The sequence below is a fragment of the Rhinopithecus roxellana genome, chromosome 8 (assembly GCF_007565055.1).
Source record: "Rhinopithecus roxellana isolate Shanxi Qingling chromosome 8, ASM756505v1, whole genome shotgun sequence".
Taxonomy (NCBI): Eukaryota; Metazoa; Chordata; class Mammalia; order Primates; family Cercopithecidae; genus Rhinopithecus; species Rhinopithecus roxellana.
Window position 1 is genome coordinate 94,610,971 of NC_044556.1, and position 144,179 is coordinate 94,755,149.

Genomic DNA, 144,179 nt, shown 5'->3' on the forward strand with positions numbered 1-144,179 from the left:
CCTGGCTATACCAGCCTGCTGTCCCCACTCCCTGGCACTCCCCAGATCCTGCTCTGTGTTTTCCTTTTCCGTAACGCTCAATGTCCTTCAAAAGGTTCTGTTGAAGCCAGGCATGGTGGCTCACACCTGTAATCCTAGCACTTTGAGAGGCCAAGGTGGGTGGATCACCTGAGGTCAGGAATTCGAGACCAGCCTGGCGCACATGGTGAAATCACATCTCCACTAAAAATACAAAAATCAGCCAGGTGTGGTGGTGCGTGCCTGTAATCCCAGCTACTTGGGAGGCTGAGGCAGGAGAATCACTTGAACCTGGGAAGTGGAGGTTGCAGTGAGCCGATATCGTGCCATTGTACTCCACCCTGGGAGACAAGAGCGAAACTGTCTCCAAAAAAAAAAAAGAAAAAGAAAAGGATTTGTGACCCTTTTTGTAATTATGGTGCTCTCTCCCACTGGAACGTAAGCTCCATGAAGGCAGGGGCCTCTGTGTTGGTGACTGTCCCCAGAAGTGCCTGCCCCTAACAAGTCCTGGTAATAAACACTGGCTGGAAGCCGAAATGTGTTCAGCAAGCCCCTTTTCCATTCCTGTCCCCATCGCTTTAGGTTCTATAGTCTTGATGACTTTGCTTTTTGTTTCCATCTCTTGCTCTGGACCAGCAGAGACCTCGTCTGTCTTACTTAGGGCAGTGTCCACTGTGCCTGGAACACCGTCCACTCCAAACTCAAAAGGCATTTGTTGAAAGAATGCGCTATGGTGTGCAGGGGGTGGAGGTTCATAAGGTGTCCTCTGCTGCCCTCTGCTGGGAAACCATGGGAAAGACTTCATCTCAAAGAAGGTGGACAGACTCTGAAAAGGGGAAGGGTGAAAATCTGGTTTGGGAGCCTGAAGAGCAGGTTGTTAATTACATATTTTTTGTTTTAACACTGTTAAAATCAGACAAAGCTACCTACACCTTCCCACTCTCCTGGGTCCTTCTTCATTCCATCCATGCCAGGACAACAATCCTGGATTTTTGTTTTTATTTTTTTCATTAAGACAATTTTTAATTGATGCCTAATAGATGTACATATAGTTTCAGGGCATCATGGATTTTGAAGTATTCCATCCTGTTAACTCCATGAATACACTTATTCTCGCAGGTACTGGCTCCCTGTTTTGGGGTTGGACTCCCCACTCCTGGTCTCTCGACGTTTTGCTTTGCTAGAGGTTGAGTGTGAACAGAGCCACTGCCAGCATTGGGCCTCACTCAGGCCACATAAGGCCAGACTGCTGCTAAGGGCTGGGGCAACTCGGCGAAGGACAACTCTCCATCTTTTTCTAGTTCCTGGGACTGGGGAGAGTGTGAGAGGGGGACAGAGAGGTGAATCAGCCACAGCCTAACTGGGAAATGCTTGACACAGAAAAATCCCATGTCCAGTTACCTTTGGCTTCTTCAGGATCCAGAGCCTCCTCCCTCCAGATTGGTTCCTGTTCCTTTAGGCAGGTATCTTTTTCAATTTTTAATTTTTAGAGGCAGGGTCTCACTGTGTCTTACCTAGGCTGGACTGCAGTGGCGTGACCATAGCTCACTGCAGCCTCAACTACCTCGGCTAAAGTGATCCTCTTGCTCCAGTCTCCCCAGTAATTGGAACCAGAAATTTTTAATGTGTATAGACTTCACATTCTCTTGCCTTGTACTATCAGGTTGGTTTAACTAGGGCAGAATTTTCAGGCTCATATCTATTGGCCCAAGATCTTCCCAGTGACAAATCCTTGAGCTTTTTGGCCCTAAATCAGCTAGTGACACATGGATTTGTTCCAAAAAATGAGTCTACTCATTTTGTAGAATAACATCCACATCTGACCTCTCTCTGGCCAGGTCAGTCTCCCATAACAATTACTTTTAAAATATTCTGCCCCAGAGACAGAACACAATTCATGTATCCCCATTTGTGGTTGAGAAAATATGGGCATCATTCCTTGATTAATTTTTACGTACTATTATTATTCTGGCCACATGAGATAATGTGTTTGTGTCTCTCCCACTATTTGACAGCTCTTGATGGCAAAGACTGTCCTTGCTTATCCCCTTCGTGTTTAGCATAGTGCTTACTGATTTAGAAGAGCTCAAGGAAAGTTTCTTAAATGAGTGACTTAGTCCACTTGCCCTGTACTATTCTTCTGTTCAAACTAGAAAACAGCTGCTTTTTTTGTTTGTTTATTCCTGTGCATGCCCCCAAAGGCCCACACCCCTGGGAGATGGTTCTGTTTTCTTGTGTGTGTGTGTGTGTGTGTGTGTTTAAACAAACAGGGTCTTGTTCTGTCACCCAAGCTGAAGTGCAGTGGTGCAATCAACGCTCACTGCAGACTTCAATTTCTGGGGCTGAGCGATCCTCTGCCTCAGCCTCCCAAGTAGCTGGGACTACAGGTGCATGCCACCATGCCCAGCTTTTTTTGTTGTTGTTTTTTTCAGACAAAGTTTTGCTCTGTCACCCAGGCTGGAGTGCAATGGTGCCATCTCGGATCACTGCAACCTTTGCCTCCCAGGTACAAGTGATTCTCCTGCCTCAGCCTCTCACTAGTAGCTGGGATTACAGGTGTGCACCACCATGCCCAGCTAATTTTTGTATTCTTAGTAGAGATAGGGTTTTGTCATGTTTTCCAGGCTGGTCTTGAACTCCTGACCTCAAGCGTTCCACCCGCCTCAGACTCCCAAAGTGCTGGGATTACAGGTGTGAGCCACAGCACCCAGCCCAGCTAATTTTTTTATTCTTTTTTTAAGAGACAGGGTCTCACTGTGTTTCCCAGGCTGGTCTGGAACTTCTGGCCCCAAGTGATCCTCTTTCCTTGGCTTCCCAAAGCGCTGGGATTACAGGCATGAGCTACTGCACCCCAGCACCACTGGAAGATATGATCAGCATTCAGGCTGGGCCCTGGGATCAGTAAACTAAATCCCATCATCACATTCATCTATAAATGGACTTCTGAATCCTCCTTGTTGAAGTTTTTCCTCATTCTGGATGTCTCTACCCTCAAAATGTCTTGGATACAAAAGGTTACATCCTCACCCTACTACTGTTGAGAGGGGAAGGTCCCTGTGCACTGTGGGAACACTGAGGCTCGAGAACCTGTATGCCAGGTGATGGGCTGGGGGACGGGCATCCAGAGGGGGACATGGAATATCCTGTGCTCAGCAAAGGAATGTGGGGGAGGGGAAGGAAAGAAGAGAGGGAGGAAGAGGAGGGAGGAAGAGAAAGAATAGTTATTTGCAAAGGACAGAGTCAGAGGCCATGAAACGTGGAAAAGAAAATGAGGGGCAGACATATAAAAGATAGCGGAGAAGGGAAGGCATTGATTTTATAAAATAAATGATTACATCAGGGATAAACACAACAAAAGTGAAGGTAAATTTAATGCTTACTAAAGAGTCTGCAAAGATTTGAACTCATTAACATTTTAAGAGTGTTTGAGAATTATTTTTGGCTTATAGAGAAACAAGGAATAATGTTTATTATAGTGTGCTATAAAAACACTTGAATTCCTATGTTAGATGGAGAAGCACAAGCTTCTCAAAATTTTTTCTGTTTTGTAGATATGGGGTCTCACTGTGTTGCCCAGACTGGTCTCAAGCTCCTGGCCTCAAGTGGTCCTCCTGCCTTGGCCTCCTAGACTGCTGGGATTACAGCTGTGAGCCACTGTGCTCAGCCCTCAAAATCATTTGTTATTTAAAAAAACAAAACAGAAAAAACCCTGGCAAATGGGATCCGTCATCTCACTTTATATAGAGATTTTCTCTGATAAGAAAAACAATGCCCACTTTGTGACTGTCAGGATAACGCTGCTAAAGCCAACATCGTTCTGAACTGCAATAATGAAAGCATCTGACTGGGTGGCATTTGCTGGTGGAACCGGGGACATGGTGAACGTCCGTCCAGTCACGAGCGGGCAGCTGCAGCTCTCCTGGAGTCCTTGGCATTCTGCATACACCAGTGCTCTTGAACACTGCTTCCTCCTGTTCCTGCTTCTGACAACAGCGCTCACCCCAGATTCTGGAACCTTTTGAGGAGGGGGAGGAGAATAGCAGAGACCCATAGGGCCGTGGTAATGACAGCAGCCAAAGGAGGTACAGGCTGCAGAATCCAGTCTGAAGGTGGAGGGAAGATGGGAGGGGATAGGGCCGTGGTAATGACAGCAGCCAAAGGAGGTACAGGCTGCAGAATCCAGTCTGAAGGTGGAGGGAAGATGGGAGGGGAGAGGAGGAAGACCCCTGTGGGGATCCCCTTGACTTTTCCCAGGACCGGGGGCAGGGTTGAGGAAGCTAAGGTGTTAGCACATGCCTGAACCCCCTGCAGACCCCCCTGCCCTGTCATTCCCTCTTCATCATCCAGAGAGCCTCGGGGCGGGTTTCCCAGGCCTGGCCGACCTCCCTCGGTATTCATTTCCAGCAACAGACCTCATCATGCTTTCATGAGCGTCCTGTCCTGTATCCTCCCCCCCAGTCTTCCCACCCACAAAGAAAGACTACTAGAGAGAAGAAAACAGAATGTATTTGACCGCATTTCAAAGGCAGTGACTGTAAACAAACTGGGTTGAAGAAGTAAGTACCACATGACAAGATGCCTGAATTTTTTTTTTTTTTTTTGCCATCTTTCACATTTGAGAACCCAGAATTCAGCTCCTGTTATACAAAATTTGTAAAAATGTATTGCCTTGGCGTAAAGTCAAAATCTTCACAGAAGGGTATGCTTCGTGTCACCAAATGGGGGTGCAGCTGTGTGCTATCTATGCAGTTTTTGATAAAAATTTTTCTGTGAAAGATTCTTAACTGGAAATTGGAAGGGAAAACAAGAAGAAACAATGTAATGTAGTGGTGGAAACAAAATTCTCACGATGAATAGCAGTCTTTCCAGATTCTTTGACACGGATTTCCTCATTGTGAATGGCGGCTCTCCTGAACTAGCAGGGAGTGTGAATCTCCATTTGAGGAAGGGGAAGAAGAGCGTGGAGGGTGAGGGCCTCCCCCTGAGAGAGCCAGCTGTGTTCATGATTTTGGTTCCTTCTTCCTCCTCATTAAGTATCTGCCCAGGAGCCCAGGAGCCAGGGCTTAGCTTCCTGGCTATTTTCATCTCCTCTTAGTGAGGATCAGCATTGCCAGCCCACTGAGCCCAGTAGGGTCACCCCTACCCACTGGGAATTGCACCCCCCCACCCCTGCCAGAGCTGCCTGCAGGAGACCAGCTGCCTCTAGTGGGAGACACTGAGTAAAGGCAGAGGGGCCCCTCCTTTCTGGGGTGCCCTGTGCTAGTGTTGGGCAGCTCTAAGGTTGGAAACTGCTTTCCCCACTGAGCTGAAGGCTGCCTCCTGGGATATGCACCCAGTGGTCCCCATTCGGCCCTGGGAGCCACTCAGATCAAGTCTGGCTGTATCCCAAGGGTGACCAGGACAGCTCTGTGAGTGGCAGTTCCCCTCCTGGAACACTGCTTCACCAGCTCATCACCCCAGTCCTGTGGACTGCTCCTCCCTCACCTGGTTTCTATGCGGACCCACCATCCTTGCCCTCCTGGACCCCTAAACTGGCCCACGTGCTTTGTTGTAGAATGGCGGCCAGGACTGGACATGTGGTTTGATTGCTAAGCACCCAGCAGAGGCTCATTGTGCGGTAGACTCTGTATTTTATCATGTGTGTGTGTGTGTGTGTGTGTATTATACACACACACATATAAGATATATACATAGTAAGTGGACACTGTGTATATATATATGCATATATATGTACATGTATGTACACACAATGTATGTATATACATACATATATGTATTATATATGTATACATATATATGTATATATGTATTAAGTGGACACTGTACTTCTGATGTGGATAAGGTGATGAACCTAAAAAGTCACACTATCCTATGGCATTATGTTTAGATGGAGCAAAGTGACTAAAAATTGCCTCAACAATCCTGAAACTCCAGATCTTCAATTTACCCTGAACACTGTACGCAATTGTTCTGGGCCCATCTTTATAATCTATTGAAATAACAGGGACTGCGTCCCCTGCTTCCATCCACTGTTCATCCCTTTTGTGTTCTACCCACTGGGAGGGAGTTCTCAAGGGCGAAGCTAGAAGTAGTTTTAAAAAGACAGGATAAGTCTAGAGAAAGAACCAACCAAAAAGCAAAAAATGCTCATCTGCCCAGTTAGGGTTTTTTTTCCTACCACGACTCTTGCCAAAATTTGGCTGTTTCTTAGTGGAGGAAGGTGGACATGAGAACTGAGCTGGAAACAAGGAGCCCTCACGTGGATCGTCAGGCTGGAGGAGGAGGTGGGCACCATACTTCCTTTGAGAAAATAGAAGCAAAGTAAAGGACACTGTGGAAGTGAAAGGAATACACTTACTCGTGTTTAGGAGCTAGAGCCTTCCTTTTGGCTTGGGCATGACCTCTTGGATAGCTGGGAACTGTCCCTGCTCATGTTTGGGGGGTGCTCCCCGGATAAACACATGCATACCTGGCTCTCAGGGCGAGCTGCAGGTCGGCAAGTCCTGGTCAAACACAGTGTGACTGCAGCCTCTCGAGGAGGCTCAGACTCTTCTGTTTGCAGGGATGTGCTAAGCCAGATGCATGTGATGGCTGCCAAGCAAGGTGGAGCATCTGGGGGCTGCTAGGTCCAGCAGCAGTACTGACTGCCACCTCCCCCACACGGGGTCTCGGCCCCTGGCTGGAGCCTTCCTTTGGTGGAGAATCAGCCTGCTCTGTGTCTCCCATGGGCTTCAGTCATGGCACCCTCAAGGGCACAGATCACATTGGGGTAACGTATGCCTAGTTCTTAGCACAACGCCTGGCCTGTGGCAGTTCAGAAGCAGTAGTGACTGAGAGCCAGGAAGCCCTGGAGCAGACGGAGTGAGGGTCAACCTGGCTGCACACTCTGTAGAGTCACCACACCTCTCGGAGCTTCACTTTCCCATCACAAAAGGGGGACCGATGGTTCTCAACTCCCAGGACAATGCTGAGCACTCAGCAAAGTAACCATACAGGGAGACATGACCTGCTGGAACAGAAACCCTCCTTGCGCACTAACCATCACCCTTTAGTCCAGTGAGGCTTGGGTGAAGATGACAGAAGAATGAATGAAAGACTAGTGAGATGCACCAAGAACAGAGGTGCACTGCCCGGGGCGGGGGGGGGGCCCTTGGGGAGGGGAGGGCCGAGGCCCATTTCTCTGTTGGGCTCAGCCTCACCCTTCACTCCTTCACTCCTCACTGAACTTCCTTGGCCACAAAATGCCCCTCCCACCTGAGGGAGCCAGGAGGCTTGACATGCGAGCGAAGCCGCACACACTCCTCCATCGCCTTCCTAGGTCTCTCACACAAGCCGAGGTTCTCCCCACCCTTTCTGTTTTCATCTCCAAATACATGCGCAAAAGATCAAGCTTCCAAGCAACTAAGAAAAAAACCTGAAAAATGGTATCTGCTCATAGAGTAGCTCGTGAGATGGAGTGCACAATCAAACCTGCAGTGGGAGTCTCCTTGTTAAGACCTGAACGTGGGTATACACGAAGGGTGCAGGTGCCCCACCCCCATGGAACATAGTTCACACACAGCCGCCACCAGCGCCAGCACCACGGTCCTACACTCAGAGAGGCTGCCCGGCCACCACCAGACAGAGGTCAGAGCCAGGAGAATGTGCCTGGGCTGCTGGAGAACTGGGCTGTGGACTGGGCACCCCAGGGAGGGAGGGACACACAGATGGCTAAATGGCAGCGAGCTGCATGGCCAGAGGGCTTGCTCACTCTCCGGTGCTATTTTATGGCAACAGCTCTAAGTGCTCTAAGTGTCTGTCACTTTGGTACCTGATACTCTTTAGTTCTTATTGGGAGAGAATGACATACCTGCAAAAAAGGCTGAGAAATACTCTCGAAGATGAGATACACAGAAGCCACAAAGAAAAAGGGATTAAGTGATGGAGTCAAAAGTGAGAAGCCTCAGTTATGTTCCTGATAAGGACGGAAGGTGTTTGGGTAGACAGCCAAGCCCGCATTGATTGACACAGGGCCGTAACAGGAGAGATTTCTTCACAAAACTGTTTTCCAAAGGGCTGCAGAGGCCACCGGTGAGGAGAGGGCACTGGGGGCACTTTCCCTGGCCACTACCTTGTGAACTTCTGGGGACTTCTTTCATTTGGTACTCCCACTACACAAGGCTAAGGCTTTCCACAGCCAAGGCTTGGCAAGCCCTTGCTTAAGGAAGAGGGATCAGAACCACAAAGCTGGCATGTGGGTGAAGACAGTGCCTCTGGCCTAGATCCCAGGGCACTCTGATGAGACCCATAGCTGACTCCACTCCCCACCCCATCCCACTCTCCCCATGCTGCGAGCTGGGGCCGTCTGGGTGAGGAAAGCGCTGTGGTTCTGGCTCAGGGTCTGGCGCAGCCAAGGACTCTCCCTGTCCAAATGCCCCCCAGGATGGTGGCTCCCTACCAGGCGAACTTTAGCTTCAGTCGTTGTTAAGCTCCAAAACACCTACCTCCATCTAGGATGAGAAAAGGACCCAGGCGGAGGGTGATGCCCCAGAGCTCATAGTGTTTACAGTATTTGGATCAGCAGAGAGGATGGGATATGGAAAGGAGAAAAATCCCCTAGAAAGGTGTCAGGTAAGTCAGGGATAAAATCCCCCGTCCTCGTGATGAATCAGGACAGCCAGTGCCCACAGCAGTTAGGACGAAGCCTCCTGCATCAGGCAAACTCGGGACTGCTTACCTAGGTGAGCCACTGCACCTCTCCGCCTGGGCGTGGTGAGAGTCCATGCCTAACCCACAGGGATCCCTACGAGGAGTAAGGCTCTGGGGCAGAAGGGCCACCCCAGGGGCCACGCCTGGAAGTGTGCCTGCTTGTTAGCCACCACTGTCACACCCTTCATTCCAACACAGCACCCTCGAGGGTGCAGGAGACAGATCTGGGAGGTACCACACCCAAGGTCACCTTTCTCCCTGATCAGTGTGTCGTTGACTTGTTCTCGCCCCAATCCCAGGCCAGTGGGGAAAAGTTTTTTTGCCATGAATGCAGACTGGAGGAGAATGTGGAGTGCGCTTGTGGAGTGCCAAGTCCCCATGGCCCTCCCAGGCCTGCCCAGCTTCCTCTCAGCCTGATGTTTGGCGACCCCCCTCACTGTTGGGGGCTGAGCCTGGGTCCCTGGGGAGGATGATGACACATGGGCCACACAGGAAGGATTCAGAACCTTCCAGGCTCTGTCCTGGGGGCCTGCGATCTTCTTGCCTCTTGCACGCTGCAGAGTTAACTCAATTTTGGCGACCAGGCCTGGACTGATTTAGTCAGTAAACTGGATGCATTTGCTCAGAATGACCCAGCCACCAAGACTTTCCATATGACGTGCCTGACTTTTGAAAGATGACCTTAGTATAATGTCCCATGGACCACAGGAAGATATTGTTCAAACCCGAGGCTTTTTTTTTTTTTTTGAGAGGGAGTCTCGCTCTGTCACCCAGGCTGGAGTGCAGTGGCATGATCTTCGCTCACTGCAATCTTCACTTCCCGGGTTCAAGCTATTCTCCTGCTCAGCCTCCCAAGTAGCTGGGACTACAGGTGCTCACCACCATGCCCAGCTAATTTTTGTATTTTTAGTAGAGATGAGGTTTCACCATATTGGCCAGGCTGGTCTCCATCTCCTGAGCTTGTGATCCGTCCGCCTTGGCCTCCCAAAGTGCTGGGATTACAGGCGTGAGCCACCGCACCCCGCCTGTTTCCCGACCTTTTAAACAAATTCACGTATTAACAGAGAATCAACATCTAAATAGACTTTTATTTTTATTTTACTTGTTTGGACAGAAAAGAAAATTCATCGGCTTTCATTAGAGTCTCCTTAAGTGTTGGAAACACATTAAACTCAGAAATAGTGGACCTTGTAGAAAAGCATCACAAATTAAAAATATATTTCTCCATGTGGTAAAAGTGCTTTCAATCCAATTAAAGGGCACGGCAAGGGTGTCTGGAAACACAATCTAAAATTTGGCCTGCAATCCGTGGCATCGAATTCCAACCACAGGGTGGGGGAGTCACCGTGATCTAGAGCACAGGAACCACGTGGGGCCCGGAGCATGCGGACAGCAACACTCGCAGTAACTGAGTGAGGACGAGGAACAGAGTCCCAAAGCCTGAGTAGAATAGATTCTGCATTTGTAAAAAATGAGGTGGTTACATAAACTGGGTTGAAAGGGGACCAGGTAATCCCAGAAATTCCTTGTTTCTGGTCTGTGGGGACGGTCAGATCCGCCCACCACTCTGGCACCGAGGCTTCCCCGGAGACGCATAAACCTGGGTTGGGAAAGAGCCCAGATCTGCCTGGGGACACACGAGCCTCGCTGCCAGCGTTGGGCATGCAGCCTCTCCAGTCCTGCGGTCAGCAACCGCCTCCGGCCCTCGTGTCAAATCACACCTGACCAGGGTTGTCACCACAGTCCCGTTTTGGGGATTTTCAAAGGCCAGCCCTGTTGTTCTGAGGGGCCACTCTGAGAAGGCAAACACTGCCAGGGTCACTCACTACACACGGAGAAAAGACAATGAGCAAATGGCCATCGCAGAGAATTCAGTTGTGTGTTTCAGCAATGCTACATATTTTTCAAGACAAGTAATTCTGCCAATGATGACATCTGCGACAAAGCTTAGGGCCCGCGGGCTCCCCGTGGGCCTCGTGGACAGCAACCACGTCTGTTCGGAAGCCAGCGGCCCTTCCCGGCCCTGCCACAGGCCAGAACACAGAACTGTGATCATGCAAGGAGCCGTGACTGAGGCCGGGGTTGGCGAGGGGAGTGGAGAGGAGGGGACATCTGCCTTTTACATTAGATCTGAAGCAACAGTAAGAAAATAACCTGAAGATATATTTAAAAATAAAAAATAGCATCACCCTTCACTCCAATTTTTTGGCGTTTCCCTTTCTCCCCTGCCCACCAGCTAAGGCAGAGGGAATGAGCAGGAATGCCTCATTTTTCAGAATGGGCACCCACTCCCCATTTCACTACTGCACACCCAGGGTGTGTGTCTTCTTCTAAGAGACCGGCTCAAAGGTGCTCACATGAGGCCAAGGCTGGAAAACTCCCTGGCCTCCCCCGACACCGAAGCCACTGTAACCATGCAGGGTGTCTTTGCTTCCTTCAAGTCATGAACTTGAACCACGTCCCAGACAACTGCAGATCTTTAGGAAGCAGACACCTCTCTTAGAGCATGCTCCAGCTCATTCTACCACAAGGCCTTCCTTCGCAGTCACAGTCCACGTTGCCTCCCAAGCTCCACGGATATCATGAGAGAATCTGCCCTTGAGAACTTGGGTGTAGGTGCTCACCAGGCTGGCGGCACTGTTTCCCAAGGGAGGACGTGCTCTTCTTGGAATGCAAATAAGGACAGCCACCGTCCTCTGACCAAGTCCGTCCTGTCCCTCCAGAGGCCCTGTGCATCCCTCCCAGGCAGCAAACCACACACCAGGCCATCTCTGGGTCTCTGATGGGCAAGTTGGAATGGCAGGCTCTCCTCCCCCTCTCACCCCTCCCCTGACCGAGTCCTGCACCCCCAGCATCAGTGGGTCGGAGAGGCGTCCTCCAAGCCCAGCAGCTCTCTGACGAGTCTCTCCCCAAACTGCGCCCGGCTGTACCTCTTTACGTGGTAGGCGTCTGACATTTTGTACAGGATGTAGGCATTGTTGATGGCGATGCTGATGGCGAACCAGAACACCTGCTGCCAGGTCTTGTTTGGTTTATGAGAAATGAAATACCTGAAGACAGAGGGAATAAGAACAGCTGACCTGATGGTTCATGGCACCCGGAGATGCATCCCAAACGCCCCCCTCACCACGGCCCATGCGACGCTGCAGGCTCGCCCCCGACAGAAGCAGGAGGGCTGTGGGGGCAGGAGTCAGGCTCGGGATGTTAGGTGAGCTCTAGCTGGGGGCTTTGTCACAATAAACTTCATTTAAGACCAAGGAAGTGAAAACAACAAGGTTGCTGGAGGAGAACCTGAAAGCCAGGTGCCAGGTGTGCTGGGGTGGTGCACGGCCCTGGAGTGGACAGGCACCTGCCAGCCCCTCCAGCTTCCCTGCTTGCTGAATGCTCCTTGCAAGGCTGTGTTCTGTGTGTCCCGTGCAGCTGCCACTCCCTCGAGGCCAAGCTCTTCCTCAGCTCCAGGCCCCTGCAGGGTGTACCCTGTTCCCGAGTGTACCTTTGCCATCTCTGCAGATGAAGGTACAGAGGTCGCCCCTCCGGGAAGCCCACCTGGACCCTGAGGATACTGGCCTTCTTGGGAGCACCCGCCTCAGGCCTCACTCACTGCTCTGTCTTCTCTATTTGTGAGTTTGCCTCAGCAAAGTATGGGAGGATAAAGTATGGGAGGATCAGTATCCTCAATATCTCACTATGACTGAAATGCCCAGCACACAGCAGGCACCACAGACATCTACTCCACAAATGCCAGCTGTTTTAGAACAACCTCATAGAACACAGGAAGGTGTCGGTACATAGTAGGTGCTCAGTGAACTAAATGCCAATGTCTTTGTAACAACCTCACGGAATTTAGCAAGGTGCCGAGCACATAGTAGGCGTTCAACAAAGGTTTGTTTGATGACTCACTAAGGAGTGGGGCTACCTTTCACACACAGGCTGAGTTTTCCAGAGAGAACCAGGTCCTTGTTTTTCCCTCTTTATCATGAAAAAGGCCAGGAAGTATAGGTTACCCTCAAAGAGGGTTCAGTCAATATCCGATTTTGAGTTAGTCCAACCCTGTTCTAAGTGGTCAGGCTCAATCCCAGTGATTTAATACTTTTAATGTTCAACAGCTATCATTTTTTGAGTTCCCATCATGGTGGCTATAATGGCACCAAGTCAGGGGTGGCATCATGGGTGTCTGGACGTCTGCACATTGTGGATCTTCTCTATGCTGTGTGTAAACTATGCATACTATGTGTATACTGAACATGAGACCACATCTGGTGATCTAAACAGGCATCCATATTTGAGAAAATTAAGGCACCCATGCTAGAAGATATGTGACTTGGGGTAGAAGTGCCCGAGCTGATGCCCAGTGTGTTAGGGGTGTGGGGGAGGACAGCAATTCAGGACAGAGGACTGGGGCAAGCAATGCCAATGGCTAGGGTCTGAGCTCACTGCTGAGGGACAGCTCAGTTCAGGTAAGCAAACGGAAGGGTGACTCTGGGCACAGGGAATGTGAACCTGGCATTGGGAGAGCGGAGGACGCAGAGTACCTGGGCAGAGGACTTCCACATAAGGCCAGGTGTGCACAGGTAAGGCCAGAAGCCCAGACTGAGGGCAGGATCTTACCTCCCAGGGTCTTCGTCCTGCAGTTCTTACACTGCAGAAACTAGTGATCATCTGCCAAGACATCTATGCCGAGATGGCACAACTATGAGAGTCCTTCTGTGATGGAGGCACCCGGCCACTTACTTGCTGTATTTGTCATCGTATCTGCAGATGTAGCTCAGGTGAGCGGCAAACGCCTCCACGGCCAAGGGGCAAGGGATCTCCCCACTCTTCCTTTTGATGATGACTCCTGAAGGCGAGAGACAAGATAAGCCCCTTCTTCAGCACCTCCTCCTTATGCCAATTTATACATGTGCCTATCTTCATTCAGCTTAGCTGCCCCCGACTTAATAATGAGCAGAGGAGGAGGATGACAAGGAGGAGAAGGGGAGGGAGAGTTGAAGAACAATCAGCACCAACCATCAGGTGCTTCACAGGGGTTGAGGAAAGCATCAGAGTCAGGTGAGTGCCACGGTATGTGCCAGCCCAGACACAGCAGCCCAAGTCATGGGGGTCCACAGGCCTGCAGGACCCTGGCAGGCCTGAAGGGGCTCTAAGCAGCACGGGGAAGGGTGCTACACCAGACTGGGCCTTGAAAGAGTGAAAGCGGCGACAGGACTCACTCTTCCCTCCCTCCCCCTTCTGCCAGGCTGGGTGAGGGGTGCTGGGAAGAAGAGGTGGTAGATGAGGTCAGAGAGCATCACGGAGCCCTTTCCACCTGCCTTCATCAAAGCCAAAGGGTGTCGGCAACTCATCGCCCCACACAGGGTGACTGCAGAGTCACCCCACACAGAGCACTAGACCTCACTCCTCCTAAGTTGTGGTTTTGCATCCTTTGACAAATCTCCCAATAAGTGAGTGAGATGATGGATATGCTAATTACCCTGATCTGATCACCATACATTATATGTATCAAAACATCACTATGTGCCCCATGAAAATGTACAATTATTGTTTGTCAATTTAAAAAAGAAAAGGAGGCCGGGTGCAGTGGCTCACGCCTGTAATCCCAGCACTTTGGGAGGCTGAAGCGGGCGGATCACCTGAGGCCAGAAGATTAGCCTGGTCAACATGGCAAAACCCCATCTCTACTAAAAATACAAAAATTAGCTGGGCATGGTGGCAGGTGCCTGTAATTCCAGCTACTCAGGAGGCTGAGGCAGGAGAATCGCTTGAACCTGGGAGGCGGAAGTTGCCGTTTGCTGAGATTGCTGCCACTGTACTCCAGCCTGGGTGACAAGAGCGAAACTCTGTCTCAAAATGAAATAAAAAATAAAAAAGCAAAAGGGTGGAATTATTATCATTATTTTTTGAGATACGAGGTCTTGCTCTGCCACTTAGGCTGAAGTGCAGTGTCATGATCATAGCTCACTGCAGCCTCAAATTCCTGGGCTCAAGGGATACTCCCACCTCAGCCACCCGAAGAGCTGGGACCACAGGTACCTGCCACCAAGCCCAGCTAATTAAAACAATTTTTTATATAGAGACTCCCCATGTTGCCTAGGCTGGTCTCAAACTCCTGGCCTTATGTGATCCTCTGCCTGGGCCTCCCAAAATTCTGGGATTACATGTGCAAGCCTCCATGCTCAGCCAAAAGGAATCAGAGGCTCAGAAGCAGGGGGCGGCCGCCCTTTTCAACCCTCCTATCCCCCAGCTCCATCCTTTCATGCGTTCTCGAACTTTGGGGACCCTATACCCTCAAACACCTTTTCCTCTACTAAGTACAACTGGGAATGTATCCCAGGGGCACCAGGAAGGTCATGGCAAGATGAACAAATCCCATTGGCAGGGCCTGAGAAGCACACGGAGACCCATGAGCCCTCCCTGCCCCGCTGCCAAGCCACTACAGGCCATTCTGGCTTCCAACGCCTGCGTATGCACCACCCACCGCAGACAACATGGAAGATGGGAAGGATGCATTCTTCCACACAGCCGCGGCCATTCAAGCATGGCTGGAGTTGACCTGCTGTTTCCTCGAACTGGCCTTCCCTCACAGCAGCAAGGGACTATGGGCACAGTGCCATTTTCCTGTATGTCTTTTTTAAGGGATTAGCTCACAGGATTGTGAAATTTCAGCAATACTTAAATGGACAAGGTCAAAGTAAAATGGGCACGTCCTCTGCAGGTCCACCGGAGCTTCGTCTGGGTCCAGTCTCCTCCCGCCCCCACAACTCTCACTGAGGGACTGTGGCTGAGGAGACCAGGGTCGCGCAGATCTGCTGATACACACTGAGCCGGGCTCTTTCCTTCTTTCCTCAGAGACAGCAGCATTTCACACGGAAGAAACATTGGCCAGCTTGTGGGAAACTGAGCTATCCAGGCCTGCCCTAGAGATGCAGGACCAGGGAAGCGGCCCCGGCAAAGCATTTCCTAAAGCTCTCCAAGGGCCAGAAAACCACGGCGGCCCCCACGCTGGAGCTTTCTCCTGGCAGGAAGACGATGGCCTCCTTCACTTGCTTATGGAGCCCCTCCTCCGGAGAGATGTTCTGCTGTCGGGGGCCCGTAGTGGGGGCGTTCTCCAGGGCTCAGCGCACCAGGCTCGAGGGAGGGCGTGTGAGCCTGCAGTACCTGAGGACTGCCGTCTCTCTCTCCGATGCCCCTCCTGAGGGTTCCTGTCCCGGCCCCTTATTTCAGCTGCATCTGCCTCCAAGACCGAGTGGGAGGAACCCCTTTTCACACACGGGGCCCCAGCACGTGGCCCGTGCAGGTCTCCCATCTCCAGCTACGTTTTGATTTGCCTGACCTCCAGTGACAACCTTCTCTGGGTCTCAGGAGCTCTGGCCCCTTTAGGGTTCCACGTGGATGTGAGCAGGTGACCATCCCTATAAAGAAACGGAAATCCCCTCAGTTCCTTTCCCGGGACTTCCGGATGCCCCGCTCTGAGTCATTGGCGTCTCTGGTGAGTCAGTCAGGGCTGCGCTCTGAAGATTCTCGGGGCTTCCCACAGCCCCATCCGCATAGCCACCGACCTTGCAGCTTTTCACCTCCTGATTTCAGCCCAATAAGAGCTGAGGCTCCTGGACTGCCACTGTCCCAATCTGCCTAACCACGGGACACGGGAGACCATCTTTAACTCTTCATTTCTTTCCCATCCTTTTTCATCATTTTAAATTTAACATGGGGGTTTCAGCTTGAAACTGAGCTATTTCCACACCAGATCTGCATCCTCTCCTTGAGCATTTCCCCAGTTTATAAACCAGATCACCCTCCTCTCCCTATGATATTTTGGATTCTCAGATAGTACCCTGGCTGAAAAAGGCAAGGCAGCTGTCCTGTGACACCTTCTGATTGCTAACATTGGGAACATAGCAAGAGGGAATCTGATAGTGACTGTCTTGACTGAGTGAATCACTGAGAACGGCGTGTACATCATGCACAACTTCGTGGTGGACGCCGTTTTCAATGCTATATGGGTCTGCACACATGTCTGTCTTCTCCATGTCTGTCTCTGTGATGCTCAAGATCCACATGGCCCTGCCTTCCCATTCTAACAGCTGTTCTGTCTTAACACCTTCCTCGGCTGTTAGTGGTTTGACTGACATTCCTGCTACCCTTCTGCAAATTTAAGTGAATGAATCAAGACCTGACTCATTCATATATAGACATTCTGCATTCTCATTAGTCTTAGTGAATCTGAATCCTAAATGGGCAGACTCCAGGAGGAAGATGACAGACCCAAGGTGGATTTTGGAAGAAAAGCAAAAGGGTTTGGCTCACAATGGGAATATCCCTTGACATGTGACAGCATTTAACATTTTTTACTTTATTGAGACAGTCTCACTCCGTTGCTCAGACTGAAGTGCAGTGTCATGATCTCGGCTCACTGCAACCTCTACCTCCTGGGCTCAAGTGATCCTCTGGCCTCAGTGCTCCACCAACACTCTCCCCCGCTCACCAAGTAGCTGAGACTACTACAGCTATGCCATGCCCAGCTAATTTTTTTTGGGGGGGGGTGTATTTTTTGTAGAGATGGGGTTCTGCCATGTTGCCCAGACTGGTCTCAAACTCCTGGACTCAAGTGATCCTCCCAACTTGGCCTCCAAAAATGCTGGGATTACAGGTGTGAGCCATTGTGCCCAGCCCGCATTTAACTTTTTAAAAAGTCTGTGCAGGCTGGGCATGGTGGCTCACGTGTGTAATCCCAGCACTTTGGGAGGCTGAGGCCGGCGGATCATGAGGTCAGGAGATCGAGACCATCCTGGCTAACATGATGAAACCCCGTCTCTACTAAAAATAAAAAAATTAGCCGGGCATGGTGGCGGGCGCCTGTAGTCCCAGCTACTTGGGAGGCTGAGGCAGGAGAATGGCTCGAACCTGGAGGGTGGAGCTTGCAGTGAGCCAAGATCGCACCACTGCACTCCAGCCTGGGCGACAGAGGGAGACTCCATCTCAAAAAATAAAATAAAATAAAGGAATAAAAAGCCTGTGTATATGCTCACACTCTGTGACAAAAAGGTTCGTGTTTTGTTAGAATCTGGAGTAAAAAATAATAAACCAATTCCTAAAATGTTCATATCTAGTTACATATTTCCTAAAATTGGAAATTCTGCTCAACTTCAACCAGAGTATATATGGTCATAACAGAACAGAATATAACATAGAGCTGAGAAGCAGTCTTTAGAATATATGATGTTTCAGTTTATCATCTGAGATATATATATATACATATTTGAGACAGAGTCTTGCTCTGTCAGCCAGGCTGGCGCGCAGTGGCGCAATCTTGGATCACTGCAACCTCCGTCTCCCGGGTTCAAGCAATTCTCCCGCCTCAGCCTCCCGAGTAGCTGGGATTATAGGCATGAGTCACTGCACCTGGCCCTGAGTGAGATTTAAAATAAATAGGAAAAGGATGAATTATTCAGTAAATGGTTTAGGCACAGAGGTGCAGCTGCTGGGTCAATCCACCCTGGCCACTTAACAGAAACAACAAAATAGTAGAGGCCCACTTGAGGTCACGCGTCAAAATGAATTTGAAGTGGATTATGGTAAAGAGCACAAAATTATACCATAAAACAGCCAGGTGAACTTATACTTATCTGGCCTTGGGACAGAGGAGAGACCTAAAGTATGAGGGCAGAGAAGATATCAACAGATCCTCCTACGGAGAAATGAAAACTTTTTTTATGTTAAATAATACTAATCATACATAAAAACAAAAGGAAATGAAATACAGAAAACAATGTCCAATAGGCAGAAAACTTCCTTTCAAGTGAATGAGAACATGACAAATATCTCAAAAGAAAAACTGTAAGGAACATAAAGAAACCACTCGAAATTTGCCAATCAACACATGGAGAAATGCGTAACCTCTCCAGCAATAAGAGTGATTGATATTTAAAACCTGGGGGCATCTTCACCCATCAGAATGACAAATACAGAATAAAAAAGTAGGGCTGGTAAAGCTGGAGGCGCACCCCGTGCCCACTGCGATGGTACAGAAGTACAGCCTGTACTTCACCAGAAACCTTGAACACATCACCAGAAACCTTCACATTGGTCCCACCCTTTCACCCAGAACTTCCGCTTTTGGATTTACCCTGAGGAAGTGATCAAAGATGTGCCCAAATGTTTATGTATGAAGACATCACTGTATCATTATTAATACTGTGAAAAAGTGGATCACTGATAGGGACACTGGCTGAAGAAATTATGGCATACCCAAAGGGAAGGAATACTAGGTACAGAAGATATCTCTTCATGAGAAAAAGAACTCTAAGATGTGAACCCCAAAACAGATTTCCTGGGGAGGAGCAGCTATGAACTTTACCTTCCCCCGGGCAATTTCCCGTGCATTTCAGCTACATCCAGGTCTGTGCCCACCTGAAGCACCCACCTGAAGTGCTCACTGAGCAAGTGTGAACTTCCCCGGAGTGCTTTCCAGAGGTACCAGGGGAGGGGACAAGGGCCCTCAGAGGTGGGGAGGGAGGCTACAGTGATGCTGTGGTCATACCCTTTGGGATTTTTAAGGGATGCTAGGATTCTGAACTTTATGATGTAAAATAGAATACTTTGGATCCAGAAATTGTAAGTATATTAAACACAACACTAAATTTCAACAGATTTAAAAATCAATTCCCCCATCAATATCCTCCTTACATGTTCCTTTGGTGTCTGTTTTAAGAGCTCCAACCCTTAAAATTAGGCTTTTAACATTTGTCATCTTAAATCCTGGATAGGATTTTGAACGTCTCCAGCTGCATTCTTTTCTCTTCATTATCTCCTTTCACTGAGCCCACATGAATGTGATGTCCTGCCTTGAGACACCTTTTCAGAGGCCATCACTTAAAATAATTTGGTGGGGTTGGACATGGTGGCTCATGCCTGTAAACCCAGCACTTTGGGAGGCTGAGACTAGAGGATTGCTTGAGGCCAGGAGTTTGAAACCAGCCTGGGCAACATAGTGAGAACCTATCTCTACAAAAAATATAAAAACAATTCGCCGGGCACAGTGGTATGCACCTGTAGTCCAAGATACTCGGGAGGCTGAGGTGGGAGGTTTGTTTGTGCTCAGGAATTCGAGGCAGAAATGCGCTATGATAGCACCACTGCACTCCAGCCTGGGCGACAGAGCAACACCCTGTCCCCAAAATAAATAAATAAACAAAATAATTTGGTGAGAAGCAGTTCCTGCCCCTGACTCTCAAACTTGTTCCCTGGAAATTCCCTTGCCCAGAACCAAGACCCTAATCACTGGAGTCTGGAAGTTCAACCCAAACTCTAGCCTTCAGCTTGCAAGGCCAATTCCAAGCCTTTTTTTTTCTTCATCTCTGTTCTTCTTCCTCTTTCTTCTTCTTTCTTCCTCCTCCTTTATTTTTTTTTTCTTGGTAGATGGGGGTCTTTCTATGTTGCCCAGGCAGGCTTTGAACTCCTTGGCTCAAGTAATGTCCTGCCACAGCCCCTTGAGTAGCTGGGACTCCAGGTGGGTGCCACCATGCCTGGCTCAAACCTTTCCTCAACTGATCCTATACACAGCACTCAAGAGCACAGCTCCCTGCAGCCCTCTACACCCAAATCGAGTACTGACGCCCATCTGCTGGGGTCCCTCGATTGCAATCTCCACTGAGGCATGATGCAACTTAAGCTGGCGGGAGGTAAAGGATGGGAATAAACTAGCAACATACATTAAACATAGATGCACAAACTGCACCGCAGAAACATACACAACACACACACCACACACACACCATACCCATAACATAGACATGCACGTGTACATACACACCAAACACACAGACTACACATACCACACCATGCAAACATATACACACCACACCACACATACAGACCACACACACACACACCATACCCATAACATAGACATGCACGTGTATACACACACCACACATACAGACTACACACACCACACCATGCAAACATATACACACCACACCATACAGACCACACACACACACCCATGCCCATAACATAGACAAACACGTGTATACACACACCAACATACAGACCACACACACCATGCAAACTTACACAGCACACACCACACAAACAATACACACACTACACCCATCATACCACACATACCATACCACATACACTCCATACCACCGTACACCACACCAATATATACACACACACCACACCCACCATACTACAAATACATATCACACACACTCCACACCACACACACAAATATAAACACACACGTCACAAAAACATACATATCACATACTCCACACTGCATACAACACATCAATATATACACACACCACACCCACCATAGCACACATACCATACCACATACACACTCCACACCATGGTACACACCAATATACACACACACACCACACCCACATCACAAATGTGTATCACACACTCCACACCACACACAACATGCCAGGCAAGCTGACACTCCACACACACGCACGTGTGAGAGCACAAATCCGCACACAAACCCCTGGGCTCCTTGGCAGTGTTCCTTTACTAGTGAGGGGAAAGAGGTCTTTCTTTTCTACCTCATTTGCTGCCATTTGTCTTGAGAAAAGCCTCCGTGAAAGGCAGGGGAGGCTGTCCCCAAGCACTGCGCGGCCGGGGATATTTCTGCCAGGGCTCTTTGTCCTTTCAGTGTTCTTTTCAGTGGTTTAGCGACGATTTCACTGGACCTGACTTTAAGCACAGGCTCCTTGCCAAGTAAGTCCCTTTGTTATGAATGGATTTTAAATCCCGAGTAAAATCAATGAAGAAATCAGGGAACAGCAGACGGACCAGACAGCGCACACGCTTAACTTCTAAGGAAGACCGTGAAAGGTAAGAATGGATTTTTTCCCTCCCATCAGAACAGATTTTTCACAGAATCCCAGACGATAAAGTGAAATGCCATTCAAATGCAGCCCATTATCACACCCTGTGTACAACCTGGGGGCTTCCAGGGGCTGCTTGAGCCACCTGCAAACCCCGTCAGCCTGGCACCGTTCAACAGCTTACAACGAACGGGGAGCTCTTCCCTCGCTGCTTACCCGCTGCTTCCACACAGCCGCCACACTTAGGAGCGTGGCCCCAGACGCTGGTGAATAACCAAGGGTAGTCTGGTCCCAGAGCAGCACAGCCCACAGCGGACGCCACATCCACCGCAGCGCTGGGCTCGGCCAAGCTCAACCAATCCCAGCGCGCCCTGCTGTGCCAATGGCGGGCCGGCACTCACCCTGCTGCACCGGGGAGTAGGCGTTGGTCAGGAAGCGGAAATGTCCTTTGTTGTACCAGCAGATCAAGGACATGTTCCCCTTCATCTTGATTTGGTACTGGCCCCGGGCTGGGGGCGTGGCTGGGTTGGTCAGCATGGACAGTGGGAGGCCGGTGCAGTCACTCTTCCGCACGCTGAGCAAGCCGCAGCAGTAAATCCCTGGGGGGAGAGGGATGAAGGATCACACACTCACCATGGTCGGAGGTGCCAGTGGCTCCTCTGTCCTGTGCACCCTCAAGGAAATGACGGGACTGCCCGGTCCTGAGGCTGATGCTTGGGAGTCAGACCCTCTAGAGACCCCTCTAGAAGAGACTGCTGGAGTTTTGAGGTCTCGTATCCCTCTGTTGTCTCTCCCTGTGGCAATCTCCCCAGGTCCCTCCCTAAGAACATACAGTATGCTCAGACTGCGTGTAGGATCACAGCACAAGCAATACTGGAAGCAGCAGCAGGAGCTGTCACCTGGACCCTCACTCGGTGTCCAGCACAGCACTATGCACATGCACTCACCATCCCCTCTACTTCCAGAAACTTCTGCACTCCATAGGTTATGGCACACACATTAGAGAAGAACTGAGGCTCGACAAGGGCTAGGCCCCCAGACTCACAGCTGGGAGGGTAAAGACAGGCATGAAGCCCAGGACTGTCCAGCATCCTGGCCATGGTTACATCATCCTAATGGCGTCACCAAGACATGGCTGGCTGCAAGCCCAGTGCTGAGCCAGTCCACACCGCACCCCAGGAAGCTGTCAGATGGAGCCCTCATCTCCTTGGGGAGGTATATTCAATGTGAAGGAAAGAACCATCAAAGAATGTGAACTAAACCAAGTGACCTTCCATGAGTGGGTGGAGAGCTTCCTGAGAGAGAAGGAGCTTGTGCTTGGTCTCTAAGGCCTGGAAGATTGCCATGCGGTGGCTGGTGGGCAGTAGACACTGGTATGAACAAACGTCCACCGTGGACTTGCTCACTTCCATCCTGGACTTGAGGCCTTTCAGGTCCTTCCACATCATGGGCCGGCCCCACCCTGCTGGGCCAGAAGGCCACAGGGGCCACAAGCACTCAGCTGCTCCCCAGCAGCCTGGAGGGGATGCAGAGACCCTGGGAGCCGTCTCAGCCTTTACTCTCTGCTCAGCTCCTGGAGGACCGACAGTGCCATCAGTCATCTGAACACATCCCATATCCCACGCATCTGCTTTCCTCATTCCCGCATCCCACACTGCACCAGAAGAAGGACAGTTGAATGAATCTTTCCCTCTTCCGAACTCCTTTCCTGGTAGCAGGTGGGAAGGAAGATGCAACCGGAGGTGCTTTCGAGTCTCACTGCTGAAAAGAGGAGGGGTCTGCTGCTCGCAGCTCCATTCCTAGCAACCACACATGACCACTCAAGCTACTCTCATCTTGAGATGTAAAAAGGAAAATCTGTTCTTAAAAACAGGGAGAAGGATGACGTGAACAAGGGTAAGGGTGTCCGAAATCACCCATCTGGGGCTCAATCTACACCACCAGCCAAAGAGAAGCTGCATGTTCGTAAGAGGGAAAGAAGAACATCCCAGCAGCACCCAAGTTTCCATGACTCCATCCCTTTATAAACACAGAAATTATTCTAGGAATGTCCTTTCTGGCTTTTATTTTACAACAGTCTATGTGACCCTAGGAGGGACAACCAGACTCTCAGCTCCGATTCTTCTCCTCAACCTTGGCTGCCTGTGAGAATCTCCCAGGGTTGGGGGACACTGGCCCAGACCAATGCGATTTGTGTCCTGAGGAGGCAGGGTGCAGCCACTAGTGACCCTCCCTGCGGATACGCTGGAGGACACTGCCCTCAGTCACGGCGGAGGAGGTACATGATGACGCCCTGGTGAAGAACTCAGTCAGTTTAGACGCTTCTAAAAATAGGCAAGGAGATCTTTTTTATCTCTTACCTAACCTTCTCTTGAAAAAAATCCAAATTCCATGTCTAAATATTTTCTTCCAGCTAGAAGATTCTTTTCCCATCCTCCTCCTAATTCTCTGAGCCAAGATGCATCCCCTTCTCAGAACCACAGGAGCAGCACAACCAGCTCTTTGGGAATCATATTGATGGCCCGGGATAGTCCTCCGGCATCACCATTCCACCTTGTCTGCACGGCATCCACCCCACTCGACACAGACACACACACACAGGTACACACACAGACACACATGCAGACACAGAGATGCACACACATACAGACACAGACACACAGACACAGACACACACAGACACATACACACAGGTACATATACACACACCCAGACACAAACACAGACACACACACACAGACTCACACACAGACACAGACACACACAGACACAGACACAGACAGGTACACAGACACACACAGACACAAACACAGATGCACACACACATACACACACAGAGACACACAGACACATACACACAGGTACATATACACACACCCAGACACAAACACAGACACACACAGACACACAGACACACACAGACACAGACACAGGTACACAGACACACAGACACAAACACAGATGCACATACAAAGACACAGACACACACACAGATACACACAGACACATACACACAAGTACACACACACCGAGACACAGACACACACACAGATACAGACACACAGACACAGACACAGGGACACAAACACAGGTACACACACACACACAGATACACACAAATACACAGATGCACACAGACACACATACACACACAGACACAAACATGGATGCACACACGGACACACACACACATAGGTACAGACATAGACACAGACACAAACACACACAGACGCACACACAGCCACAGCCACACATAGACACAAACACACAGATGCACACATGGACACAAACGCACACACAGACACGCAGATGCACAAAGACACATATAGACACACACACACACCAACAGACATACACATACAGACACACACAGACACACACACGGATACACAGATGCATACACACACACACACATACAGACACATATATATCCCTTCTACTTTCAGTCCAGGTTGATGGTGTGAGGCAGGGAATAGGCCATGGAACACACATAAACACCACACTCGCAGTACCTGCATTCAGCCTTGCACAAGTGGGCAGGAGAGATGGCAGTCCCGGTTCTCACTCTGAACTCGAACAGAGAACCCACCACTCTTCCAAAGCAGCTGGGCACTGTGCTTCAGGGCCAATTTTCTCTCACTTTACTTTCACAGCCCCACTTCACATCGTCTGATCTCTCTACCCTTGATTCTTCCAACAAATAACTATTGAGCCCTGGGCTTTGCAGATGAGTAAGATGCAGCTGAGGCCAGCAAAAAGTGAAGTCCAGGGCTGCGGCCTCACTGCAGCTGCCAGGGATCCGGGATGTCAGCTGTCTACATCTCGTTACTTAAGAGGGTCTAGTTTTAAGGCCAGATGTCTGACTGCTGTTGAGCAAAAGGTCTGTAATTCTAGTCTAGTGGCTGCTGCAGGGGAGCTGGCACTTTTTGTGTTTCTCCTGAGTGTACCAGATCCAAATCCCCAAAGGCAGGACAAAGTGAAGGCCAAGGCAGCTTGCCACGGGGCTCCCTGAACTGGTCCAGATCTTCTTTTTCTATAGCCCCTATTTCCTCCAGAGCCATGGAAGGGTTGCCTAGTCTTTGCCACACATGCACCAAGCACCTGAGCACCCAGAGTACCTAAGACTTTTCTGAGGCCCACTGTACTGTTCCCTGTCTTCACACAATTCTTGTCTGTCTCCTGGGAAGGGGCCACATTATAGAGGATGGGTGAGTTCCAGAGACTTCCTAGAGCCTTACTAGGAGCTGTGCCCAGGGGACACAGGCTTTTGATGGCTGCGGATTTCCAACAGGGGACACACAAAGAAATGCCCCAAAGACCGGGCAGAGCTTGGCGCAAGGTCTAGACAAGTCCTCTAGACCTTGAGCCCGTGGCTCACACACCTTGCAATCTCTAGTGCCCAGCGGAGTCCAGCACACAGGGTGGCTGAGATGCATCTGTTCCCTCAAGGAAGGGCCTCATCACCTGGCATCCTGTGGTCTGTGCAGGCCACCACGCATCTGTACCTGCACCTGAACCTCTTCCACCACTTTCCTGGGGGAGGCAGGGTCACGTCCCCACTAGCTCCCCACTTGACTTACCTTGCTTCTCAAACTCCTCAAACAGGGTCAGGCTGGTGATGCTGGGCCCGGTGAAGATGATGTAGTTCTTGCCTGCCGCGTTCCGGCACAGGCTCCTGGCCACCATGCTGTGGAGCTGGGGCTTATTCTTCAGCGCGTCCAGGCCATCTGGGCCCCCGCCTTCCTTCAGGTGGACATAAATCTTTAATAGAAACAGACAGAGGTTAGCGTGCTCACAGCAGTGTCAGGCTGGGAGCCTGAGTATTCAGCAAGCATGGGTCTCCCAGGTCTCAGTCATCAGGCTGGGAGCCCATGGAAAAGCCCCCATCATCTTTTCAGCTCAGAGGGGCTCTAGGTCACCCCCAAGCACACCCCATGGCCTTGGCGACTGGTGACTCAGCACCAGATGCTTCAGTTTGGAAAGGTCAAGGCGGAGGAGGAAAAGAACAAGCAGCCGCGGGTAATGGTACTGTGCACACACATTCCCCAGCTTTCAAACACAGGAATGACTTAAATTCACTATAAATAAAATTAAAGGTAATCTCACCTGTTAGGAATACACATATCTGTGTACTTTCCATTTGAATACAGCTTTTTAATTGACAAGGTATGTTCATAATGACTGTTTAATTTGTTCTTTACAGTGACCCCCATCAGGCAGGCAGAAGAGGTTGATTCCCCTCACAGGTGCAGAGGAGACAGGACTGAGGGCTAAACATTTGCCCAAGAGTCCAGGGCCAACAAAGAGGATGTGTGGGAGCAATTTTTAAACGTTGTTTCATGCTGCTTCCATGAACATCATCAAAGGGGTAGAGGCAGGAAAGTTAATGGACTGAAGAAGAGCATGTTCAAAAAATCCTCCAGTACAGGTGCAAGAAATGTGACTTAGCGAGAATATTTTAAACAAACAAACAAACACAACACAACATAAAATGTGGTGTTGGATGACAGTAAGTCACTGCAAACCAGACTGCTTGAGAAGTTCGATGGATCTGAGCCCGCCACAGATTATTTATACATTAACACACGCAGCTACATGTTGCCTGTGGTTTCTATACAGGTATCTACACTCAAATTTTTAAATGCTGTGTATTGTTTTTTTAATTGCTGCATCACAAATGACCACAAACTCAGTGGCTTCAACAGCGTCCATTTATGAGCTCATAGTTCTGTAGGCTGGAGGTCTGAGCAGGGCATGGCTGGCTTTTCTGCTCAGGGCAGCACAAGGCTGCAATCAAAATGTTGACTGGTGGGTTCTCATCTGGTGCTTGGGATCTGCATTCAGGTTGTTTCCTTATGGCTGCAGGACTGAGGTCCTGTGTCCCTGCTGGCCGTCAGCCAGGGACTGCTCTCAGCTCCTGGGGGCAAAAGGTAGTCCTTGCCACATGACCTTTTCCATTGTCAAAGCCAGCAATGATTGGCCAGGCATGGTGGCTCACACCTGTAATCCCAGCACTTTGGGAGGCTGAGGCGGGTGATCACCCCTGAGGTCAGGAGTTCGAAATCAGCCTGACCAACATGGTGAAACCCTGTCTCTATTAAAAATGCAAAAAATTAGCCAGGTGTGGTGGCAGGCGCCTGTAATCCCAGTTACGTGGAAGGCTGAGGCAGGAGAATCACTTGAACCCAGGAGGCGGAGGTTGCAGTGAGTCAAGATCGTGCCATTGCACTCCAGCCTAGGCTGACAAGAGTGAAACTCCGTCTCAAAAAAAAAAAAAAAAAAAAAAAAAAAAAAAAAAAGCAAGCCAGCAATGGGGACTCTTCCTGAAGCTGCATCTCTCTTGTGCCTTCTGTTAGGAAGAGCCTGGTTCCTTTTCAGGGCTTACTTGGTTAGGTTGGGCCCGTGCAGGATAATTTCTTGTTAACAGATTTAGGACCATAATACATTTGCAAAATCCAAATTCCTTCTCATCAACACCCACGTTAGTGTTTGAGCGAATAATGGGGAAGTGTGTGCACACCAGGGGCAGGAAGCCTGTGAGTATCTTAGAGTTCTAACACACACTGGGGCACACTGCTTCCACACCAGCCACTTCTATGCATCTGAAGAACTACAATGTGGTAGCTGAGAAATGGACTGCTTCCCCACCTTACTGAAACCAGCAGAGTGGACATGACGTCAGTTTCATTCCCTGGGAAACAGACTGATTCAATGTACTTTCATGAAGACCAACAGTGAACAACATCTTCCCCATCCAAACACTCAGCGTCAGTGAGGATGTGGGGGAAATGAGCACTGTGGTGATTGGTATAAATACGTACAAACTTTCTGGAGGGAAATTTTGCCCATGAATCAAAGACCTTGAAGTACGGCTGTTATGGAAAACAGTATGGAAGTTCCTCAAAAAATTAAAAATAGAAAAACCATAGAATCCAGTAATCTTACTTCTGGGTACACACCCAAAGGAATTGAAATCAGGATCCTCTAAGAGATACCTGCACTCCCACGTTCACTGCTGCGTTATTCACAATTGCCAAGATATGGAAACACAAGTGTCCATCAGTGGATAAGTGGATAAAGGAAACGTGGCATATACACAAGATGAAATACTATTCAGCCTTTAAAAAGGAGGAAATCTTGCCATTTGCAACTGACATGGACCTGGAGGACATTAAGCTAAGTGAAATAAGCCAAGCACAGGAAGAGAAATACTGTATGATCCCACTTACATGTGAACTTCAAGTTGAACTAATAGGAGAGAGTGGAATGGTGGTTACCAGGGGCTGGGGGATGGAAGTGGGAGTGGGGAGGTATTGGTCAAAGAATTCAAAATCTGTTAGATAGAAGGTATAAGTAAGTTCAAGAGATCTATGGTATCACATGGTGACTACAGTTAATAACAACATATTCTTGAAAATTGCCAAGACGGTTGATTTTAAGTGTTCTCACCACAAAAAATGATAACTATCTGATGTGATGTGTATGTTAAATGGCTCGATTTGGCCATTTCGGTGTCTACATATTTCAAAGCATATTGTACACAATAAAGATATACCATTTTTATTTGTTAATTTAAAAATAAATCTTGTAAAAACCTTAAAAATATTCGTGCTATTTTACTCATGAGTTTCACTTTCAGGAATTCAATCCAAGGTAACAATCAGAAATGTGTTAAAAGGATTTATATATAAAATACCGTGTCCATTTCAGGGTTTTTTATAATGGTAAAAAAATTAACAATGACCTAATTATCTTACATGAAGAGGAGACTGGTTAAAATTATATATGTAGGTATAAAGGAATGTGGTACACTTTAAAAAATTGTCCTGTAGAAAAAATATTTAATAACATAGAAAATATTCACAGTATCATTGCAAGTAAAGTAGCCAGATTATAAAACAGAGAAAGTGTGTATGTGTGTGTTTATACAGATATGTTGACTATACACTCAAACAGCTATTTCTGTATAAAAAGTATTAGAATGACAGCTATGCTGGACTTTTAACGTTTTTGATGTTCAATATGTAATACAAACCTAATCAGAAAAAGACCCACAAAAAATAATTATAAAATAACTTCCTTATCAGGATTACTCAAGCATAAGAGTATTTGGAATTTGCAGTGTCTATAGGGTCTGAGTGAATGGTTATTCATCATTTCCTCAGCTGGAGATGATGATGACTCTGAGAATCAGGGCAGCCTCTTGCTGTCTTGGAATTAACATATTTTCCCAAATGCCAGTGATGTGCAGCTGAGATTTTACAACTCCTGGGTAGGATATGGAAGGCAGCACTGTTGCAGGACTGTCTTGAAATTACTCAGCCTCGTGTCTACACATGCACCTCTGAAAACTGCCATTTTTCCAGACTGCAGCCAGTCTCTTCTGAAGAAGTAGACACTCAACTGGGATGTCACAGGAGAAGGGGACAGGCACTGAGCCAAAGGCACTGAGGCAAAAGAGACAGGCACTGAGCCAAAGGTCAAAGATTTCTTATTAGGAAATCTGGAAGAAGGATACAGCCAAAAAGTGGCACCAATGAGAGTCCAAAGAGAGTCCCAAATGTGCGGCACTCATTGCTATAAAATAATGAGTTTCTAAAAGTGAATATAAAGTAGGACCTTCACTTAAATAAATACAAAAGATGGTAACCTTGAAAGTCTCAGTTGAGGGCATGATTTAGAAAAAAACTGTTGGCAAGGTAGTCAAAATCTGGCCAGGAAAAGGCTCAGTCCAAGAGGTCCTGCTGGGTCTGACGGTCAGGCAGGTCTGGTACTCGACTGGTCCTGGTTTGCTTTGACACAATAACGTCAGTGGTCAAAGGCAGTAACTTGTTTCCCTTAGTTGGATGAGCAACCTCCAATGAAGTCTTATCCCATCCATGCCCTGTCGCTACAAATGCTTAAGCTATACAAGCTATGCTAATGATTGCGTCCAGGTTTAAGAGACTATCCTAAGGAATCCTGCCAGTAATCTGAGAAACAGCAGAATCACTGGGAACCCACACATGTATTCAGACGCTGGGTTGGGTACTTTCTACAAGAGCTCCCCAGACACAACACAGAAGGAAATACCATTCACTTAGATGTGTGACTACTTCCTGGTCGGCTTTTCAAAAAGTCAGATATCTCCCTAGATATTTCTAGAGAAAGCATTACCGTATTAATATGGTTCCACCAAATGTGTAGACATAGGTGACTTCCTATCACTGGGCAAAATGCAGCCAGCCACAGACACTTCTGAGCTACAAGACTGTTTGACAAGTATCTCTAGGGCAGGAAAATGTACCATTTGGTGGTTGCCAAGCTTTTCACTTTTTCTAAAAAGTTTTGTTTTGCTCCTATGATTTATTAATTTTTAAATGCATATATTTAGGAAAGTAGGCATGAAAGTTTATTACTATATGGCATTATACTTTGCCCCAGACTAGTATTCCCAATGTTGCATACTTTATACTGACATTACAACAAAAAGGATCTTAGGAAATACGGATTATAGCAGTTAATACCCTGGGGGACACATACAGCACATGGCATTTATCTTAGCTCTCCTGAAATGTCCCCACGACCTCCAGATGCAGGATCCAGTTCATCTTTTCCCTCGACTTCTCAAAAGAACAGTAAGGCTAGTGGCAGTAGCTGCTGACTCACCAGCTGATAGTTCCACTAAGCTGTTGCTGGGATCGGAGCACCCTCCTGCCTCTCCAACACAAAGAACTGGAGAAAGCCTCGTTCAGCTATACCAGTCTTGACCAATGAATGACCCTACTTCTCTTTCAGCACAGAAGCGAATCAGTTTCCTCAGTGAAGAGCACATCTAGGGGAAGGGTATCACATTGTAGGGACTGGTGATCCCTTGCTTGAGTCTTTATCGCTAGTGTGCAAGGAGCCATGAAGGTGTAAGTAATTCAGCTGTGGGGAAACAGCACAGCAGTGCATGATCTGCACTCACTGAAGACGCAGAATGAGATCGGGGGTGTGTGCGGCTGTCACCTGGGACATCTGCACGGGACAGCCACTTGAGAGAGCTGTGAATTGTAAATGACAGTCACTTGTCATGAGAGGAACTGAGGCAGGGAGGGTGAGTGCTGGGATACATGGGCACAGGCTGTCATTCACTGGCTTTTGGGTTTTGGGGCAAGTTACTTAATTGCTCTGAGCCTTGCTTTGCTTATCTGTAAGGACAACATTGCCATATGCACCTTGGAAGGCCATTGTCTTTAAGTGAAAACTGTGCACATAGAAGTGATTTTTTAATATAGCAAACCTCTGTAACTGTGCTCCCAATGTGGTTGCCTTCAGCCACATATGGCTGTTTTCATTTACATTTAAATTAAACTAAAATGAAAAATTCAGTCCTGTGGCCACACCAGTCACAATGCAAATAGTCAACAGTCACATGAGGCTAGGAACTGCCGTCATGGAGAGCACAGATATGAAACATTTCCATCATTGCAGAGAGTCCTGCTGGACAATGCTGCTTGTGCCATCTTCGTTTATTAGCTGGGGCTTCCACCAAAGTCTCTAAGTCATCACCGATGACTTTCATCTCTCATTGCCCAGTTTCTCTCTCATGCCTCTCACCGTGACCATGCCCAGGAAGAGCTCATGTGCTGAGTCTGTTCATGGTCCTTCTCCTCTCTGGCTGCACCTTCAGCACCGCTGACCCCTGTGGGAGCCTTGCCTTCATCTCATCCCAAAGCTCAAAGCCTGAGGTGGTTCTTTCAAAATGACAGGTCGGAGGAGGGACATGTATCAGCATGTGGGCTCTCTGTACACACTCATGTCCATGCAGTTGAAGAGTCTAAAGTCTAAGTTCTTCAAGGAGAGGGCTGAATCTGATCCACTCAGTACCTGGTGTACTTACCTGGGCACTTAATAAATACTTCATTGTCATCTTTGAAGTCCTATACAGTAAAGACGTATGGGTGGATTAACTTCATTCAAAAGATGGAGAAAGAAGGTAGTTCTCAGCTACTTGCTCAAGGACACAAAGAGGTCCACAGTGATGTCTTCTACCTCAGCCAATCCCATCCTCAACTTACTGCATCCAACCTGGATAGGACCTCATGCCAGCATCCTCCTCACTGCACAATTAAACAAATGGACACATGTCCTGCCCTGCCCAGCTTCTGAATCCACGCGCAAAATTCACTCTAACCAATTAATTCCACGGTGGCCCTCGCTTTTAGAGCCAATTCAATTAGCTATCGGTCAAGAGCAAAATATTTCACTTAGTATGTACAAAGATTGAGTCAAATAAGCAAAAAAACACTTTGGCGCACCTTCCTTAAATTCTTTCAACATAAATAGTATGTCTCAAAACAAGGGAAATCAGTGACACGGATGCTAGACCACTGTCCTACATTAAGCTGGATAAAAGATACTTTGCTTTTTGTCTAAATCAGGAAAAGTTCTCTCCTTGGGGGAGTCAACATAAGCCTGTTGGTTAAGAAGGTGGGATCTAAGGTCAGAATGGCTGGGTTTAATCCCAGGTCTGCTGCTTTACAGATGTAATTTTAGGCAAGGTAGCAAATTTCTCTGTGCCTCAGTTTCCTTACCAAGAAACAGTGGCAGTGACATTACTTGCCTCGTGAGGCCCTTGTGGAGAAAAATGAATACTGCATGTGAAGTGTTTAAGCACAGAGCCTGGCCCACAACACACACTCTGTAAATGTTTGTCATTCTTTCCTGAATGCCAGAAGCAGCTGCCAGAATCCACAGATGAGACTGAGGAAGGAAAGGGGCTTCCAGGTCAGCTAGCTTAGCAGCACGGGGCGCACGGACCTCATTCAGAGTGTCCCTCACAGACGTCATGAGGGCTCTGCCTGGACAGATTCCACGATGTGTGCAGGGGGTAGGAAGCAGGGGTCCTTTTGCTTGGGGGTTCCATCTTGAATTCTGGCTTCTAAAGCCCATGTACTTCCAGAGTATGTCAATGCCCAGCGTGAACCGGAAGCCCTGCCTCCACTGAGCAGGGCTGTCATCCAGAATTGCCTCCTTGACATGACAGCCACCCAGCCCTCTGAAGACGGTCTGTCCTGTCTTCTTCAGATGACACCTCCCTATGTCCCTCCAAGCCCCACTCAGGACACCACTCAGGACACCTCCCAGGCATCTGCTCTTCAGCCCCTCCTTGGTGTTTGTCCATCTGTCAACATCCCAACAGGAACACTGGTCTCATGCTGCAGAGGCAGGTGCCCGGCCCAACATGTTCAAATAGGAGAAATCTGCTCTTTTAGATTATACCATTAAAAAAAAAATAGTGGATCATTTTTTTTTTTCCTGCTTCAAAGAATCTTGGGCTGCATTCATCACTAAAGGTCGACAGAACATTAACCCGTTGGCCAATTTTTCCTGCTGGATCCTCGATCTTTTTGACATTGTGAAGCCTGAACAGCAGTCTCTGCAGAGAACTGACGGAGAGTTTTCTTTCCACCCACAGACAGGGCACAGCCTTCCAGGATGATCAGCCACAACATCTTGGATCGAGGAACTCCAATCGCCCAATTAGTAGGCTTCTCCCTACACTGGAAGATTCATCATCGTATAAACCTCTCCTTTTTCTCCTCCTTGGCTCACAGGGGAGACTGCAGATGAGGGGAGAGGAAGGGAACCTTGGCTAGCTCCCATGCTTGCACCCCCTCTGCAAACAGGGTAGGGCTGGAAGGTGTTTTGGCGTCTAGGTCAGTCCTTAGGAGGCCTGTGACACAGAACAAATACAGACAGTCTCTAATTTACACTGGTTTGACTTAATATTTTTTGACTTCATGATCATGTGAAAGCAATAGGCATTCAGTAGAAATTCCTTCAAACGTTGACCTTTTCCTCGGCTAGTGATATGCTGTGCAATGCTGGGTGGCAATGCTGGGTGGTGGCAGTAGCTGCAGCTCCCCGTCAGCCAGGTGATCATGAGGGTAAACAACCATGAAATATTCAACACTTTATTATAAAAGAGGCTTTTGTGTTAATTTTGCCCAGCTGCAGGATAATGTAAGTGTTCTGGGCATATTTAAGGTAGACGAGGCTAAACTATGCTGTTTGGTAGGTTAGTTACATTAAATGCATTTTTTTTTTTTTTTAAAGAAGTGGAGTCTCATTATGTTGTCCAGGCTGGTCTCAAACTCCTGGCCTCAAGCAGTCTTCTCCCTCAGCCTCCCACATTACTGGTACTATAGGAATTCGCCACTGCACCCAGCTTTAAATGCATTTTTGACTTAAGACATCTTCTTTTTTTTGAGATAGGGTTTCGCTCTGACACCCAGGCTGGAGTGCAGTGGTGCAATCATGGCTTCTTGCAGCCTTGATCTCCCAGGCTCAAGGGATCCTTCCTCCTCAGCCACCCAAGTAGCTGGGTCTACAGATGTGTGCCACCACACTCAGCTAATTTTTATATTTTTTGTGGAGACAAGGTTTTGCCATGTTGCCCAGGCTGGTCTTGAACTCCTGGACTCAAGTGATCTGCCTACCTTGGCCTCCCAAAGTGCTGGGATTACAGGTGTGAGCCGGTGTGCTTAACCTGACAAGATATTTTCAACTTACTAGGGGTTTATCACAGGGACGTAACCCCATTGTAAGTCGAGGAGCTTCCGTATGCTGTCTTAAGTGCACCATGGTATCTAGCAGTGGGTAACCAGCAGTGGGAAAGCCGGCCTGGGTAAACAGCAGTGGGAAAGGCAAAAAAGAAGGCATTGGCTGTGGCCTCATATATACCCAGCATTCTGCACCCAAGGAGCAAGCATATCTCAAGATTTCCTGAGCCCTACCTTATAAATAATTCCCTGCCTGCTTATTCTTGTCTTAAGTGCTGCTATTAAACTGTTGGGTGTCTTGGTGCTTGGCCTGTGGCAAGAGCTCATGGCTACTCTCTACTTTGCCATACCACACACCCTGCTGTATACGCCTCTGGGGGTGTTTCTTACCCCTGCACGTGCCTTCCTGTAGCCCTGCGATGTACAGACACACCTCCAGTACTGCACTTGTCACTCTATGTCGATGAGTATTTTTAACGTGTCCATCTCTCCGACTGGAGAGGCAGTGAGGGCTCCCTCTATCTCTAGTTCTGAGGGGCCAAGCATGAAGCTCAGTCTATGGTGGTGTGGTTAACCAAACAGTCCAGGCCTAGATTTGCATTGGTACAAGTCTTATCTTCTCATCTCCTTATTGTAAAACTTCTTGAAAACAGGGACCTGTCCAACTCTTACCAATAAATAAATAAATAAATAAATAAATAAATAAATAATAATAAAATAAAGAGAGATTATTAGCTAAAAAAAAGCAACACTGAAGAAAGCATTGCCCAGGCCCTCTAGTTCAGACTCCCAGGTGGTCAACAGCAGTGAGAATCAGAGAAGCAAACAGGCCTGAATAAACCAGGTGTGCCAGAGGAAGCCCCTGTAGTAGCCAGGATTCTCCCGAGACACAGAGGCAATAGTGTGTATATAAACACAATTACGTATGGAAGGTGGGAGGGTGGGAGAGTGGGAGAGTGGGAGGAAGAGGCAGAGGTATTTATTTTAAGAAACTGGCTCATGCAAATCAGAGGCTGGCAAGTCCAAAAATCAGGGAAGCCCAGCAGGCTGGGTACTCAGGGACAAGATGCTGCTGAAGCCCAAAGGCCCTCTGCTGGCAGAATTCCCTTTTTCTCAGGGTACGGAAATCATTTTCATTTTCTTTTCTTTTTCTTTCTTTATCTTTTTTTTTTTTTTTTTTTTTTGAGATGGATTTCACTCTTGTTGCCCAGGCTGGAGTGCAGTGGTGTGATCTCGGATCACTGCAACCGCCGCCTCCCAGATTCAAGCGATTCTGCTGTCTCAGCCTCCTGAGTAGCTGGGATTACAGGCATGCGCCACCACACACAGCTAATTTTTTTGTATTTTTAGTAGAGACTGAGTTTCACCATGTTGGTCAGGCTGGTCTTGAACTCTGACCTCAGGTGATCCACCCACCTTGGCCTCCCAAAGTACTGGGATTACAGGCGTAAGCCACCGCACCCAGCCAGCAATCATTTTCTTAAGGGCTTCAACTGATTGGCTGAGGCCACCCACATTATGGAGGCTAATGTGTTTTCCTCAAAAGCCACCCATTTAAATTTTAATCTCATCTAAACAGCATACCTTCTCAGCAACATCTAGACTACTATTTGACCAAATAGCTGGGTACCATGGTCCAGCCAAGTTGAGACATCAAAGTGACCATCATACCCCCAAGCCTGGCTGATATCAAGGGGTAAAGCTAGAAAGCCAGCTCAGGCAGGAAGTAAAGAACAGGCACTCCCAGGCATCCCTGCAACCCCACAGAGACGCTGGACGACCGACTGGCTCAACAACACTACAAGTCAGTGACTGCAAGTACTGCCCCTGCACGGAATGCAGACAGATGGTGACAGGGCTGAGGGCCAGGAAGCACATGCGCTGTCCCAGCCATTCATCTGTCCCTTCCTGGGAGCCCCACGCGCAGCCCTGGGAGAGCTGGAGATCGTGGCCAGTCTGACCCAGGGAAGTGAGACGAGCTTCACGGGAGACAGAGTAGAGCTTGCAACTAGACCACGGCCCCTCCTCCGAGCTCCCAAAGCACTGACAGGGAATCTGGAAGGCACCTAGGGCTCATGGGAGATCCACTACTTCTAGGTATCAGTGTGCTATGCAGCTAAGGGATGTGCCCTCATCTGCTGCAATGAAGGAAAAGTTCTAGAGAGGATGATGGTGACAGCTGCACAACACTGAATGTACTTAGTGCCACTGAGTCACACACTTAACAATGGTGAAAATGGAAAATTTTATGTTATCTGCATTTTACCACCACAAAAAGCTATGCTTGTTGATAACAGAACCATGCCTCTCTTTTTATCCCTCACAACATATATTTCATTTCTCACCATTCCTCATATTAAAGTTGACCAAATTACCAAAGACCCGAAGATCCACGTGCGGTAAGCTACTTCGCAGAGCAACGTGAATGGCCTCATTTGACAGTTTCCGTTGGCCTGGAGCACTGCAGGTTAGCATCTTCGCCTGCTGACTCCTTTCCAAGTGCTGGGTGCTCGGTGAAACACCAAAACGCACATTTTGGATCCAAAGACTTTTGAGATAAGCAGTTCTGCAGGACAGCCCTACACATGTCGAGTGGGAGATGAAGCCCGCCCATCTGAACCAGTGCCTCTTTTCAGAGATTGCTGGAAGAAGACTAGGAAGAGGAAAGTCAGGACAGACAAGCAAGACCAGGTTTCAGAGCGGGATGGCATTTGTGGGTGGTGTCACTCACACTCTGCAGTAAAGCTGTGTCTGTTTCTCATCTGATTACTTATTTCTCCTCAAAACTTCTTACTGTTTGCTTCCTGCATTCTCAGCAATGCAGGCTATTAGCACCTTAATTTTCAGAACTATAGTTAACTTAATCTCTTCCTCTCACTTCTATCCTACCACATGCCTCCCTATATTCTCTTAAATTATTTAAGATCTTTAACCACTTTCATAAAATACTTCCCTTCGAATGAATTCAAGAGCATTACACCTATAAAAATATACTAATATATTAGAGCTCTTCTAAACACCATCACCATTATTATTAATTTTGCCCAACTGTTACCAGTTTCTTCCTTCTCATCCAAATGCCCTTGTGGGGATCAACTGACTATGCCTGAGGCCCTGATGATCTGAGCTGGCTGTACTGCGTTCCCATTCAGCTTTCCCACGGACCTTTTCTGGGACCACTGGCCAATCTGGAACTCCTTTTTCTCCCTCACCTCTTCATCTAGAATCTTTGAAGTGGAGCTCATCCCACAGTGGCCCCGCCTGTCAGAAGAATGTAGTCGAGCCAGTCAAAGGCTCAGGGTCTTGGCAGGATGAAACTACAAAGCTGGGGCAACAATGTCTATGCATAATTTGGGCTCTCCTGGAACACACCTGGACAGCCACTGCCCCTTCAACACTTCATCTTGGTCCACATGAGATGGTGGCTGGAAGAAAGTTATCTGGTCAGCTGTGCAGACCTAACTGATAAGGCTCCTGGGTCAATTACAGTGGGTCTCAAACAACCACAAAATCGATATGCCATGTAATAAACACTTACTAAGCTCCCAGGTTTTCAGCACCCAGGTGATCCATCCTGGTCATTTTCTCATGGCCAGGGCAGAGAAGCCAAAAAAGGAGAGGTATGCACTTGCCCCTTCCAATCTTTTCACGTACCACAGCTGCCTGCATCCTACGGGACAAAGCCAACCTCAGAAACAGGAGGGCGTGGGGCAGGTGCTGCACTAGCAGCACAGCACAGCACAGCACAGCACAGCACAGCACAGTGGGAGATGACCCTTAATTCGGCCAGCTGCAACTGAGCTTCTCCGCTAAGTCATTCCGGAGAGCTCAATGCATCTGAGGAACTACAATGAAGAAAATGGCCTGTGTATAGAACCTCACATATGACATTTACAAAGAAGAGAATCATAGAATGGCAATAGAAGGGACCTCACTGGTTACCTAATTCCATCCCTTTAGTTTCTAGATGACAATTCCATATTCCAGAGCAATGACTGAGCAGCTAGTTCACGTGGGAGGTAAATGCAAGAGCAGGGTCTGTGGATGCCTTGGGGATGGATGAGGGAAGAGGCAGGTCGAGGCCCAGGGGAGAAGCCAGCTCTGCGCTGACCAGCTGCCTGGCAGGTAACCCCTGTGAGCCAAAGTCACCTCGTGTAAGAAATGGGATCAATACTGCCTGCTCTCTATGTCTTACAAGGCTGTGGGGAGGATCAGGGAACTGCGGGTGTGAAAGCTCTGATGGTGTAAGGTATTGTTCGGCCCCAGGGCTGTGCTTGCCCAGGCTGCTGACCTTCAAAAGCTGTCAAACCCAGATTAGCACCTGGAGAACCAAGAAAAGGGGCAGGACACTATAAAAACAACTGTCCCCAGGCCATGTGGCTCCTCCTCTGCATCTCCTGGCTCCTCACAGGCAGAGATGTCCTTTCCCTGCTCTGTGCCTGCCACAGGCACCTTCAGCTGGACCCAGGAACAAAGAGAGGGACTGCGGGGGCTGAGAAAGTTCTCATGCCAGTCCTGTCACAGCACAGCCTGAAACTGCCGGGTAATGAATTGCCTCCTTGGCTCTGCACTTCTGAGCACGTTTTGAGGGCTGCCCCCGGCAATGGTGGAAGCTACACTGCTTTTGACTGGGAGTTGTCAGCTTCAATTCTGGCTTCTAAAAACAAACCTTCACACTGCTGCAAAACCTCCTAGAATCAAGAGTTTTAGAAATGAAAGGAAACTTCAAGGTACCAACCCAAACTTCTTACATTTTAGATGTCGGTTTTATAGATTTTATAAAATTGGGAACGAATCTGAGCTGAGAGAGAGAGATCTGTGGCCTTTTCTGGTGACAGATGTGATTTCTAGCTCCTCACTAACTGTAGAAGGAGAAAGAAGTGGTGCCAGATGCACACAGGATCCACATGTAAACATTTGTTCCAAAGCCACACAGGGCCGACATGGTAGCTCTTGCCTGTAATCCCAGCACTGTGGGAGGCTGAGGCAGGATGATCACTTGAGCCCAGGAGTTTAAGATCAGCCTGGGCAACACGGTAAGACTCCATCTCTACCAAAATGAAAATAAAAATAAATCAGCCAGGAATGGTGTCACACGTCCATGGTCCCAGCTACCTGAGAGGCTGAGGTGACCGGATCACTTGAACCTGGGAGGTTGAGGGCGAAGTAAACCATGATCATGCTGCTTTACTTCAGTCTGGGTGACAGAGTGAGACCTGGTCTCAAACAAACAAACAAAAACACCAACCAAACCAAACCAAGCCAAACCAAACCAAACAAAAAAGCTACCTAGGCAGACCTCAAGGACGGCAGGACCATGTCTGCATATCCCAATGCCCGGCACAATGTGTGCAGGTAGCAGGTGCCCAATAAACATTTACTGAAAGAATGAATGAATGTCCCTTTGGAAAGTTTATATAAAATGAATCCAGTGCACCTGTACCCTATGGGAGTATCATCACAAAAGGTGCTATAGAGATGGCAGAGGACTCTGGAGAAGGTCAGGGGACAAGGAGCTGAGGCTGCACCTCCAGGAGTGAGGGAATTCTGCTCTGGGATTGGTCTAGTCTGGCGAGACCCCAAACAATGCCTATGCACAAGCAGAGCCCCAGAGTCTGGCTTGAGATCCTGGCCCCAACTCAAACTGAAGGTCCCTCAGACCTGCAGATGGAGCCAAGATGGTGCTTTGGAAGGAAGACATTTTCCTGGAGCAAGTACACTTTCCCCACTGTGGTTCTGGAGTGGATGTGGGGAGGAGATGTTTGCTGGAATCTTCCTACGAATCCTGCTCTAGTTCAGGGAAAGATGGAAGTGCAAAAACCCTGTGCCTTGGGGCCTGGAGATGCGGTCAAGCGAGGGCAGCGAGTGAGCATGCGGTCAGCTGTCACCACAGGGCTGGTCTGCCTGTCTGATGAGAGAAGGTGTCACTACGCAGCACGGATGAAAAACTAGGCAGGGAGACGTCACTTAGGCACCACATTCTGGTGTTTATCTGTCCCCACCATCTCCCTTTGTGTACCCTACTGCTCCTGGCAGCTCAACCTCGGATGCTTTTCCTGGGAGTATCATCACAAACAGCAGAGCTCAGGCACCTCTTGTAAAACATGCACCCGTGTTGGCCACGCTGGTTCCCAGGGCCGATGACTCGGGCACATGCTCCTGGGGAAGGTTATTCACAGTTTCACCAGCAGGCTGTTGGTGGTGGTCTGTGAAGAAGGCATCCTGGAAAGAGGAAGGTTGGGCAGATACCTGGTGGGAGTGGGGAGGCCTCCTGGGACAGCCTTAAGTTTCAAAGCCACGAGTCCATAAGTCTTGAGGGATAGCCTCCAGGGAGATGGTAGTCACCTCATATGACCCACTGTTTGGGTGACACTTCTAGCCAACATTGCTAGGGACTGAGCCTTGAGGAGTCATTTACCCAGATGGGCTTGAGTCTGGAGGAAGAATGTGCAGGGAACAGGGCCAGGTGTGGCAGCAGCCTCTCCAGGGCTGGCTACCCGCTGCCTCGGGGAGGAGGGAGCAGCCCAGCCCTGGCCTCTGCAGGAGCATCTGGGTGGACTTGGACACACAGTGAAAACGGTATGTGAGGAAGTTCTTGGGTACCAGATGAGCCCAAGTTCCCCTGATTTGCTTCCCTGACCCTCTTCGCCGACCCTCCTCAGACTCAGCCCAGGGCTCACCTGGATGATGAAGCCAGTGGAAGAACACTGTCTGACCCAGAGGCTGAATTTCCGCTTTTTCCTCTTTCGCAGCTCCCGCTCTGTGCACGTGGCAATGAATACAGGATCCTCATCGATCAGGGGTTCATGTAGCACCTGCCAGGAGGGAAAAGCGGAGGCTGTCATGGAAGGCAGCACGAGCTTGAGGGCTCATCAGATTGGAGCTCAAAATCAGCCTCTGCCTTTGAGCAGCTCTGTGACCTTAACTAAGTTACTTTACCTCTCTGATCCTGACCCTTCTTATCTATAGGAGGGTAGTATCATTATCTACACTACTGTTTCTAGAAAGGATGCAGTAAGAAAGGATTCAGTAAGATTCATGCAAAATTGCACCAGCCCTGATACACAGAAGATATTTCATCAATGGAATTTATTATTATTGTTATTATTGGTCTAAGGTCCCTTGTCCCAACTCTCATTTGGTTGAGGGATCTCTGGTACAGGTCCTGTGTCCTCTGGCTGGACATGCCTGGTGATGGGCACCCACTTCTTTTCATGGATGCCCCTTCCACTCACGGAAAGTTCCAGCTGCTAAAAAAGTCTTTCACTGATCCACAATTTATCTATATTTAACTTAAATCTAAGGATGTGACTTCTGTCCAGTGACAAACAAAGAAAAAAATGTTATTATTTCTTTTTTTTTTTTGGATTTTCAAGACAGCCCTCGTGTCAGCCCACAACCTCCTTCTTCCAGGCGGAACCTCCTCTTTTAATAAATCATTCATCAAATGACCCAGTTCCCTGTTGGCCTGTTGCAACGCACAGCCTCTGGCTCTCCTCTGGGTTGTCATGTCCTTTCTGACAAGATTCCCAAGGCAATTTTAAAACTTATTTCCTCTATTTCAACTTTTTGATAACATGATTATATGACTTTTCCCAATGATAAGACAATAAAGAAAAAAGAAATGGCATCATAAAAACAGGCTCCAAGGAGTGGCCATAGATCTGCTTCCTCAAGGTAAAGTTCTTTTGGGAGGCTTTAGGGTAAATTTTAGGGATGTGCTACACTTCCCTCCCTGATCCCAACTCAAGCTTAATTAAGAATTAGAGTGTGCATCTGTAGGGAACAGAAATGAAGAGTGCAGGCAATGATTCCCAGAACTCTACACGATGCCCTAGATCAGGGGTCAGAAAAATTACTGCCTAGTCTGGCCCACGTCTGTTTTTGTAAACAAAGTTTTATTGGAACACTGCCATGTTCATTTGTTTACATATTGTCTGTGGCTGCTTTTGGGCCACAATAGCACAACTGACAATATGTAACATCAGTCACACAACCCACACAAAGTCTAAAATACTTACCGTCTGGCTATTTACAGAAAAAGTTTCAACAAACTAGTCACCTGAGCATCCTGCTAAAATGTGGACTGTGATTCAGTGAGGCCAGGCCTGAGACTGTGTGTTCCCAACAAGCTACCCAGGTGATGGCAGAAAAGGATCTTCCAAGGACGGAATGGAGGATGATATTTACCACGTGTGATGGGGACAATATCCTTCCATTCTTCTAGGAATGGAAGATGGGCAGAGGTTGAATGCAAATTGAAAGCACAGGTACCTTGCATTCAATTTTTGAAAAGTGACAGCCCTGCATTGTTCAGTCTTAGCAGTGCATACCTGCCTCCTCAGTTTTTCTACTAAGGGACACATGGGGACATCACACGTGGTCTCCCCCGTCTTGTGAAGGGGAAGGCTGGGAGGCTGGCCTGGCTGCAACATCTCCCCTGGCCCTCACGCCTGGCTTCTTGCACTCGCTGGCTCTTTGTAGCTCATTAAACATTCAAAGCCCCATTTGGAATTATTCAAGTGCAATGGATAAGTCCTCCACACAGTAGGAGAATGGGAGCAGATGGAGAAGGGAAAAGATGGCATAAAAAAGCCCTCTGCCTGTCCTTTCCTTGCCCAATGATCCTTGCTGAAGACACGCATCCTACTCTGTCCTCTAAGGCCACAGAAAATGAAAATTGCCCTTTCTCATTCTCTTCAGAAAGAAAGTGCACCTCTGTTCCACTTGCATTGAACATATGATCAGTTGCAAATTTATATTTAATCACATGCCTCGTCAAAGCAAAAGGGCCAGCAAGAATTGCTGACCCTCAATGATCTTTTTCCTTTTCTACCATCATTAAATGAATTCTGAACGTGTTATGACTAAATGCAGAGCACAGAACAGCATGCTCCCCAAAGCTCCAAAAACTTTGCCTGCCAGAAAAACCACTTGCTTCTCCTCCAGGCTACAGATTGGTCAGCATTTCTCTGTTACACAACTGTATCTCCTGAGCCTCCTCCTGTGCTTGACAAGCGTGGTTTGAGGTGTGGAGGGTGGTTATGTATGGTAGGGGAAAGACAAAACATCCATTTATTGATTTGCATAATCCCTCCCGGAAAATATTTCTCTAATTAATCCGGCTCCAGTTTTGAGGAGATGCAGTGTCTCCCCATTTTTATTTGTGTAGAAACACACACACACACACACACACACACAGACACACACACCAGCTGCTTTGGTTACTGCTAGATTCTGGGAATCCTCTGAAGACTCTAAGACCAAACTCATACCAAAGGGTCACAGCTGCTGGAATAAAAAGGCTCCCAAGACTGCAGGCTGGAGGGTGTGAGTGAGCTGAGTGTGTGAGGTGAGTGTGCTGTGTGTTTGGAGTGCAGCCCCGAGGGATGGTGTAAGGGATGGGTGCAGAATGGACTCCTGGGATTCTGATCCATACACACACCTGATGAGGGCCATGGGAAGAGAACTGTTCCAATTGGTGTCTGCAGGCAGAGAGGAAGACCCTCCCAGAAAGCCCTGAGGCTTACAAGCAGATCATTGCCTCTCTGTGAGCTGAATGTTCCAGGGTCCAACAGGGATTTTCACAGAGCAGGAAAGCTAGGAATCCAAGGCTCCTTTAGAGCCTGCAGCTTCTCCAATCAAGGATCAGGACAAGAACGCTCTTCCTTCTTTAAGTGGCAGACGTGTCTCTGAGAGGTGCATAAATGCAGGAGCCGAGCAGGGCGGGCCAATGCTGGCAGTCTGGGGAATGACAAGGCCTGCAAGCCCCTGGGAGAGCCAGGCCCACCCAAACTGGAAAGCCTGGGGCATCCTCAGCAGATGGGGCAGGCTGCTGCTCCAGGGAATGGAGGGGACAGGTGATGTACAGGAAGCCCCAGGAAGCATGAGGTTCTGGTCGTAGTAAACACCCAACTGTACTCTGGTTATGACTTCATCTCCTTTGACTTATCCTGCTCCACACCTACTGACACGGAGCTGGTGCAACAGGCTGCATGGCACCAGTCAACCCTTTGACTCTCCCAGAGCCTCATGCCCCAGGCTGTACGATGGGGTGTGCTGGGTGTTCTCTGTTTGCCCCCCAAGGTCACTTTCCATCCTGCAGATCCTGCGCTGAGGCCTGGAGGTCAGCCTCTTATAAACTATCCCACTCAGCTTCTTTGCCTCTAGTTTCTGGCTAGCTCAGCCAAGTGGGAGTCATCAGAAAGAGGCCGGAGAGCAAGGGAGTAAGGGGAGGGACCTACGATCAGCCCCTTCAACTTATTTCAAACTTATTTCCTCTATTTCAACTTTTTGATAACAGGACTATATAACTTTTCCCAATGATAAGACAATAAAGAAAAAAGAAATGGCATCATAAAAATAGGCTCCAAGGAGTGGCCATAGATCTGCTTCTTCAAGGTAATGCTCTGCCCATCTGTCCTGAGGCCTCTCCCTGGGCTACAGCCTTCTCTGCTCCCTTCGGGTCTCTAATGCTGATGGCGCCCCTAGCAACAGTCCCTGCATCAGCATCTCTTCGGCTGGACTTCTAGATAGAGCTCAGCATCTGTGTCCTGCTGGGATCCTCACTGCCACATAGGAGTACTGAGTAGATAACGTAGCAAGAAGAAAATGTAATTTCCCATATATAGTAAAATAAAAACAAAATGCAAAGTAATAGAAGGAGAGGAGAATGAGTCTGAGGAGAGGGAGGAGGAAGAGGTGGAAAAGTGAAAGCAAAAGTAAAGGGGAAAAAGCCCTAAACATGACCTGAGAGCCCTTCCCCAGATTAAGCCTCATCTCAGGCCCTGCTTCTGCAAGCCTCATCACCTGGAAGCAAATACAAGCAGTGAGCGGCAGAATAACATGATCATCAGATAACAGGGAATCCACATAGGACTGTGGGCCTTAAACTGGCCCTGGAGAGTGGATGCATTTGCAAAGCAGAGAGAAGAAGGCAAGGCATTCCAGGGGCCAGAAGGCATGCTACAAACACTGGGAAATTGTAACAAGCCTAGCATGTTCACCAGACAGTGGGGAGAATGATCCAGAGAGAATGGAAGGCTCCAACAGACATGAAATAGGGCACTACCTTCCCCACAAAAACCCTGTGATTTTCAGCTGTGTGTGGGGAAGGCACGCTATAGAGAGAGAGAGGACCTACAGGACAATGTCAACAAGAATTGGAGGTTTATTTAGAAGAGCCTTAGAAGCAGCACAGGAGAGAGATGTGCGATGGGTCTTTAAACATATACATAAAATTGAACTGAACTTTTGCTGCCACACAGACCAAGTCAAAGGGAATGGGGCCCACATGGGCCAAGAACTTTCTGGTTCGGGTTACAGACATCTCTGGAAATTAGTAATCTCATTGGTTTGCCAGACCAGCAGGGCAATTTTTGAGGAAGATTCTGGAGTTCTGTCTCCCCAGGGCCAGGTGCTATTGTCCCAGGTGCAAGCGGGTACCAGCAGAAGGCAGGGAGGGGCTCGGGAGCTGAGAGTAGGCAGAACCTTTTCTTCTGGAATTGGTTGGGGAAAGTATTAGGGAATCAGACCCGTGATGCCCGGAACTCTGCCAAACCCTCATCCAAGGACTCTGGCTCTGCCGTGTGTGGCCATAAGCAACCCCTGATAGTCTGAAGAATGGTTCTAATTCCAGGCTCACTCCCTCTGCCACCCAGGACACTTCTAGCCACCTTTCATCGCCAACAGGTGAGGTCATTCTCAGAGAATATGACAATAAAATTAATATTCACCTGAGCAAAACATCATTTGGAAAGTATAATTAAATGAAGGATAGGGAGAAAAGAGGAGGAAGATTGCCTCTTAGAGCAAAACACTGAATTCCGACTTCTCTGAGGGCTGGAGCTATTATTACTACCCCTTCCGATCTCGTTTGAATTATGTGGATTAATGGAATGGAAGAATAGCAGAGGTGACCTTGAAGTGAACTCAGAGGGCAGGCAGGGCAGAAAGGACACCCCAAAGCCCTGCCGACAGACAAGGCTAGGCCGAGAGAGCCAGGACACCTGGCCGAGCTCTTACCTCCTGCACGGGCCTCACCTGGGTTTGGGAAGGCCTGAAGGCAGAGTCGAAGCTGTTCTGCAGTGAGTCGAGGAAGGGCTGGACCTTGTAGAGCCCGTGCGTGGTCTGGCTGGAGCGGAAGGCCACGACGTGGAAGTACTTGAGGATCTTCTCGAAGCGGGCCTGGCTCATGACGAGGGCGAGGCTGCGGTTGCTGTAGAAGCCGCTGCTCCAGATGCTGAGGACGGACTCGCAGTGGGAGATGCTGGTGGAGATCATGTAGCCCAGGAACGCCTTCATCTCCGTCAGCGTCACCTCCACCCAGGCTCCGTCGCTCCCAAACCGCTCCTGGAACTTCTTGGCATACATGTTTGTCTGCACCACCATGTTCTTGAGGACGTTGTCTGGGACAAAGAGCTGGAAGAAGTCCACGGCACTGGCGCTGGGGGGCATCTTTCGGGTGGGACCTGAAACCCAAAGCCAGGCGGAGTGTTCCTTAGGACGGCCGCCACACCCTGACTCAACACGAGGACGGCTGCATTTCCAATCCCTGGGTCCCTGCCCGAGTGCCCCCGCTGCCTCCAATGCTACCGTCTTCCCCTCCAACCTTCCAGAAGCTGCTGCAACCCCCTGACAGTGCTGGCTCCCGCAGCTTTTGTATCCCCCTTTGCTCCAAACAGCCAGCTCTCCTGCTCTCTGTGTGGGAGAGCAGCTCCTCCCAGACACCACGGGAACGAATGGCCCCGACATCCGGAGTGCAAGGTGCAGCCTGCATCTCCACACCAGACCAGAGAACAGCCCTCGGGGGGCGCAGTCGCGTCCCTGCTCTCCAGAACCCGTGTAGCACAGAACCCGTGTCGGTCTGGGGAGTTTCACACACTCGGGGCACAAGCCGAGTCTTAACTAGAGATGTACACACACACATAAATGTGTATGTTTAGAGATATATATCGTATTAAATGTGTACATCAACATATAAGTTTTAAAATTAAAATATGCATATTTATACATATAAATTAAAAGCACCATCTGCCAGTCTGGGGTGCTTCTCTGTACAAGGAGGCATGCATATACATACACATATGTACACATACATATATACACATACATGTACACACACATATACACATACACAGGCACACACACATATACACATATATGCATTTAAAAATACAGATATTACAAATACATCGATGTATAAATATGTTTATATATATAACAATTAAAAACAAAAGGCACTCCAACACTCCCCCTAGACAGCAGAGAACAGCCCCTCCTGTTCCCGCCACACCATCACACGGGGCTCCTCCCTTCCCTGCAGACACCATGCTTTCCCTGGGAATGGGGGGCAGAATGCAAGTTCTTACAAATCTGACACATTCGGTAAATACTGATCTGAAGAGAAAGGGACACATAAGGGCAGGGAGGAGATGCAAAGACACGTGGAGTTTCTAATTACAGGGGCATGGCTCCGGCTTTCTGGCTTTCATTTTCTGGTAAGTTGAAGCGGTTTTGTAAGTAAAACGCTTTCACCACTTGGGGACTGAAAAATTCCACCTAGGAAAAAGCAATTTTCATTAAGCATTCCCTATGCAGTAACTCTGTGGTGACTACAGACTAAATCTGAAAGGGCTTATTTAGATAATTTCACATATAGGATAAAATCTCACAATTTTTGACGAATGCAGCCCTTTGAATACACACACACATACACACACACACCAGGATGTTTCAGTCAACAATGAACTGCATATAGGATGGTGGTTCCATATAATGATAATACTGTATTTTTCCCATACCTTTTCTATGTTTAGATGTTTGGATACAGAAATACTTACCATTATGTTACACTTGCCTATTGTACTGTATTCACTAGTCACATGCTGCACAGGTATGTAGTCTAGGAGCCATAGGCTATGCCATATAGTGTAGGTATGTAGGAGGCTGTGCCATGTAAGTTTGTAAAATAAATTCCATGATGTCTGCACAACAAAATTACCTAATGATGCATTTCTCAGAATGTATCCCTGTCATTAAGTGAAGCATGACTCTGCGTGTGTGTACAGACATACATTTTTAAAGAGCTATGGCTTACAATTCTATGTAGTAACCTAAGGTACGCTAACTATATGTAGAGATTTGTAGGACACAAAATTTGCTTCTATTGCATCTGTATATCGATTTTTCTTTTCTTCTTTTTTTTTTTTTTTTTTTTTTGAGATGGAGTCTCTGTTGCCCAGGCTGGAGGACAGTGGTGCAATCTCAGCTCACTGAAACCTCCACCTCCCGGGTTCAAGCGATTCTCCTGCCTCAGCCTGCTGAGTAGTGGGATTACAGATGCCCACCACCACGCCTGGCTAATTGTTGTATTTTAGAGAGAGACAGGGTTTTAGTAGAGACAGGGTTTTGCCTATCTGCTAATTAGCAGAGACAGGGTTTTGCCTATCTCTGGTCAGGCTGGTCTCGAACTTCTGACCTCAAGAGACTGTCCTGCCTCGGCCTCCCAAAGTGCTGGGATTATAGGCGCGAGCCATTGCACCCCACCTGTATATCGATTTCTAACAAAAGTCGTTCTCATTCTTCAGATTTTAATCATCACTCTCTCCAACCTTCCTTTATTACTGATTTAGCTTCTGAAAAACAAGTTTCTGCAGAAAAATAAAGGAGATAATGTGCATGAGACAGCCCAAGTTTTAGAATCAGATTGATGGATCTGGGGCTCTGACACCTTAAATTTACTTCTAGCTAACTGCACAGTCTTAGAGGAACTGCTTAATCCCTCCTAGCTCTAGTTTTCCTGTAGAAATGGACACAGAAATACCTACTTTGAAAGGCTGTCATGCAGCGTGAAATAAATGAGATCATGTGAATAATGCACCTCGCCTAGTGCCTGGCCCTAAGGGAGGTTCCCAAGGCTTGGTAACTTTTATCGAGATATCATCAACAGAAATTCATTGACAGCCAGGCCGAGGGTTTTCCAAGGAAGACTCTGTCTGCATTTTACAGAAGCAACAGAGGCCTGAAGGATAAAGTGGCACCACATACATCACTTTCACCAACTGTTTTTTGGGCACCAAACAGGTCTTGGAGGAAGAGGTCTTGGCTGGCATGAAGATGAGGCCAGTAAGAATGAGGGCCGATTCCGCAGGTGTAGCCTGAAGCTCCACACCTACTCCTAATGAAAATCATTTTATTTCAGCACAGCCTTGCACCCTCTGGTGGGTGCAGTCGTCAATTATTCAAGGATAGTGCTCAAAAAGGAGGAAAACCAGCATTTTAATTGCTACATCATGCTGACGAAGCAGAATGGAATTTTCTCTGCTTAAAGTTATGTTGAAAGTAATTTTGCCTCCCAGGTCATTTCAAAATGAATTCACATGCAACCCCTGGCCTGGGCCAGCTGCTTCATGAAGATACTGGGAAGCGGCTGCCTCCCTCTTAACTGTTTGGTTTTGATTTATAAGCATTCTGTCCAGCCTCTTTGAGTTGCTGTGATTGCTGGGATTGGAAAAGTCCTGGCACAGGTGAATCATTGTGACCTGTGGAGGGAAGGAGGGAGGGAAGGCAGGAAAGAAATGCTATTCAGGAGTCAGTGATATGGTCTGGTTCTGTGTCCCCACCCAAATCTCATCTTGAATTGTAATCCCCACGTGTTGGGGAGGGACCTCATGGGAGGTGACTGGATCATGGGGGCGGGTCCTGCATGCTGTTCTTGTGACAGTGAGTCTCAAGAGATCTGATGGTTTTATAAACGTCTGGCATTTCTCCTGCTTGCACTTCTCCTTCCTGCTGCTCTGTGAAGGTGCCTTTCTTCCCCTTCCGCCATGATTGTTAGTTTCCTGAGGTCTTCCCAGCCATGCGGAACTGTGAGTTAATTACACCTCTTTTCTTTACAAAGTATTCAGTCTCAGGTATTTCTTCATAGCAGCGTGAGAATGGACTAATACAGCCACTCCTTATCAACAAGTTAATAACAAGGACCATTTAACAATACGGCCCTGGCTTGGACAGCACCCCCAGCCAAGATAAGACTCAGATCTATTTATGGAGAGCTTTCCCAGATATTACCCATGTAATCCTCACAACATCTACATGAGGCATCATCCCATTTGGTAACTGAGGGAACGGGACCTCAGAATTGGAAGGATGCAGCCCAAGGGCATCCACTCTAAGTGACTCACGGTTGGGGAGGCCTTCCTCCCAGGCCAGCCTGAGCGCACCTGCTGCGGTTATTAGCAGCAGCCCTTCTGTCCCATCTACGTGGCTCTCCTACACATGGTACCCACATACAACTGAAGTCATGGGATGGTCTTCCCATCCTTCTCCCTCTTCCAAACACAAAACTTCCCTCCACCTCCACACTGCTCATGTGTTGCTGGGAATAACTCAGGATGAAAATGCATAGCTACAGTAACTCTGAAGGGGAATGGAGAACCCATGTGAGTTAAAAAAAAAAAAAAAAAAAAAAAAGCAAAGGCAGAGTGGAATTGGGAAGGAGGAGGTGGGGGAGACCTAGAGGAGGAAGAGGAGGTGCTTCTTCAGTGTACCTCGGTGTCTGGGCTAGGGTGAAGGGTTCTGCGTGCTGATGGTGCATTGCCAGACAAAACTCATTCTGCCATGTCCTTTCCTTCCCCCACCCCACCAGGCAATTCATGTCAAGGCACCCATCACACCACCTACCTCGGTTCCCCATCCCTCAGACCCAGGGCAGCATGTATAGTGGCTTGGTAATGCCCAATCCCCCAAAGGGATCCCCTCTCTCCCTGTCCCCAAGAGAGGAAACACATTCCCTCTCCTCAGCAGTGACTAGAAAAGGAGATGTTCCATTTATAAAGGGGATTGTTACACAAGGGCAATTAGGGAAACCACTTATTCAATGGGCATTTGAGCACCATATGGATCCTGAAAGTAGAAAGGAGTTAAGACTCGCTATTCCCTCGCCAGGAGCTGACCAGGTAGTAAGAGGAGCAGGCAGCAGACAAGGATCCAGGCTTGGAGGAGAGCTGTGCCCACAAGAGGGGCCCCAAACCCAGGCCTCAGGGGAGGCAGGATCCTAAAGGCTTCCTGGAGGCACTCCCTGAGATGGGCTTAAAAGGGTGACTGGTGAAAAGCCATCAGCCCCAGTGGGGAGTTTCGGGGTATTTCCAGCAGCGAGAACATCTCATGCAGAGGTCCTGTGGCCAGTGAGAATGCCTTGAAATTAGTGCAACTGAGCAGGAAGGGGAGTGGGTAGGGCTGGAGGCATCAGTGGGGCGTGAGGGCCTGGTTGCTGTCACAGGGCTCAGACTTGCCCAAGGGTGCAGGAAGCCAGTGAAGGGCTGTGAGCACCACGTGACCATGCTCTTGTACCTTCAGCAGGCTCACTCTGACGCACAAGGGGTTGGGGGAGGATCTGGTGGCTGTTCCCGCAGTCAGGTGAGACCTGGCTGGGATTTAACTTCCCCTACTGGCTCCTTCACCTCCATGCTCTGAACTGAGTTTCCCTACAGGTGTGCAGGGCACGGGGAATGGGTTATAGGGTGGCCAAGGCAGGCCTGTTGCCTCCATCCACAGCAGTCGCTGCCTCTGGCCTGGATGACAGGCCTTTGTGGAGGCTTACCGGGGAAGTCTGTGTCAGACCTGGACCGTGGCAAGCTCTTTCCCACCTCAGGGCCTGATCCTCCTGGAAGGAAGCCCTCTTCCGGCTCCAGCTTCACGAAGCATCACCCTCTGGGGGACCCTCCTGACCCCCAGGCCGGCTTCTTCATCTCAGCCCTGACTCAGTGCCTCTCCTTGGGTTTACCACAGTTCACAGCTGTTCCATCGGCCACTCATGCTCGTTTTTGGTCTGCTTGTGTGGCCCGTTCCCTGATCCCAGCTAAAGTGGGAAGGCAGAGATGAAGGCTGGTGTGTTCTGTGTCCTTGGAGCCTCGTATACAGCATGTCTACCTCTTACACCTGTTGACCATTGGATGACAAAGGGGAGGGGAGAGGCCTTGGCCCACCCAAGGGGAGGAGCATCTTTTCTAAGTTCAATGGGAAGCATCAAGTCTCTATGGTAACAGTCCCCGTGCTAATGCCTGGTGACAAGGTTACGTCAGCCAGGGACACCTGTGCATCTGGGGAGGCCTGAGTGGGTGGCTGGGACAAGGAGTGAAAGACAGCACGGTGGGCACACCTCTCGGTCACGTCCCTGAGGATGCCCAGGCCATCTAGGAAATCAAGTCGGGGTGGGCCTGCAGAGTCCCAGGTAAGAGATGGCCTGAGAATTCGGGACACACAACCTCTCTGCATTTCAGTTTCTTTATGATCAAGTGGGAACCGCCCCACAGTGGGTAAGAGGGTCACGTGACCTCACGCACACAGGCAAGATGGCAGCTCTGGGCCTTGGCAGTGCAGGTCCTGGGAGCCATTCCTGCTCTCTCCCTTCACTCAGATCTGGAGGCCAGCTGAGCACCCCACAGGTGGGACTAATCCCCACCCTCGCCCCATCAGGAAGAGAAGGGTGGCTCTGGCCAGGCATGGTGGCTTATGCCTGTAATCCCAACACTTTAGGAGGCCGAGGCAGGCGGATCAACTGAGATCAGGAGTTCGCAACCAGCCTGGCCAACATGGTGAAACCCCGTCTTTACTAAAAATACAGAAACTAGCCTGGTGTGGTGGTGCACGCCTATAGTCCCAGCTACTCGGGAGGCCCAGGGAGAACTGCTTGAATCTGGTAGGTGGAGGCTGCAGTGAGCCAAGATGGCACCACTGCACTCCAGCCTGGGCAACAGAGCAAGACTCCATCTCAAAAAAAAAAAAAAAAAAAAAAAAAGGTGGCTTTATGTGCCTTCTAAACTGCAGCCTTTTAGAGCCTCAAGCACTGGTTTTGTGGGGGTTGGTGAAAAGGGCATTTTGCATACACTAGTATTTTTTGGTTCAAACTGTCAGCCGTTTTGCGATACAGATAGAATCAATATTTTAAATGAAGGGTTTAAGAGGATGGAATCATTTATCTCCAGGCTAAATCAAACAGGTACAAAAATATAACAGGAATGTTCTACAACACCACAAAAATATTCCTATCATTTCAGACACAAAGTTACACTCTATAAAAGGGCAATGTAGGAAACAGCCAATCTCATTGTTTGCTCAATGCCAGCTGCAGCTGGTCCTTATCTTCAGCTAAAGTAATCACCATTTCTCTCGCATCCCTTCTTCCTTCCCCCACGTGGCTGAGATGAAGGACAAGCCTATTGTCTACTTAGTAAACACCTGGGGTTCAAGTCTCAGCTGTAGAATTCAGCCACTCAGTCACTGAGTGCTTCAAAGACTTTTTCCCTTGTTCAACCTCTTTGTTCACGACTAAGTGACCAAAGTAAACAAACCTGATTCTCAGCTCTATGGGGTATTCCCACAGTGGTAGGTGCCCTCAGGGTTGAGTCCTGGCTCACTTCCGGACACCACTGGGTTTGGCACCTTTCAATCTGGGTAGAAAGGTGAAATAACTTACACCTAATTCACTGGATGGCTGTGAGGAGTGTGAAGGCTTCCCCTTTCTGCATAGGTCTGACCTATATGCCTACGAATATTCCAAAATTATGTTCAGATTAGTGTTAACCTCCTAAATGGTATCTTCCAACCAAGGACATTTAAAGTGGCTAACCATTCCATAGAGCCCTTAGAAAACATGCAGAAACTGCCAGAAAACCCCAAGTACAGCTTCAGTTGCATAAATGTATCAAGCAGCAGGGCTTTCTTGGTAGGAATAGAGAAGATAAACTCTGCATGCATGTGCACGCGTTGTGTCTGTGCACTTGGAAAGTATTCCTCATGCTAACACAATACAGTGGTTGGCAAAGAAGTTAGCAATAAAAAGAAAATAGCTATAGAATCAGCATCTGAGCTGAAGTTGTTCACAGGAAATATGAACCACAGAATAGTTCTATGGAGTCCCTAAAGGTTTAAATAAAAGCCAGTCAGGCATGGTGGCTCACACCTGTAATCCCAGCACTTTGGGAGGCCAAGGTGGGTGGATCACCTGAGGTCAGGAGTTCAAGACCAGCCTGGTCAACATGGTGAAACCCTGTAATAAAAATACAAAAATTAGCTGGACATGGTGGTACGTGCCTGTAGTCCCAGCTACTCAGGAGGTGGAGGCTGGAGAATTGCTTGCACCCGGGAGGCAGAAGTTGCAGTGAGCTGAGATCATGCCACTGTACTCCAGCCCGGGTAACAGAAAGAGACTCCATCTCAAAAAAAAAAAAAAAAAAAAAAAAAAAAAAAGGCTGGGCACAGTGGCTCATGCCTGTAATCCCAGCACTTTGGGAGGCCAAGGTGGGTAGATCACGAGGTCAGGAGATTGAGACCATCCTGGCTAACACGGTGAAACCCCATCTCTACTAAAAATACAAAAAATTAGCCAGGCATGGTGGTGGGCGCCTGTAGTCCCAGCTACTCAGGAGGCTGAGGCAGGAGAATGATGTGAACCCGGGAGGTGGAGCTTGCAGTGAGCCAAGATCAAGCCACTGCACTCCAGCCTGGGTGACAGAGTGAGACTCTGTCTCAAAAAAAAAAAAAAAAAAAAAAAAAAAAAAAAAAGCGAATCAATTGACTAATATAGATATTAAATCTATAACCTTGACTAGAGGTCATGTGACAAAGGGCTGGTGAACAGAAAATGGGTGACAATGCCCCCAAAACCCAATGTACCAACCATTTAAAGGCAGCTAACCTTCAAAACCAGTTATCATACAAGGCACCCATACACATAAAAAAGCCATTCTCACATGACACGTAAGATTTCATTTCTGTGTGACTGGCCAACTCAAGTGCCTTCCACCTGCAGACGACCTACTTAAAAACTTCTCTTGGGAGTGCTCTGCTAGGCAGAGGTGGGCTCGACCATCTCTGAGGGCACGAAGTTAACGATGGGGCAGCAGAAAATAAAGGCTGGCAGAGTCTTCTCCAAGGTGAGCACTATACTGCCACATGCTTGGCCTGAGGGCCCTCCAATCAAAATTTCCGTCACATGTACCTCCTCCCATGGGGGTCCCACCTCTATGTGGAGTAGCAGCATTTGACATTCTATGTCATGTAGATGAATGACTGTTTGGATGTTGTCAGTGGGCAGAGATCAGGTCATGCATGTTTATACAGGTGGAACGAAGGATTTTTACCCCTTCAGCCAGATCTGGGGCTCAATGTAAACAGCAAGATAACACAGGAAGGGTTGCAAACATTGTGCCTAGCACAGGGATGACGGCAGGGCAAATCCTCTAATGTCAAACGTCAGTCAAATGAATGAACCCCTGCAAACAGAAAGCCCCATTGTGATTTGACTCCCTTAGCAGCAATAAACTAAAAGGCCAGGAGGGGACAGGGCTAATCCATGGCAATTTGTGAGTCCTGCCATGCCTATGTGTGCTATGGTTCTCTTCAGTCCAGGCTGCTCATTAGAAGGCTCATCTGCTCTCCTCTTGACCAAGCTCATCCAGTAAGATATTAATACTCAGCTACCCAAACCATAGATTTCACTCATCCTTAGTACAAAGCTAAAACGCAGTGCTGTGTGTAGGGATGAGAGATGGATTACCTGCAGACGGGGCTGGTGGGTGGTGGGGCTGGATCCTGTTCCTGTTTTTTTTTCACAATCTATCTGAACTTCTGAGAAGCCGCAGTGTCTCTAGGTTTCAGTGTTTTCACTGGTAACTTGCCTAGCTACCTGGCCTTATTTACCTTCTGAGACTAATTATAAGACAATCATAAGTACTTTGAGGAATGTAAATTATTATGCAAAAGCCTCCCATTATTATTCTGAACTAGTTGCTGTCCAGCAAAGCTGAGATCCTGGACTAGGCTCCAGCTCCTGGATTCATGAGATGTGTGACCTTGGCCAAGTTACTGCACCTCTTTCAGCCTTGGTCTCCTTGTTGGTAAAGTGAAGACAGCCATGGTGTGGAATTCACAGAGCTGGTGTGAGGATTAAGTGGGATGAGGTGGCTTGCATGGTGCTTGATTTCTAGTAATGCCCCATAAATGGTATCTGATCACACCCACGACAGCATTGCTAATCCCTCATCTCAGGCTTCTGTCCCCTTCTCGGGAGCCGACGTACAGATGGCTGTTACGAAACAGCAGCCATAGCCACCACAGTTTATATTTCATTTAGGCACTGTGTCTACTTCTCATGAGTTTGTATTTTTAAAGCCTCTGCTTGGGGACCAAAAGAATGGCAGAAGTGTTTTTCCCACTTCCGTGGAACCTGACGAGGAGGAAGGTGGGGGTGAGGAGAGGCCCCATTTCACGCATAGTGACCCGCTGCGATGGGAGGGACCACCCAGGTAACTTGCTAACTTCTTCCATGACTTCACAGCTTTCTCTCTCCCCGCTTATTGCTCCAGTGACACCCTCTGTAGCTCTTCAATCGCAATCAAATCAGGTCCATTTCAGTTTTCCTTCTACTTAGGCTGCTGTTTTTTCAGGCTCCTTCCCCAGGTCTGCCTCCTCTTGTTCACTGGGCCCCAGCTGAGGCCACCGATGCCCTCAACTTGCCAAACCATGTACCATGGCATGCGTTCTCCCGCCCTCCAGGGACCACCCTAGTCCTTCCTCCATGGAAGGCAACGGAGAAAGGGACCATGTCACCAGCCATGTAGGGAGCAATCTGAGTGATAAAAAGGACGCTGGCCGGGTACAGTGGTTCACACCTGTAATCCCAGCACTTTGAGAGTCTGAGGCACGAGGGCTGCCTAAGCCCAGGAGTTTGAGACCAGCCTGGGCAAGATAGTGAGACCCCATCTCTACAAAAAATTTTAAAAAAAATAGTATGGTGTGGTGGCACATGCCTATAGTCCCAGCTAGTCGAGAGGCTGAGGTGGGAGGACTGCTCAAGCCCAGGAGGTTGAGGCTACAGTGAACCATGACTGCGTCACTGCACTCCAGCCTGGGCAACAGAGACCCTGTCTCTTAAAAAACAATAATAAAATTTAAAAAGGGTGCTCCGTCATCTAGGTTTCAAGAATTATACTCCAAGAATGTCCTTGACAGAAATGTAGCACTCCGGCATACCCCATGGAGGCTCTTCATCATATCAACCACTACAGAGAGCATTCTCGGGTCCAGTTTCATTCTCACAACAGCCAAGCACAGGGCTACTGGACTCTCGCTCTGCAAGTGAATGCAGAGGCTCGGGGAAGAGAACTTCCTCAAGGTCACGCAAGCTGGCACACCAAGGAGCTCAAGGTCCTGCAAACTGGACACCAAGGAGCTGGGGGTTCACTTCCCCGGGCCACACCACACACCACATAGGCAGGAATGAATACTCCCCACAAGGCTGTGTCTTTTTAGCTCTGTGGTTGCTTCTGATTTTCCACGGATGTGCTCAAGTTCTGACCACGTGGATGGTGGTGGTGAGGAGGAGGCTGTGGAGGAGGAATAAGGTGGAGGACAGAGAAGGCTTGGGGAGATGGAAAAAGGCTGAAGCTGACCACTGAAATATACATGGACTTGGGATTTTTTCTATGCCTAAAATAAATTCTTGGAAATGTGTGTTGCTGAGGCTAAGTGGCCCCTCCCCCAAAAGCAACCGAGAAGAGTGTGGGGCCTGGCAGGGCAGGACCAAGGAGTCTGATTGCTAAAGTGCAAACATGAAATTCTGAATATTTTTAGAGGAAGTCAGCAGGGATTCTGTCATTTATGGTGAATCCCTAGGGAGGGGTTAAAAGAAAAAGTGTGTCTAAGGTCCACACTGTCTGTCCTGCTCCTGGCTGTATCTTCAGGGCTTAGAACAGTGTCTGGCCCCAGGGGCACTTCTTGCAGAGTGAGCGAGCAAGTGAATGAGTGGCGAAATGAAATGACACAGGGGGATGATGACTCTTCAGGGCTTGAAGGTAGTCAACAGCATCCCGGCAGCACACAGAGAAAGTCAAAGTCTTGAAGGTGCTTGCTAGAAAATGATGAGGGAGAAAAGGAAAAGACAGGGACAGCGTCCGCAATGCCTGGGCCAGGTCTAGGGTGAGGAGCCCCTTCTGGCAGCCTGAGGTACAGGCAGGTCCTACACTGGTGAGGCCGGGGAACGTGTGTGTATGTGAGTGAGTGTGTACGTGCAGAGGCAGGGTGTGCGCTTGGCCCAGACCTCTTGATCCCCAAGATCTTGGAATGTAGGCCTTTGTTCTTATAAGATGCCCCCAACTTGTATATAAACTCACTTATATACAAGTGAGCTTCAACACATGGTCTCAGGGATACACAGAATTGGTTGGACATAAAAAGGTGCTACCATTTTTGTAACCCTATCTTAGTACTGAAAAAATTACTGGGAGCCCAAAGCAGCAAATGAACAAAAATGAAGTGGCACAGGCCCTGTCTTGACCTCTAGAAGGCCTTGACCACAGGCCAGAGAGAATGAGAATCTCAGGTGAAGCCAGAAGACCGCAAGGCTCCAAAGGGTCTGGCTGTCTCCAACCCAAATGAAAAGGCAAGTGTCACATCACAAGGTGAACCCAGACGGTGGATGTGGAGGAGAGACCTGAAGACTTCCACCCCAGGACAGGAATCCTGCTTAAGCAGCAGCTCCTTGGCAGCAATGTCAAGGTTGTATGTTAGGATGATGAAGACATCAACGAAATCCATGTGGAGCCACGCCTATAAGACAGGCTTAGGGTTCGGGGGACTGCTTGTCTTCTGCTCACCCCTCCACAACCAGGGGCATGGGCCGGGTCACAGGCTCCCCTCCCCATCCCAAGCAGCTTGCTCTGCCTGGCAGGTGCATCATCCTGAGAAACACACTGCACAGGGCTGGAATCACTGGTGCAATCCATTACCTGCTTTAACAGGCATGCCAGTCACTTGCCGAAGTTGCGCAGCCCTGCTCTGCTTGACCCCACACCTCGCTCCTCTTCCCCCATCAGGCCCTCTGTGCTTACTCCGAGTTTGTGTGTGTGTGCTGGGGACAGGGAGAGAGTGTGTCACAGTATATCTGGGATCAGAGGCAGTAGGGAGGGTCCACCGGCGGGGTCCTGATCCCTTCCCACAACCCTGGGGTACTCATTGCATCCCATGGACAGACAGTGCTGGTCCTATCTCGGCACAACTGGTCCAAGAAAAACCAAGGCAGGCTGGAGTTGCTTTCTCCCTGGCTACTAATTATATCCCTAGAATTCCCTGCATCCCCGCCCACACCAGGATGGGAGAGAGAGAAAATGAGAGAAAAGGAAGAGATAACGAAAAGGGTAGCTAGGATGGAGACACAGACACCAGGATGATGGGAAGGAGAGAAATAATGCAGCCCAGCCACTGTCCACCCAGGGGCAAGTAAGTGACAAGGGCACAGGGCTCAGCTTCCTCACCTCACAAGGAGAGTTGGGCTGATGACAGAGACACGAACCTCTGCAGATGCAGAATGGAACACGGAAAAGGAGACCAGAGGGACAGGACGGGGATGGAACTGCAGGGGAGCAGGAAAGATGCTCTGCATTCCCCTCCAGCTGCTGCAGTCAAGACAGGGCAGGGCGCTACCTGCCTTGCCCTGACACGGCTGGTCCCATCGTGGCCTCCAGGCAGTTGGTACCATCCTCTTCATTTTCCCCATGGAAACAAGTGAAAGGTCAGTGCTGTGGTTCCTGAGCTGTGGGGACTCTGCCCTCCAGGTCCCACTGCCCCCTCCCCTTTCTCAAGGTCACACTTCCAGAGCCCAGCTCCAGAAGTGTTACCAAGGTAAACATCCTATTTATTTATCAATAAATAGAAGCAAATCATGTGTATTTATTTTGTAGAACCAACATGCATATGGCTCTACGTGTTTATGTCCACGCTTGTGTTCTGTCTGCTTTACATAACTTGATTCACTTATTCTTTGATGACAAACCTATGAGATCTGCACTATTCTTAACCCCCATGTATCCAAAGAGGAAACTGAGTCACAGAGAGCTTAAGGGATGTGCCTTAACTCTTAGCCTCTAACGAGGTCACAGAACTTGTAACTGGTAGCACTAGAAATAGCCTAGATGGTCCACCTCTGGAGTCTCTGCCGTTGACCACCACACTGTGGTCTTACTGGGAGACTGTGCTGTTCAGTGCACTCATGGCCCCAACACACGTGGCTAAGAACTGAAGGAGAACTCTATGGAAATGACACGGAAAGCCAAGAGCCCCTTTGGTGTTCACATATGCCTCGCGAAGCTGCCTATCCGTGATCCGGTCCCATGTATTAGATAGAACGAAAGCCCTCAGGCACAGACAGAGTAGGCACGCAAAACATGGTTGGCCGAATCACATTTCCTGGCATGCCCTCGGGGCCTCCTTTTCTCTTCTGAGTCTGGAGAGGACTGGGGTACTCACAGACCCTCTTCAAAGGCACAGTCTGGTCCCTGCTCACTTCAAAAGGGAGACTGATTGTTATTTGTCTAAACTCACCTCAGCTTGCCAAGACTTCTGTTTGCAAGAGAACAAGCTCCGACACTTGTCTGTGCATACTTAAAATGAGTTTTAGCTTTCAAACACAAAAGCTATTCTAATTTTGCCCCATCTTATGGCAATTCTATTTTTTTTTTTTTCTAAGCTTGAAATTATGCAGTTTCAGGATGGAGTTCTCACAAAAAGGAACGCAGCAATGGGACAAGGTGCCCTCAGATGAGACCCAGCTGCTGGGCAGGAGGACAGGCAGCTTTCTTGAGATAGTCCGGCCAGGCCATTGAGCTAGTTCCAGGAGCCAGCTTCTGGCCAGTGGAAGGCAACCACCTGCGACTTGAGTTCTAATTCAATCAGGGATATTAAGAAACACCTATTCTTGGAAGAACTGAAGATACAAAGGTTACTGCCACTTGGCTCCTGGACACAAGCATTTCACTGCTTAAAAGAACAGATGAGCAGAAACCCAGAGGCAGTTGTTTTGTTCCCAATAAAGTTGTTCAACTTGGACAAGAGTCAGATTATTCCTTCGTGAAGGGAGCCTCCAAGGTGTATTCTTTAATTCTACAAGGTACTAATTTTGAGGTGTCCGGTATGTGAAGGGAACACCGACCTTAATTTGGAGCTGCCACACCACGGGGGAGTTATGTAGGATAACATCATATTTCCAAGAGAAATTCTACATTTCAGGAAACAGGCACAGAGCTTGCACAAATCATTCAACATCATCCACCAAGTGACAGAGCCTGGGTTTGAATCATGATTCCTTCCTGCATGATGCTGCCCTACCGTGGAAGCTCGCCACCTCAGTGCAGTACCTGAAGTGCTAATAAAACCTGTGGAGAAGCTACCTGAGCCCAGAGGATGAGGAGGCTAGTTGGGAATGGAAGAGGAGGGAATGGGAATATAAAAGGTTCCCGTGGGCAGGAAGCCCTATCCAACCAACACTCAGTGGCCTGTATCATCTAAGCGTTCCAATACAGCACAAGTGATAGCAAGCAGGTCTTCTAGGCAATGCCCAAGAGAACTGTCCGTGACATACAAAGCAAATGCATTTCTAATGTCATCAGCCCAGAAAAGAACAAGCTGAAGGCGTTTATGATTGAAAAAGCAGGGTGCTCTGCAGCTCAGCTTTCACCTTCCAACAAATCAAATTACCCAAGTTACATTGCACTGTGAGCCTGTTTACAGAGCAGTTTCGCTGCTGCTGAATTTTTCTGTATTCTCTTCCTGTTAAAGGGGATCCCACCTTAGATAGGTCAGTTGCAAAGCATAACACAACCGTTCTTGATCTTCATGCAAAAAGACAAACAATCTAGAGTGAAAAATCAAAAGTGAAAGCTGTTAGATGTAGAATACTATAAACCTTACCTAGCAACATGTAAGAAGAACGCCCCCCCCCCCGCACCATCATCCCACAAGTGCTCTCTGATCTTGATAAAGAGCTGCTCCTGGAAAGCACCCCCATGTAAATGCCAAGAACACAGAATACTCCTCTCCAAGTGATGTGGATACAGTGGGAAAGGCTGCCCCACTTCTATATAAATCCTAATTATTTCACAGCTTCCTTAGAGATGTTCTCTGCTAACAGACTCCATGACGGAAACAGTGATGGAAATGGAAGTTATTTACTCTACTCACCCTCATCGTGCCATGGACTCATTTCCTGGACAGAAGATGATCAGAATAAGTGATGTGTGAGACCCTTCCGAGACCCTTGCTGTGGTCAACCGAGGTGCTAGGCAATGATGTTTCAGGGCCCTGCAGGTGGCCTTCTTCCTCCCACCTCCTCCCTGGCCCAGCCTTCCTCTGTGGTGGGTCCCCCTCTCTACATATCGCCTCCTCCCAGTCTAACTATGCAGCTCTGCCAAGACCTTGATGGAGAATGAAACACCAGCGGATAAAGCCTTCAGGTCCCTTCCCAAAGGAGTTTTTCGCTTTAATAAAGGCTTCATGAATATCAAAGGCTTTGACTTCCTAAATCACTCCGGTGGTAGGGTGAGAACAGAGTGGCCACTAGGTATGGGCAATGCCAGTGAGTAGGGTGACAATTCTGCATTTCAGCATTTGCTCAGGTGCTCACAGGAGTATCACTCATGGTGTTTCCAAAACCACTCTGTGCAGGTGCGACCCATGTCCCGTGCACCTCACACACTCACCTCTTCAGGAACGAGCACAGCAGGACTTTGCACATCACTACAGAATAGGTGTCAATCCCTGATCCAGAGATGGCAAATAGGTTTTGGGTCTTGTGTCAAGAGTCAGTAGCTGCCCGGGGCCTGTGACTACTGAGCAATGACTGCCATGGTGAGGGGCACCAGGGTGCCAAGGGCCATGGAGCGGCCATGCTCAGTGCAGGAGGACAAACCAGGAAGACAGTTTCTCCCCAAACATTTGAGCATGCTTAAAAGACCAGCTCCCAGTGATATTTAGAGCTTAAGAAACGTATTTTGTGTTTGTGGAAATATAAACAGGTACTAAATTTTTAAGGTGAAATATGACTTTGTAAAATGTTCCTATTTTTTGAAGTTATTCTGAAGGAAATAATCAGTAATACATGTGAGGTTTTTTCTTTTTTGATTGTCTTGCTCTGTCACTCAGGCTGGAATATGGTGGCTCAATCACAGCTCGCTACAGCCTTAAACTCCTGGGCTCAAGCAATCCTCCCACCTCAATCTCTTCAGTAGCCTGGACTACAGATGCACATCACCACACCCGACTAATTTTTAGTTTAATTTTTCGTAGAGTTGGTGTCTCACTATGTTGCCCAGGCTGGTCTCTAACTCCCAGACTCAAGCAATCTTTCTGCCTCAGCCTCACAGGTGTGAGCCGCCATGCCTGGCCAGATGTGAGTTTTATAATAGCAAAACCATGCAGATAAATGAAATGCCTACAAATTGAGAATGAATCGAAAAAGGTCTGGAACATCCATAATATGGAACTCTCTCTTAAAAGGAATGTTCTTGAGGAATATTTAAGAACATAAAAAAAACTTTCGGCCAGGCAGGGTGGTTCAGGCCTGTAATCCTAGCACTTTGGGAGGCCAAGGTGGGTGGATCACGAGGTCAAGAGTTCGAGACCAGCCTGACCAACATGGTGAAACCCCGTTTCTACTAAAAATACAAAAATTAGCCGGGCGTGGTGGTGCACACCTGTAATCCCAGCTACTCAGGAGGCTGAGGCAGGAGAACTGCTTGAACCCGGGCGGTGGAGGTTGCAGTGAGCGGAGTTGTTACCACAGCACTACAGCCTGAACAACACAGTAAGACTCTGTATCAAAAGGAAAAAAAAAAATTTTCATGAGAACACCTTTACAGAGATTACAAAGCAGTATGAATAGTATGATCCAAACTTACTTAAAACTTTTAAAAAGTGGGTATGCAATCAGAATGAAAGAATCTAACGCTAAGCATCAGCCATGATCCCCTTGCTGTGGTAGGATTATAGGTGATCTCCAGTTTGTTCTTTATGCTTTTCTCAATACAATTTCTGGAAACAATTGACATCATGAAATATATGGCTTTTATGAGTAGAAAAAGAACAACAGCTGCTATTTTAAAGAAACGGGCATTAGGGGTCCCGACAGTCTTCTAACCTTTTTCCAGTTAAAGGGCCAGTTTCATTTGCGAAACCAGAGAGCAGGATTAGGAAGTTTCTCTACCTGCCACGGCTGATATTCTGTGTATTCCACCTTATCTGCCTCAGCGTCAACTTATACTCCTTAGACAACATTTAGTCCTTAAATAAGCTTTTTTATTCCTTAAATAGGAGGCCACAAGAGCCCATGAGGAGACAGCAGGCCTGGGGTCCAGGCCCTGGCCCTCCTTGAGCCCACTGCCTGCTCAGGGAGTGAAATGTCCTCATACATTTCCAAAGGATGCCCGGCCCTTTCTTCTTTGGAATTTCCCGCTTCCCTGACCTAAGTTTCCAAGGAGGAATAAGACAGCAGACAAGCAAAAGCATCCACACTTGTGGAGACTGAAAGCAGTAGAGATCTCTAATTTCTAAAGATGAATTTCTAATCAGGAGATGAATTTCTAATCAGGCTGAAAAAAATAAAAGAATCCCTCAAATGTTAATATGACAGTCAAATACTTGTTTGTCCTTTCCATTGGTTGTAAATGCGTCTCTTCGTAACACAGGGTATTGCCTGTCAAGTCTCCGGGAAGGAAAAGAAGTTGTTGGCAAAACACAAGCAAGGTCCCTGATTAGAGGGGAGTGTATGCAGATGAGTTGCTGGTGGAGGGCGGTTGGGGGACAGCAGCTAAAAGCCAGGAAGTCACCCCCTCCTGCACTACACTCTCATCTTCCAATTAGTCGTGAGTTGGTCCTAAACCCAGAACGCAAGCTGAAATTTCTGCATTGTATGCCTCAGACGTACAAAGGAAAATAACTCAGCATCTTCCTAATCCCTTATATGCAAAATAAATAGATGGTCAGATTAGATTTTGACTTTTTAAAGACACAAGCTCATCCAAGCTTTCTATTTGACTTTTTTTTTTTTTTCCTAATATATGGAAGCAGCTCACAAGGAAAGCAGAAAATATCCAGGAGGTTGTTGGCAGACAGAAGAGAGCTTTTTCCTTCCCTCCCCCAGACACGTACCAGTGTCGGCAGCTGCTGGGAGCACTTCTACTGGTTTTTTTTTTTAAATCCTTCCACCCTCCCACACCAGCTAGAGCGGCTGAGAGTGGATTCTGGCACCAACAGCCAGGGTGTCAATCTGCCCTTTGTTGGTTGTGTGCCCTCTGTGAGATGCCTCAGTCCGCCTACCTTGCAGAGCTGTAAGGATTAAGTGAGTGAGCGCATATCAGCACGTGCTCGGGAAATAGCAGCTATTCCTACTGTAGCAGCTGTTGTTATTTTCATGGTCATCCCACAGCCTCTTTGTTTGACAGGGAGCAAAAGAGAGAGCCGAGCGTGGGCAGAGTGTCACACGGTGTCCAAGCTGGGATGCATGGAGTCCTTCCTTTCTATGCAGGCACAGCTTCAAGAATACTTGAGAGAGCTGATGTGCTGTGTAATTTATTAGCACACTTCACTAAGAAGAGGACTCCAAGCTGGCAGGAGGCTGCTCCCTGCCTCCCATCAAACCTGGAGCTTATCTCACCTGTCTCAGAGGAGGCCTGTCTTCCTGGACTGAGCTCACCTGACCTGCTCTATCCAAGTTCCAGAGTTCCACACTTGGAAGCCCAGCATTCTGCAGAAAGTAGAATTATCACCCACCACCACCTCAGAATGATCCTCCCACACCAGCTAGAGTGGCTGAGTGGATTCTGGCACCAATAGCCTGGGTGTCAACCTGCCCTTTGCTGGCCGTGTATCCTGTATGAGATGCCTGAGGTCCTGGCCTCTGGCTTCTTGTTGGATGGTTCCTGCCCTCTGCAGAGCTGCCCCCAGGGCAGTCACTGTCACTGAATGGTCAGCTCCTATCACCATTGTTCAGAATGTTCATTCTACCCCAAGGATCACTGCAAACACACAACTCCAGGGTCAGAGGCTGAATGCTGTGCCCGAGGCCTGGGGCTGAGCTGAGCAACGGCGTTGTGTGCTCAGACAGCAGGTGGGCAGAGCAGAGTGAAGGCAAGCACCAGATGGAGACAGGAGGGCTCAGGTCCAGCTTCACCTCCCATGAGCAGTGAGACACCAGGCAGCTGACTCAGTTTTCTCCTCTACAGAATAAAGGGGTTGGACTAAGGATGTCTAAAGTTCTTTCTGGCTCTTCAAACAAACTAATTGCTTTCTCCAGGCAATAAGCAGGCCCTAACTTCATTGCTACTTTTCCTATTCTAAGAAGAGGATAATCCTCCTTTGCTCATAAGACTGCCAGGAGGAGGCCCGGGATGGCATTTGTAAAGTGCTTAACACACTGCCAGGCACTGACTAAGTGCTTAATAAACAGCAGCTACAATTATGGTCAGCTAGCAAGTAAGGGCCCACTCAGGAAAGAGCACTTTTCTGGACATAGAGCTGCCTGCCTTTGGTGCAGAGCAGAGGTCAGTCTGGCTGGGTGCAGAAAAAGGCCCTTCCTAACTGCAAGTGCATACAGCCCCTAGATGAATGAGCTCCTAAGTGCACAGGTGTAAGGTGCTGAGTTTGACTCCCTTGAATCAAATGCCTTGAGATAAGAGGGAATGGTGGTTTACCTCCAACAGCAGAGAGAGACAGATGTCCTGCAGACAACTTAATCCTGATTCCAACATTGTGTGCCACGTGGTTTGCAGAATCAGAGAGGTGAGCAGTGACTGTCATAGGCACAAAGAAGCAATGGCCATCCAGGTGAAATGCTGACATCAACACATGATAAATCCTTCATAAAGGCAGAAGCTGTAATGATGATGATGATGATGCCAATAACACATGGATGAAAAACATCTGTTGCCCAGAGCTGGAAGGGCCTTACTAAGACAGCTGTACCTGTGAATGAATTGCTCGGCTGCATATCCCAGCCAAGCGCTATGCTGAGCAACTGCACTCAGGTCCTGCAGAGTCCCTAAGAGCACTTTGCATGGAGAGCTCGAGTTCTAGAGTCAGGCATATCTGACCTACTGAACACATGCCCTGGTCAAGGTACATGACCCCACACAGCCTTCAATTCCCCACCCGTAAAATGGCGAAGATTAGAGTATCCGTCTCAAAGAATCATAGTGAGAATAAAATGAAATACTGTGCATAAAGCACAGTGCAGCATCCGGCTCATAACCGCTGGCCATCATTATAAATGTCGTCTGATGCAATGCTAACATTTTGGGCATGTGTCTCCCAATGCAGACATGGTAATCAGGCTCTTTCTTAAAGACCAGTAAGGCCAAATAAGAATGCAACTCTGGCTTGAGCTTGAGTCTGAGGAGGAGGAATGTGATATTTATACAGACTAAAAATAGAAAACATGCACTCCTCATTGAGAGCTCTTTCTGGCTACTCCTTTGAGTCCAAGTACAGAAAGCTCAGCAGGTGAGCATGTCACAGGTTAGCAGACAAATACGAAACACACTTTTACTTCTGGAATCAAGAGCAGCAGAAGTTATCTGGGGATGTTCATGTGCCTCCTGGACTCTGATGAGGATTTTAAACTACCACATGGGAGCTAGTATTGGACTGCTTCTATGCCCACCTTCCCTGGCCTTTCCGGTAGACAAAGGATCTAATACAGCACAAAGAAATCACATCACTGCCATTGCAGGGATTATAATGAAATGGTCATCAGGTGGTTCCTTCATAAACAGGATTTGCTGCCAAGTTGATGCTGAGTACAAAGATAAAATAACCTCCTCCCATCATCCATCCCCTAAGGTCATAACTCAATCCCGTTTCTCTCTGTATTCAGAAATCTCCCAGTTACCTGGAGCCATATGGCTAGTTCATATATGCTCACCTACAAGCACCTGAGCATGCCTTAGGGTCTGGGAAGAAATGACATCAGTGGGACAGCTTGGAGATGCAAGCTGGGATTTCTCCTGATTGTGTGTAGTTCTCTGAAGGAAGGTGCCACCTCTCTCCACCTCTGTTTGAACCACTACCTCCTTCTTGTCTGTTCTCTGCAAACCCCGCAAGGACAAATGCCCCCATAAAAGCTCTTCTCTGAGCTGCCACACAGCCCTGAGCATGGAGGCTTCCCTTGCAGCCTGCAGATCTCAGCATGGCCAACATTTCCTAAAATGGGCAAAGATCATAATGTCTGGATGAGACAAGAAACCCTTTCACAGGCCTTCAGTCCTTCTGTCTTCTCAATAACCCATGAATAGGTTCGATATTACTCTTTCATAAAGACACTGATGAGTCAACCCAAAGCAAGCAGCCACTGCCTGAGGTCCCAAGGTGATGTATGTACAAGGTGAAAGGAGCTGATGGCCAAGTCACGAGCCTGCAGGGCTGCAGCCACCTTGAGGGAACCTTTTTCTGCTCAACAAAGCCACCCCAAGGACTTGGGGGGAGCTAAGGGAACCCATCTGAGGCCTCACAACCAACTATGGTCTCACTCACATGACTTCCAATTCTTACTCCCAGTCCAGCCACTGTCCTGAGCCAACCCCTAGATGTCCAACTCTGGGGCAGGAAAGACTGCACCCAGAATGTAAACCTCACCCACCTGCTGCCTGCCCAACCTGCTCTCCCACTGTGTGACCAGCACCCCATTCACTTGGTAATTCACACCACAGCCCTGGAGACCTCCTTTCAACCCCTGCTCCTCACCTCCACTTTCACATCCCATCCATAAGCTCCACATTCAAATTACTCTCTCCAAGTCCTATCTGCCCATTCCAGGATGCCAGCTCCCCACCAGGTCCCCTCAGCATCTCCTCAGGCTGACTGTAGTAGCCTGCTAATCAGACTCTGCTTCCATCATCGTTATTACAATTAACACTCAAAAACACAATTCTCATCATACCACACCCCTCACTGAAATGCCCCATTGGCTCTTCAATGCCTACCTCCACTTTCTGTGCCTTTTCAGTTTCAGCTGTACTAAAATACTCATGTTCACCAGCATGCACTGCCCTTCAGGCCTCCTTGCTCTTGCATCGTTAACTGGTCATCTTCCACACACACATTCCTACTTCAATACCCAGCCCAACTAGCCTGTCAACACTCCAGAGGTAGTTCCTACCTCCTCTCCACCCTCATAATGATCGATCCGCCTCTCTGATTTGATAAACAGAGCCAACAGTTACCAAGCATATCCCCTACAGTGCCAGGTGCTTTTCTAGGCACTGACACATGTTGGCTCATTTAATGTGCATCCTCCCCTCTGAAATCTTATCATCATCCCCATTTTACAGATGAAGAAAACTGAAGCCAGAGATTCAGGGACTTGCCCAAGTGGTGGGATTTGAACCCAGGAAGTCTGCCTCCTGCACCTTCATTAGTACCCTCAGCATACTAGATTGTAATTACTGATTTCATGTTTACCTATTGTGCAGAGCTGGACAGGGCTAGGCAATTCAACAGAGCAGGGGCCATGTGCTATTTATATTTGCAGACCCAGAGCTCAGCAAATGTCACACACCTGGTAGGAGTTTGTGAAGCATCTGCCCAAAGGCAGATAGGAGGCCAGCCCCAGATGAATGGGTCTGCTAGACACTTTCTAAGTTAATGAAGTCAAATGGACTTCCCTTGTAATCACAGGATAGAAAACAAAGCCCTGTGTGGAAGAAACAGGCAGTACTTTCCTGCCATTTTCCTTTACTTAATTACACAGAGAAATTAATCCTATTGTGAGTTACTAATTCAGATGCCAGACCAGTGTCATTGGCAGCCACAGGGTGCTCTGCCTCCCTGTGCTGGGCCCTCTGGGCAGGGCATACCTAGGTGGGGCCCTGCAGGGTCCCTTCCAGGAGCCCACCCTAAAGGCTGGTCACTTGTGGAAGAAACTTGACACCCACCACTACCGTCTTGGGCAGAAACAGTACCTCCTTCTCCTCCCGGCTCCCAAGTCAACATAAGCAACAGTCCCTCACTCTTGCTGCCAAGAATCTGTGCATCTGCAGGAAGGAGAAAGGAAATGCAAGGTACTATCCACGCCAAGCCCAGGTTACGGCTTTAGGGTTTCCAAGAAAACCCTGTTTAAGCAAATGCACACCTGGTTTTGAAGAGGGAAGCTGTGCAGGTCAGCACCCACACCTCTACTCAAGAACCAGGTGCATCAATCTCTGCTTTCAAGACCCTGTGTCTCGGGTTCAATCACAGCTTGTGCCCGCTCTGTCCGCCAAAGGGCTCAACAGTCAAGAGGAAGAGAAAGCTTAAGTGGAATAAAGACAGGAGCAGCTGAAGTGGCCCAGGAGACGGCAATGGGTGGAATCAACCCAGAAACGGGAAAGGGAAGAGTCAGAGTGCTAGATCCTGTGGACATAGATGGCTCTGCGATGCCAGCTCAGGAGTGGGTGGCCGTCTGTGGCCGTGTTCTCCCTAGAGAGGAGAGACAATGAGGCAAACACCATCCATGTGCACAGTGCTTACAATTTATAAACCCACTGTCACACACACTCCTGCCTTTCTCCCAGTGAACCTCTGAAATATCTATCATTTTGCCCATGTTATAGATAAGGAAACTGAAAGCCACACAAGGTTGCAAAATTTACCTGGACTATAAAGTTAGAGCCAGCACTGAACCCGAGTTCTCTGTCTCCAAGCTCAGAGCACTTCCTTTCTCAGTATGTCCCACTGCCAGGTTGTGAGCACACTCAGGTATAGTCTGGCACCAAGAGACTGGCATCCCAGGCAGATGCCACCAGCCTACTCTCTGGGTGTCCCTGGGGAACATGCACAGGCTACTGCTGCCTGCACTCTGGAGCAGCTCCAACCTCTGCAGCCTCCTTCCCGGGATGGCCTGCCGTGATGGGAGTTGTTCTCAGTCTCAGCATCTTGGCCAGGGGCTGGCACTGGACGTCTCACGCTGCAGTGGACCAGCTGTACACCCCAACCCTGATCAGAGGATGGACCCTCTGCCAGCCTAGGCTTCCCCCATCCCTGCCTGAGCAGACTCCCTGGCTGGCCCAGGCACTTTGCAGTGGGATGAGAAAACCACCCACTACTTTCTTCTGTCCTATCGGTGTCCTTACTGCTAACTTGGCTGAATTCCTTGTTCTGAGAGCAGGGGAGCCCTTTTGTGCCTAGTCCAAATCCCAGCCACCCTCCACGCCCAGGGTTCCCGGAGCCACCATCTACGTTCTCCTCCCTTGCAACTCTGCAGCTGGGAATCCGGGACAGAGTGTGAGCCGCCCCGCCCCTCTCATTTCCTTTCTTCCCTTCACCCCAGCATGCTGGAGTCACGGCATGCTGTGCCCTCGGGCTAAAGTGCCCACTCCTGTCCCTCTCTCATCCCACATCCACTCTCACAGAGCTTGCAAAACCTAGCTCAGCTGCTGCCCTTTTCATGAAACTTTTGTCATCCACAGCTTAAAAAAAAAAAAAATGCTTCCTTCCTCTGGATTCTCAAAGATTTCACATCTTTCTCATGCAAAGTTTAACTTTCTACTGTGGACTACTGTTGGACATTAGTACTGTAAGCTTTAGTCCTGCCCGATTCTTCCCTGTCAGCCCGCGTGGTTACTTCCTACCGCAGTTCGCAGGCCAGCAGGAGCCCAGCATGTAACCACGGAGCCCGAACATGCTCAGAGACAGCTGTGAGTGTCTTGCTGCAGAATCGCCTGTGGTTCTTGATGAAAGTACTCACTAATGATTTGTTCCTCTACCTGGGCATTTTGAAGTATTTCAATTTTTAACAGGAAACAAGGGTCCTGTAAAGGAATGATATCCTAATGATGGAATTTCAGGAATGTCCACTCATGGGGACTTTTCCATGGTCATGTAAGGAGAAGAGTCGTTGAGTGCCAGGCCTGTAGCTGGCCAACTGCGAGCACATGAACTGCACTGAACAGGCCACACTGATGATGGGCAAGGGAAACTCTGGCTTTTGTATTCTGGCCACCCCTGATCTCAGGGAACTGGCTCACTGATCCACTGGAAACAGGGTGACCAGCTATTCAGGTTTACACAGAACAAAGGGGTTTCATTAGGCCCTGGATTTTCGGCTCTGAAACCAGGGCAATCCAAGGTAAACTAGGGTGGTTGGTCACCTGAGAGGAGGTGAGTCTGTTACAAAAACATATGCAAGGTGTTCAGGCATCTTTAGATTTTATAGGAGAAAAAACATACACATTTATTGAATGTATATACGTGGGAGTCTTCAGAATGAAGACCCAACATTTCAATGAGTAACAGAAGCTTATATACTCTCTTGAGGTTACAGAAAGAATGGGGGCATGGGTCCTAGGAAAGACGTTATGGGAGGGGGGAGAAGAGGAATGTTCAGGGAGGGATCTTTAAATGTCAGATGTTACTGCTTCACTGTAAGGATGCAGGCTCTGTATTTAAAACTTTCCCTGACTAGAGTTTGGTGGGGCAGCTGTCCAGCCAATGGTTCTCTGCCATCTTGCTATTTATTTTCCCTGCCATTTCGCTGTCTCTACTTCATGTATGTATGTATGTATGTATGTATATATGTATGTATGTAAATATTTGAGACAAGGTCTTGCTCTGTCACCCAGGCCGGAGTGCAGGGGAGCAACCATGGCTCACTGCAACCTCACAGGCTCGAGCAATCCTCCCACCTCAGCCTCCAGAGTAGCTGGGACCACAAGCATGCACCACCATGCCCAGCTAATTAAAAAAAAATTTTTTTTTGTAGTGACAGGGTCTCGCTGTGGTGCCAAGGCTGGTCTCAAATTACTGAGCTCAAGCAATCTACCCACCTCAGCTTCCCAAAGTGCTGGGATTACAGGCCACCATGCCCAGCAATTTAAAAAAAAATTTGAGACAGAGTCTTACTCCATCACCCAGGCTGGAGTGCAGTGGTGCAAACATGCATCCTCAAACTTCTGGACTCAGGCAATCCTCTTAATTCAGCCTCCTAAATAGCTGGGATTATAAGTGCACCACCAAGCCTGGCTTATTTAAAATTTTTTTGTATTTTTCATAGAGATAGGGTCTCACTATGTTGCCCAGGCTGGTCTTGAACTCCTGGCTCAAGCGATCCTCCCACCCCACCCCACCCCACCCCATCCCCTCGGCTTTCCAATGTGCTGGGATTACAGGGGTGAGCCACCATGCCGACCCTACAGTCCCTTGAGAGACTCCCAATGCCTCAAAGTTCAAGAGCAGCAGAGACAGCACCGGGAGCCAGTGGCTTCTGAAGGGGCCTGAGCCCCATGAGCTTTGCCTGGCTTTTGCCTCTATTTCTGGCTTCCCAAACAAAACCTTTCCAGCGAAAGACACACTGTGCTGATGCCTTTGGACAAAGCTGTGTGGGTGGCAGGGTGAGCAGAGGAGGAGATGAAGCCAGTGGTGAGAGAGGCCAGGTGAAGACAGCAGATCCGGCTCGGTCCTCCCCTGTGACTTCGGGGATAAGCAACAGTGGTGATGGAACCCAGAGAAACAGCATGCTTGTCCTGTCCGTCCAAGCACAGTTGAAAAGCTTTCCAACTTAAAACAAGCTGGTTTTCTGCACAGACAGAAAGATTCCCGATTTCTTTGGGTGAATATTTTTTTGCAAAGAGGGTCGGAGCAACTGGGGAAGTATTGGATGCTATATATTTCAACCATTTAGGTTAAATTTAAAAGTACTACTGACTGTCATGTTAACAAAAACAACAAATCAGAGTAATAAAAAGAGGGAACATTTGCCAATACTTTCAATGTTCTGACTCTGGATCACTGGGTGAACTGCACCAGGTGGGAGATAGGGGAGGGAGAAGAGATCTGACGGATATATGTGTGGAAACTTGGCCAGCAGGTACAGCAAAGTGCAGTGAAACTGTGTACAGGGACTCTGGGGAGAGACCAACCCAGGTTCAAATTCTGCCCCTGGCATGTGAGGCTGAACGAGGTGTCCTTGGGCAAGATACGATCCTTCCTAACAGAGTTTCTACCTGCTGAGCACCCACCGAGCACTGGGCACACGCTGGACAGCAGCGATAGGTGTCCTCAGTTCACTGCGGGAGCAGGTGAGGTAGTTTTATTATCCACATTTTACAAATAAACAAAACTTAAAGGATAGAAGGAACTCATTCAAGGCCACACAGGCAATAAGGGAGCAGAACAAGAGTGCTTGGTGTGTTTGACACTCATGACACCACGCTGCCTCTTCACCTCAGTCTTCTCGTCTATAAAATGGGTATTGTGTGTGTTAAATTCTCTGCACTCAGGTGCTTAATTAAATATTAGTTCCCTTCTCTACCTCCCTTCCTCCTTTTAGTAGTGCTTAACCCATTGCTCTAAAAAGCTGTTTCCAGAAATACTGGTGTTGGTGAAGGGCCTGCTGACTTCTTAGTTGCTGTGGTTTGTTCACTTTTCTTGAAGCTGTAGCAAGGACCCTGGTTATAGGAGTATTTCAGTAAATATGTTTTTAATCATCGAACTCAACTTTGCTTTCAGTGAAGGTGACAGTTAAAATTGCTGCCTTTCATTTTGCCAGTCAGCCCAGCATGCCACATGAAGAGGCGTGTTTTGTTTTTTTTTTCCTCCTTCATATGATATATTTACACCCAACGTTGGGGCTGAAATTTCAGTCTCGCGCACGTGTTATTTTAGGATTTCACTGTAGATCCCCCCGCAGAACTCACTTTGTCCTCTTGTTTGCTGAATCACAGTGTCTTCTGGCTGTGGGGCCTTGACTTTGAATTGAGAGACAGATGCTTGGTAATTACAAGGTTTCCTTCCTACAGCGGGGGATTGGCAAGTAATTGCCTTGCTTTTTAAGGGAGAATTTTAAGCAGTATTTTAAAGAGCCAGACCCACAGCTTTTACGTGACAGGAAAAATGAAATAAGTCCTTAAAGTATTTCCACCTCCCTTCCTAATGCAGAAAGGTTTTTGGAAAAGGACCCATGACTGAGATTTCACTGAAATGAAGGCAAGATAAGAACGGCCCGTGTGGATGGGCACCAGGTGTCACGGTAGTGCTGAGTCAAGGCTGATTCCTGCCCCAACTCCTTTTAGAGCGCACAAAGGTGATTCATTTATTACAGGGAAAATTAGAAAATACAAATAAGCAAAAGGAAAATACCATAAATCCCCACCACTCTGAGCTATATACTGTTGGCATGTTGGTAAATATCCGTCCAGATAAAACGAGGGAGAGTGTGCGTGTATACTTTCCACTTAAAATACAAAAAGGAGCGGGTCCTCTTCTTTATAACCTGATTTTGCCCCCATTTAACATCACATAGTCCACAAGTGTTTTGTCAGTAAATGCACACCTCCTCTCCATCCTGACTACCCTAAGTGTGGTCCCTCAAGCAGCAGCATCACCTGGGAGCTTGTTGGACATGCAGATTCCCAGGCCCCACCCTCGCCCTGCTGAATCTGAATCAGCATTTTAACAAGCTCCCCAGCAACTTGTACACCCTTCAGAGTTTAAGGAGTATTGTACTACCTCATTTTAAGTGGCTCCCTCATATTCCATGTTATAAACGTGCTATGGCTATGCACGATAGCTCATACCTACAGTCCCAGCACTTTGGGAGGCCAAGGCTGGAGGATCGCTTGAGCTCAGGAGTTTCAGAGTAGCCTGGGCTAACACAGCAAGACCCCATCTCTACAAAAAATTTGGCAGGTGTGGTAGTGCATGCCTATAGTCACAGCTACTCAGAAGGCTGAGGTGGGAAGACTGCTTGAGTCTAGGAGGTTGAGGCAGTAATGAGCTGTGATTATGCCACTGCACTCCAGCCTGGGTGACAGAGCAAAACCCTATCTCAAAAAAAAAAAAAAAAAAAAAAAAAAAAAAGCAGTATAATTTAGGCAACCAACCTCTTATTATGTGAATATATGAGTTTCACTTTCTAATTAGTACTGTGATGTGTATTCTTATACCAAATGTCTCTGTCTCCGTCTGGTAATCTGCCTAGGGCACAGTAGTAGAAGATGCTTTTCTTAAGAGCATTGATGGAAGTTGCCAAATTTCACTCTTGTCAGTAGTGGGAGTGCCCGTTTTCCATGCAAATCCTAACAGTTGTCCTTATCAATCTTTGATAGTTTGATAGAAATAAATGGTACTTCATCATCATTGGCTAACTTCTCTGAATATTAGTGTGGCTAAACAGAAATTCATTTACTTATTGGCCTTTTGTTTGGATTAAACAAATTGTTTAGGTCCTTTGTTGGTTTTGCCTTGGAGGTGACTGTCATTTTTCTTCTTGATTTGGTAAGACATCTCTGTATATTTAGACATTATCTCTTTGAAATGTGTTATAAATATAGCCCCGATTTCAAACATGGTGTTCTGCCTAGCACTGGGCTACATTTCAATGGCAGGAAACGATTTTGGAAAAGGAAGCCTGAATTAGGGGAATATGTATGGCATGACTATCTTCCTCCTTCTACCCACATAAATAGCACTGCTTCTGGAAGTGAGTTCAAGTTCCTAACCAAACGTCTCCAAACTGAGATGCTGTGTCCCTGTTACTTTAGGGGCCCAGAAGAGCCTCACTGAGCTCTGAAAAGGAGCATTCCCCATTTCCTTCTATTTTTAGATGCTGGATTGTTTTAGAGCATGGAGCTGGAAGCACTTCTTTTCAATAAACCTTATAGTCTAGCAGATAGGAAGTGGTATATAGAGTGTCACTTACATAAAATTTTAACTTTCTAAATGGCAAGCAGGCAGAAACATAACAAGAGATGTGCTTTAAAGCTTTTCATGTTTCTAAATGGTCTTCCTCATAACCTCATTTCCAGGATTCATTATTTCTGAGCCAACAATAAATTAGGCTTACTGATAGTACCTTTCTCTCTTGACCCTGATTCAATTACTTATTAAGGAGTCAGCATGATTTAGATTTAGAAGCAGAATAAAGAATAAAGGGGGCAGAATACAAGGTGGCCCCACACAGGCCGCAGGCTTGGGGAAGTGCTTGTGGCCTCACTGAGCTGTCTGTGCACACCCAGCATCTAGGAGGTCAGGCCGGGGGGGAGGCTCAGCAGGCCATTAGGTCAAGTGACTAATCCAGGCCTGGTGGGAAAAAAGAGACTCACCTTGTTTCTTGGCAGGTACCTGGCTGGGCTCTGCCCTATGCAATACTTTCCAGCTATTCAGAGACACAGAGAGGCCATGGCTTGCAGAAGGCAGGTGATTCAGGTTAGGGAGATCCATAGCCCCCAGGGAAGAAGTGGAATAGCCATGGTCTCAGCAGCACCTTCATCATTACTTTCAAGCCTGAAGTGTCCAACAACCTCATTCTGAATGTTCCGACAAGCTCCTAGGCTCGGGTCTGCAACTGCGTTCCAAAAAGTAACGAGTTATCAGCCAAGGAGATCACATGGGGAAGAACATTTTCAGGAATTAGCCATAAGGTTACGTAATTGGAGGGGAAGTTATGTGGAGGGATGTGGCAGCAAAGGAGGGGCTGTGTATTTTGACAGGCCAGTGAGAGCAAATGCGTGCCATCAAGGGGTTACTCCCCGTGTCCCCCAGTGATGGACGTAACTCAGTGTGAAGCTCTCTCTACTGCTCCCAGCAGCTCCCCCCCAACCAATTCATGTTGGCCCAAAAGCTGAAATGTGCATCCCTTCTCTACCGCAACGGAGAGCCACTGAAGTGCTGTGTGTGAGGATGGCCAAGATAGTAACTGCAGTTTTAGAAGATCACAGACTTAGGGAGGCTTGACACAGAGGGTAGCTTGGAAAGGACAAGAACGGACATGCTTTGCAGCTGGGGTGCATGGATTTCCCACAAGGCTGAGAGCAGGACCCTGGCCTCCTGCACGACAAGCAACGATGGGATTGAGTGAGACACGCACTGCCCCCTCACTCAGACGCGCACCGAATCATCCACTGGATGCACATGACAACTGCGGCCACTTCCCCTTGTTGGCCACTTTTTTTCTGTTTTGTTTTGTTTGTTTGTTTTGAGATGGAGTCTCGCCCTGTCGCCCAGGCTGGAGTGCAGTGGCACGATCTCGGCTCACTGCAACCTCCACCTCCCGAGTTCACGCCATTCTCCTGCCTCAGCGTCCCGAGTAGTTGGGACTACAGATGCCGCTACCACGCCCGGCTAATTTTTTGTATTTTTAGTAGAGAAGGGGTTTCACTATGTTAGCCAGGATGGTCTCTATCTCCTGACCTCGTGATCCACCCGCCTCAGCCTCCCAAAGTGCTGGGATTACAGGTGTGAGCCACTGTGCCTGGCCTGTTGGCGACATTTTTAAATGCCTAAGAATGAACTGCACAGAGGGTGAGGCTGGGAGGCTGCTTTATTTGCAGGCCACGTGTTTTACCTCTCAGGATGGCCATGATCCCCTTGGAAGGAAAAGCAGCAGAGGAGCTGTTAGCACCTTGGGCTCTGGTTGACTCAGGTCACAGAAATGGGGAAAGAAGGCAGAGCCTCCTGGGCTAGAGACAGGCAAGGGCAGGAGCCAGGCGGGCCCTCAGACACGAGGTCTTGTCGAGTGGGCTTTCTCCTATGCCCATCTCTTGCCCCAATGCCCTGGAAAGACTGGGAGGAAGCTGTCCTGGGCTCAGACCGCTGCTGCAAGGAGACCAGGTGTGTGGGCCTAGCCCTCCAACTGACCGTCTTCCCTCAAGCTCCACATTTCACAAGGCTTCGATGCAAATCTCTGCTATGATGCAAAACCCTTGGAGGTTCTATGCAAGTGATGACATTTTTCTTTCTTTTTTTTTTTTTTTGAGACAGAATTTCACTCTTGTCACCCAGGCTGGAATGCAGTGGCGTGATCTCGGCTCACTGCAGCCTCTGCCTCTGGGTTCAAGCGATTCTCCCGCCTCAGCCTCCTGAGTAGCTGGGATTACAGGCGCGTGCCACCATGCCCAGCTAATTTCTGTATTTTTGGTAGAGATGGGGTTTCACCAGGTTGGCCAGTTGGGTCTCGGACTCCTGACCTCAGGTGATCCGCCCGCCTCAGCCTCCCAAAGTGCTAGGATTACAGGCGTGAGCCACTGCACCCGGCCAACATTTTTCTTATAAACGTCAATGCGCATGTATATGTAAAACTTTCCATAAAACATGAAGGGCTCCAACGACACTCAAACCTTGTCGCTGGACTTGCAGGATCTCACAGCCTTCAGGATGTCTGCAGAAGAGAAGCAGGGCTTTTCCATTCCTTAGACACTGTGGGAACAGTACCCAGAAAATAAAGTTTAGAAGTGCTGTGGAAATGTTCAAGCCCAGAATAAGGTGGTATTAACTCCATAATATAAAAAGTAGGTTGAAAAATCCAATTAGTAAATGTTCATTAAAATAATAAAGTTTAGCCTTATGCCAACTGGTCAACAGCAACTCAACTTATACACTATTGAGAACGTACAGGTGGTGTAGGATGTGGAAGAATGGAATTTGTAACGATTTGGGATGGGACCTGAGGACATTACCCTGTCCCAAAGTGACACTGCCTAGGGTAGAAAAGGTATCATCCTCACTCGCTTCCCTTTTATAAAGGAGGAAATGAAGGCCAAGAAGATGAGTGACTTGCCTGAATCACACAGTCAGAAGGTGGGAGGGTGAGAACATAGAACACAGCTCTGCAGTTAGAGGTTGACAGTCAGATTGCGATAGGCCCCACAATGTACCAATCATCAGGCGAGGCTGCTCTGTGACATGGTGGGACACAGCAGAGAGGGGAGGAGCCCTGCGACCAGAAGAACAACTCAATACCCTTCGCTCTGTCCACCATAAGTGGGTGACCACTGCTTCTTTACTGCTGCCAGTCAAGTTCCACGGTGAGCCTCTATCTTCCAGGTGAAAGGGACCCAGATGCTCTCTCACCCACCCATGCCTTTGGGTCCACACAGCCTTCCATCAGAGTTGGCTTCAGCTTCCTCACACCCTCCTTAGAATCACCAGCAGAAGCCCAAACCCCATTCGTGGCTCCTCCCAACCCCTCTCACCTCGCCTGAACATCTCACCCCTCTCCTGGGGTGCATCCTCTCTGGCTGTAGCAAACTAAATCAGCCTACGTTTGTTTGACAATAGTTGTATTACTGCCGGTCTTTCCCAGTGGGCTTTCAAAGGGTGAGGGCAAACTCAAGTCTAAGGTCGGGTATCTCACCCAGGGGGTGAGGTGGTATCAGAATCACCTGCAGCATCTCTAAGCCCTGCCCATCCCTACCTGCCCACTCCAGGGAGCCTGGGGTGCTCCTGCAGCTCAGAATCACGGGGTCAGGGAAGGCTGGCTGGGACATCTCGAGAAGCCCACTTGTTGGGTGTGTGTTTTAGAAGAGGCTCGTTGCCAGTTTTCTGTTTTGTTTTGTTTTTGAGATGGAGTCTCAAAAAAAGGCTGGAGTGCAGTGGTCTAATCTTGGCTCATTGCAACCTCCGCCTCCCGGGTTCAAGTGATGCTCCTGTCTCAGCCTCCCGAGTAGCGGGGATTACAGGTGCGTGCCACCACAGCCAGCTAATTTTTATATTTTTAGTAGAGATGGGGTTTCGTCATGTCAGTCAGGTTGGTCTCAAACTCCTCACCTCAAGGGATCCGCCTGCCTTGGCCTCCCAATGTGTTGGGATTACAGGCGTGAGCTACCACGCCCAGCCTCATTGCCAGTTTTTATCCACTTCCATTTCATACCAACTGGTCATAGTGACTGAGTTCGGTTCATCAGGAAAGCACCAGGGCACGTCGCCAAGGTAGGACAGTTTGCCTGAGTGTAGGGGGTGGGGTGGGAGGGAGCTGCTACCAGCCTGTCACCGTTGCTGACATCTGCAACACAGCAGATGGGGACTTTTTTTTTTTTTATTTTTTATTTTTTTTTTATTTTTATTTTTTTTTTGAGACGGAGTCTCGCTCTGTCACCCAGGCTGGAGTGCTGTGGCCAGATCTCAGCTCACTGCAAGCTCCGCCTCCCGGGTTCACGCCATTCTCCTGCCTCAGCCTCCCGGGTAGCTGGGACTACAGGCGCTGTCACCTCGCCCGGCTAGTTTTTCGTAGTTTTTAGTAGAGACGGGGTTTCACCGTGTTAGCCAGGATGGTCTCGATCTCCTGACCTCGTGATCCGCCCGTCTCGGCCTCCCAAAGTGCTGGGATTACAGGCTTGAGCCACCGCGCCCGGCCTATGATGGGGACTTAATGGTAACATCTCCGAGGGCCTGAGACATGGTCCCGACTCACCCTCCTTTTAGTCATCAAAACATTTAGGAAAGATTCAGAAATTGCACATGGGATTATAGTTTAGCAATTTTCCAATTTTGCCCCCTCATTTTCTCCCCTAGGAAAAAAGATGAGTTTGTAGTCTCCTTCCCTGCAGGGATGTAATAGAAGTTTTACAGATAGAGAATTTCTCAAATTGCATCATTACAAAATGGTATATGCTAAGGTGCACCTTATGTGTGAATTTCCTGGACTCAGGGAAAAGTATGACACAGAAAGCAAAGGTCAAATCAGACCCTTTCTCCTCACCCCTCTCCCTCCTCCTCCTCTTCCTCCTCCTCACACCTTAAGACCTCAGTGACAAGCTTTTGCTCCCTGTAGTAAAACAACTGCCAAGACCAAACTGTGAGATACCAAGAAGAGAGAGAGCTGTATTTGGCCATCCATAAAACATAGCTCCTACTGTATTCTGGTGCACTCAGGAGGAAGTGCTACTTCCAGAAAAATAAACCTCTTCCTCACCATTCCTAGTAGCCAAAAAATGTCAGAGGCTTTATAATTATCAAGCAGCCCCAAACGCCTGGCACTGATCTTCGTTAAATTCAATAAGAAACGAGCCCCACGCTGCATGTCTTTCTTCCATGCTTAGCAGTGGCCCGAGCCTGCCCCAGAGAAAGGGGCCAAGCTGCCCTTCTCCCCTAAAGGGAGCCCGACACAGGAGTCCTGCTGGGCGTTTGCTCATTTTAATGATGCGGTTAGAAAGGAACAGAAGATGAAATGAACTTTTTATAGGAAAAGGCTGAAGCGAGGCTTACTAGGACTGTAAAGCTTCACTACCAGATCTCCAAACGAAAATCCTACTTGCTTTGATTTTTTTTCTCTTAAGAGTGCCTTGGTCATGTGTCATGGGGCTGATCCCCAGTTGCCACCAGCTTCAGATAACCTCAGTGCTTCCTGGCCACATCCCCCCACACAGGGGCGGCCGTGAGAGGTGTGGGGAAAGTCAGGGGTCCGTTGGGGATCAGCACTGACCCGCGGCCCTGGAGGGGCATCCCTCCAGGATGAGAAGATGCCTGTGCCCCACGTACCCCTGCATCTTCCCTCCTTCTATCCCACTGGGTGAGAGTCAAGCTGGGGAAGGCCAGAGCCCAAGGCCGGCTGATGAGCCCCAGGCTTTGATGACAGGCCTGCTTGACAGGAAGCCTTCAGATGTCAGTTAATTCTAGGCAGATCTTCTCCCCTGCCAAAGCTGAGTTACAAAGCACCAGAGCTTTGTTATCTCCGGCTCACAGGAGCCCTGGGAGGGCAGCTGCTTTGGAACTTTGAGGCTGTCAGCCCTTGCCTCCTCCTGCCTGTCCTTCCGGGGCTCCTTGCAAGCATGTCCCTCACCAGAGGACTGTCTGGACTTCCCATTACCAAAACCTGTGCTCCACGCCCACTCCTCAGCAGCGGCCTGCTCTCACCCAAGGAGATCCCCCGTGAGGCCCTGAGGGTCCATGTCACGATGGAGACACAAGCCCCACGGCGCTTGGCTCTCCGGCTGGGGAAGCAGAGGCTGAGCTAGAGTTCAGCCCAGTGGCAGGAAGGCAGGCCTGGCTGACAGCACACCAGACCCCATGGGGCTCAGCCCAAGCCTGGAGCAGCAGGAGGAGACAGCTCTCCAACTGCAGCTGCAAGAGAAGAGGAACTGGAGGGAGAGGTAGAGGAAGGGGAGGAGGAGGAAGAGGGAGGAAAGAGAGAGAGGGCGGGTGGTGGGGAATCAGGGAAAAGGAAAGGGGGAGAGGGAGAAAGGAAGAAAAAGAGGAGGGGGATAGGAAGGGGAAAGTGGAGGAGGAAGAGGAAGAAGGAAAGGGGAAAAAGAAGGGGAAGGGGAAGAAAAGAAGAGAGGTTGGGGAGGAGGAAGGGGAGGAAGGAAAAAGGGAAGAGAAGGGGAAGGGAGGGGGGAGGAGGGAGGACACAGGGAAGCCAAGGGAAAGGAGGAGAGGAGGAGGAAGGAAGGGGGAAGAGCAGGGAAAAGGGGGAGGAGGAGGAGGAGGAGGGAGGAAAAAGGGAAGAGACGGGAAAGGGGAGGGGGAGGGTAGCGCTGTGCTCAGGGGCCAGTGCAGGCACTCAACACAGGAGACCACTGGCGGGGATGGGAGGATGAGGCAAGGAAGCAGACTGTAGGAGGCTCACCCCAGGACACTTCCCCATCCCACTTTTAAGGAGGTGGCCACAGATTCTCACAGGACACAGGAGGGTCTCTGCTGCCAGAGGCTTCCACCCAATTGCAGTGTCCGCTTTAGGAGACTCAGAAGGAGCTCAGAAAAGGAAATAATAGGCCCGGGGGCCCGCCAGTCCACAGCCTGCTTAGAAACACAGGTGGCTTCGCAAGGCTCTCTCCCTCACTGGCTCCCCGCCCTAGAGTCCGCCACACCCGCCCCAGGCTGGTGTCCTCTGCAGGCTTCCAGTTCTCCCGCTCTTCTGGCTCATTCTGCCTCTGATTGGGCTACAGATCTTACAGAAACATGGACTTCTTTTATACAAATTCTACCTATGGCTCCTCAGAGAACACCACCCGACATCTCATACCCATATTCAACAAAAAATGCCTATTTTATCTCCCTAGAGATCAGCCACTCCTGGATGGGGATCATCCCACAGGGCAGTGAGGGTGCTCCCTCCTGTCTCAGGCCTAAGGACCAGGGCAAAGCATGCCAGGTAAACGTGCCCTACCCTCAAGAACCTCTGTTTCGTTTCCCCTAAAATCCTCCACAGGGACCAACTCTGACTCTGCCCTTCTATTGTGCTACAGGAGTGGCGGTTTTCGAATGTGAGGAGGGGGAGCCTACTCCTAGGCATTTGCTCATTGTGGAGCACTCCTAATGGTGCTCCTTCCCTGCTACCCACACCCCACCTTTGCTCCCCAAACCCCTCCCTGTGCTGCTCCTCCCCCCAGCTGGCCAGGGTCCTCCAAGTTCTTCCTGCTGTGCTTCTCACACTCCTTCCCATCCTCAAGCTCCTTTCACTCCCTGCCCTCCTCTCCTAACCCCAAGCTCCTTTCATTGCCCACCCCCCTCCCCTCCTCTCCTCATGCTCCTCCCCATCCCTGAGCTCCTCTCTCACTCCCTCCCTCCTTCCCTCCACTCACGCTCCTCCCCATCCCCAAGCTCCTCTCCCCTCCTCCCCTCCTCTCCTCACACTCTTCCCTATCCCCAAGCTCCTCTCGCATTCCCAGCCTCCTCCCCTCCTCTCCTCATGCTTCTCCCCATCCCTGAGCTCCTCCCTTTTTACTTCCCACCCTCCTCCCCAACCTCAAGCTCCTCTTTCACTCTCCATCCTCCCTTTGCTTCCCTCTTTCTGCTCCTCCTACTGCTCCACTCCCCACTCTCCTCCCTTTTACCCACATTCCTTTTTACCCCCACACTCTTCTCTTTTACTCCTGCACTCCTCCCTTTTACCCCCACACTCCTTCTCCTCTACTCCCTATTTTTAAGTTACTCTCTTCATCCTCCTCCCCCTTTGCTCCCCCAAGCTCCTCCCTTTCACTCTCCACCCTCCTCCCCCATCCCCACCATCCTCCCTTTCACTCTATCCTCCTCCCCCTCAACATCCCCCTACTTCCGCAGCCAAGGTCCTCCTCCACTCACCCATACTCCTATCAGGTTCTCCTTCCAGCCCCCTTGGCAGCTAAAGTACATTTTCGTGCCCCCCATTCATCTTGAATGGACCACAAGCTACTGAAGATCAGACCACATTAACCCAGAGACACACCTATCCTGAGGCACCTGAGGATGGCACACACGGGGGCATCACAGGAAGGGCCTGGGCTTTGGAGTTACAAAACCATGGTGTCCACCTGAAACACTGTGTACTGACATGAGACCCCTGGAAGGCCACTCTGCTCTCAGAGCCTCCATTTCCTTGCATTTGAAACCAGGAGCATACACTGGTGGGGAGGCACCCTCCCCATGGGATTGTGTGTGGATCAGACTGCAGAGCCTGTAGGCAAGGTGCTATGTACAATGGCCACTCACATTTAAAATCATGCTGGAAATCAGAGCACTCCTGGAAATGTCCCACACCTATGGCCCTTTCTAGGGGTTTGGAGTCACACCCCGTGGGTCCTTTCTAAGGACAGCTGGGAGGCACACTGTTGCCACTGGAGAGGGAGATCATCTTGGTTTATGCCAAATCCTCTGCTCTCTGTGACCCGATTCCAAGAGCTGGGAATCAAGACTCCACTGAGGCCTCCCATCACCCACCCGCACACACGCCTGCATGCTCACACCACCCCTTCACCCCTACCACTGTGGAGGAATTCCTTCCCACTGTTCCCGCTCAGAAATCTGGAGGCCCACCTTGCAAGCTGTACTGATTTACCACGTGGAACTACTACCCTGGCTTTGCTAACCTCACTGGTTACATTTTCTAATTGTCTCCCTAACTATGGAATTCAAAGCAAAAATACCACCATAGCAGTCAAGTAGCAAAAGTAAAACTTTCATAATTTGAAGTTCTAAAGCATAACAAAACCAACACAGAATCAAGCTTTGCTCATTTCCTTAAATCTACCCAGTCTTCTAATTCCTAGTTTTTGACATATAAAGTGACATTTTTATAAAGATGAATCTTTAAATGGCAAATTAATCCAAGCAACAAAGAAGATTTAAGAACATTTATCAAGTTCATGCCTAAGAACAATGACATAAAAATAATTTTAATTACCCAAAGATGTCACTGCCATAAAAATAGCTCTGGGATATTTTTCCCCAAATCTCCTCAAGGAATGCCTGGGCATACACAGATGCAAAAGTCGTGGGCGTGTGATTTAAGAGGGTGATCTCTTCCATAGGCATGTTATAGCTCAAACCCACCGCGAAGTCAGACGTCCTCAAGGAAGATCAGCAGGCTCAGAGCTTCTGAGCCGAATGACATTTTCCTTATGTGCCTTGCCTTCTCTAAAGCTTAACCACAGGATGCTGCCAGGAAGAATCCAGCTCTAGGCCGGGCGCGGTGGCTCACGCCTGTAATCCCAGCACTTTGGGAGGCTGAGGCGGGTGGATCAAGAGGTCAGGAGATGGAGACCATCCTGGCTAACACAGTCAAACCCCGTCTCTACCAAAGATACAAAAAATTAGCGTGGCGTGGTGGCGGGCGCCTGTAGTCCCAGTTACCTGGGAGGCTGAGGCAGCTTGCAGTGAGCCGAGATTGCACCACTGCACTCCAGCCTGGGCAACAGAGTGAGACTTCGTCTCAAAAAAAAAAAAAAGAAAGAAAAGAAAAAGATTCCAGCTCTATGTGAGAGTACAGAGCTGGCTCTGGGGGTGGTGTCCCCTACACGGGCACATAGACTCCTCTTGCTCAGAAGCCATCGCCACCTGTGCCCTGGAGAAGGAGTCATTCCCCTCTCACAGATCTGCAAGGCCAGCTTTAATGGGTTCCCTTCCAGCCTGAAATGGCACATCTGGCACCCAGGCACTCCTACAGGACCCTGAAACAGCCCCAGGTGGCAAACCACTGAGTGGCACGAAGCTGAGACCGCTCCATCTGAACCCCCAGAATTCAGCATCCCTGCCTTGCTTTCCTCTCTAGCCTTGCACGTCTCATCTTATAGGATCGTACATTCATTTGCTAAGCAGCCATAACAAAGTACCACAGAACGGTGACTTAAACAACAGAACTTTATTATCTCGCAGTGCTGGAGGCGGGAAGTGCGAGATCAAGGTGTTGGCAGGCTTGTTTCCTGCTGAGGCCTCTCTCCTGGCTCACACAGGGCGGTCTCCGTGTCTTCGCATGGGCTCCCCCCTGTGTGTCCGTGTCCTCATCTCTTCTTATTGGGACACCAATCAGATTGGATGAGGGCCCACCCATATGATTTCATTTTACCTTAATTACCTCTTTAAAGACCTTATCTCCAAAGAAGGTCACATTTTGAAGTACTAGGGCTTAGGACTTGAACATATGAATTTGGGGTGGACACAACTCAGCCTGTGACAGATGGGAGGCGCTGTTCAGCAGAACCAGACAGAACTAGGCAGTTCGAGGACAGAACTAGAGACAGGGGTCTTGGGCAAGGTCATCTCCCCAGCAGGCCAGACTATAAGCCCTCAGTAGGCAGAGCCCACCCAGGACCTCTGGGCTCCTGGCAGTGACCCCACCCCACAGCTCCCAGAACTGGGTTTTCAGCGGGTGAAGATCTTGAGCATCAGCGCATTGCTCTCAGTCCTCAGCACAACCTCCCTCAGAGCCCGCACTGTCACATTCGGCAAGATTCAAAACCCAGCCATGGGCCGGCATGGAGTCCCCCAGAGCAGCTGGTCTGAAACAGAAACGGAAGGGCTGGATGCAGAGTGCTCCGATAAGCTCAGGGCCAGGCTCCGAAAACTGGGAAAGACAGACCCAGGAGCCCAGCAGAACCTTTTCTCCACAAAATTCAATGGCTCTTTCAAAGTCTTGTTTCTTGGCAACTCTCACAGGTTACTAAGGGAGCCGGCTAAGTCTCAGGTGCAGCTCATCAGCGAGCAAGCACACACCAAGACAGTAGCCTGAGTTGGCAAATTAAAATACAGGATATCTAGCGCTATTTGGATTTCAAATAAACAACAAGTAATTTTTTTTCACATGTAAATATAGCCCATGTGATACGACCGGCAAGTTAAAGCTGAACGATTATTATACATCTGAAATCTAAATTTTACTGTGTCCTGTATGCTGTCTGGCAACCCTGCTCCATGAGAACAGCCCCCAACTTTGCTGATACACACTTGGCGTTTTCTCAGGGAGTCCATTCTCCCACGGAGCTGACTGCTCTGAGCAGGAGGTCCAGCCTAGGGATGCCCTGGGGAGCTGATCCCACAGGAGGTGGCTACCTGCAGACCTAACCCGTCACTATGGCCCCACCCTCTGCCAAAGCCCTCCCATGGGTCTGGTTACCTATATGTTTACAGGAGAAGGCAGGTAGCCATCTCCTCGATGGCCTGGTACATGCCATCTCCTCAACACTCCTGAATGCAGCCATCACAGACCATGTAGAGCCTGCCTTCTGGTCTGGTCCTCTCTCAGACATCTACTACCAGTGCTACTCCCACCGTCACCAGTCACGACCACAGGAATGTGCAGTGGGGGTAGGGTCAAGTGACTGAAGGATCCCCGCAGACCACAGGACGCTGCTGAGGGCACATGTTACTCAATCCAAACTCACAAAATGACGCTTATTTCTCCTGCCCACGTTGCCGGAGATCCTTCCAACACTCAGTTCCTACGGCTGAAACATGCAATCCATCGAAACATGCAATCCATCGGGGCAGCCAGCTGGTCCTAACTTCAAAACATGTCGGGAATCTGAAGGCGTCTCATCGTCTCCACAATCTCTTGCCAGGTTATGGTGGGAGCCAGATCCCACGCTTGTCCTCTTAGGGTCTGTTCTCAACCTGGCACTCACAGCATCTCTTTAAAACTTACACAGGGCTATGTTATCCCTTTGCTAAAAATCCACCAAAGGCTCCCCATCTCATTCAAAGTGCAAGCCAAGTTCTTCCCATAGCCTGCAAGGCCCTCTGTGCCCCGCCTCCACCCTGCAGCTCTCTGACCACCTTCCTCCTTCCTCTGCGCCTCACCCACCAGGCATACTCCCGCCTCGGGCCTCACACTGCCAGGTGCCTCACCTGGATGGTGGGGATCTCCACTTCCCAGACATGCACTGGCCCAACTCCTTCACTGCCTGGGAGGTTTGCTCAAATCTTACCTTCTGAATCAGGCCTGCCCACCCTATTTAATTCTGCAACTGATGCCTTACACCCCTCCCCCATCACTCTCAAGCCCCCTAAACCCGCCTACTGTTTCCTTCTCCTACAACATTTCCCTTCTAACATGCCATCTGCTTATTGGTTCACTGCTTATCGTCTGTTACCCACTCTAGATCATGCAGGCCAGAATCTATTTGGTTCACTGATGTATTCTAAAAGCCCAAAACGGTGCTTGAGACATAATGGGGGCTTAGTAAAGACTTAAAACCTGGGTGCTTCACTATCCACTGCATGGTCCCAAAAGAACAGTAGCAGGAGAAGTGCCAATACTTACTGAGTACTTGTCATGTGCCAGACACTAAAAAAGACGTTTTATAAATGTTGCACAATTTAAGCTGGACACGGTGGCACGTGCCAGCAGTCCCAGCTACTTCAGAGGCTGAGGTGGGTGTATCACTCACCAGAAGTTCTAGGCTGTAGTGTGATGACTGCACCTGTGAATAGCAACTGCACTCTAGCCTGGGCAACATAGCAAGATCCCATCTCCAACAGAAAGGCTGCACAATTCAATGTTCACGACCACCTTGTAGTAAATCAGGTTGAAGTTTCTCTACTTTATAAATGAGAAACCGGACTCAGGGAACACATAACTACAAACTAACAAGTCAGAATTCTGACCTAGATCCTAAAGCCCATGAGATTCTATCAACACCCTGAGAAGCATGCATATTATCTACAGTTACCTGGAGAGTGTCCTTGTCCCCTTCCTCATTCACTGTCCCTCCCACTTGATACCTAACATTTACCAGAAGGAATGGCCCTATGCAGATGGTCAGGACAGGGGACTGGGCCACATTCACCGTTAGGGGAGCTGCGTGGTGGGAGTTAAGGATGCTGGCCTTGGCACCTGGGTCACGGGCTCCCTTGGGTCACAGGAACACATCCTGGCTCCACCCCTCACCTGCTATGGGGCACAGACAATGCACACTGGACATAGGAGGCGCTCATGGCAGGTCAGCATATGCGCACGTGTATAACACGGCCTCCAGCAGGCAGTACGTGCTCAGGGACTGCTCATCCCCGTTGAGGTGGCTCTTCTCACGGGGAACTCCCGACTTGTCCCATGAAGGCCTGATGTGGCCTGTTGCTTGGGGCCAGGGAGGAGCATGAATAGCAAACAGCACTAAGGAAAGATGCTGTTTCCCTCGAAACATGACCCTCGAGCAGACCCTTGTCCTATGCCAAGATCAAAAGGCAGCAAGACCCAGAAGGAATAAATAATTCTTTTACGAAATTTTCACTCACCTCTGACTTCCAGTGGATTAAAGAAACACTGAAAACACACTGGCCTCAGCAAGTAATCAGGTTTTACCCTTCATAATCTTCTAGTGTTTCTGCTGCCCGGGCTTTCCCCACATCAGAGCCCTCAGGCCTCCGGCCACATTTGCTGACTTCTAATCATGGGGCTTTCTTTCCTGGGGTCGGTTTTCTCCTGCACATGGGCTTGGAGGCGCCCTGGCAACACAGGCAGGTGTGCTACTCACTTCCCCATACGACACACCTCCTGGCACACCAAGAGCCAACAGGGCTGACATCCACTGCTCCCAGGCCAGGAGAGGCAGGGCTGCTGGCCTTTGAGAGCTGGATGGACTCTGATGAGCTGTGGAGAGGTAGAGGGCAAGGGCTCCTGAAGTGCCTTATACTGTAAGACAGAAGCAGCCCCAGATGCCAAAGCTACTGCCAGGAAGTGGTGGGTGACGGGAAGGGGGAGAGAAGGGAGTTTTGATTTGAGTCCAGATAAAGCCTTTCAGGCTCAGATTTTTCCAGTCTTTCCTTAAAAACAAGAAATGATCATGCCAAGCATTACTAAGCATATTCTGTAACCACATTTCTTGTGAGCTACAGAGTCCATGTGAGTTGATTCTAAATGAAACTGACATCCATGTCCACACACAAGTCATCACCCTAGAGGTAGTGGGCCTGGGAGTGGACTGCCTAAGCAGACCTACAGAAGTCCACATGGCCTAACGCCTCTCCTCACTACCCTCGGGGAAGGTCCAGGAATGGTTCTCCAGGTAGAAAGTGAGAAGTTATCTCTAAAGACCAAAGCAAAAAGCTTTTAATGATAGCAATAGCAACATTTTAACTTTTTTTTTATAGCAGGGTCTTGATCTGTCACCAAAGTTGGAGCGCAGCGGTGCGAAGAGAGTTCACTGTTGCGGGAGGGGGCTTTGCCTTTGAGTTTAGCCTCAAACTCCTGGGCTCAAGCAATCCTGCTGCCTTAGCTTCCCAAGTAGGTTGGACTACAGGTACATGCCACCACTCCTGGCCAATTTTTAAATTTTTTTGTAGAGATGGGGTCTCGCTATGTTGCCTAGGCTGGTCTCAAACCCCTTGGCTCAAGTAGTCCTTCCGCCTTGGCCTCCCAAATCACTGGGATTATAGGCATGAGCCCCAGTGCCCAGCCAGCAACATTTTAATATGTCTCAATGATTATATATTTAGTCTGGTAGAACATATGTGACTCTCTGCCAATGATATGGCAGGTTTGAGCAACTGCTTATATGGCCATTGAACTTGATGTTCCAGAATGAGGTTTGTTAGGGAGACTTCTGCTTTTAATGGATCCTTGTCTTCATCCAAGCAACTACAAGATCAAGTCTTTGTAAACTACACATCACTCTATCATTTCTTCCCAGCTGCCCATCGTTGTGTCATTGTGAGGTCGTTAAGAGTCCTACCAGAACCCGGGAGGCAGAGCTTGCAGTGAGGTGAGATCCGGCCACTGCACTCCAGCCCTGGCGACAGAGCGAGACTCCGTCTCAAAAAAAAAAAAAAAAAAAGAGTCCTACCAGACAAGAACAGCGAACACCAAGTGCTTACTGTATGGCAGGCATGCCTCCAGGCCTCTTCTCTAACAGAAACATGGGTGGCTGCAAAAGCACCTGAGACTTTGACCAAAGCACACCCAGTTCGATTTCTGACTCCACCACTACTACTTCTTGTTGAAGTTTCTTAATCTCCCAATACCTGTTTCATTTGTGTAATGGTGATAACAATACTTACACCTAAGTGTGAAATAAAATAATTTAAGTAGAGTGCCGCCCTATCAATGTTTACTCTTTTCCTTGAGATCAAGCCTTTCAGGTATCTGAGTGAAGATGGTTGAGCCCAGTATCGCCCCCCACCCTCCACTTGTCCCCCTTCTGTCTCTACAGCAGCGAGAAGAAGTGGCTGGGTTTACTCAGTGTGCTTCCTGCTGGAGAGGTCGAGTGTAGGGCTTCCTCCCTCTCAAGCTGGAGGAGCCAGCCCAAGAGCCTCAGGATGAGGATCTTAGAGTCAAAGGCCTCAGGTGAGGCTGGCCTGGGGAGACCTGTGGGCCCTGGAGGAAAACCAGCCCCATCCCGAGTGCTCTGCCTGGATTCCCAGGCTCCAGGGACAAAGCAGCAGCTGCGCAGGAGGTGGAGGTGCCAGTCCCAGGGCCCACAAGCAAAGGGAAGGTCATGCAGGGTCTGCTCTGGACACAGAAAGAGCCGCCTTCTCTCCCACCATGGCAGGCCTGCCAACCCTACCAGTGCTCCACCAGACCCAGGCCCCCTGAGCCTACAAAGAGTGATAACCCCTTCCAAGAGTCTCAGCAACATACAAGGAGGACAGCCCAGAAGAAACAGATACACCCCCAGAAAGAGGGAACTACTGGAGGATACAGACAACTTAAATTTCAATTAAAATAATTATAGTGCTCAAGAGGATTCTACTGCAACATACACAGGAGGGGAAAAAAAAGATTTCTTGTAACTAGAAAACATGATTTCCCAACAAAACAACTATTCAAGAAGAAGAAGGTGGGCACACAGGATTCTTGAGTTACTCACTCAAAAGATCAAGACCCGGAAATAACAGAGTGGAAGATGCAGGGTGGAAGGCGTCAAGCTATGAGACTGTGAGGGTGCATCCTGAGACCTGGGAAGAAAAGGGATGGATGAACAGGGGCAGTGAAGACGCCAAGCTCTAGATACATGCCATGAGAAAACATGCACACCAGCTACTCAGGGGCTGAGACAGGAGAACTGCTGGAGCCTAGGAGCTCAAGACCAGCTTGGGCAACATAGGGAGACCCCATCTCTACAAATAATTTAAAAAATTAGCCAGGTGTGGTAGCAGATGCCTGTGGTCTGAGATACTTGGGAGGCTGAGGTGGGAGGGGAGGATTGCTTGAGCACAGGAGGCTGAGGCTGCAGTGAGCTGCAACTGTGCTGCTGTACTCTAGCCTGTGTGAGACACAGCAAGATCGTATCTCAAAAAAAAAATAATATATATATATATAAATAAATTTTTTTTTTTTTGGCCAGGCACGGTGGCTCATGCCTGTAATCCCAGCATTTTAGGAGGCCGAGGCAGGCAGATCACCTGAGGTCAGGAGTTCGATACCAGCCTGACCAACATGCAGAAACCCCATCTCTACCAAAAAATACAAAATTAGCTGGGCGTGGTGGCGCATATCTGTAATCCCAGCTACTTGAGAGGCTGAGGCAGGAAAATGGCTTGAACCAGGGAGGTGGAGGTTGTGGTGAGCCGAGATTGCGCCATTGTACTCCAGCCTGGGCAACAAAAGCGAAACTGTGTCTCAAAAAGAAAAAAAAGAAAAAAAAAGAATGGCTTCCCGAGGCAAGGTATCACTCAGCTATCATGATTTTTTTTTAAAAAAAGATATATGAAGAGGTGAAACCCCGTCTCTACTAAAAATACAAAAAAATTAGCCGGGTGTGGTGGCGGGCGCCTGTAGTCCCAGCTTCTTGGGCAGCTGAAGCAGGAGAATGGTGTGAACCTGGGAGGTGGAGCTTGCAGTGAGCTGAGATTGCGTCACTGCACTCCAGCCTAGGCAACAGAGAGACAGACTCCGTTTTTAAAAAAAAAAAAGATATACGAAGAAAAAAGTTCAGAGTATAGGTGACCCTTGAACAACAGGGGTTTGACCTGTGTAGTCCACTTATACCCAGATTTCCTTCCTCCTCTGCCACCCCTGAGACAGCAAGACCAATCCCTCCTCATCCTTTTCTCCTCAGCCTTCTCAACCTGAAGAAGGCGTAGATGATCCACTTCCACTAAAAGAACAGTAAATATATTTTCTCTTTCTTATGATTTTTCTTCGTAACATTTTTTCTCTAGCTTACTTTAAGAATACAGTATATAATATATATAACACACAAAATATTTGCTAATTAACCATTTATATTATTGGTAAAGCTTCCAGTCAACAGTAGTCTGTTATTAGTTAAGATTTTGGGGAGATAAAATTATACACAGATTTTTGACTGTGTGGGAGGTCAGTTCCCCTAAGCCTTGTGTTGTTCAAGCACCAGCTATATATACTAACAGCCCCCATGGCTGAGGATAACAGTAAAAAATGGTCTCTAAAAATATATGGACCAGAACCAAGACCTTATGGTGAGAAAAGAGGAGAAAGAACTGATGACCAACGAGCCGAACGGTCTTGGGCCTTCTCAGCGGTGAATGGCTGATGCCTATTTCAATATTGTTTCTGACACCCTTAATTTGATGGGTGATTAGTGTCATTTAATCGTGTAGATTCTCATCATGCCTAAGCAGAACACATCTCAGTGATATGCACGAGACATGCAATTCAGTTTTTAAATTAATGCCACAGTATTTATTTTTACAGATAATTCTAATATGCAACTCAGACTAAAAATATGCTAAGGTGCTTTACAGTTTGAAATTCTGTTAGTTAAAGTAGAAATGTTTAGTTATTATTGCAAGAGTAAAGTGTTGCAATAATTAAAGACTGTAAAGCTGCTAATTTTATAGGCAAAAAGTATTAAGAAATTAAGAGCCTTCAAGTATATAAATTGAGAAACAGAATGACAGTTAACAGAAATATTATGAGTATGTTGCCCAGATAACTTTAGAAAGAATATTTATCCTTTTAGAAATGACAGTTATAAAATTTAAGTAATAATACAAGACAGAACAATAGAGTTTAGATTATATCATAATTATAATCTTTGGAGAATTATTTCATATATTAGCTTTCATAATACTAAATAGCCCTTAAGTACTTAGGGTAATTTTATAGTCATTTAATTTTATTCAGGCTATAACTATTTCAAGAAACATTCCTATTTGGGAATTCTTCATCTGGTGATGATGAGTTAAAAGCAAAAACTCAACTACACCACTTTAAAAATTCAGGGATAAAAATTTCACAATCAAGTTTGACAATATCACTTTTTTTGAGACAGAGTTTCACTCCTGTTGCCCAGGCTGGAGTACAATGGCGCAATCTTGGCTCACTACAACCTCCACCTCCCACGTTCAAAAACAATTTTCCTGCCTCAGCCTCCCGAGTAGCTGGAATTACAGGCGTGCACCACCACACCCAGCTAGTTTTTGTATTTTTAGTAGAGACGGGGTTTCGCCACGTTGGTCAAGCTGGTCTTGAACCCCTGACCTCAGGTGATCCGCCTGCCCTGGCCTCCCAAACTGCTGGGATTGCAGGCGTGAACCACCATGCCCCAGCCCAAAATACATCGCTTTCAACCTGGGACTAAAAAATAATATTCAGAGCTTGAAGAAAAGAGTTACAGAAAAATGTTTGTTTTCAATAATAGACCTCTTAAGAATGTCTTAAGACAATTCCTTATAGTTTTAAGTTTATGGAGACTAAATCGACACTCAAAATGGCTGTTAAAATGATTCTCGTGAACAAATTATCATTTTCAGTAGTTAGAAGATGAAGAATTGCTGAGATTTGCCCAAGCTATGAATCCTGATTATTAAGTTCCTCCTGGAAACCATGTTACAGAAAAAAAAAAAATACTCTTCCTTGAATTAATGTGCTCCTTCTGTGTCTTGTACAGCAGACATTTGGCTATGCAAACACATCCAGGCCTTTGAGTCTGACAGCCTGCTTGCTAGATTAATGAGGAAATCAGCCATGTTTCTCCCTCCCTTTCTGGTTGGCTGGCCCAGGGAATTCTGGGTAACCAAACTGATGTGTCATGAAAGCATAAGTGTTTCTTACATGATATCTATTGTCTCTTTACAGAAGACACCAAAACTAATGTTCATAGAAAAAAAAAATCTGAGATGCAAACAGAAGTTCAAAAATGATTTTATCTTGAAAGACAGACATATTGTCCCATTGCCACATTCCTAGTTTTTCCTCAAGTGACTGTGAGAGGAAACAATTGCATGCAGAAATATCACAAGTAAAAATTATAGTGGGGGCAACACCTGAAATTTACTCCTAAAAATATTCAAAGAATACCTTTAAGCAGTGAACCAAGGATTTGTTCATGGGTTTGTGTCCATGAAACTGCATCATCCTGTGGACTGGTCAAATCCTCAAGTCTAGGAGATGAAAAGAAGGTAAACCTTTACCTCAGAGAGCTACTGCTGGAGAGGATGGTGGAGACGTCACTCGCAGAAGTACCCTGTGTTCACAGTTGTAGCCCAAATTGCCTTGCCCAGTCCCCAGTCCCAACTGAATTTCCCTTAATTTTCACAAATATGTGGCAGAGTGACTACAGGTACAATCAAGCCACTGACAGCATGAGACATTATTATACCTATACTACCTTGTCCACCTTTATAATTTTGGATCTAATACAGTGTAAATTTTTTAAACAAAAGTTCAGGCAGTACTCCTGTATCCTAGAAATTCCTTGCATAATTGGCTTCGTCTTGACTTAAGCAAACATTTACTCACTTGGACAAAATGTATATTTGATGTATCTTGTGTGTATGTATGTATGTAATGTAAAAGGACAGCAGTCAATCTCTGGGACTGAGTATGATAAAAGTTAAATAAGAATTCATGACATAGAGGGTCTTGTTCAGGGGAAAGTAGTCTTACCTGGGGAAATAGCATACTGTTTTCAAATGACTCTAGAGCAATACACATTTGATTGTGAAGTAGTCAAAAAGAAAGGGATAGTTATTAAAATGGAAAATAAATTACAATCGATTGATTTTTGACACAGGTGTCAAAATAATTCAATGGGGGAAAAGCAGTTTTTTCAATTAATGGTGCTGAAGCAACTGAACATCTACATGCAAAAGAAAAAATGGAAACCTTACATCATATACCAAAAAAACCTCAAAATAGACCAAAGATGTAAATGTAAGTGTAAAATGATAAAGCTCTTAGAAGAAAACATAGGGTTACATCTTAGTGATCTGAAACTTGTCAATGATTTCTTAGCTAGGACACCAAAAACACACACAAACAAAGAAAAATAGATACATGGGATGTCACAAAATGTACAACTTTTGTGCTTCCAAGGACATCATCAAGAAAGTGAAAAGACAACCCACTAAATGGAAGAAAATATTTGGAAGTCATTCATATGATAAGACTATATAAGGAATATTCAGAACATATAAAGAACTCAATTTAAAAATGAGATAAATGACTCAATTTAAAAATGGGCAAAACACTTTGATAGACAGTTCTCCAAATGGGATACGCAAATGGGCAGTTAGCATATGAGAAGATGCTCAACATCATGAGTCATTCAGGAAACACAAGTCAAAACCTCAATGAGCTTCCACTTCACACCCACGAGGAAGGCCAGAATCAAAACAACAGGCACTAACAAGTGCCGACAAGAATATGAAGAAGCTAGAACCTTCATACGCTGCCACTGGGATTGTAAAATGGTGCAGTCACTTTGGACAACAGTCTGGTAGTTTCTCAAAATGTTGAACACAGAGTTATCATATGACCCAGCAATTCCACTCCTGGGTACATGCCCAAGAAAAATGAAAACTAGGTCCACACAAAAACTTGTACACAAAGGTTTTGCCATTGTTCATAATAGCCAATAGATGAAAACAACCCAAATGTTCAAGTGATGAATAAATACAATGTGGTATATATATTCAATGGAATATTATTCAACAAGAAAAAGGAATGAAATACTGAGACATGTGACATGGATGAAGCTTGAAAACATTACACTAACTGAAAGAAGCCAGTCACAAAAGTCCACATATATGATTCCACTGATATGAAATGTCTAGAATAGGCAAAGCTAAAGACACAGAAAGGAGACTGATGGTAATTTAGATGGCTAAAGTTTCTTCATGGGGTGATGAAAATGTTCTAAAACTGATTGTGGTGATAGTTTCACAAACTGTGAATATACTGAAAGCTACTGAATTGTACACACTAAATGGCTGAATTATTTTATAATAAAGCTGTTACTAAAAAAATGGAAAGTGAAGAACTTCCATATTATCAAGTAAAAAAAAGGATAACTTGATCAAAACATCAAAAATGGGGAAATGAGAATAAAAGCTGAATCAATAAAAATAAGATGCAAGAAACAAAATCAAGCCTGTTTCTTATTACTTTAAATGTGTACAGACTGATTTATTCAACTAAAGGGTCTATAAGGTTGGGTTAAAAAATATATATAAATCTATGCTGTTCAAGAGACATACCTAAAAGGACAAATAGAGTTGAAAATAATACACAAAACAAGGAGATACCAGGCAAATGCAAAGAAGAAGACAGGGATGGCAAAATTAACAGCAGACAAGTTGGACTTGAGCTTAAAGGCACTGATGGATAGAGTGATATATTACTAAACTCATGGTTTTGGAAGAAATATAAAAGGTAGACATACGTATGCACCAAATAATACAGCAACTAAAAATCCTTAAAATTCAAGAACATGACAAAAAGTTATTTCTCAAATGAGAATATTTCCCAGAGAGAAAACAACAAAGACATGAAGAAGAGAAACAGATCAACAGATACCCTTACTTCCCTCAAATAAGAATATACATTTTTTCTTATGCCTATGCCACATTTTTAAAGATTAACTGCATATTTGGCAACAAAGAAAACCTTTGCAAACCTTTAAAATTAAAAATTTAAAGGATACTTCGTTGATCACAGTCCAATAAAATGAGGATTAAATAATCAGGTAACCAAAAAATCTTAACTACTTAGAAATTAAGAAACATATTCTTAGATCAAAGAAGAAATCAAAAGGAGAACTGGAGGATATCTTGAAAGCAATGGAAAAAAGAACACTTCATATCAAAATTTATAGAACGCTCCAGAAGATTTTCTCTGAGGAGACTTTAGTGTCAAATGCCTTCAATATTAATGAAGGTATTTTACAAATAAAAAAGAACTTTGCACTAATCTTAAGCAATTAGAAAAGGATAGCTTCTACTTCAAAAGGAAGATTTTATAAAAAAGATAAAAGTTCAAACTAATAAAAAATAAAAAAGGACACATAAGCCCAAAGCTGGCTCTCTGAAGTGACCAATAAAACAGAAAAACCCCTCAAATGCCCAATTAAGGATAAGATAAAGAAAAGGTGAGTGTGGTGGGGGTGGTGAGGGGAAAGGCAGGGGAAAGAGTAAAGGAAAAGGGGGAGAGGCCAGATACAGTGGCTCACACTACCTATAATCCCAGCACTTTGGGAGGCTGAAGTGGGAAGACTATTTGCGCCCAGGAGCTCAAGACCAGCCTAGGCAACATAACAAGACTCTGTCTCTACAAAAAATTAAGGAAAAAAAAAACTAGTCAGGTATGGTGGCACATGCCTGTAGTCCCAGCTACTCAGGAGGCTGAGGTGGGAGGATTGCTTGGGCCTGGGAAGTAGAGGCTGCAGTGAGCCGTGATCACGCTATCACACTCCAGCCTGGGCAACAGAGCACAGACTCCCATCTCAAAAAAGGGCGGGGAGGGGAAGAAGGGAGGATGTGCAAAAACAGACAAGATTATGACTGAGAGCAGGTATAAAAAAGCAAATACAGTAGATATTTTCTAAACCATTAAAAATATATACTGCATGGAACTTCATGTCAACAAATTTGAAAGCCTTAGAAGAAACAGATGATTTCCTAAGAAAATATAAATCATCAAACAGATTCAATAAGTGGAAAAAATCAGAAAAAGGCGCTACGACCAGACAGGTTCACAGCTGAGTTTCATCTAACCCATCATTCTATTATTAAATGGCAAAAGGCAATTAAGAGATAATAAACCAATTCATTTATGAAACCGAGCATAATTTTAATTCCCAAACTTGAGAGATGAGAAATTATTAACAAATCTGGCTTATGATTGATTTGTTACAGAAACTCTGAACTAATATTAGCAAATAACAGAATTCAGCTGTATATCAAAGAGATCTACATACGGAGACCAACCTGGGTTTATCCCAGGAACATAAGGGTACCTCAGTACCAGAAAATCAATAAAATTCACTTCATCAACAAACTAAATATGGAAAAAACTATAGAATCATAGCAATAACAGCAATAAATGCTAAAAAGGCATTTAATGAGCTTTTAAAAATGAAGTAAAATAGAAATAGAAGATAGTTATTCATGAGAAGAGCTTAACAAAAGGTATATAAAACGAACCTGTATTTGTTAAACAATGAACTCCCCACCAAAAGGAAAACCCTACACACGTACATGTATGCAAAAATGTGTCATGTATGAGCACCAAGTGTTCTACAGGGGTTATGTAGACAGAGATAGAGAAGGAGAAGGGAGGGAAATTCCAAACAAAAAAGGGAAAAGGGTCAGAAAAAGAACTCCAGTCAAGAACCATGTATAATATTATATTAATGCTTATCAATAAAATTACAGTTGGCCCTTAACAATGCAGGGGTTGAGGGGTTGACCCCTAGCACAGTTGAAAATCTATGTATAATTTCTAACTTCCCCAGAACTTAACTACTAATACCCTACTGTTGAAAGCTATCAAGAAAATCATAAGGCAGAAAAAATGTATTTACTATTCACTAAGGGGAAATGGGTCATCCTAAAGTCTTTATCCTCATCGTCTTCATTGAGTGGGCAGAGGAGGAGGAGGAGGACACAAGAGGAGGAGTACACAAGAGGCGGCTGAGGTAGGAGGATTGCTTGGGCCTGGGAAGTAGAGGCTGCAGTGAGCTGTGATCACGCCATTGTATTCCAGCCTCGGCAACAGAGCACAGACCCCCAACTCAAAAAAGGGCGGGGAGGGGAAGAGAGGGAGGATGTGCAAAAACAGACAAGATTATGATTGAGAGCAGGTATAAAAAAGTAAATGCAGTAGAGATTTTTTAAATCATTAAAAAATATATACTGCATGAAACTTCATGTCATCTTTTGGTTTCCCTTGGTACCATCTGCATCCATCATGTATTCTGTGGCTCTAAAGATGCCTTCACGCCGTCTCCTCCTGGGTGTTCCCCTAGGACCTAGGACAACCTGCTCATGTCAGCAACTCTTACACTGCATCACAATTATTTGTGGATCAGGTGTTTGTCTTCACCACCAGAAGTTATGCTGTTTGAGGGCTAGAACCTCTTCCTCTTATCAATCCCCAGTTTTTAACATAGTGCCTTGGTGCAGAGTAGGCACTCTATACATATCTGCCAAATGTATGAAATATATTTGAAAGAAGATATGAAGCCTACACTGAAAATCTTTTCTTTTCAGGGCTGTTCTACCTTAGTTTCATGTTAAAATTTCTACCTCTGCAGCTGATCAACTGATGGGGTAAAGGAACATTGGCACACCCCAAGGTGCATGTGACTTAGGTTAGTCCTTTGGGATCACAAACATTGGATCACTCTTAGGAGCCCAAAAGAGACATGCAAAGGGTACTTGGCTGAGGGTCTCCTGTGTAGGACCCTATATAATCCCATCTGGTGCCTGGAGTCATCCCTCTGGGAGATGAGAATCTAGAGGCAGAGCTGGGACCAGTGTCGTGTGTCTCCAAAGCTCTGTGCACATCACAATGCCTTCTGAGAGGCAGAACCAAAGACAGCTGCAGATCTTCCCTCCTTCCTACCAAAGCATCCCACACATCACCTTCAGAAACGGGGGCTGCACTCTTTCAACTATTCCAATTTCCCCAATGTAATTTGCCTTCTTCCTAAATTTACATAATCTTTTTCAAAATGTTTGTATTTCTTCTCTGTTGCACATCTGGAAGAGACTGAGTCTATACATTTATAATACAAGGTGTGACTTTACCCTTGCTATTATTTACCTATAATTTACCTCCTTCGATCTTAAAGAAAAACAACTGTTGTCTCAATTTCCAGTGAGGTTCTGTTCCAGGTCTCCACTGGCATTCTGAGTGCACATCCCCTTAAGATGCCACAGGCTGTGCTCCAACAGCCCAGCTCGCCTAAGAAAACGCAGCCAAGGAAAACACACAGGCAATTCAGCTGAAATACCAGCACTACAGAGCAAACCAAACAGGACATTTGTATTTACCTTCGATGCTGGGACCTGAAGAAAGCGAGGGTCATTACATCAGATAAGGAAGGAGATGGAGACTGCTTTCCATGTGTGTTCTGAAGTGAATGTCTACTCACAGAACCTAACGTCTTCATGTGACCCACCCCCACAAACTCAGCAGTGGAATTCCTGGGAACACTTATTTAAGATGGCACTGGTGGAAGATGTCACCTTCCCCAAATGCATAAAGTGCTCAAATAAGCCAGGTGCAGTGGCTCTTGCAAGCAATCCTAGCACTTTGGGAGGCAGAGGTGGAAGAATGGCTTGAGCCAGGAGTTTTAGACCAGCTTAGGCAACACAGTGAGACCTTGTCCTTACAAAAAACAAAAAACATTATGTGGGCCTGGTGGCACCTATCTGTAGTCTCCGCTGAGGCTGCAGTCTTAGACTGAGGTGAGAGGACTCCTTGAGCTCTGGAGTTCAAGGCTGCAGTGAGCTATGATCACACCAGTACATTCCAGCCTAGGTGACAGAACGAGACCCTGTCTCCAAAAAAAAGGGGGCTCAAATAAGAAAGACGCCCACTAACCACTCTCTGGGTGATTCCACTTGTTGACAGTCTTTCCTCCCAGAAAATCTCCCTGTATCCTGTTCCTTTATATTCTCTTTGTAACCCCGTTTCTCAAACTTGAGAAAATAGGTCTCTCCTTCTTCCCCCTCTGGTTACTTGCAGTTGCTTTTGCCAGGGAAGCTTGCTGGAGGCTTTGAATCATGAAAATTGAATTTATCTACTGGCTTCCTGTCTGCTGCCTGGCAGAGATGACTGCAGTGACCACTTTCCACTGAGGCCTGTTATCTGCCTGTCGGGGTCTCTCTTCTCGCATGGGCAGGCAGATGACAGACCTCAGTGAGAACTTCTGCTTACACTGCACTGTTCAGAAACCAGGCAGCAGTCCCATCTCACCGCAAGAGGTGCAGCCACTGCCCAGGATATGAGGCAATGGGGGAAGACAGGTTTGCTATGCAGTGATCACCTTTGGTTCAGAGCCCTTTGCAAGGGATTTGTTATAAATTAGTTGATCTGACCCACATATACCATGTTCCACACTCATTGCTCTAATATGATTCTTCCTAGCCCCTAATCAAAGGGACCAGTTTACTCTTGAGCACTCTGCAGCTTCACTTCCTCATTTTCAAAATAGTGATAACGACAGTATTCACTTTACAGGATGGTTGTGAGGATTACATAAGTTAGAAAGTGCTTAGAAAAGCATCTGGCATATAATAAGTGATATACAAGCATCTGCTAAATGAATAAAGGGGTGCAAGCAGCTGGCTTCCCTGTAAATTCCTAATAGATTCCTGCCTATCTTGGGTGTCTCTGGGCCACTAGGAAGTGAGCAGGTTGTAGAAGCCCAAGATTATATTAAATTCCTCAGTAGCCATCAAGTTTGGTCTTCCATCCAGGATAGAAATCTTTGTATTTGGTGGCATTGGTGCCTCCGGGGTAAGAAACTCACTCCTTCATGGAGCTGCCTGATCAACTGTTCCACTATTTTGGATGTTGGAAATGCTCAGCTTGTGAACATTTTTTACTGGCACCGAATCCCATACCCATTTAAAAATCTACTTCTGCGTCCATCTATTCCTTGGTTCATTCAATCATTCAAAAACAACTGAGCACCTGCCACATTTTTACCAAATACTGTGACCAGAATGTCCAAGGTCTCCACCCACATGATAAATAAATTAGCTTATGCAGGTGATAATGAGTGCTAGGAGAGACCAGAAGGAAGGTGGTGATTTTAGACAGGTAGAGACAGTGACATTGGAACCAAGACCAAGCCAGCAGGCAAGGGCTGCCGTTCGAGAGTCAGGAAGAACATTCCATGTAAGGGCCCGGCAGACAGAAGATCATGTGGCCAGAGATAATGGTAGACACGTGCCACAAGGTGACAATGGTAGGACGAGTGCCACAAGGTGACAATGGAGAGGAAGACCAGGGTGGACCTACAGACCCGGAGGCCACGCTAAGGAATCTGGATTTCCCTTCAGTTTGGATGGGAAGTTACTGGAGGAGTTTAAGCAGAGAAGTGAGTATATTAACTCATGTTTGTAAAACATCACTTTTCCAGCACAGCCTGGGGAAAGTGAAACTGGGGCAGGGACAATCAACAAAGGTGGAGGCTGAGAATCCAAGTGGATAAAAGCCTCACCAGCCTGGCCAAGGGGTGATACTGTCTTGGCTAAAGTTGGCAGCAACGGCAATGATATAAGAAGTGGAAGGATCTGTAGTTCTAAACTTTTTCATGAAAGTAACTTCTTAAATATATACCTAAATGTGGCCAGTTTTTCATTCTTTTGTAATAATTCTTCCTGCAATTCACAAACAAGGGGAAGGAACGCTCTTTCTACCCTGTGGGAGGATAGGCAAGCATTCCTTCTCCACAGTCTGATATTTTAGGTATTCCAGTATTCTCCCACCCCCAAGACCATGTTGTATTTCCTGTCACCAATAAAGGTTTTATCCCACTCCCTTCTGCTGTTATTTTCCCTCCTCCTTCCTTAAAGGAAGGACCCCAGCGCTTCTCCATGGATTCTGCCCTAAGTACTCATTTCTCAACGTGCTTGGCAAATCCCCCTCCCTGTGGGATCCACGTTTGCTAAGTAAATCTACATCCACGCCTGAACCTGGAGTTTGGATTCTAGCTACAGTTACTTGTACTTGTAACAATCACAGGTGTTAAATTTTAAGATATTTTCACTAAGAAAGTCTCAAGTAAGGAAGCTCGGTTTAGGGGCCAGTGCAACTGCCCATGAGCAAAATGCACGCCTTCTCTCCCTTTTGCTCAAATGGCTCTCTTGTTTGAGATACTTTTCCTTCCTCTTCACCTGCCTAGTTATTTGTTCTTCAAGGTGCAGCTCAGGGGCCACCTCCTCCAGAAACGCCGCCTCTTCTCCAGCCCAGCTGGAGGAAGTAAGGCACCTCTGGAATCCGGTAGAAATCCATGTTTACCCTGATCACAGCATTCACCAGAGATGCTTATCTCTTTTCCTTCACTCTGTCTCTCCTATTGGACCCCAGGGGACATGTCTAACTTATCGTTTTATCCCAGCAGGGCTCAATGTGCTGGCTGAATTAATATGAGGCACATATCATCCATTGCTGGTGGGAGTGTAAATTGGAAAACTGCTTGGCAGCACTTCCTAAAGCAGTGGTTCTCAATACCTGGTGCTTTTGCCCCCCAGGGGACATTTGGCAATGTCTGGAGACATGTCTGTTTGCTATAACTGGGGAGGAGGCATGCTAATAACATTCAGTGGGTAGAGGCCTGGGATGCTGCTAAACATCCTGCAATGGTCAGGACAGCCTCCCACCAACAAAGAATTATCTGGCCCAAGGTGAAAGACCTTGTACTAAGGGTAAATATGCACTGAATCTACGGCCTAGCAATCCCACTCCTAGGTATACATGTCCAAGGAAGTGATGTATACAAACATCAAGAAAACATGTACAAGAACATTTGTAGCAGCTTTCAAAATAAACTGCAGTATATTTGTACAGTGGCATACTAAACAGCAATATAAAGATAGTACTGCTCTATGTGATATGGATGAATCTTACAGATAAAACAATGTAACGGGCAAAATTAAGTAATGGTGGTGAACTCAGAATCATGGCTATCTCTGGGGACAGGGAGGTACTGATGGGGAAGGGGTAGGTAGGAATCTTCAGGATGCCAAGAATGTTTCTTTTCTTTTTCTTTCTTTCTTTTTTTTTTTTTTTTTTTTTTTTTTTTTTTTTTTTTTTTTTTTTTTTTTTGAGACGGAGTCTTGCTCTGTCGCCCAGGCTAGAGTGCAGTGGCCAGATCTCAGCTCACTGCAAGCTCCGCCTCCCGGGTTCACGCCATTCTCCTGCCTCAGCCTCCCGAGTAGCTGGGACCACAGGCGCCCGCCACCTCGCCCGGCTAATTTTTTGTATTTTTAATAGAGACGGGGTTTCACCGTGTTAGCCAGGATGGTCTCGATCTCCTGACCTCGTGATCCGCCCGTCTCGGCCTCCCAAAGTGCTGGGATTACAGGCTTGAGCCACCGTGCCCGGCTTTTTTTTGAGATGGGGTCTCTCTCTGTCAGCTTGTATCACGGTCTGGAGTGCAGTGGTACAAACTCAGCTCACTGCAGCCTCACCCACCTCAGCCTTTAGAGTAGCTGGGACTACAGGCATGCACCACCATGCTTGGCTAATTTTTCAGAATATTTTTTAGGGAAGGCGGGCGCCTCTCTCTGTGTTTCCCAAGCTGGTCTCAAACTCTTGGTCTCAAACAATTCTCCCACCTCAGCTCCCAACTGGCTGAGATTACAGGCTAGGCATGAGCTACTGCATCTGGAACTAGGAACACTCTTTACCTTTATCTGGGTGGTAGTGACATAGGTATACCCATGTAAAAATGCACTGTGCTGTGCACGAATGTCTCATGCAATCTATGTGTGCTATGATACACATAAGCTTCATTATATAAAGCAATCCTCTAGAACACTTAATCATTCCACTGTTGGTGGGAATGCAAATTAGTGCAACTCTGGAGATTTCTCAAAGAACTGATAGTTAAACAATTTGACCCAGCCATCCCATTACTGGGTATATACCCAAAGGACAATAAATTGTTCTACCAAAAAGACACATGCACTCGTATGTTCATTACAGTGCTACTGACAATAGCAAAGACGTAGAATCAACCCAGGTGACCACTGATGGTGGACTGGATAAAGAAAATATAGTGCACATACACCATGGAATACCACGCAGTTATAAAAAGGAAGGAAATCATGTCCTCTGCAGTGACATGGCTGCAGCTGGAGGCCATTATCCTCAGTGAACTAATGCAGGAATAGAAAACCAAACACTGCATGTTGTCACTTAGAAATAGGAGTTAAACATTGAGTACACATGGACATAAAGATGGCAAAAATAGATACTGGGGACTCCTAAAGGAGAGAGGGAGGGGAGCAAGATGTGAAAAACTACCCATTAGGTACTCTGTTCACCACAGGGGTGACAGGCTCAATCAGACTCCAAACTTCAGCATCATGCAATATACCTTTGTAACAAACCTGGACATGTATCCCCTGAGTCTAAAATAAAAGGTGAAAAGTAAATACAAATTAAAATAAAACAAAATACTCCTCTAAGAGCCATCTTACTGGTGGGCATCACATATTGGTTTGCTGCCTTATAAACAGGATGTTCTAATGGACTCTCTGGGGTACTGTTGGCAGGGGCATAAAAAGGTACATTTCTGGAAGACTTTCACAAAAGATATCAAAAACCTTTAAAATGTGCAAAATCCTTACCTCAATATTGCTTTACCATTTGATGCTAAGGAGTAAATTGAGGATGTGTATATAAGTTTAAGCATCAGGCCAGGCATGGTTGAGCACACCAGTAATCCCAGCACTTTGGGAGGCCAAGGTAAGTGGATCACCTGAGGTCAGGAATTCGAGACCAGCCTGGCCAACATGGTGAAACCCCATCCCTACTAAAAATATAAAAATTAGCCGGGCGCGGTGGTGTGTGCCTGTAATCCCAGCTACTCGGGAGGCTGAGGCAGGAGAATCACTTGAATCCAGGAGGCAAAGGTTGCAGTACACTGAGATCGTGCCATTGCATTCCAGCCTGGGCAAAACGAGCAAAACTCCATCTCAAAAACAAACAAAAAAAAACTTAAGTCTCAACAATGTTCACCACAGCACTAATTTAACAGCAAAAAAAGAGGAGAGAGAAGTGGGGTAATGAACTTAATCCTAACAAAAGCAAACCCTAGAGTATTACAGAGTCAATGAAAATATCGTTCTAAAATTTAAATGGAAAATGTTCACAATATATTAATTACAATTAAAAATCAGGTCCCTCAACAACATGTAAGATATATGAAGCACATATTCAGTATGTCAACTGTGATTATCTCTGGGAAAAGGAAGATAATTTGATTTTTACAATTTTTGATGTGGTTTGGCTCTCTGTCCCCACCCAAATCTCACCTTGAATTGTAATAAAATCCACATGTCAAGGGCGGGGCCAGGTGGAGATAACTGAATCATGGGGGCGGTTCCCGTGATAGTGAGTGAATGCTCACGAGATCTGATGGTTTTATAAGCATCTGGCATTTCCCCTGCTGGTAAATTCTCTTTGCCTGCTGCCATCCATGTAAGATGTGACTTGCTCCTTCTTACCTTCCACCATGATTGCGAGGCCTCCCCAGCCATGTGGAGTAAGTCCAATCAACCTCTTTCTTTTGTAAATTACCCAGTCTTGGGTATGTCTTCATCAGCAACATGAAAATGGAGTAATACAATTTTTATCCTTTTTCTTATTCATTTTCTAAAATGAATATATGTGATTTGTTAATAAGAAAATAATGTACAATCACAGTCCTTACAAACAAAGGTATAACAAGGTATGCACCTTCAGTCCCAGCTAATCAGGAAGCTGAAGCGGGAGGATCACTTGGACCCAGGAGTCTGAGTCCAGCCTGGGCAACATAGTGAGACCGTGCCTCTAAAAAGAAGTCTAAAAAGTGAGTTCTAGAGTCTAAAACTGGGTTAGACCTCACCACCTGTTCCAGAGTATTCAAAGGAGTTTGTGAACTCAGAGACCTGGAACCCTTTCTATGGGGTTAAGTATAAGAAGCTGCTCCTACCTTTAGCTCTGTACAGGATTCTGTGGTTCCAGGAGGAACTTTGAATCTTGGTGAGCTGCAAGATAATCTTAGGCAAAGCTACATAGTCATCAAGTGCAAGACTGTGTGTCATCTTGTAGTAGCTGCACAGAATTCAGAGAAGGGAGCTTCCTGGGAGAGCTGTTTTGCTCTTTTCCCAGGAGTCTCTTCATGTAGGGGGTGAAACTGGAGCTGCTACTGCAGTATTCAAAGCCCCACCTCCTGAAAAACAGCTCTGAGTACTCACTAGGACAACTCAGGGCAGCAAGAATTAAACAGGGAGCTAGAGAAGAATCCAGATTCTCCTCTTCTGGAAGGTAGCTACGCCAACCACTAGACCACCAACACCCTGGCAAGATTCTACTCTTCTGTATCCTGGTTGTGGTATGGATTACACAAATCATGAGTTAAAACTCAGAGAACTGTATCCCCTTCCCCCTAAAACTAAAAGCAATTCATGTATAACTATAAAAATATTTTTTACTGAAAAAAGTTCTAGTAAAAGAAAAAACAGGCACTACATTTCCTGAATTACTGAGTCTGACTAGTTAGATGGTGATCACTTAACCCAGTAATCTCATCACCCCCAGGAAAGTGGAGGCAGCAACTTCCTTTCCCAGTCACATGGCAGTGGCAACTTCTCGGCCACAGAGTCCTTGTGAAGACAGTTTGATAATAATGCATGAAAACACAAGTGACAAATGAGAACTGAGGGTTAGCAGTAGCAGCTCCAGTTTCACCCCCTACATGAACAGACTCCTGGGAAAAGAGCAAAACAGCTCTCCCAGGAAGCTCCCTTCTCTGAATTCTGTGCAGCTACTGCAAGATGACACACAGTCTTGCACTTGATCACTATGTAGCTTTGCCTAAGATTATCTTGCAGCTCACCAAGATTCAAAGTTCCTCCTGGAACCACAGAATCCTGTACAGACCTAAAGGTAGGAGCAGCTTCTTAACACTTAACACCATAGAAAGGGTTGCAGGTCTCTGAGTTCACAAACCCCTTTGGAGCCAAGGGTCTCAGTTTAATTCTGGTTTTGAGAGCAAGATTTTTCTTTTCTTGTTTGTTAAAAAGGCTCTAAACCAACAACAAACTGTAAAGATAAAACATTCAACAATGTTAATTTCCAATGCCTTATGTTTCTCTCCAGCTGCTCAAGGTCATACCTCCCCACTGAATGATTAGAGGGTTGCTGATACCGTAAATGGGGGGAGAAAACACACACACACACACTCTCTCTCTCTCTCCCCCCCCACCCCCCCTTCTATGAAGTCCAACCTCTAATAGAAAGAGCGAACAGCTCAGATCCCAGCCAGCCATGACAAAGGACTGACAAACCAAACAGACGGAAGCCCTGGAGCATCTGTGAAATCTTGTCTGTTCCTCTGCCTCCTCCGAGAAACGAATCACAAGACTGCTCAGAATAAGAAACCAAAAGGGCAGAGGCTCAAAAAGCAGCCGGGCCTGAATTTCATTCTGTTTCCAAAGAGTGAGCTCACATGCTGTGTTGGTTATTTGCACAGTGGGCAGGCAGGCTGACAGCTTGAGGGGGCTATTTTGGGGGGATATATGCTGCAAGTCTGGTTACGAGAAGGTCCTAGGCTCTGTAGTCCCAGTAGGCACTTCAGCTCCCAGACAGATCATGCATCTCCACAGGGGTTAAGAGCCCAACAGCTAGCCTGACAAGCACAGCGTGTGCATTTAAGCCATCCCGAGAGGATCCACACCTCAATGCACAACCAGAACCTAGGGGAGGTGAGAGAGGAGACAAGAGGAGTGAGCAAAGACCCTCTCCATCTATAACTACTGGCTGCACTTCCGGAGAGGCTGATCCAGGAAGCTAAATACACAGAAAAATACAAGAAAAGGGCTGGGAAGACAAGAACAGCCTGAAGAATGGCGAGGATTTCCAACCTGAAATTCAGAAATGGTGCTTTTACAGCTTGTACAGGAACTAGCGCTGCTCCCTTCTTTCCCCTCCTCCTTTCAGCTGCGCACCAAGTATCTCCTACTGTGCGCACTCCCCTTATGGTGGGGGTGGGGGGATGTGGCAGCTCCCACTACAACTCATAATGGTCCCCAGTGTCTACCTCCCTCATGCACAGCGACTCTGCAAAGGTTTCTAGGTCATCCTTCTGATTTAAAAAAAAAAAAAAAACCCAGAAACCTAGCACAAGCAATACACATTTGCATACAATACCCAGTTACATGCACACATTTACATACCTGCATATTTCAATAAAATACACATTTATGTACATACACATATACCTGTTTTTACAGTAGGAGCAAGGCAGGAAGCCTCTATCAAATCTCGAATTCTGTTTTTTCCTTATCTGATTCCAGCAGCAAGAGCAATTTGGATTAAAAATTTTCCATTATAAAGCCTGATTAGAGATAGAAATGCCACCTGCTTGCTTTCCTCCCCACCCCACTCTACCCATCCAGTGAGATTTGTTAATAAACGGGGGAACAAAGATGGAAGAGAGATCCAGGCTGCATTCTTTGCAAGTGAGGAGCACACGCTTGTCGGAGCTTTTTAGATACTGTGCTCTGCTAAACCCTAGCAGGCTGATCCTCTTTGCTCTCAGAGTGGCTGGGGTGCAGCTCTCAGCCTCTTAATAAACACATTCATCTCCCTCCACACTGGTAGGCGCAAGGATTTTCTCTGACCAAACCCACGCTTCTGTATCTATTTTCAGCTCCCATAAATCATATTCCATTGTTTTGGGGAAATCCAAATTCAAGTTTTAACAGGCCATCAACCTCATCCCTCCATTCCTCACCACTCCAAATTTCCCTCAGGGTGAAATCTGCAAAGCGGAAACTCTAAATCAAATGTGGACTTAAAAGGCAAGCTCCCACACAGGGCAGGAAAACAAAACTGGGTAAAAATACCGGCAATAACCACTAATGTCTTTGGTTAAAGGGCCTGACTGATTCTTCGGTACAGGTGTGAACTCAGTGGGCATCTGCAGGAAGCAGAATTTGAACCTAATGCTAAATGACACACGATCCTGCTCTTCATGACCATAAGTGCTGCGGTGGCTGGATTAAATGGCTCTGCTGCAGAATTTCTCCCATTTCAAGGTTACTAAGAAATACAAAATTGATTTAAAATTTATTTCAATGTGCCCACCCTTCTCAAATCAGCACATTCAGGATTCTTATTCATAACTAGGCTTGACCTAGTACAAGTTCTCTATTTTGCCCTGAGACACGGAGAGACTTGCTGTGCAGTCCCAGGTGGACCTATATCTCAAATGTTTCCAGGATTGAAATTAGATCACAGATGCTCACGGCATAAAGTCTGCCAAACCAGGTCTGTGGACTGGTACAATTCTTAAAGAGCCAATACGGAAAACAGCTATCTAGGGCCGGGAGGCCTTAATGACATCCTGGAAAATATAGGACAGTATAAAAGGACTATACAGAGTCAATGATTTTGAAAATTCCCAAGCTCTTAACTACAGCCCAAATGCATGTGCTTTAAAATGTACCCACCCCCAAAGCAATGCACAGCTAACTGTGACTTTGCAAGCCCAGCTTTAGCTCCATGCATCCACACCGCAGCCTGCCAGAGGTCTGCAGACCACTCCCTACTGAGAGAGTCCAGCTAACCCTACCCGCCTCCCAGTAGGCTGCAGCATGATGTCCAGATCCAAGTCCAGGCACCAGCTGGAGGTCCCTTGGGCCTGCCTTCCCATGTGCCGTGTTCCTGACCGGTTGGACAATAATCAGAGAAGGCCACAGGAAAAGCCGCATCATGCCCACCGCGGCCACTCCCTGGCCCTCATCAACACCGGTTGCCCGCACTTCTACGGAAGAACACAGCATGCAGGAGCACGGGCCTGCTACAGAAGGCCGTGGAACAAGAAACACCAGCATGAGAGGGCGTCTCGTCTGCAGCTTTCAAAGAAGGCAGAGGCTGCGGAGCTTCTACAGAGGAAGTAGTGATATTTCCACAGCCAACTCCCACAAAAACAGGCAGTGAAGAGGAGTGGGGCAGCCGCAGCAGCTTCCAGCACCCCAGCCACCTTCTCCAGGTATTCGGGGCTTGTCTGTGACCACAATGGTAAGCAGGACACACCTGAAAGTACCTTCTGGCGGAAAAGCAAACACCTTAACGCTGCCCAATGGGTCCCTTCACTCCTCCCCATTCTTAACAAGAGATCTGGAATGGCGCGGACAGGGAAAGTTTCTCCGATTAAGGAGAAAACTACGCCGGGGGTGGCCTCTCCCTCAACTCTCACCGGGCCAGCTGCAACCTGCCTCGCCCCCGTCACCTGCCGTAAGGCTCGCTCTTGGGCTGTTAGTGAAAAACGACTCCACCTGCCTCCACCAGCCACGCCGGGCTTTCAGAAAAGCCCCCTCAACTAGGAAAGCCTAACTTCAATCCACCCCTAAAGTCCGACCCACAGGTGTGACAGGCTTCCCGTGCAGGGGCTGGGGTGCTCCCAGGAAGTGAAGTAAAAGGTGCCCGACGACCCTGTCACTGGAAAAGGGCTGACCACGGCCTCCGCCTCACCCTCTCTACCCAAGGGTTCGGAGCCCCCAGGCTCAGTCAGACCGATCCCCACTCCTGCAGACTCATTTGTTTCCGGAGAGACACCCACAAGCCAGCCCACGGAGCGTCTGGACTCCCCGGCCCCAGCACCCACGCCTCCCCCGCGCCGGGTTCCAGCGCCGCCCCCGACACCCACCCGCGGGCCGCCCCTTACCGCCGGTGTCCTCGAAGCGCGGGGGCGGACGGTCCCGCAGAGCGGCGCTCCAGCCCGCGCCGGCCTCGTCCTCCTCCGGCTCCTGCGCGTCCGGGGCGCGGGGCGGCGGCGGGGCGGCCCCTGAGGGTCCAGGGGGCTCGCGCTCCTCGTCGGAGGAGGCGGCCGAGGAGGAGCGCGAGGCGGCCGAGGTGCTGTAGAAGGGGTTCCCGCCGCTGTCCGGGCCGGACTCGCCGAACACGTCGTCCGAGATGTGCAGGCTCTCGTAGCGCGCGCGGGCAGCCTCGAGCAGCGCCGGCGCCCTCCTCCGCGCGCCCCCGCCGCCCTCGGCCATGGCCCCGGCCGCCGCCCGCGCGCCCGACCCCCACAGTGCCTCCCAGCCGCACGCGCCGGGCCCCGGGCCCGCGCCGCGGCCCGCCGCCCCCCACCAGCGCAGCCCGCAGCAGAGCGCCCGCCGCCCCGTGCCCGGCCGGCCCGCCGTCTTGGCCGCCTCGGGCCCAGCGCCCGGGAAAGCGCCCTCGGAGCTCGGGCGCCGCAGGCTGCGGGCCGCGGCGGGAAGCGAGCCGCGCGCGGGGGTGGCAGGGGCGACCCAGCGAGAGCGGGACGCAAAGGCTGCGGCCGAGACCAGGCGCCGCCGCTACCGCCACCGCCGCGGATGCGTCTCCTCGGCGCCTGCCGCGTCCCTGCGCGCCCTCCCCACGGCCTCCGGCGCTGGGCTGCCGACCTTCCCGGGCGCGAGCCGCCGGAGGCGGGCCCCGCCCCCTCGCACCTCCGGTCCGCCGGCCAATGGGGAGCCTGGCCCGGACGGCCGCGGGGGAGCTGGGCGGGCCCGGCGCGGGGAACGTCCCCACCCTCCTCGGCGGGGCGGGGCGCGCAGCTGGGACTCGCAGGAAGCGGGAGGGCCGCCGGCGGCAGGGCCGGTCTCCTCCTGCAAGGACACGCAGCCCGGGACCGCCACGCGCAGCGCGGGATGGGAAGGGCGGGACCGGGGGACAGGAGGGGAGGGCGCCCCGGGTACTTCCAGCGGTCCGGGTCCGCGGACAGAGCGCTGACCCACCCCGCTCACGGTCCGCTTCCGCAGTCGGCGTGCGGCTCCAGGGAGCTGTCCGCCCCTGTGGTTCTGAACCAGGCGCCGCCGAAACGCTCCAGGTAGGCTGCGGGCCCGAGGTCACTACTCCCGCGGCGGCTGCTCGAGGCTTCCTGGGGGTCACTGCCAGCTGCACCGCATGCTCCCATAAATACAGGGGCTGTCCAGCTTCTGGGAATCTCGCTTTAATTAGGAGCGCGCCTCGCCGGTCCACTGCTGGTCGCCGGTCAGATGCTAACTCCGTCTCGCTTCAGTATCCCTGTAATTTAAGGGTGCCAGCACTGGAGTTAAGTAGCTAGTCATTCCTCATCATCGTTGACGTGTGGCATCTTTTGAACTCAAAATATCCATTACTTCCGAATATTGATTACTCTCACACCTCTATTTTAACATCTCCTTCACACACACACTTGAAACACTCATCTGGTAAAATATTGCATGATCACCCAGGCTTCAGTGCTCTCATAAACAATAGCACAGAAAGGTTGCATCCGCCCCTCTTCCTTGGGCAGGAATGTGTAGTGGTCATCCTGTTGATGGCGATACACGTAAGGGAGACTGCCTTGTCTTCTTGCTCCCCTCCACCTTCTTCGAATAATGCAATAAGTCACACTAATGGTAAATGGGCCATAAAGTCACTTTCACTCTGAAATAAAATAAATCCTCAGAGATGTGAAGGGCTTACAAATCCTACTGGGCATTAACTAAATTGTAGTTACATGAAACCGAAGGGCACGTTGCGATTTCTAAGAATGCATAAAGCGTGAAGGACCATTTTGCCAAGTGGGGTCAGTTCTAGGGTCGAGCAGGAACCTTCACTCATGCCCTCCCCTCCCCAGCCCCCGTGGTTCCTCCTTCCAAATCAGGGGCTCTGCACAGGCATGGATTCATGATCATGACCAATAGACAATATATAAAAACAAAAAGATTCATGGAACATTCCTTACTATGCGGATTGGCTGAAAAATGAGGAAGTGCTTGCAAAGCATTTCGACTCCCTTGGAAGAATTAAACCACAGAAAATACCTGGTTTCCAACATACCTATATACTGTGCTAACCAGCTGAAAGATGTTGAAGAGGGTACAGGTAATCTGACTTATCAAAAAGGGTGATAGTAAAGCATAGATTGGAGATGCAAGAAGAAGAGTAAGACTCCGTAGCTCAAGTTCAAATTCTACAATTAGGAATCGTGTGAGGCTCCTGCAAGATTTCATGTTATCTATTTAAAACAGTTGAATGGAAAAAATAATTGAATGGGATTCAGAGAGTTAAAATCTGTAGGAAAGAGTTCCTTCTTTTCTTCTCCAGTTAGCCAATGAAAAAGTCAACAGCTAAGGTATGTGTTTTAAAAACAATGAATTGCTTTGCTACCCATAAGGAACCAGGGAACAAAACAACAGCAGTGACAAGGATGGACAGAGTCTTCCAGTGTCCCTAATTTGCATTTGTATAGTACTAATCCCCAGGAAACCTTGAGACCTTGTGGTTCCTAGGCTCACAAATGCTTGTAGCTCACACTGCATGCAACACTGAGGAGAGGATTATATGGTCACAAAAGAAACACTGAGAAATCAAATTGTTACTTCAAAACTTGTCCAATAAAAATTAGATGAATATTTCAACTTATACTGAAGTATTTTATAGGACGTACATGTGTTTAAGCCAGTGTTTCCAAACAAGAAAAGTAAAAACATTCCAACCTCTGAAAACAGATGACTGCTTCTCACTGTGGTAAGAGAAGGAGTAAGGGGACAAAACAATTGGAAAACAAAAAACTTTCTCCTCTGGCTGGCATCTTCCTATTTGATAATTACCATTTTGATTCTACATCATTAACTTTTATTAGTAGCATCATTTCTGAGAGTAATTATAGAATCAATATCACACTGAGATCTTTTAACTTTGAGTCATTTGAAAACATCTTCCAAATAATTTAATTATAAAATATAATTAAATAATTTTAGATTAATATTGAGCTTTTGGTTTTATGGTTTTCTCAAACAGCTCAAGGTAGTAAAAAGCCATTCATTTGTGTAGTAGATTCCTTAGGTTTTGTTAAACCAGTGGTTCATGCTTTTATGTAACTAGGGCTAATCACCATATTTCATGAAGTCTAAACCTCCTTTCATGGTACAGTGAACCATTGCTTTATGTATCACCAAAAAGGAAAAAGTGCTGCCATAGGAAACTATGATACAATGGTTTCTTTTCTGTTCTAATTATAATTTAAACTTATTGAAAAAGCTATTTGATAATAATTTTTGGACAGATTTTTATTATGTATCACTTTATTGCATGCATACAGATAAAATATAAGTTAATTGGTTAAAGTTTTCCGAATTTCACATTCAGAATCTCACTACCCTTGTTTACTTTCTAACTCAGAGCTGTCAATGCCCAGGTTTTCTCCACAATATGCTCCTCCAAGTCATTCAGAGCATTTGGTATGCTGCATTTCTTATGCAAGTGTTCCTAACTCATCCAAGCTACTGGCCTCCCATTCTGTGTGTCCCCCAAGCAAGAGCATGCTAGCTGTGGTCAGTCAGCACTGAGGAGGCAGACGACAGAGCTGAGAGAGAAGTGGTAGCAGATGAAATCAAAGAGGAAGTTGGGTGGGTGTTAAGTCTTGCAAGACTTCGGATTTTATTTGGAGTGATATGGGGAGCCACTGGAGAGTACAGAGCAGAGAAATAAGATCTTGATGCTGGTGTTTTGTTTGTTTTGTTTTGTTTTACCTAATCCAAGGTTTTCATATAATAACTAGATTCAATTTCCTTCTTCCAGTGGTTCTCAGAAGGCCTGTGGCCTGGCACACCAAGGGGTATATGAGGTCAGGCATGCCCTAGGAATAGCAGTGAAGTTGGCATAGACTCAGACTCTGTTAACTGCACAGGGATTTTCACTTGCCCAGCACCAATTATAAGACATTCCTGATGTTAGAGATGTGAAATGTGAAAAAAAGAAAGAGGGCATCTTAGAAGCCATAGAATACAGTATATATTTTTCCTTGGTAGTTTTACAAGTCTTAATTTTGCAAATAGTCAAGCTGTGGCAGGACACAGAAAAGAACATGAATGCTAATGTGGCAGAGAGTGCCCTGGCCAGCTCCAGACTGCACAGGCCAGATGAGGCTTGGGAAGTCTGCATGTTGCCGGTCGCTATGGATGGAGGAGGCAGAGATGGAGTCAGTGAAGCGGCTGCTTCTCCCCATGTTGCCTTCGTCACCCAAAAGGAGGGGGCTACAGCTAAGGAGAAGCTCCTGGAGCTGAGAGAGGGTAGGGGAGAAAGAGTGCAGCTGCTGGACGGTGGCCCACATGTTGGGGAGGAGGTCAGAGGAGAATATGCATGGCACAGGGTGACATTTGGGGTCATATCTAACTCAGGGACCTAAGGGTCCAACCTCTCTCACAATGCTTTTATGTAGTAAATTTATCCAGGAGCCGACACAGTGAGGCAGAAAGAAGGAAACAGGACAATTCTCTGGGAAACTCTAGAGAAAATTTCCTTGTGTTCAGATTGAGATGATCTGACTTTTTCATTGATTGATTGATTCATTCATTCATTCACTCACTAATTCAACAAATATGTATTGAGTCCTATTATGTGCCAGGCTCCCTTCTAGGCACTGGAAATAAATCAGAGAAAGAGAATGAAGACCCTGTTTTTATAGCACTTACATTCAAATTGTCAGTGGGGAGAGAATAGACAAAAAATAAACAACCCAGGAAGTATGTATATACCTGTTGTTGACAAGAGATAAAAAGCAGAGGGACAGAGACTGATGGTGGTTGTGATTGTGGTGGAGTGTGTGTGTGTGTGTGTGCACAAGCTTGTATAAATTGGTTGGGAGAAGTTGTTCCGATAAGGTGACATTTGAGCAGAACCTTGAATGGATTAAAGAAGCAAGCCATGTTCATTCAAGGATGAGAAACAAGTGCAAAGCACCCAAAGCGGGAGCGCACTAGCTGTGGTCAGTCAGCAATGAGAAGGCAGACGTGGTTGAGACAGAGATGAGAGGAAGTGGTAGCAGATGAAATTGAAGAGTTGGATGTTAAATCTTGCAATATTTTGTACTTTATTTTGCGTAAAATGGGAAGCCACTGGAGAGCATTGAGCAGAGAAATAGGATCTGACTTGCATTTTAAGGGCCTCACTTTAGCTGCTTAGAGACAAATAGACTGGAGCAGAGGAAAACTGGAATCAGGAAGACCAGTTCAGATACCATTGCGATAGTCCAGGCCATAAAAGAGGGTATTTGGGACCAGACTGGTAGTGATGGAAGTGATGAGAATTGGTCAGATCAGAATATGTCTTGAAGGTAGAACCCACAACTTTTATGAAAGAATTAAATGTGGATGGTGAGACAAAGAGATGAGTTGAGAAGGACTCCATGGTTTTGGCTTTGCTGTTGTTGTTTGCATGGGCTACTGCAAGAGCAGCAGGATTAAAGAGGAGGAACAATAGCTTAGTTTTCAACATGTAGAGTTTAACACATCTGAGTGGGTCTGGAAAGCAGGTAGTTGAAAACAGGAATCTGGAGTTCATCCAGGTCTAGGCTGGACATAAAACTGTGAGTGCCATCAGCAGATAGGTGGTAGATACATCTTGTTTGCTTTGTTGTTGTTGTTGTCGTTGTTTTGAGACAGTCTCATTCTGTAACCCAGGCTGGAGTGCAGTGGCTTGATCTGGGCTCACTGCAACCTCTGCCTCCTGGGTTCAAGCAGTTCTCCTGCCTCAAATTCCCAAGTAGCTGGGATTACAGGCCCCTGCCACCACGCCAGGCTAAGTTTTGTATTTTTAGTAAGACAGGGTTTCACCATATTGGCCAGGCTGATCTCAAACTCCTGACCTCAAATGATCCACCCACCTCGGCCTCCCAAAGTGCTGGGATGACAGGCATGAGCCACCGGACCCAGCAATAGATACATCTTGGATGAAACCACCAGGGACGGAGCATAAATACAGAGGAAATGGGTCTGAGGGGGATTCCCAGAGCACATGGTGTCTAAACATGAAGCAGATGAATCACTCAAGGAGACTGAGAACGCTGGAGAATTGAGACAAAGTAAAGTCCTGGTAGCTAAGAAAGTACTTCAAGGAGGAATACTTTCAAATAACCGTCAAATGTTGCTAAGAGATATAGGAAGAGGACAGAATCAACTGCTGGGTTTGTCAGTGAGCAGACAAAACTATGATTGGAGTGGATCTGAGAATGGGAAAAGAAATGGGGGTATTGAGTCAATATAAAGTTTGAGGAGTTTTGCTGAAAAGGAAGGAAGAAAGGGGAGGTGCCAAACAGGGCTAATGGGTTGAGGGAGGGATTTTTTTTTTTTTTTTAAATCAAATGTTTGAACGATTGCGGGAACGATTCAATAGAAAGGATATAGGAGAGATGCTGGAGAGAAAGGGAACAGTTGCCAAAGCAAAATCCTTGATTGCTTGAGTGGTGGCAAGTTGGAATGCACACGTGGAAGGTTTGTCTTCTTGTAGAAGGCAGTGGAGTAAAGACTCCATGCAGGCACATTCCTTGATTTCGTGGAAGTCTGCTGTGGTGCTCTTTCCATACTGATTTGATTTTCTAGTGAAGTGGGAAGCCAGGTCATGAGATCTACCTGATGAAGGGAGGGCGAGGAGTTTAGCTTCCATTCTTGGCTGTATGTTAGGATCACCTGGAGAGTTTCAAAAACACACTTACATCCAGGGTCTGATCCATGCCAAGTAAATTATTATTATTACTATTATTTTTGAGACAGAGTTTCACTCTGTCACCCAGGCTGGAATGCAAAGGCACGATCTCAGTTCACTGCAAACTCCACCTCCTGGGTTCAAGCGATTCTCCTGCCTCAGCCTCCCAAGTAGCTGGGATTACAGGAGCTCACCACCACACCTGGTTAATTTTTGTGTTTGTAGTAGAGATAGGGTTTCACCATGTTGGCCAGGCTGGTCTCAAACTCCTGACCTCAGGTGATCTACCTGCCTCAGCCTTCCAGAGTGATGGGATTATAGGCATGAGCCACTGCACCTGGACATACCAAGGAAATTAGATTCTCTGGAGGTGGGACCTGGGCCCTGGTGTGTTATAAGGTTTCTGGGTGACTCAACAGTGCAGCCAGAACTGAGGATCCCTGGGCTAGGAGTTTGAGGAAAGGTGTGGAATAGTCAAAATAGTTATCTAGGAGAGTTCAAGGATCAATGGACTAGAGAGAAACATATCTGGGTTTGTGGGTGAGAATTTAACGTTAAATGGGCCACCATTGTCTTTGTTTCTCTCCAACTACATTCAGTTGTCAGGCTCAGAAACAGGGTTGACAATGGATTGGGTTTTGCCAAAGTGGGGTTTTGACACATATATATGACGGAGCAGGAGAGTTTGAGAGAGTGATCCTAATGATGGGCATGGAATCTGTGCCAGCAAAGGAAGGAAGTAAGGACTTGGGGAAGAATTAAAGTACATTAAAATGGAGGTGGGTACAGTCGTTCATGCCTGAAATCCTGGCACTTTGGGAGGCCGAGATGGGCAGATTGCTTGAGCCCAGGAGTTCGAGACCAGTCTGGGCAACATGGTGAAACCTCATCTCTACCAAAAAACAAACAAACAAACAAACAAACAAAAAACGATTAGCCAGGCATGGTGATGCATGCCTGTAGTCCCATCTACTCAGCGGTCTGAGGTGGGAGGATGGCTCGAACCCAAGAAAAAGAGATTGCAGTGAGCCATCCATGATTTCACCACTGCACTCCAGCCTTCTAGCATGGGTGACAGACCCAGTCCCTGTCTCAATAAAAAAATTAAAAAAAAAAAAAAAAAAGGAAGCTGTTGGGAGGTGGATAAATGGCTTTTTATCATGGGATTTTTTTTTTCTATTTTAAGTTGTTTAGATAATTAACATTTTCACAAAGTAATTTAAGGCAGCTAGACACCTGCAAAGCAGCACAAATAACTCTGATTAATGTTTCAACCTACCTTTTCCCCCCAGCTTTTGAAATTAATTTTTTTTCAACAAGCAAACATCATGAGACATTTAGAGTGAAAAAAAAAAACATTTTGGAAGTTATTATAGATCTTCCTATTCTTAGAAAATGGGATAATTTAGTGAGCTAGTGATGATTCCAAAGCCCCTTTCCCAGTTTTGTAAGTTTGTCTTGTGTCTCTTCCCTGTCCCGTTGGCTACATCTTCCCACTTTAAACACACCAACCCCACTCTACTTGTTCTCCAACGAAATAAAGGGATCTGATACAAGTACCATCCCTAAAGTGCATTTGCCTGTAAAGGAGAAATTGTAGGTTCGTGCTTAACACAAATGAACAAAGTGCTTAGCAGTAGGATCCCAGGTATTCTAAGAAGCAGAGAGGGATACTTCTAGCTGGGAGCCTTTCATAGCACTCATGAATTCACAACCCCATGGATCCACAAATGCAACTTAAGGTCAACACTGGGTTGTTTTTGTTTGTTTGTTTGGTTGGTTGGTTGTTTTTTGTTTTGTTTTGTTTTTGAGACAGAGTCTAGCTCTGTTGCCCAGGCTGGAGTGCAGTGGCATGATCACCGCTTACTGCAAACTCCGTCTCCCAGGTTCAAGCGATTCTGCCGCCTCAGCCTCCTGAGTAGCTGGGATTATAGGCATGAGCCACCACGCCCAGCTAATATGTGTGTGTGTGTGTGTGTGTGTGTGTGTGTGTGTGTGTGTGTGTGTGTTTAACAGAGACAGGGTTTCACCATGTTTGCCAGGCTGGTCTCAAACTCCTGACCTCGAGTGATCTGCCCACCTCGGCTTCCCAAAGTGCTGTAATTACAGGTGTGAGCCACCGCGCCTGACCAGCACTGGGGTTTGAACTGACATATTGTTATGGACTTAGTATAAAGTCACATCTATTCCTCAGGTTTCTTACTGTGAGAATACTGAAGAATGGCTCCTACAAAATCATCATCAAAAGGCTAGACATCTACAAAACGCATGTAGCAAACCTGAGCCATCACTTAGGTGGAACACAACTGCACTCATGGTGGGAGAAAGAGAATAGAACCACAAGAAGAAGCACTCATATTAGGGATTTCATCAAATTTAGTGTAACCTCCAACCATTTCTCTATTACTGATAAACAATTAGGTAATTGTTTTTATAGGCATTAATGTTGGGATTAATAATGCCCCTGATTACAATGAGCAACGCAATTATCAGAAAAACATTGCTCTCTAATATTTGTTCTAATTACTAAAGCAGCACTAGTAATTAATAGAGGTTAGGACATTTTCATCAAGGTTTAAACAAAAAGGATGTCTCACTTTATTCTAAAAAGGTCAACATAGATACCTCTTTCTCATAACATTCTAAGTAGTGTGGTTTTTTTTTTTTCTTTCTTTCTTTTTTTTGACAGAGTCTTACTCTGTTGTCCAGGCTGGAGTGCAGTGGCTTGATCTGGGCTCGCTGCAACTTCCGCCTCTTGGATTCAACCAATTCGCCTGCCTCAGCCTCCCGAGTAGCTGGGATTTCAGGCACCCACCATTATGCTCGGCTAATTTTGTATTTTTGTAGAGACGGGGTTTCCACCATGTTGGCCAGGCTAGTCTTGAACTCCTGACCTCAGGGGATCCACCTGCCTCTGCCCCACCAAAGTGCTGGGATTACAGGCATGAGCTACCGTGTCCGGCCAGTAGTGGGTATTTTTTAGAAACAACATTTGGTTCTTTACTGAAGGCCAAAAAATGGAGGTCCATAAACATAATAATCATCTTTAGTCAGAGGCAGTGGCTTGTGCCTGTAATCCCAGGGCTTTGGGAAACCAATGTAGGAAGATCCCTTGAGGCCAGGAGTTCAAAACCAGCCCAGACAACATACTGGGATGTTGCTCTAAAAAATATATATAGTAAAGTTTTATGTATGCTTTATGTATACCAGAAACTGTGCTCAATGATTTACATGGAGTATCTGGTTTAACCCTCACAACAAACCCTATAAGATCAATATGCTCATGACCCTCATTTTGTAGATGACAACACTTTCACTTAAGAGAGATGAAGTCAATTTTCCAATGTTGTTCAACTAGTAGACAATGGAGTCAGAATTAGAACTCAGATCAGGCAAAGTGGCTCGAACCTGTAATCCCAGTGCTTTGGAAGACCAAGGTAGGAGGATCACTTGAGTCCAGAAGGTCGGGGGCTGCAGTGAGCAATGATTGTGCCATTGCTCTCCAGAGTGGGCAACCGAAGAGACCCTGTCACAAAAAAGGAAGAGAAAAGAAAGGAGCATAGGCAGTCCAGTTCCAAACTGAGCTCTTAATGGAGGCTACCTATGGTTTTTTGACTGTCACCTGCTCCCTATCCCACTCCTCCTTAGGGACTATCAGCAATCTCTAAATCACAGTGGCTGCACATGAGGGGTAACTGCTGGCTTTAATAATTTATACCCAGGGTAGAAGGGCTGATTCATATGTTCCGTTTCAGCTTTTTCCTCTGCCCAAGAAAATATCCATCCTTCAAATCATTAGTATTAATTGTTGTTCAGGATGAATTAAGCTGCAGGGGCCACCCACAGTTTACTGTCAACCATGTTTCCTTCAGGAAACCTAAACATCATAGCATTCACTTGCAGATGAGAAGGAAGAATGAAGGGGAGAATGTTAAGAGTAACTCCCAGAAGTATTTCTGGTCCAATAATGATAGCCAGCCCTTACATTACTCTTGAAGTCATTTTGCTGGTGCTCAAAATGTAGTAATTTCTCTTAAGGTTACTTGCGCCCTCATAAATCAACAGCTCTGGGCATAGGTCAATGCAGCATGCCATTTGCAGAATTTCTGCAGTTTGGATGCACATGTCAGGCCTTTTCCTGAGAACCCTGTTTAAGGGGAAGAATGACAAGTGGGCAGAAAGCTATCAGGTGGGAGGGAGCCTACAACATTTGCAGAATGGAGAAGGCAGTGCTCCCTACTGGCCAAGCATTTCCCAGGAGGGCCCACCCCCAATCCACAATTTGGAGAGTTCTGCTCTTAGATTCCTGCCCACTCTGGACCAGTGGGATGCCTCCTCCTCTGGGTGACAGGACTCTTTCTAAGGAACTTTCTTTTAGCCCAAGAAGACCAATTCAGACTCCCCCCAGCAACTCCACTCCAGTGTGTCTGCCTCTGCCTTCATCCTCTGGCTTTGTCTTCCTGGTCAAGGAGAACCACCCAAATCCCCCACTGCTGCTGGGGCTGCTTAACCAAAGCTAGAGGCCACATACTGGGTGTATGACCTTAGGCAAGTGACTGGACCTTACTGAACTTTAACTGTAACATCTAAAGGGTAGGGGTTTTGTGAGGGTTAATTAAGAGAATGTGGCTGGATGTAGTGGCTCACACCAGCACTTTGGAAGGCCAAGACAGGAGAAATGCTTGGACCTGGGAGTTTGAGACCCTTCCTCTACAAAAAGAAGAAAAAACAAAGCCAGGTAGGGTGGCACCTGCAGTCTCAGGTACTTGGGAAACTGAGGCAGGAGGATCACTTGAGCCCGGAGGGTTAAGGTTGCACTGAGCTATGATGGCACCACTCCAGCCTGAACAACAGAGCAACACCCTGTCTCAGAAAAGAAAAAAAAAGAGAATGTTACATTGACGTCATGAAGTTGGGAACAATGTTATCTTGACAAAACAGAAGGTGAATCAGTATTCCAAATAATATTCATTTTTAAATTTATATATGTAAATATAGATATAAAGATACATACATACATAAAGAAATTTAATATACATATTTATGTTTATCTCAAGATGCAGCACTGCCCTCTGGAGCTGTTGAAGAGGAGCAGGTGTTTGCAGAGACTCACAAAATGGCCCAGTCCCTGTTGAAAGACCAACCTTGCACTACTTTATAAGATTCTGCCAGTGCAGATTGTTCATGAAGCATACAGAGCTTTTCTACCTCAGTACAAATAGCATTCACCCTTCAGGTCACTCATCCAGGCCTGCAAGAGATGGTGAAGCAGGTTTATTCTCCAGGCCACTTATGTCATCTAAAGTATCCCCTTTTTGGGCAGAGACAGGTGACATTAAGAGAAACTTGAAAAAATGTAGACTGTGGGATCTTCGAAAGATTGGATAGCTCTGGCCTCCTCCTTTTCCAGCCACCCCCAACTCCCAGGCCCAAGTCTCTGCTCCATCAACATAAATCAGTGTTGAAATATAAAGATTGAGCCAGGCGCGGTGGCTCATGCCTGTAATCCCGGCACTCTGGGAGGCTGAGGTGGGTGGATCACTTGAGGTCAGGAGTTTGAGACCAGGCTAGCCAACATGGGGAAACCCCGTCTCTATTAAAAATACAAAAAAGTAGCTGGGCGTAGTGGCATGTACCTATAATCCCAGCTTCTCAGAAGGCTGAGGCAGGAGAATCAGTGGAACCTGGGAGGCAGAGGTTACAGGGAGCTGAGATTGTGCCACTGCACTCCAGCCCAGTTGACAGAGTGAGACTCCTTCTCAAAAAAAAAAAAAAAAGAAGAAGAAAGAAATATGAAGATATGTGCATTCCTAAATCTGTTTGTTCCAGAGACTTCCCAAGGATCAAAGCAAGAGTGAACTAAAGGTAAACCTGAGAATGGAGAACAAAGCTACTCTGTTTCATCATTGTCACCTTCCTTATGGTTCTGGAGGTCAGCAGTCCCAGATCAGGTTCCCTACACTAACATCAAGGTGTCTGCAGGGCTGGTTCCATCTGGAGACTCTAGGGGAGAATCCATTTCCTTGTTGTTTCCAGCTCCTGGTGGCCACTTGCATTCCTTGGCTTGTGGTCCCTTCCTCCATCTTTAAAGTGCATCACTCAATCTCTGCTCCCTCACCACATTACTGACTCCCCTTCTGTAGTCAAATGTTCCTCTGTCTCCTTTTTACAAGGATTCTTATTATCATATTTATGGCCCACGAGGATAATCCAGGATAATCCCCTATCTCAAGATTCTTAATCATGTCCACAAAGTTCCTTTTGCCATGTAAGGTCATATTCACAGGTTCCAGGGATTAGGATGTAGACACTCTAGAGGGTCATTATTAACTGACCATACAAGTATTCAAGAATTTTCTCTCTATTCTGGCTTTATCATTTGTTTTGATTAAATATATCATTTGATATATTTAAAATATGCTTTTATCTTAAATATAATTTCTATCTTTCACATTTATGACTGTTCTCATACAACTGCGGTTTTGTGGTATATATAAAATGATTTTTGACCAATCTCATTAATTCCCAAGGCTCAGCACTGGGATTTAGGGATTTGATTAAGGCCTATTTCCAGGGAAACCTCTGATGGCTGCCTTCTCTGGATTTCCCGCCAAATCTCCATGCTCTCTCTGCCTGGGAATTGTTTTCCAGTCTTGACTGATTATATATATTTTTTTATGTAGAGAAGGGGGATCTTGCTCTGTGTCCAGATTGGACTTGAACTCTTGGCTCAAGCAATTATCCTAACTCAACCTCCAGAGTAGCAGGGACTGAAGTCATGACTTACCGTACCCAGCAAGACAATTTCTTTTTATCACCATGCTTTCTTCCAAATCTCTTGTCTATGCCACAACCCTTTCCATTTACTGAAGAGTCTTTGGAAACTTAAAAATTGAGAATAGACTAAGGTTTCTCTGCTCTCTCCCCTAACCTCTATTCCCTCATTCCTTGAGCACAAAATGTTATATCTTGCACAGTTAAATAAAGTAAAAAAAGGTAAAACCTGGGGATTGGGAGGGGGTTGAAACATGCTGAGAACAACCAGTCAATTGGTATTGAAAACATGCCATCCACTGCAGTTTTAAAACAACTGGACACATTCCTTTAGTTTTGACTCTAGTCTCCAAGCCTGAAGGTGGCTGGGGAGAGGAAGTAGAGGGACAGGCGGTGCTGACTTCAGACTGGAAATCCATAGACACAGAGACCTGCCTTCAGGAGGGCCTAGAGCTAGGTCTTGTGCTCTGTGGTGGATGGGTTGAGATTTTTAGTGATTTTATCTTTGAACTTGTGTTTTGTGAGTAAAGTTGGTGGGACAGAGGAGCATGTTTCTGAGCATAGGACGTAGAATGACGGCTGTGTCCTGCACTTCTAGCCTCCTCATCTGCACGGAGCCTTCAGGGTGCCCATGAGCCCAGCATTACCCAGGACAATCTGAGGGAGGCAGTGAATACAAGCAAAGTGAGTGACATCTGCCACTCAGTAAAGAAGGGCATGGGCCACCCTCAGAGGCCACATGCTCCCCACACACCAGAACTTGCACCAAACGCAGAAAGAAGGCAATGGTATTCTCAGAAACATGAACAACCAGGAACCTCAGAATATCCTTCCATGCTCCTGTTACTTCCTAGGGTCAGCCAATCACTTACGCTGAGAATGGTGACATAGAAGGAAAGGAACAGATAGGGCAACCCATAGTTCCTTGTCTTTTCAGCCCTTCCTTATTCATCAGTTAGCCAGAGGTAGGAGTGTTGGTAGAATGTATGTGCATCAAGAAGCGAAATAAAAGCAGTTGAGTTCATTTTGTGCAGGATTTCCACCCTTCTGTGAAGAACAAAATCCATATGCCTATACCAGTTGTGAGATTGAGTTGTGTCATTCTGGTGGGTCCACATATGAGTGATTCAAAGCTAGCATTGCAGACTCTGAAGATAAATGGTAAAATTCATGCTGATGATTAAAGTTTCAAATGTTTCTTTACTTAGGGCAGCATTAAATAGGAAATAAAAACACAATGGCAAGCCGAGAGAGACCCCAGAAGAAAGAAAAATGCTTTCTATTTTAGTGTCTTTAACAGTGCTTTCTTCGGCCGGGCGCGGTGGCTCAAGCCTGTAATCCCAGCACTTTGGGAGGCCGAGACGGGTGGATCGCGAGGTCAGGAGATTGAGACTAACCTAGCTAACACGGCGAAACCCCGTCTCTACTAAAAAAATACAAAAAACTAGCCGGGCGAGGTGGCGGGCGCCTGTAGTCCCAGCTACTTGGGAGGCTGAGGCAGGAGAATGGCGTAAACCCGGGAGGCGGAGCTTGCAGTGAGCTGAGATCCGGCCACTGCACTCCAGCCTGGGCGACAGAGCGAGACTCCGTCTCAAAAAAAAAAAAAAAAAAAAAAAAAAAAAAAAAAAAAAAAAAAAAAAAAAAAAAAACAGTGCTTTCTTCATGCTTTCTGATCAAAGGGTCCTATATTTTCCTTTTGCACTGAGGTTGCAAATTCTATAGCCAGCCCTAGGAACAACTGTGCCATAACTGGATGACCCTGTGGGGCAAATGCCAATGATCTCCTTCCCTGCCTCCTGCCCTGACACAGTAGTGCCACACCAATCCCCCAAATGAAATAAAACCTTAGGGCAAAGGGAAGGACCCTCAATTTGAAAGAGACCATTTCTGAAACATAGGTGTATTAGTATACCAGGGCTGCCAAAGCAGAGTCTTACAGACTGAGTGGCTCAGACAACAGAACTTTATTTTTTCACAGTTCGGGAATCTGGAAGTCCAAAATCAAGGTGTTGGCTGGGTTGATTTCTCCCTCCCTTCCTCCCTTCCTCCCTTTCTCTCTTCCTTTCTCTGTGCCTTTTCTCTCCTTCCTTCCTTCCTTCCTTCCTTCCTTCCTTCCTTCCTTCCTTCCTTCCTTCCTTCCTTCCTTCCTTCCTTCCTTCCTTCCTTCCTTCCTTTCCTTGTTTTTGATGGTGTCTGGCTCTGTTGCCCAGGCTGGAGTGCAGTGGCACAATCTCAGCTCACTGTAACCTCTGCCTCCCAAGTTCAAATGATTCTCCTGCCTCAGCTCCCGAGTAGCTGGGATTACAGGTGCCCACCTCCACGCCTGGCTAATCTTTGTATTTTTAGTAGAGACGGGGTTTCGCCATGTTGGCCAGATTGGTCTCAAACTCCTGACCTCAGGTGATCCGCCCGCCTCGGCCTCCCAAAGTGCTGGGATTACAGGTGTGAACCACCATACCGAGCCTCCGGGTTGATTTCTTCCGAGGCCTCTCTTGACCTGCAGAGCACTGTCTTCTCCCTGTGTCTTCACATGGTGACAGCTCTGTGTGTATCTGTGTCTTAACTGCCTCTTCTTATAAAGACAGGCCATATTGGATTAGTGCCCACCCTAATAATCCTGTTTTAATTGAATTGCTTCCTTAATAATCCTATCTCACAATACAGTCAGATTCTGAGGTCTTAGAGGTTAGGACTTTAACATATAAATTTTGGGGGGACACAATGCACCCCATAATAATAGGCAAAATTGCATTTGAAACAGAAATTTAAACACATTTCAGAAAATTAAAATTATATTTCTTGTGCACCTTAGATGGACTGAGATATATTTGCAAACATATGGTGAGCCATCCTTTGCACTTCCATATAACTCCACATACCCACACTCAAAACAACTCTCAAGGCTCCCTAGTGTGGGATTTGGCCCCCTTATGTTCAGTAGCAACATAAACCTCCCTGGGGCTTTTGTTTTGTTCTAGCAGAAAATTAACAGGAAGAGAAACTGAGCATTTGGGCACATCGTTGGTGTTTGTTCTTAATCATATTCTACTCAATCGTTCAAATCTAATTAAGCTCTTGGCTTCATAGAGCAGGGATAAGGTTAACTACATGTCATTGGCCACCAGTGTGCCTTTCTTATTTTTGTTACTATTTGTGTTACTTTTAGATATAAGAGATAGGCTTCATTCAAAATCCATAATTTATCAAATAAACGATACTTGTTGAGCACCTTTTATGCCCAACACACTATTAATTGGCAAAATTAACCATTTTGCCATTTCCTTTGAAGAGAAAGTATAACTTCATTTTGTCTTCCTTGAGAAAGTTTCTCCAGGGAGAATCCTAAACCTTCAGAAAGGGTTCCAAAGAAATCCACTGGCAGCTGGCTGAATCATTCTTCACAGCAGAGCAGAATCATTTTAAAGCAGGTTAATCTTGAGTATCCAGGCAAAGAGACTGCTTTAAAGTCATCTCAAGCCATGGGTTCCATTATTATGAGGAATAATAGCTGTAATCTCAATCACTACTGTTAAGAACAACTCTGCTTATTGAAAGCTGCTGAGCTCCCACTGGCATTATCTCATCATCCTTAGGACAGCCCACTGGGGATGCATTATTTTCATCTTCATGTTATGGACGAGCACTAAGCCTTGGTGAGAAGTCACACAACTCTCCCAAGGGCCTGAAGCTATTAAGAGGGCAGCTGGAATCTCTGCCCATTCTGATTCCAGTGCCTGTGTTTGCAAACACTGGGCAACACTGGCCTTTCAATATGTGGAACTGCTGATGGAGGCAGAGGTGAGATAGCAAAGTCACCTGGTCCACCCCTTTCCTCAAGGTAATCTCAGCACAGCCTGCAGTGACTGCCTCGGATGGGAATGACAGCCAAATGCTGTAGAGGGCATATTTCAGGGAGCGGATATGGTGGTAAAGGCATGCTAACAACTCACATTATGGATGGAGGGAAACGAGACTTGGGGTCCATACTGTAGTGATCTCCAAACATTTTTTATTATGTAACTCTTTCCAAAAAACAATTTTTATTGAGAACATACCACCAATGTAAGTGTGTGTGTGTATATATATATATATTTAATGTGTATTTATTTAATATTTATTTATAAATTGTTTACTTACATGATTGTACTAAATTATTGTGTGCATTATAAATGGTATGTAAAAGAAACATTTAAAAGGGTGACGTGAAAATTAAATAAACTTCTATATAACTTCTAAATTAAATCGAAACTTCTAGTATTTTCTTCCCACACCTCACTGAGCTATCTTTCAAGCCTTGCTTTGCGGGACACTTTTTGAAAGAGAAATATGGCTCTTTGATTTTTACCATTAAACCCCAGGGTTTATTTCTAAAGTGAGAAAATAATGATTTTTTTAAAAAAGAAATTTCTTCATGATGATTAGAGGAGACAGAAACCAGTTGTTCCTGGTCCCCTGATCTAGAATTCAGTTCCATCAGTGTCTGGAAGCTACAACTCTAGGGCCCAAACCTCTCATCCCAGACTCAATGAACCAAAACTTCAAAAATGTATTTCACTTAAAATCAGTCTAATCACATAATTCTTGTAGTCATTAGTGCTCCACAAATCAAAGTAAGTGTTTGAGGGCTCCTTCCAGGTTAACAAACAAAACTGCGAAACCAACCTTTAGGGGAAACACGTAACTTGACTGTTTGGGGAGGAGAAAGTGGAATCATAGCACATGCTAGCAGGATGAGTGTTAGAGAACTCTTTGCCATCCAGAGGGCTTAAGGTAGGGAGAAAAACAAAGAGTTATAGTAATCAAAAGCCAGCAGAGTTTTAGAATTCGACATAATCTACTTCCTGATGGAGAGAAGAAGAATGTTGTATGGGACTTTTTCTGTGGGAAAGAAAGAGAAAATGGATTTAGATTTCTGCAGGATTTTCTGATTATAAAAAAATTTAAGCATGCTATATAACACAGTACCTGAGACTGAATAAATTATAAAGAACAGAAATTTATTTCTCACAGTTCTGGCAGCTGGGAAATTTGAGATCAAGGCACTGGAAGGTTCAGTGTTTGGTGAGGACTTGGTACCTCCTCCCAAAATGGCGTCTTGACAGCTGAATCCTCCAGAGGAGAGGAACACTGGGTCCTCGCATGGCAGAAGTGCACAAGAGGAGCATAAAGGCTCTGCCTTTATGTTGTAAACAACCCCCAAAAGGCCACACCTCTGAACACTGTTAAATTGGGAATTACATCTCCATCACACGAATTTTGGGGACACATTTGGACCATAGCACATGCCAATGAATTATTGAAGTGGGCTAGGAAGATGCCTGAAATAGGGAAGTGGGCTTTGAAGTCACCATCCTGCCAGACTGTCAGCATCTTATTGAGCACCTACCGTGTGCAAGGCTGTCTTTTAATGGAATGCCAAGAATCGATGTACAAATCTGATCACTGGCTGCCATGTAAAATTGTTCATATTGTGCACTGCACAAGGCCCCGCAACTAAGAAGATAACCTTAATATTACAGATATCTTTGTTATTTTGAAAATTTTTTAAAAAATTACTAATTTGTTGACTCCAATGATGGGCAATTTATTGCTTATTATGGCATTTTTCTTGGGTAGGTAGCATAAAACTGCCTTCTTTTTAAAAATTCAGTCAGTGTGTTATAACAATTTTCTGAAAGGCAGAGATAAAGTGCTTCTTTCCACAGTAATATTGGGTTCATAGTAGACTGTTGTATTTTTTTAAGCCCAACTTTTATAGAATGTACATATTTCTCAATACAAAAATTTTAGCTGATGTTTATATGAAAATTAATTCCCAGTCCTGGCCCAGATTGCAGATGAAACCTCCACTATCATTGAGAAGCCATAGCGAAGAGTCTTTCTACAAACAACATGAGATTATGAAAGAAATTAGCCCTGCAATTTGTAGCTGATTTCAAAGACCCTGAAGAGGTGGTGGATGCCCAGGAAAGCTGTGATGCCTGCAAAAGCAGACACCTTGGAAGAAGTAGTGAAAAGATGTCAGAGTTCTTTAAAAAATACATACTGAGGGATTATTGATCACTGAGTTTGAGGAAGATTAAAGTGAGGACCTGGAAGAGCATCATATCGTCCCCTGGACATCACTGGTTTAAGATAGTGTAAGCAATGCTATCCCTATTCTTGATATGAAGCCATAGGATGGAAAGTCTTGCTTTTAAGAATGGCCTCATGCCTTGATAATACCCTACAATGAAATGTCTGCCCATAAGCTCTCAGTGTAAACGAGATCCCCTGGGGAATTTTTTCATCCTGATGTGTCACCAACTCCTTTGAAGATTTACCAGGATCCAGGGACATCTGCAGCAGTAGCTTCTCAAGTTTTGTCAGTTCCAGGTGTCTACCTTACTTGGCAGGTAACATTACAGGTAATATTCTTAATTTATTGTAATCTTCATTTGCATTTTCCCTGGGAAAACCATTTATTGCTATATGTTATTTGCTGTGCTGTACTGCTAATATAACGATGCATGCAAACCTCACCTGCTGTTGAATACAGAGCAAATGTTGGTTAACAGTGTATTAATTGTTTTGTGATTGAGAAGCAATGTTTTAAATATTTTATATTCCTTTAGAGTTTGTTACTAACATATAGGCATTTCGTTGTTTTTGTTTGTCTTATAAGTTGGTTAGATATTGACATACACATTTCTGTTGACATATTCTTTTTTTTTTTTTTTTTTGTTGAGACAGAGTCTCGCTCTGTCACCCAGGCTGGAGTGCAGTGGCCTGATCTCAGCTCACTGCAAGCTCCACCTCCCGGGTTTACGCCATTGTCCTGCCTCAGCCTCCCAAGTAGCTGGGACCACAGGCGCCTGCCACCTCGCCCGGCTAGTTTTTTGTATGTTTTTTAGTAGAGACGGGGTTTCACTGTGTTAGCCAAGATGGTCTCGATCTCCTGACCTCGTGATCCTCCCGTCTTGGCCTCCCAAAGTGCTGGGATTACAGGCTTGAGCCACCGCGCCCGGCCTCTGTTGACATATTCTGTGTGATAAATTTGCTCTTTTAAAATAATGGAGGAAAGACTATTATTTTGTTGCTTTTGACTTTCAAGAATGCATTAACTAATGCTAGGTGGGAGGTGCCTGTGTGGTGTTTTGCTTTGATTGTGAAATAAAAGTCAAGTTGGTTAAATGAAAGACCTTTTTGCCCAAACAATTTCTAAAATAAGCTGCTTCCAGACAAAGAACTGCTTTTCTGATTCATGTACTGATGATATCTTAAAATTAAAAATAAAACACCATTGTGGTATATCACATTAATAGAATGAAAGATAAAAACCACATACTCATCTCAACTGATGCAGAAAAAAACACTTGACAAAGTTCAGGATTCTTGCTTAATTAAAAACATTTAACAATTTAGGTATATAAGGAAAGTTTCTCAACATGGTAAGGACTGTTTATGAAAAACCCTCAGCTAACATCATAATCAAGGGGAAACAACCAAAACTTTTCCACTAAGATCTGGAATGAGGCTGGGATGCCCACTCTCACCACTTCTATTCAATATAGTACTTGAAGTGCTGGTGACAGCAATCAGACAAGGAAAATAAATGAAAGTCATTCTAAGTTTAAAAGGAAGTAGAATTACCTCCACTTGAAGATGGCATGATTCTATATGTAGAAAAAACCAAAGACTCTACAGGAAACCTGTTAGAACTAATGAATGAATTTAGTGAAGTTGTAGAATACAAAATCAATATACTAAAATCAGTATCATTTCTATATACAAAGAACAACCTAGCTGAAAAAGAAATCAATAAAAAATTTCAAATTTAAAACAGCATAAAAAACCTAGGAATAAATTTAACCAAGAAGGTGAAAACTTTGTACACTAACAACTATAAAAATTGTTGAAAGAAATTAAAGAAGACACAAACAAATGGAAATATATCTCATCTTCATGGATGGAAAGAATTAACATTGCTGAAGTGCCCATTTACCCAAATCTATATACAGATTTCATACAATCTCTATCAAAATTCCAATTGCATTCTTCACAGAAATAAAACACAGAATACTAAAATTCATATTAAACTACAAAAAACCCTGAATAGCCAAAGCAATACTGAGAAAGAAAAACAAAGTTAGAGGCATCACACTTTCTGATTTAAAATTACAGTATATTATAAAGCTATAGTAATCGATTAGAACATTATGGTACTGGCGTATACAGAAATGTAGACCAATGGAACAGAATAGAAAGCCCAGAAATAAATCCAAACATACATGGTCCACTAATTTTTGACAAAGACACCAAAGGACACAATAGGGAACAGATAGTCACTTCAATAAATGGTACTGGGAAAACTGGATTTCCACATGCAAAAGAATGAAATTGGAACCTTATTTTACACCATACACAAATATCAACTCAAAATGGAAAAAAGTCCTAAATGTAAGACCTAAAATCATGAAACTTATACAGGGAAATATAGAGAAAAAGCTTCTTGACATTGGCCTTGGCAATAATTTTTGGGGTATCACACCAAAAGCTTAGGCTACAAAAGCTAATATAAATAAATGGACTACATCAAACTAAAAAGCTTCTGCACAAAAAAGGAAATGATCAACAAAATGAAAAGGCAACCGATAGACTGGGAAAACATAATTGCAAATCACGTATCTAATAAAGGGTTAATAACCAAAATTTATTAAAACAACTCTTACAACTCAGTAGTAGGAAAACAAAAAAAGCCCAATTAAAAAATGGGCAAAGGATCTAAACAGACATTTCTCTAAAAGAGACACAAAAATAGCCAACAGGTATATGAAAATGTACACTACATCACTAATCATAATGGAAATGTAAATTAAAACCAGTATGAGATATCATCTCACACCTGTAAGGATGGCTATTATCAAAAAGACAAGAGATAATACATGTTGGTAAGGGCGTGGAGAAAAGGGAACCCCAGTACACTGTTGGTGGAAATGTAGATTGGTACAATCATTATGGAAAACAGTATGGAGGTTCCTAAAGAAATTAAAGATAGAACCACCATATGACCCAGCAATCCCTCTTCTGTGTATAAACCCCAAAAAGATGAAATCACCACCTCGTAAAGTTAATTGCACTCCTGTGTTCATTACAACATTATTCACAATAGCCAAGACATGGACACAACCTAAATGCCCATCTATGGACAAATGAGTAAAGAAAATGTGATATACATATTGTATATATGTGTATGTGTATATATATGTGTGTGTGTGTGAATGTATGTATATATACACACACACACATACACACACAGTGGAATATTATTCAGTCTTAAAAAAAGAAGGAAATCCCACCATTTGCCACAAACATGGATGGACCTGGAGGACATTATGCTAAGTGAAATAAGCCAGCTACAGAAAGAAAAATATTGCATGATCTAACTTATATGTGGAATAAAAAAGAGCTCAAATACAGTTTTAATAGCTAATATTCATTTATCATTAATAAGCCACAAAGTATTACACAGACCTGTGAGTAATTACTACAAAATGGTCTGCTAATTATATTATGGCAATTACTTTCAATGATATGGAAATTTTATTGCTGTATAAATTACATACTTATTACATATGTATTACTTTAAAATTTTACATTCTAAGTTAAAATACTACAAAACACCTATGAAGACTGAATCTGGTAAAAAATGATTTGAGCCAGGAATACAGCTAAGCTGCAAATATGCATGGAAAACACAGTAGATTAAATGAAGGTACTGAAAAATATTCTGGGACATTCTATACTCCTTCCCTTGTACATTATTATTATTATTATTATTTCAAGACAAAGTCTCACTTTGTCACCCATGCTGGAGTGCAGTGGTGCGATCTTGGCTCACTGCAACCTCTGCCTCTTGGGTTCAAGCGATTCTCATGCCTCAGCCTTCCAAGTAGCTGGGATTATAGGCACAAGCCACCACGCCCAGCTAATTTTTGTATTTTTAGTGAAGACAGAGTTTCACATGTTGGCCCGGCTGGCCTCAAACTCCTGACCTCAAGTGAGTCTCCTGTCTCTGCCTTCCAAAGTGCTTGGATTACAGGTGTGAGCCACCTTGTCCTGCAACTTTTTTATTTTTAAACAGTCAAAACTCAATGAAGAACCTTATTTTCCCCGAACCATTTGAGAATTCGTTGATAACCTGGATGCTCCATCACCCCCAAAGACTTTTGTGTGTATTTCCTACAAATGGGGATATTCTCCCACAGAATCACAGCACAAACATCGAAACCTGGATGTTTACATGGATGTGTTACTAGTGTTTAATCCACAGCCCCACACATATTCTGTTGATTGCTTGATAACTGATCATGTGAAGCATGTAGTTGTTGATCTCTTAGTCTCCTTCAGTCTGGAACATTTCCTCAGTTGTTCCCTGACCCTCATAACCTTGGCACTTATGAAGATCACAGGACACTTATGTTCTAGAATGTTCTTGCTTTGGATTTATCTGCCGTTTCCTCATGATTAGACCCAGGTTCTTTGTCTTTGGGAAGAATAGCACAGAAGTGATGCCGTGTTCTCAGTGCCTTGTCAGAGGTGACATAGGATTTGAATTTGTCCCAGTACTGATGATGTAATTTGTTTTCTGTGACATTTCTTTTCCATCTTAAAAATGTGTTATTTTTCCTGGCTAACATGGTGAAACCCCGTCTCTACTAAAGAATACAAAAAGCTAGCCGGGCGAGGTGGCAGGTGCCTGTAGTCCCAGCTACTCGGGAGGCTGAGGCAGGAGAATGGCGTAAACTCAGGAGGCGGAGCTTGCAGTGAGCTGAGATCCGGCCATTGCACTCCAGCCCGGGCGACAGAGCGAGACTCCGTCTCAAAAAAAAAAAAAAAAAAAAAAGTGTTATTTTTAAATTTCTTTGAAGACAAGGTCTTGCTCTGTTGCCCAGTGTAGTGGCTGCTCACAGGTGTGATCATACCACAATACAATCTCAAACTCCTGGCTCAAGCGATTCTCCTGCCTCAGCCCCCAAGTAGCTGTGACTACAGGTGTGCAACACCGTGCCCTGTTGGTGTAATTTGATCATTTGATTAAGATAGCGTGAGCAGGTCTTCTCTACTGCAGTCACAGTTATTTTCCCTTTCAAAGTTCAGAAATATTTTGTAGGGTGGTACTTTAACACTATGTAAATATCCAATTCCTAACCCAACTTCCCATTTATTAATTCTTCTTTATATGGACTTATGTTTTCCTGTTTTTTTAATGGGTTATAATCTGTTACAATTTTTTTTGTTTGTTTTTTTGAGACAGAGTTTCGCTCTTGTCTCCCAGGCTGGAGTGCAATGGCGTGATCTCAACTCACTGCAACCTCTGTCTCTCAGGTTCAAGTGATTCTCCTGCCTCAGCTTCCCTAGTAACTGGGATTACAGGCACGCACCACCATGCCTGGTTAATTTTTTGTATTTTTAGTAGAGATGGGGGTTTCTCCATGTTGGTCAGGCTGGTCTCGAACTCCCAACCTCAGGTGATCCACCCGAGTTGGCCTCCCAAAGTGTTGGGATTACAGGTGTGAGCCACCACGCCTGGCCCTACAATCTTTATTTTGATACTCGTGTTATCCCCAGTTCGACCTTCGGGAGTCCCATTTATGTTGATTTTGGTGTTCTTTTGACAAGTCCTCATCATTCTTTGAGCACTTTGGCACTACAAGGTGTTCTGAGTTTATCTTGTATTTTCCTATCCAGCCCTGGAATCAGTTATTCTCCTGGTTCCCTTTAATGGAAAATGGAACTTAGAAGCCAATACCTGGGCCCTAGAAATACTCATTGCTATTGGGATGCCACTGATCTCAGGCAATTTAATGCATGTTGCTAAATATATACATGCATGTATTTACGTATGTATACTTGTACGTGTTTGAGCATACATACATACATTAGACATCCATATTTATTTTTATACCTATATATATATTTTGAACTTGAGTTTTATTACTTTCTATGTCAATCCAATATACAGGTTAATTCTAATTTATTTCCCCTTCCCACATTTGTAACGACCTTCTCCAAACCTCATTAACCTGGTTCCCATTCTCCCTAGATGCTTACATAATTTGATCAGTTCCCCTGTATGTACCCAGTCTTGCATCTACCGTGCCGATGCCTTCTTTACCCTCACAGGCTCAGGTTCTCTGCCCTGCATTGCGTCTATTCGTGTTGGTACCTTCCTCACCCTGCTGTGCCTCCGACACCCTGCCAAGCTTCCCCTCAGCAGGCACTCTGACTCCTGGCACTGGGCTGCTGCTCCCAACTCCACCCCATGGGGACAACCATCTCAGAGGCCCCATGCCAGGCTGCCCTGACAGAGGGACACCCTCTTCACTCTATTCCGACCCTGACACCTCGCATCAGGTTCTGTGCCTTCTTTAAACTTGATAGGAAACAGTGCAGGAAAACAAATATTTTGATACCACTGACACTTTTTGTGCTATCCCAAAATTATACGACTGTTTTCAACCTCAGTGAAAAATGTATTGAAAACACATTTACCGGACACAAATTTAAAATATTATTGAATACACATTGGGAAAGTCAAATTAGTGCCTTCATGTCATGAAAATTCCATTGCTGTCAGCAATTTTGTTTTAGAGGTTCTTAATATTCAATAAAGATGTAAGTTCTAGATTTTAGCCAAAGTTATACCTCTTATTTATGCTCAAACATGCATACATATACATACATAACTAAAATTTATTTGCTGAGCAAATACATTTTGAAGGTATACTTTTGGCTAAAATCTACAACTTACATCTTTATTGAATATTAAGAATAATATGAGTGAATGCATTTGGTATAGTATATTAAGTAAAATTAATATTATTAACAAAGAGTTACAGGAGCCAAGATTCAATGTACACAATGCTCTTTAAAACATCAATGGGATTCAGAAGTGTTTTGAAGAAAAATGAAGAGACAATATTTATAAGATACATATTAGGGACACAAAGCAAATTGCAAAGTCTCTTACATTGAAGCTAACTTCTCCAATTTAGAAAATACTTTTAAAAGACAAGGATAACTCATTTAATCTTCAAATCCCATGATCAGCCCATCTATTATCCCAAATTAGTTTGAAAGTAAATTTTTTTTTATTTTGTTACAACAGTGTCGCCTTCCAAAGACAAGTTTATGATACTGAGCCTGGTGACCTACCAGTGATCTAGATGCCAAGTGCTTGAGAATCATAATGCACAGGTGGCACTCTACTATGTGCAAATTTACAAAACAAGTATATTGTACATATATAAGCAATGTGAAATTGATGGGATATTAACATACAAGGAGCTAAAAGCCTCAAGTTGCTTTCTAAAGTCTAGTATGTCCTCCGTGGAAGTATTTTAATACATTTGCAGCAATGGCTTTATCAGACACTTCTCTACATACTTCTGTACTTCTCAGGACTTATTTAAGTTTGCCAATATAGTTTCTCAGAATTTAAATGTATTGAAAAAGACTGAAGGCCTATAATGACTTAAGAAAGGCAGTCAAGTCTAAAAATGACGTTTGTAGAAAACGGGGTATTGGGGCAAGTAAGCAATGAAACTATCTTCACATTGTTGTCATGAAAGCAAAATATGTAAGTATTTTATAGTCTGGTGACTTTGAGATTCTAATTATTGTGATTAAAATGTCCATTTTGTGTCATTTTACCTTCAATAACTTAATTTGCAAAATCTATATAGATTAGTTTCATTTTGATTATTATTATTGAAAAACAAACAATTTAGTAATACCAATTTTTCCCTTTTGGAAAGGGCATTCTTTTCTAATTCTCTGCAAGGTGTCATAGGGGCCTAATCAGGTCTTGCATACTGGATAACCTCTGCCAGCTTCTGACTGTGCAACCGTCACAGCAAAGAAGGGAATCCCTGGGGGCGGGCAGGGGGTAGGGTGGAGATGATAAATGGATACAAAAATATAGTTAGATAGAATGAATAACATCTAGTATTTGAAAGCACAACAGGGTAACTACAATGAACAATAATGTATCATACATTTAAAAATAAAAGAGGCCAGGCACGGTGGCTCATGCCTGTAATCCCAGCACTTTGGGAGGCCGAGGCAGGTGGATCACAAGGTCAGGAGCTCGAGACCAGCCTGGCCAAGCTGGTGAAACTCTGTCTCTACTACAAATACAAACATTAGCTGGGCGTGGTGGTGGGTGCCTGTAATCCCAGCTACTCGGGAGGCTAAGACAGGAGAATTGCTTGAACCCGGGAGGCGGAGGTTGCAGTGAGCTGAGATTGTGCCACTACACCCTAGCCTAGGTGACAGAGCAAGACTGCCTCAAAAAATAAAATAAAATAAATAACTAAAAGAATATAATTGGATTGTTTGTAACACAAAGAAATGATAAATGCTTGAGGTGATGGATACATTTGCCCTGATGTAAATGTTACACATTGTATGCCTGTATCAAAATATTTCATGTACCTCTTAAATACATGCACCTACTATGTACTCACAAAAATTAAAAATTTAATCTAAATTCAGGCTCTGCACAGTGGCTCATGCCTGTAATCCCAACACTTTGGGAGGCTGAGGAAGGAAGATTGCTTGAGCTCAGAAGTTCCAGATCAGCCTGGGCAACACAGTGTGACCTTGACTCTATAAAAAATTAACTGAATGTGGTGGCACATACTTGTAGTCCCAGCTACTCAGGAGGCTGAGGTGGGAGGATCACCTGAGCCTGGGAAGTTGAGGCTATAGTGAGCTCTGATTGCATTATTGTACTTTCCAGCCTGGGTGACATTGTGAGACTCTGTCTCAAAAAATTTTTGTTTTATTTTAAATTTAAATTTTTAAAAAAGTGCAGTGGCTCACACCTGTAATCCCAGTATTTTGGTAGGCTGAGGCCATTGGATCACCTTGAGGTCAGGAGTTCAAGACCAGCCTGGCCAACATGGCAAAACCCCATCTCTACTAAAAATACAAAAATTAGCTGGGTGTCGTGGCTCACGTCTGTAATCCCAGCTACGTGGGAGGCTGAGGCAGGAGAATCACCCGAACCCGGAAGGTGGAGGTTACAGTGAGCCGAGGTCGCGCCATTGCACTCCAGCCTCGGTGACAAGAGTGAGACTCCATCTCAAAAATAAAAAATAACAAGTAAATAAAAACAAAAATAAAATAAAGTAAATAAATGAAAAAAAGATGTAAGCCAAGGTGAGGCAAAAATATAAGAATAAATAAATAAATAAAAATTTTTTTAAAAAGGGAATCCCACCGCCCCTCTTACTGCCTTTAGGAGGTACTGTATTTTAACCCCCAAGTTTCAGGTTAGACATTTCCCTCACTCCTTTTACCTAGAAAATAACTACTTAATCCATGGGTCATAGACTTAAGTGCTTCCCTTAGGGGCCTCCCTGACTCTTAGGCCAGCTTGGAGCTCTGGGTCCCTGCTCCCAGAAGACCCAACCTTTAGTGAGCAATTACACAAAAACAGTACTTACATGTGCTACAGGTCAGGCCTACCATCTGTCTGTCCTTGTTATCTCCAGAGAGTACTGCCTGGTTGTTCTGTAGTGAGCAGGTCTAGGCAAACATACTCCTAAATGCTGAGGAAGCAGAGAGACCAAAGAAAGAGGCTGACAATTCCAGTTTCTCCTAAAGAAACATTTAATGGGGACTTATGAACAGAATTCCCAGCAGCAAGATGAGATGGTGGGTCCCCACGCCGCACTGTTACACCCCCAGTTCCAAGGCTTGTATACTATAGGGAAAGGGTACACATACTTAAGAAGAAATTATTATTTGCTGTTTGTTATTATTATTTGTCGTTTAAACTTGACTAGGCATCATTGTTTGGGATTTTTTGTCTTTTGTTATTGGTTGTCTTGTTTTTTGCTAAATCTGGCAACCCTTTCTCCATGGCAGAGTGTAGTGTATAGGTAGCAGGAAGGTTTTGGAAATTCTAGGTAAACCCACTAGATTCTGGGAGAGCCTGCCTGAAGATGCTGAAAAGATGCAGGACAGTAAGGAAGCAGTTGTCCCACGACTCCTATTAACAAACAGTAGATCTCTTTCTGTGTAACCACATTTAAATTAGTTTGGAAAAGCCACGTTTTTTCTCTTCAGGCTGTCAAAAGACAAAATTACAGCAAATTTAAAGATCTTAATTGGTTTTACTTATGATTCTAGAATTGGGCAACACCT

At 46.6% G+C, this 144,179-nt stretch overlaps 1 protein-coding gene across 1 annotated transcript; it reads right to left on the reverse strand.

Annotated features, from left to right (window-relative positions):
* Positions 1-9,774: 9,774 nt before the first annotated feature.
* PGBD5 (piggyBac transposable element derived 5) lies at positions 9,775-114,769 on the reverse strand. Its single transcript, XM_010374037.2, has 7 exons — positions 114,439-114,769; positions 47,120-47,547; positions 41,758-41,892; positions 26,129-26,309; positions 21,950-22,147; positions 13,438-13,543; positions 9,775-11,756 (listed from the first exon to the last, which is right to left on the reverse strand). Exons 1-7 carry the CDS (start codon positions 114,767-114,769, stop codon positions 11,561-11,563), a joined length of 1,575 nt encoding a protein of 524 aa, XP_010372339.2. The 3' UTR covers positions 9,775-11,560.
* Positions 114,770-144,179: the final 29,410 nt, after the last annotated feature.

Excerpts from the sequence above, each read along its gene's own strand:
- PGBD5 (XM_010374037.2), bottom strand. The coding sequence starts at position 114,769 with ATGGCCGAGGGCGGCGGGGGCGCGCGGAGGAGGGCGCCGGCGCTGCTC. Across the intron at positions 13,544-21,949 it reads CTACTCCCCGGTGCAGCAGG|GAGTCATCATCAAAAGGAAG; the intron begins GTGAGTGCCGGC and ends TCTCGCCTTCAG. Across the intron at positions 11,757-13,437 it reads TACGATGACAAATACAGCAA|GTATTTCATTTCTCATAAAC; the intron begins GTAAGTGGCCGG and ends CTCTGTCTTCAG.